General features: G+C 42.4%; 1 protein-coding gene and 3 pseudogenes across 6 annotated transcripts; 1 reads left to right on the top strand and 3 right to left on the bottom strand.

The window, feature by feature from the left end:
• Positions 1 to 13,509: 13,509 nt before the first annotated feature.
• Positions 13,510 to 13,948, bottom strand: LOC122492428 (annotated as a pseudogene).
• Positions 13,949 to 35,411: 21,463 nt separating this feature from the next.
• On the bottom strand, positions 35,412 to 43,248 carry LOC122491054 (annotated as a pseudogene).
• A 7,943-nt stretch (positions 43,249 to 51,191) lies between these two features.
• LOC122491053 lies at positions 51,192 to 60,555 on the bottom strand (annotated as a pseudogene).
• On the top strand, positions 56,050 to 136,579 carry LOC122492185 (programmed cell death 6 interacting protein). Of its 6 annotated transcripts, none has more exons than XM_043595836.1 (18): positions 56,050 to 60,762; positions 76,871 to 76,925; positions 78,620 to 78,689; positions 83,008 to 83,135; positions 85,987 to 86,140; positions 86,313 to 86,413; positions 88,833 to 88,949; positions 101,064 to 101,286; positions 102,297 to 102,420; positions 104,690 to 104,867; positions 109,401 to 109,512; positions 110,988 to 111,157; positions 119,689 to 119,937; positions 120,281 to 120,415; positions 121,583 to 121,677; positions 130,474 to 130,597; positions 131,724 to 131,926; positions 133,016 to 136,579. In XM_043595836.1, exons 1-18 carry the CDS (start codon positions 60,554 to 60,556, stop codon positions 133,188 to 133,190), a joined length of 2,622 nt encoding a protein of 873 aa, XP_043451771.1. In that variant the 5' UTR covers positions 56,050 to 60,553; the 3' UTR covers positions 133,191 to 136,579. The 6 variants fall into 6 exon arrangements, with proteins under 6 accessions (XP_043451771.1, XP_043451770.1, XP_043451769.1 ...); XM_043595835.1 differs by having other exon boundaries at positions 88,818 to 88,949; XM_043595834.1 differs by lacking the exon at positions 130,474 to 130,597.
• The last annotated feature ends 7,600 nt before the right edge of the window (positions 136,580 to 144,179 follow it).

Below are 144,179 nucleotides of genomic sequence, written 5' to 3'. Positions count from 1 at the left end.
TTTTTTTTTTTAAAGATTTAAAAAAAATTTTTTTACATTGATTTATTTTTGAGAAACAGAGTGAGACAAAGCGTGAGCAGGGGAGGGGCAGAGAGAGAAGGAGACACAGAATCTGAAGCAGGCTCCAGGCTCTACGCAAGCAGTTAGCACAGAGCCTGATGGGGGCTCGAACTCACAAACTGTGAGGTCATGACCTGAGCCGAAGTCGGACGCTCAACCGACTGAGCCACCCAGGCGCCCCTGAAACTTCCTTTTTAAAAAATTTATTAAAAAAATTTTTTTCTTAACATTTTATTTATTTTTGAGACAGGGAGAGACAGAGCATGAACAGGGGAGGGTCAGAGAGAGGGAGACACAGAATATGAAACAGGCTCCAGGCTCTGAGCTGTCAGCACAGAGCCCGATGCGGGGCTTGAGCTCACGGACCGTGAGATCATGACTTGAGCCAAAGTCGGCCGCTCAACCGACTGAGCCACCCAGGCGCCCCTAAAATTTATTTTAGAGAGAGTGTGTGAGATGGAGAGATGGGCAGAGGTAGTGAGAGAGAGAGAATCTTAAGCAGGCTCCACGATCAGCGTGGAACCCAGTGATGGGGCTCCATCCCCAACCCCGGGATTGTGACCTGAGCTGAAATCAACAGTTGGACGCTCAACTGACTAAGCCACCCAAGCGTCCCTGAAACTTGCTTTTTTTTAAAAAAAAAACTCAATATTTTTGAGATAGAAATGTATATATGTTTATAAAATATACAGTATTCATGTAAAATATGTTTATATCTAGATAAAATATATTTTTAAATATACAAAATATTTATATTCAATTATATTGTGTATTTCAAACTGCTCAGTACTCTACTAGATAATTGTTAATTCAGTATAGTTTTGTAGCATGATTCCGAAGTAAAAGTCTCATAAGTGATACAGGCATTAATTACCTCATTGATGGAAATCTGCAGGTACGATGTTCCATTGCTAGATTAGTGACTCAGCAATGTCAGGATGCAATTTGGCCCCCCTGGGATCCTTTTTGTCTTCCCCTGGTGGTCCCAAGATAACTGCCACAGCTGTGCCCTGGCCTGACACTATCCAGAGCAGGAAGGGGATGGAGGGGGCAAAGAAGAATTTCCCCTTTCTAGCCTTCTTTTCTTTAACAAAATTTTTCTTTATGTTTATTTTTGAGAGAGAGAGCACGAGTGGGCAAAGGGCAGAGAGAGGGGGAGACACAGAATCCGAGGCAGACCCAGGCTCTGAGCTGTCAGCACAGAGCCCGACGTGGGGCTCGAACTCACAAACTGCAAGATCCTAAGCTGAGTCAAAGTCAGACGCTTAACTGACTGAGCCACCCAAGCTCCCCAGCCTTCTTTTCTTTTCTTTCTTTCTTTTTTTTTTTTAACCTTCAAAAGAATTTTTTATTAATTATGAATTGGCCTGTCTGTTGAAAGCTTTTATTATTTTTTTAAATTTTATTTTGTTTAATTTACATCCAAATTAGCATACAGTGCAAGAATGATTTCAGGAGTAGATTCCTTAGTGTCCCTTACCCATTTAGCCCATCCCCCCTCCCAGCACCCCTCCAGTAACCCTGTTTGTTCTCCATATTTAAGAGTCTCTTCTGTTTTGTTCCCCTCCCTGTTTTTATATTATTTTTGCTTCCTTTCCCTTAATGTTCATCTGTTTGTATCTTAAATTCCACGTATGAGTGAAGTCATATGACTTTTGTCTTTCTCTGACTAATTTCACTTAGCATAATACCCTCCAGTTCCATCCAAGTAGTTGCCAATGGCAAGATTTCATTCTTTATGGTTGCCGAGTAATACTCCATTGTATGTATATACCACATCTTCTTTATCCACTCTTTGGACATTGGGCTCTTTGGACATCTGGGCTCTTTGATGGCTCGTTGGTGGACATCTGGGTTCTTTCCATACTTTGGCTGTTGTCGATAGTGCTGCTATAAACATGGGGGTGCACGTGTCCCTTCGAAACAGCACACCTGTATTCTTTGGATAAATGCCTAGTAGTGCAATTGCTGGGTCGTAGGGTAGTTCTATGTTTAGTTTTTTGAGGAACCTCCATACTGTTTTTCAGAGTGGCTGCACCAGCTTGCATTCCCAACAAGCCTTATTTCCTAATAGAGAGGTACCTCGTTTCATCAATTGTAAAGCACACTTTTTTTTAAGTTCTAAAAAAACAAAAATTCCGACATTTAAACTGGCAATGCTTTCTTATCCCTTAGGAGTTTTGTTTTATACTCTTAAAAATGGCCCTTTTAAACTTAGACATAAATCTTTTTTTAAAATAAAGTTTATTTATGGGGTGAGAATCCCAAGCAGGCTCTGCACTGTCAGCTCAGACCAGGATGTGGGGCTCGAACCCACAAACCTCGAGACCATGACCTGAGCCGAAACCAAGAGTCGAACGGTTTAACTGATTGAGCCACCCAGACGCCCCAAACTTTGACATAAATCTTTAAAAATTATCCTGGGTGTACAAAACAGGAAAATAGAAATGAAAGAAATTGGTGTTTTCAGAAGGCCTTGTCACCAGAGTTCTATTCTAAATCACTTTTTAAATCAGCACCTTCCATGTCCGTGTTCTCCCCCAAGATGTTACCCTCTGTGCCATCAGGAACACGGCCAGTGCAGCATCTCCTCACAGAGTGTGCCGTGTTGTCTCAAGAAGACCCATTCTGGGGACACCTGGCTGGCTCAGTCAGTGGAGCGAGGGACTCTTCACCTCGGAGTTGTAAGTTTGAGCCGCATGTTGGGTACAGAGATTACTTAAAAATAAAATCTTAAGAAGAAGGAGGAGGAGGAGGAGGAGGAGGAGGAGGAGGAGGAGGAGGAGAAGAAGAAGAAGAAGAAGAAGAAGAAGAAGAAAGAGGAGGGCGAAGAAGACCCACTCTAAAAGTTGTAATTCTTGTACTTTCTGGATCTTACCAGAAGATGTCACAAAGGATATGTTTTCAGATCATGTTTGTACACACACACACACACACACACACACACACACACACGGAGTGACAAACACACTACAACAGCCATCCAATGACAGTGCTTGTGAGATGCTATCAATTGTGAGAAATCTGCCAATTTCAGAAATGAAAGCTTGTGTGCCTTAGAATCAATGAAGTGTGGTGATCTTCCTAGACTCTCACCCAGTTGCCCTGAGCTCTCTTTGGCACAGGTGGTTGCCTCCCTGCCACTGCATCAATTACTGGTGGAAAGACAGGAGCTTCCAGAGCGTGCCTTGGATCCATCACGTTGCATTCACAAGACATTTCTGTGAGGGATAAAGAAAATCAGGATTTTATTAACTAGGAGGAACAGGGAGTGGCTGCTGACAGGACAGCCTCTTATCACTTTACCTCTATCTGTTCTTTTCCTGGCAGACATTGAACTCATCTCCAATTTTCATTTTACAAAGCAGAACTCACTTTTGAACATACGTACGATAAGAGCTCCTCTAGGACACATACTCCACAGTGGGTTTTAGTTGAATAATGGTGTACCCATATTTTTGGAATTTTTACTGTGAAACTTTCCAAACTTCCCCAAAGCTAGAGAGTACAACAAACCCCATGTGGCCATCCCCTAGCTTCATTTAACCACAGACTTGTTTCATCTGCCCCTTCCCCCTCGTTAGGTTTTTTTTGCTGGAATATTTTAAAGCAAATCCCAGCCATGGTTCCATTCACCTCTAAACACTTCAGTATGCAACTCAAAAAGAAATCTCCGAGTATTTTCTTGCATGACCACAATGCCATTATCACATCTAACAAAATGCAAATGATTATTTAATATCATTCAATTACCAAGCCATACTCAAATTTCCTCAGCTGTATAAAAAATTCTTTTTGTGATTTCTGTTTAGAATCAAGATCAAACAGGATCTGTTTTATTTGGTTGTTATGACTCTTGTGTTTCCTTTAAGTCTTTTAAGTCTTATGTTTCTCTTAATCTAGAACACTCCCCTCCCCTCTTATTTTTCCTTTCATTGGCTTGTTGATGAAATTAGAGTCTAATATAAAGTCCCTCCTTTGAGATCTTGTATATTGCTTCCTTGTGGACTGAATCCTTTATGCTCAATATTTCTTGCAGACTAGGGGTCAGTTTTAAAGGTTTGAATGCATTATTATCCTGATTATTATTTAAAGATTTTATTTTTGGGGTGCCTGGGTGGTTAAGTGTCGGTTAAGTGTCTGACTTGGGCTCAGGTTCATGAGTTCGAGTCCTGCATCAGGCACTGTGCTGACAGTTCGGAGCCTGGAGCTTGCTTTGGAGTCTGTGTCTTCCTCTCTCTCTGACCCTCTCCTGCTCACACTCTGTGTCTCTCTCAAAAATAAATAAACATTAAAAGCATTTTTTTAAAGACTTTGTTTTTTAAGTAATCTCTACACCCAACGTGGGGCTCAAACTCATAATCCTGAGGTCAAGAGTTCCATGCTCCACAAGACTGAGCCAACCAGCCAGGTTACCCCAGTTTCGTTGTGTTATGATTCAAATTTTTTTTTTCCTGAAAATCCTGAGTGGTGCTGTGTACTTTCTGTACCCTTGCCAGGAGGCACGTGATGTTGGTTGTTTCACTTCTCATGCCATGAAGATTGATCACTGGATTCAGATAGTGACAACCTGATTTTTGTACATTTCCTATCAGTTTTTCTTGTAGTTATTTTAGCCGCACTAATGACTACTGCCTGAGTCAGTTATTTCACCAATGGTTGAAACAATTTTCTAACTTGGACGCTGCTGTGTTTGTTAACTAGAATCAGGGCTAGGTGAGTGACTGCTTAAATTTTCTGCCCTGGGCATGACTCGCCTTACCCTAGCCCCAGCTCTAGCTAGAATTCTTCTATACTGAAACACGTTCCCTTACACACGGGGATATCGGGTCACCTTGGAGTTCTACTTACATTAGAAAAGCAGAAGTGTTTAGTTCTTTCCCTGTAATTAACAATTTTCAGAGGAATAAGTTGATATCCTGGCTATCTCCAGGACTGTTTCCTTTCTAAAAAATTATTCTCAAATCATGACTTTTTATATACCCAATATGTCTGAGGTGCCTGAGTGGCTTAGTCAGTTGGGCGTCCGACTTCGGCTCCGGTCATGATCTCGCGGTTTGTGGGTTCGAGCCCCGCGTCAGCACAGAGCCTGGAACCTGCTTCGGATTCTGTGTCTCCTCCTCTCTCTGCCCCTCCCCTGCTCATGCTCTGTCTCTCTCCATCTCTCAAAAATAAATAAATGTAAAAATAAAAAAGTTATATACACAATGTCTTAATCAACTGCAATCCTTAACCTTTTTTTTTTTTAACGTTTATTCATTTTTGAGACAGAGAGAGACAGAGCATGAATGGGGGAAGGTCAGAGAGAGAGGGAGACACAGAATCCGAAACAGGCTCCAGGCTCTGAGCTGTCAGCACAGAGCCCGACGTGGGGCTCGAACTCACGGACTGCGAGATCATCACCCGAGCCAAAGTCGGACGCCCGACTGACTGAGCCACCCAGCTGCCCCAATCCTTAACCTTTTTGAAATTAAAATTTTTCCATGTGTGTCTGTGGGAGTACAGGTCCCCAATGATCGTTTGTTGTTATAATTTACCACACCTTGAATTCCCTAATTTAGCTTTGTTGTGTATGTGTTTTAGATACACCTTCATGGTCACCAGTTTCTTTGCTCATTCTTGCTTCTTTTTTTAAAGAAACAGGTATATTGAGATATAATTCATACATCATGCAATCCACCCACTTAAAGTGTACAGTTTGTTGTGTTCTAGTATATTCACAAAGTTGTGCACCCATCACACTCTCGAATTCCACAACATTTTCCTCACTACTCACAGAGACGCTGCACCTGTTACTAGCTCTTTCCTGCTCCTCCCACACCTCCAGGCAGTCACTAATCTGCCTTGTATCTCAAACCGACTATTTGAGGATTTGCCTATTCTGGACATCTCATATGAAGAGAATCGTACAACGTATGCCTTCTGTTACCGGCTTTTTTTCCACTTAGCATAACGTTTTCAAGGTTCATCCAAGTTGCAGCCTGTATCAGCACTCCATTCCTTTTCACAGCCAACTAATATTCCACTGTTTGTAAATACCATGTTGCTTTATTAATTCATCACGTGATGGCCATTTGATTATTTCTACTCTGAGGCTCTTATGAATAAAGCTACCATGACTATCGATGGGCAAGTATTTCTGTGGACGTACGTTTCCATTTCTCTTGGGTGTATACCTAGGAGTGCAATTGCTCAGACTCAAATGCTGAATCTTTTCAGGAACTTCCAAATCGCATCCAAAGTAGCTGCACCATTTTACACTCCCTCCAACAGCGTGGGAGGGCTCTGCTCTTTTCATATCCTCGTCAACACTTGTTATTATCTCTTATTTTATATCTTACAGTTTTGATTGTCAAGTCTGTGATGACTAATGATGTTGAGCATCTTTTTATGTGCCTATTGACTGCACATCTTTCTTGGAAAAATGTCTGTTCAGATCCTTTGTGCATTTTATTTTTTATTTTATTTATTTATTTTTTCAATTAATCTCCATGTCCAACATGGGGCTCAACACCACGAGTCACATGCTCCACCAACTGAGCCAGCCGGATGCCCCTCTTTGCTCATTTTTATGTTTTTTTAATTAAAAAATTTTTTAATATTTTATTAAATTTTTTTAAAATTTATTTTGAGAGAGAGGGAGTGTGGGAGCAGGGGAGGAGCAGAGAGAGGGAGAGAGAGGTTCCCAAGCAGGCTCCATGTCATTAGCACAGAGCCCTACACGGAACTCGATCCCAGGAACCATGAGATCATGACCCAAGTCAAAACCAAGAGTCGGTTGTTTAACCAACTGGGCCACCCAGGTGCCCCTAAAAAATGTTTTAATGTAATCTCTACCCCCGATGTGGGACTTGAACTTACAACCTCAAGATCAAGAGTCACATGTTCTACCGGCTGAGCCAGCCAGGTATCCCCTCTTTGCCCATTTTAAAATCGTCTTTTTGGGGCGCCTGGGTGGCGCAGTCGGTTAAGCGTCCGACTTCAGCCAGGTCACGATCTCGCGGTCTGTGAGTTCGAGCCCCGCGTCAGGCTCTGGGCTGATGGCTCAGAGCCTGGAGCCTGCTTCCGATTCTGTGTCTCCCTCTCTCTCTGCCCCTCCCCTGTTCATGCTCTCTCTCTCTCTCTGTCCCAAAAATAAATAAAAGTTGAAAAAAAAATTTTAAAAAAATTGTCTTTTTATTATTGAGTTGTATAAATTACTTAAATATTCTTCACACAAGTCTTTTATCAAAAATATGATTTGCAAATATTTGCTCCCATAGTGTGGTTATCTTTTCACTTTCTTGATAGTGTCCTTTGAAGTACAGAAGTTTTAAAGTTTTAAAGATTGGGATATAATTGGCATATAACATTATGTTAGTTTCAGGTATACAGTATAATGATTTGATATTTGCATATACTGCATACTGATTACTACTACAAGTGTGGTTAATATCCGTCATACACAGTTACAGACTTTTCACTTATAATGAGAACTTTTAAGATCTACTCTCTTAGAAACCTTCAAATATGCAACATATTATTAACTAGACACCATGCTATACATTATATACCCAGAACTTATTATTTATTTTATAACTCGAAGTATGCACCTTTTGACCACGTTCACCCATTTCGCCCATCCTCAACCTCTGACAGCCACCAATCTGTTTTCTGTACCTGTGAGTTACATTTATCTTTGAAGATTCCACATATAAGAGGTACCTGGGTTGGTTGGTTAAGCATTTGACTCTTGATTTCGGTTCAGGCTGTGATCTCATGGTTTCTGGGATAGAGTCCTGAGTTGGGCTCTGTGCTTAAGGTGCGGAGCCTGCTTGGAATTCTCTCTCTTTCCCTTTCTCTCTCTCTCTGCCCCTCCCCTGCTTGTGCTCTCTCTCTCTCTCTCTCTCTCTCTCTCTCTCTCAAAATAAATAAATAAACTTGAAAAAAAGATTACATATATAAGTGAGGTCATACAGTATGTGTCTTTCTTTCCGATGTTTCACTTAGCATAATGCTATTAGGGTCTACCCATGTTGTAAAAGTTTTTAATTTTGAAGCAGCTTAATTTATCCATTTTTTCTTTGTTGCTAATGTTTTTTGTGTTATATCCAAGAGTACGTTGTGAAATCCAAGGTTATGAAGATATACCTCTGTGTTCTTCTAAGAGTTTTGTAGTTATAGATTTACATTTAAGTTTTTGCTTCATCTTGAGTTAATGTTTATATATGGTCTGCATGTGGATATCCAGTTTTGCCAGCACCAATGTTTGAAAGAACTATTCTTTCCTCAATGAATAGTCTCGGTGTTTTTGTAAAAAATTGACCCTAGGGGCGCATGGATGGCTCAGTCGGTTAAGCTTCTGACTCTTGATTTCAGCTCAGGTCATGATCCCACAGTTAGTGGGATTGAGCCCCGTGGCTGGCTCACTGACAGCGAGGTGCTTGCTTGGGATTCTCTCTCTTTTCACACTCTGCTCCTCCCCCTGCTCTCTGTCTCTATCTCAAGATAACACAGTTTTCCTTAGACACATGGGTTTGTTTCTGGGCTCTCGATTCTGTTCATAGACATTTGTGTCTGACCTTAAGCCAGGACCATACTGTCTCGATTACCATTACTTTGTACTGCATTTTGAAATAAGGACGTGCGAGTCTTCCAAGGTTGTTCTTTTTCAAGATTGTTTTGGGCTTTTCAGAAGTTCTTGTGATGCTATATACATTTTATTTTTTTTAAGTTTTATTTATTTATTTTTGAGAGAGAGAGAGTGCACTTGCACAAGTGGGGGAGGGGGAGAGAGAGAGGAGAGGGAGAGAATCCCAAGCAGGCTCAGCTCCGATCCTGATGCAGGACTCGAACCCATAAACCATGAGATCATGAGCTGAGCAGAAGTTGGACGATTAGCCAACTGAGCCACACATGTGCCCCAATGCTATATGCATTTTAGAATCAGCTTGTAAGTTCCCATAAAGATATCAGCTGGTTATTCTGATAGAGATTGCATTGAATCTTAGATCAATTTGGGGAGAATTGCTACCCTTATAATATTAAGTCTTCTGACCCATAAATATGGGATTCCCCCCCCCCATTTATTTAGATATCCTTTCAACAATATTTTGTAGTTTTCAGAGTATAATATTATACTTGTTTTGTTAAGTGTATTTCGAAGTATTATATTCTTTTTGATGCTATTTCAAATGGAATTATTTTCTTAATTTCATTTCTAGATTATTCATTGACAGTATATAGAAAAAACTGACTTTTGTATTCTGCAACTTTGTATTGGCAATTTTGATCCAAAATTGACCTTTGTAGTCTGCAATTCTTGCATTCTGCAACTTTCATGAAAATTGAAAGTAGTTTTCCATGTTAATTCCTTAGGATTTTCTATATACAAGGTCACATTGATGAGGTTTTGGAATGGTGGGGGTTCGAAGCTGACGGCTAGGAAAGAATTCTTGAAGACCTCCTTGGTGCAAAAAGGTGATTTTATTAAAGCCCGGGGACAGGACCCGTGGGCAGAAAGAGCTGCACTGGGGCTGTGAAGCATGGCCCATTATATACCATGGAGCTGGGGGAGGTAAAGTCAAGAGAAAGTTTCCTTTTTATTAAAAAAAAAATTTTTTTTAATGTTTATTTTTGAGAGACAGAGCATGCATGGGGGAGGGACAGACAAAGAGGGAGACAGAATCTGAAGCAGGCTTCAGGCTCTGACTGTCAGCACAGAGCCTGAACTGAGGCTCCAACTGAGGAACTGAGAAATCATGACCTGAAACCAAGTCAGACGCTTAACCGACTGAGCCACCCAGACACCCCAAGAGGAAGTTTCTTAAAGGGGTTAAAAGAAATTTTTGTTTATTACTGATTTATTTTTGAGAGAGAGCGAAAGAGACAGAGTGCAAGCGGGGGAAGAGCAGAGAGAGAGAGAGAGAGAGGGAGACACAGAATCTGAAACAGGCTCCAGGCTCTGAGCTATCCGCACAGAGCCCCATGCGGGGCTCGAACTCACGAACCGTGAGATCATTACCTGAGCTGAAATCAGACTGAGCCACCCAGGTGCCCCAAAGAGATTTTCACAAGTTAAAGGAGACTCACAGGATCCTGGAGGCCTAGCTATGGCCAAACTAACGTTGTTTTTCCCTCCAGCAAAGCATTAACATGAAGACAGTAGGGAGTTCCTGGAGATTAGGGTATTGATAAGATTACCGTTTTCTTGTAATTTTTAAAGATATTGTAAACTGATGGAGACTCAGGTCCCATCATGACAGTTAGCTCTATAAGTTAACCGTTGGTTTTCTTTCCCTCTCCTTTGTCCTTGGGCAGCCAGGAGTGCCTGAGGAATATCTCACATGCCCCACCTGGTGGAGGGTGTGTGGTACTTTGCACTCGGCCCCTAGTTTGCCGTGTGCTCCCGCATTTACTTCATCTGTGGATTAGACACAGTTTTGCTTCTTCCTTTCCAACCTGGATGCCTTTTTTTCCTGCCTAATTTCCCTTACTAGAACTTCTGTTGTAACTTTGAACAGAAATAGCAAGGGTGGACATCCTTGTCTTATTCCTGATTTTAGGGGGAAAACGTCCAATCTTTCACTGTTAGATATTATGTTATCTGTTGAGCCGAAGTCGGACGCTCAACCGACTGAGCCACCCAGGCGCCCCTGTTTGTGAATTTTTAAAAAAAAAAGTTATAATGTTTATTTTTGAGAGAGAGAGTGTGAGCGGGGGTGGGCAGAGAGGGAGGGAGACACAGAGTCTGAAGCAGGCTCCAGGCTCTGAGCTAGCTGTCAGCACACAGCCCGATGTGGGGCTCGAACTCACTGACCATGAGATCACCACCTGAGCTGAAGTTGGACGCTTAACCGACTGAGCCACCCAGGTGTCCCATTTGTGAGTTTTTTATAGACACTCTTGTCAGGTTCCCTTCAGTTCCTAGTTTGTTGAGTGTTTTTGTTTTTTTTTTTTCATTAAAAGGTATTAAATTTTATCAAATGCTTTTTTGTGTCTATTGAGATGATCCTGTAATTCTGTTTTCATTTTAGTGACATGATATATTAAAATAATTGTTTTTCAGGTGTTAAACCAAACTTGCATTCCTAGGATAAATCTCTCTTGGTCATGGTGCATAATTTTTATATGTTGCTGAAGTTAGTGTGCTGGTATTTGAGTGGCATTTTTTTCCTCTTCACACACTTTAATTCCCACTTTTATGTTTTCTTTTGTTTTTTTTAAGAGAGAGGGTGCACGTGAGTGAGGGGCAGAGAGGGAGGGAGAGAGAGAGAATCCTCAGCAGGCTGTGCACTGTCAGCACAGAGCCCGACGCGGGGCTCGAACTCAAGAACCACGAGACCATGACCTGAGCCAAAGCTGGACACTTAATGACTGAGTCACCTAGGCACCCCAGAAACTGGACGTTATTAAGTTTATTTATTTATTTAAGTAACCCTTACACCCAACATGGGGCTTGAACTCACATGCCCCTGAGATCAAGAGTCGCATGCCCTACCGACTGAGCCAGCCAGGCACCCTGAAACTGGACATTTCATCTTATTTCGATTAATTGATTAATGTTTAAGGCTTTCTTTATATAGAGAGAGACAGCAGGTGTGTTCATGTGTGTGTGCAAGCTGGGGAGGGGGCAGAGAGAGAGAGAGAGAAAGAGAATCCCAAGCAGGCTCCGAGCTGTCACTATGAACCTCTACACGGAGCTCGATCCCATGAACCATGAGATCATGACCTGAGCTGAAACCAAGAGTCGGAGCTTAACCGGGACATTTTAGATAATACTGTAGCAACATTTCCGGTAGGGCTTGTTGTTGTTATTTGCTTATTTGTTTAGTGACCGGCTGGATTGTTTTACTGTAGTCTGTTCCCTCTCCTTCCTCCCCCTTCCCTGTGGTAGCCTCGACTGTCACCCTGGGGCTGGGGGAAGCCTGCTTGTCCACACTTGTCCTGGATGTGGAGGGCCTGGGGGGGCTTTCTTTGATGTCTCTTCCTTGGGCCACACCACTGGTAAACTCCACTAAGCATCCACTGGCTACTCTATTATTTTCAGACCTGGTGCAAAAATTGTTCCCCAGACTAAACCAATCAATTTCAGGCTCCTTTGACTGGGTAGTTTTTGAGCGCAGTATTTGAGTTTATTCTGATCCCAGGCAGGTTCCTCCCAGCTCTCTTTCCCAGGGTTTCTCAGGGAAACCAGATGCCCTATACTTTGCCTATGTGTCCAATAAATGTGTCAGTCTCCCCCCAATTGCCTTTCACCACAATCTCCCCTGTTTTTCAGAGAACCCTCAGGCTTGAACTTCTCCACATTGGTAGCAGATGAAGTCAGTTCCTTTGGAAGAGAATAAGAGCTTTCTTTTTCCAGCCTGCTTCTCCCCTTAGGCAAAATCTCTGAGCCCTCACTCTGAAGGGGGGGATGGGGACAGCAGCACACTTCTCTCCCAGTGACACTGTTGCCTTAGGAATTGGGCGCTCAGTAGAGAGGGGGCAGCAACATCACGTTTTCTCTCGCCTCTTCCAGCATGGAACCACCACCTGGTGAGCGGAGGCGGGACAATCAGAGCCCTACGGATTCTCAGTGGTGCCACATCGGAGGTAGAGCCTCAGTACTGGGTGTGGGATCTGGGCCGAAGAAAGGAGCCCTCGTTTCTCAGCCACACTCACAGGAGGTTAGCCTCAGCATTAGGTTGATGGGGAGAAGATGAAACTGGTGATGTCCTGCCCCAGGTAGGAAATAGCCCTCCAACCGGGAGCTGGGGGGCGAGGGAGCCCTGTGATCTTTGTTGGCTGTGCTAGTCTTGAGTGTTCATCTTGCTGAGTTGCGAGTGGGCGGGGGGGAAGATGGTATATAGGTTTCACCTTAAATACCATATACTCTTGGAGCGCCTGGCTGGCTCAGTCAGTAGTGGAGCATGCGGCCCTTGATCTCAGGGTTCTGAGTTCAAGCCCCATACTGGGTGTGGAGCCTACTTAAAAAAATTATAAATACGGTAGTGTTTGTATTTATTAAGTTTTTTGTTTGTTTTTGTTTTTTTAGTAAATGTTTCTTCATAGACTGTATGTCCTTGGGACCATTTCTAGAGATTACAAAAAATTTTTTTTAATGTTTATTTCCTTTTGAGAGAGAGAAAGAGAGAGAGAGACAGAGCATGAGCGGGTGAGGGGCAGAGAGAGAGGGAGACCCAGAATCCAAAGCAGGTTCCAGGCTCTGAGCTGTCAGCACAGAGCCCCACACGGGGCTCGAACTCACAGACCGTGAGATCATGACCTGAGCCGTAGTCCGGATGCTTAACCAACTGAGCCACCCAGGTGCCCCACCAATTTTTTCTTTAAGTTTATTTATTTATTTTGAGGAGGGGGAGGGCAGACAAAGAGAGGGAGAGAGAGAGGGAATCCCAAGCAGGCTCCTCACTGTCAGCTTGGAGCCCGATGTGGGACTCGAACCCATCAATGGTGAGCTCATGATCTGAAGCAAAATCAAGAGTCCAATGCCCAGCCCACACCCAGCCAGCTGAGCCACCCAAGAACTGCGTTTTTTTTATTTGTTCCTTTCTTGCATTTGAAGTATTCCTCGCGAATGTCCTTGTCTGAGCCTCTTTGCCCTGGTCCCTAACTACCACAACTGCAACCAACCCTTCATAGCATTGTCCCTCTCTGTCAGTGTTACAGAGGCCCACCCATCCCCCTAGTTTCTTGTCATCAGCCTGAATTAGACTAATTTTGGTGTCTGGAACAAAGGGCCTCCACCAACTTGACCTGCATAGGCTCATCTCAGGTGGATGCAAGCGGACAGAGACGGGTTTGGCGCTTGACTAAGGCTTTGGCAGCTGGTGCCAACCCCAGGGGCCGGGCCACGGTGGGTGAGGGCGGTCTTCAGCGCCTCTGGCAAAGCTGTAGGGTCGCCCATCACCCCCCCCCCCCCAAAGCAATTGCCTTCTGTGGTTTAGGGTGGAGCCGAACCTTGCGTGAGCGTGAGCTCGCGGCTGGTCAACTCCAGGGCAGCGGCAGGGAAAAAGTAGACGATTTCATGGGTTTTTTGTTATTTATATATATATTTTTTTCTTTTAAAAAAAAATTTTTTTTTAACGTTTATTTATTTTTGAGACAGAGAGAGACAGAGCATGAACGGGGGAGAGGCAGAGAGAGAGGGAGACACAGAATTGGAAGCAGGCTCCAGGCTCTGAGCCATCGGCCCAGAGCCCGATGCGGGGCTCTAACTCACGGACCGCGAGATCGTGCCCTGAGCTGAAGTCGGACGCTCAACTGACTGAGCCACCCAGGCGCCCCTGTTATTTATATTTAAAATAATTTCCACCGGCTTTACTGGTGAGTGGGTCCCCGGTGTCTTTACGTTGCTTGTGCGATTCTTCCTCTCCACCCCAGTTTCGTTCACTACACCCCTACTTTCTTTGTTCTGTTTCCTTATTCTAAAAGCCCAGCGTATGTTTTAGTTATCACTTTGTTAAATTAACCTTTGTTGAAGAAATGCAGACACACAGGTGATGAGCTGTGGTTCGACAAAAGATCAGGAAAGAAATTGAAATAGGGAATGTTGTTACTCACAAGGCCCGGGGGACCTGCACAGCACGTGTCGAGGGGCCACTTGGGAAGGCCAAGGTCAGGTACAGGCAGAGAGCGACAGGACCTGGGCCACACACGTTTATCTCTGCCCGTGGGTGGGGAGGCTTCAGGGGTCCTGGGTAAGGCCGGATCTTGGTCAACTCAAACACCAAAAGCTCCGTGGGGAGTCTTTTTTTTTTTTTTTAATCTTTTTTAATGTTAATTTTTTTAAACATTTATTTCTTTTTGAAAGACAGAGCCTGAGCAGAGAAGGGGCAGAGAGAGGGAGACACAGAATCCGAAGTAGGCTCCAAGCTCTGAGCTGTCACCACAGAGCCAGCCAGACTTGAACCTACGAACTGTGAGATCATGACCTGAGCCAAAGTCGGACGTTCAACCGACTGAGCCAACCAGGAGCCCCATGACTCTTTTTTTAATGTTTACTTTTGAGGTAGGGAGACAGAGAGTGGGGGGAAGGGGCAGAGGAAGTGGGAGACACAGAATCTGAAGCAGGCTCCAGACTCCAAGCTGCCAGCACAAAGCCCCACGGTGGGACACGAACCCAACTGCAATGCAAGATCATGACCTGAGCTGGAGTGGGAGTCTTAACCCCAGGTGCTCCTTCACAAGGAATCTTATCTAAGGGGTGCACAAGGGGAAGGCTCTGGAGAGAGGAGAGTCTGTGGGTCACAAGCGCTGTTGAGGAAGTCATGTCAGGAACTTATAGTGGCTTGTGACTCTTCAGGTCATTATCTAGGGCATGTGGTTGTATGGGGGGCTAATGACAGTTAGGCTCCCTTGCAGGCAGCTTGGTTAAACAAAATAAATGCCAAGGCAGTGATAGCATGGATAGCTTAGCTAAACTCTTGACATATTTCTTATTAAAACATAATGCAACAATTTATGCATTTATGTATTTATTTTATTTGAGAGAGAGAGAGAGAGCATGACTGGGGGAGAGGGGCAGAGGAATAGAGAGAGAGAGAGAGAGAGAATCTCAAGCCAGATGCAGTGCTCGGTCTCAGGACCCTGGGATCATGACCCAAGGGTAAATCAAGAGTCCATTGCTTAACCGTCTGAGCCACCCAGGTGCCCCAATGCAATAATTTTAAACTGCTTCCCTTTAAAACAGTATGAAGTATATTTAATAACAACTGTTAGATATGATAATTTATTCACACCAAAATATATTATTTCTTACACAAAATCTCACATTTACAGAACCACACCTTTTATTTTATTTTATCCTTTTTTTTTAAGTTTATTTATTTATTTTGAGAGAGAGAGAGAGAGAGAGAGACAAGAAGAGAGAGAGAATCCCAAGCAGGCTCCACACTGTCAGCACAGAGTCTGACTCGGGGCCCGAACCCATGAACCATGAGATCATGATCTGGGCAGAAACTGAGTTAGACGCTTAACTGACTGAGCCACTCGGGCGCCTATCCTATTCTATTTTTCAAGTAAGGTCTAGGCCCAAAGTGGGGCTTGAACTCATAACCCCAAGGTCAAGGGTGGCATGCTGTATGAACTGAGCCAGCCAGGCACCCCAGAACCGTACCTTTAAAATAAGACTTCATTTTTAACCAGTTTTAGGCTTATATGGAAAAGTTGCAAAAATAACTCAAAGTTCCCACGTATTTCCCACTTAGTTTCTTATCTAACACCTTGTATAACCCAAGTACAGTGGTTAAAACCAGGAAATTAAACTTGGTGTAATACTATTGTGTAAAGTACGGAACTTAATAGAATTTCAGCAGTGTTTCACTGCTGTCCTTTTCCTGTTTGGGGATTTCACAGAGCATTGAGCTGTTATTCTCCACAGATTCTTGTAATCTGTGACGATTCCATAATCTTTCCTTATTTTCCAGAACCTTGACATTTTAAAGAGTGTTGGTCACGAATTCTGTAAGATATCCATCAATTTGGGCTTGTCTGATGTTCTCTCATGATTAGAAGGAGGTTATACGGTTTGGGCAAGAAGACCATAAAATGACTTTTGTCCTTCTCAGTGTAACATATTTAGAGTTTATGACATTGTTACATTGTTACATGCTAACCTTGACCATTTGGTTAAACCTGTGAAGTTTCTCCACGTGAAATACTGTCTTCCTCTCCCGTTCAGAACTATCTTGGAGTAGATACTGCAAGGTTATCTAAATATCCTTTTTCTCCTCAAATTTTGCCTGCTAATTTTACCATCCACCTTGTCTGCAAGGAATGAATACAGTGGTACTTGCCTACTATTGATTTTTCTGTTTTCCTCTTCTTTCTACATCCATCAACTGGATTTTTCCGTAAGAATTTTTTCTCATTTATTTATGTCAGTCTAGATTCATAATAGTTATGTTATGGGTTATAATCCAGCACCATCATTTATTTATTTTAATGCTCAAATTGTTCTAGCTTTGGCCATTCAGAACTTGTTATGTTTGGTTCCTGCGTCTTCTTGAGAATTCCCTTCCAGTTTTCAGCACTTCCTTACTCCTGGCACCACAGAATAATCCGGATTCATCTTTTTTTTTCCCTGCCGCAAACCTTGAATCAACCACTCTCCAAGGAACCCTGGTCCTTTTACTGAAGAATGCTGTATAGAGACCGATATCTGCGTGCTAAGTGTGCTCATTGCTACTGGGATCTCATTGCTTCTAGGCTCTTTCCATGGAAAAAGATGTAGGAAATTCATGTATCTCTAGTAACCCATGCACACACACATATCTGTATGACCCTATCTGTGTATGTATTTTAAGGGGTGCCCGAGTGGCTTAGCTGGCTCAGCACCTGACTTTGGCTCAGGTCATGATCTCACAAATTTCAGAGTTCGAGCCCCACACCTGGCTGTCGGCTGTCAGTGTGGGGGCTGCTTGGGATTCTCTGTCTCCCTCTCTCTCTGCCCATCCCCCACTTGGGTTTTTTCTCTCTCTCTCTCTCTCAAAAATAAATAAACGTTAAAAAAAACCCACATGATTTTATGCTGATACTTCTGATTCCAATCCAAAACTAGAGGGTTTCTTATTTGTAACTTTTTTTTTTTCCAGTGGTGGGAAACCAGGCTCTCCCTTGTATACGATATTCTTACTTATTTACTCATAAAGTACACATAAAGTTGTGTCAGAATTGTTAACCCACCTTTGAAAAGCCCATTTATTATCTAGATGACAGCATTTATGTGGTTCTTTTTTGTCTTTAACCTTGTATGTTGCAGACAAGATCCTGTTTTCCAAGGTTCTTTTCTTCCTCCCCCCTTCAGTGGGATTTTGTGTTTTATTTACAACACAGGTTCACGCGTTACTGCTTGCATCGTACCTTGGATTCCCACCACATCCTCATTATCACTTGTTTATTTTTTGGAGGGGAAAACGTGAAGGGCTTGTGAAGCATTGCTATCGTTCTGTAACAAAAAGATGTTCTCGAAGGAGTATAACTCTGTCCTAATCTGTATTACTCCATTCCCGTTCCTCTCTCCTTTTTACCCCTTTCCAATCACCCCTTGTAGCCAATTTCTTTCTTTTTTTCTTCATGCAGCTGTTTTTTAAATAATATTTCTATGTTTAAAGTTTATTTATTTTGAGAGAGAGTGTGTGCAAGAGGGGAGGGACAGAGAGAGAGAGGGAGGGAGGGAGAGAGAGAATCCCAAGCAGGCTCTGCACTGTTAGCACAGACCCCAACGTGGGGCTCAAACTCACGAACCCTGAGACCGTGACCTGAGCCGAGATCCGGCATCAGACACGTAGCTGACTGAGCTCCCGAGGTGCCCCTAATTTCTTAAATTTCTGCACATTCCCTCCCATTTAAAGAGTGTAATATGTGAATGCGTCTGAGGTAGACTGTTAGCCACCTCTCCCAACTTGTCTTCATCTTCCAAAGTCATATAATTTCTGATTTTAGCTTATAAAACTGCTTGGATCAAACATTCCCATTTTCCCAGTCTCCCATGCAGCTAGATACAGTCACATGACTAAGTTCTTGCCAATGAGATGCAAGGAGTTCAAGTCATATGCCAGTTTTTGGAAAACTGCTTTAAAAGACTGATACATGTTTCTCGCTCGCTCTCCCTCTCTCTTTTCACCCAGTGTTTTATCCTTGTGCCCAGAATGTCAATGTGATGGCTGGAACTCCAACAGCCATTTTATACCATGAAGACAAAAGTCTTGGGATGGAGGAGTGAAAAGCTTGAAGAGCCTGTGTTCCTGATGATACCTTAGAGTCTCTAGACTGCATCTGTGTATAGATGTATATGTTCGATGATGAAACCTTATCACATGCAAGGCTTATGATTCATTTTTTTAAAGAGTTTATTTTTTTATTAAAATTTTTTAATGTTTATTTTTGAGAGAGAGACAGAGCATGAGCGGGGGAGGGGTAGAGACAGAGGGAGACACAGAGTCCGACGCAGGCTCCAGGCTCCGAGCCGTCAGCACAGAGCCCGACGTGGGGCTCAAACTCACGAGCTGTGAGATCGTGACCTCAGCCGAAGTCGGACGCCTAACCGACTGAGGCACCCAGGTGCCCCGGTTATGTAACTGTCTCCAATGTTCCTGCACAATCAATGATAGTTGAGAAGTTCCGTGAACCTTCCACAACAAAGCAGGCTGTTCTGCCCAACGTACACATGAGTTCTGGGGCCTCATTTTCTCACCCACTGCTTGTCAGGTGTGTTGGTGAATGTCAATAGTTGGTTCCAAATGAAGGAAAGCCAATCATCCCACTAGGCAAATCCAACAGTTTTTGTTTTTTTTTTTTAACATATCCAGGGGGTCCAGAAGGATATGAGTTGAGTCTGGAAATAGCACATCGATCAGCAGCATTCTTTGGGATAGAGTGAGGTGCTAGCTTCAGAACCTAAAAAATCTGAGGATAGATGCGTGTGCTGGTGGGTTGCCAATGGAAAAGTGCCGGTAAGCCAAGGTCACATTAGGCCTTCCAGAAGCTCCACTGCCCCTCCTAGGCCCATGCCTCCTGTGTGTATATATCGGCCTGGATATGTGCAGGGCCAGGTGACCCTCATTAAACCTGGGGTTAAACGATATACACTAGGGCTCTGGGGCACTCCTCAAGTACCCTCAGCACAAATAGTCTTCATTCATGACCCTTTCTGACCTCAGGTCAATACAGCTGGTCCAAAACATTCCTGAATTAAGAGCTGGGGGCCAGAATAAGGCTCAGTGCCTGTGGCCTCTGGATCATCCAACAGATTCTTAGGCCAGAAGAATGGCCTGGTTGCAGGGATGCGGGGTCAAACCTAGAATCATCACTCATGATCTCTACTCTCAAGACATGCCTCCCACAACCTTTGTTCATTTCTACAGAAACTGCTAACACCCGCATGGTCCTCAGCTGTCTACATACTTCCCACATATGTGGCTCTCGTGGCAGATGCATTGGACAATACCAGTGTAGACCTTTGACTTTGCCTACCCACCCCTAACTTGAAAACATAAATTACCATCGACCACTAGGTGGCACCCTATCCCAAACTACCGTATACCACACCAAGGGTAGGCATTTTAAGACCCCATTGAGAATGCCTGATCTGACCTCCCTCTGGAGTGTCAAGTTTAAACAATGTGAATCCAGTCTCAATATGAATTTAAAGAGCCTTATAACAAGTAACCATCTAGTGAAACTGGTTGTGGTCTCTCACTCTGTTCCTCCCTTATTCGTTCTGTATTGTTTACTATATGACTTTTTTTTTCCTTATGACTTACTTCTATCTGGACTCATCCACACCAATCTCATGTGTGTCCTCCTTCGTTCAGCTGGTTTAGTGTCAGAACTTTGCCAACTGGGAGTGGCCTTCTACCTTTTGCCCTTTTGTTTGTCAGTAAAACAGAAGAAAGAACAACAGGACCACAAATCTTTTCCCTTGGGCAAGTATAGGGAGGCCAACGCCATACTATTTAGAGCAAGCAATGCCAACCGAAATGAATCAAGGTACTTTCTCTTGTAGGTAACTTTGAATGTTCTGGCTCCTTGTTACTTTTTAACTTCCTTGGATGATTGTCACCATGTTTCCTAAGCCCTATAAGCAGCTGGACCTTGCTCAGGTGCACCATAGGCTGGGAAATCTGACCCAATGGTCCGCCATCTTGTCCCATTGCACTTGCAGACTGAGAAGCCTTGCCGTCTGATTTCCTGTTTGTTTCATGTCCCTGTCATTCTTGACTCAAGGCATTTTCAGCCCACGGAATATATCAAGACCCCTGTTTGAACTGTACACTCTGGGAAGGCAGACTTCTTTTTTTTAATTTTTTAAATGTTTTTATTTGTTTTTGAGAGAGAGAGAGAGCACACGCATGAGCCAGGGAGGGATAGAGAGAGAGAGAGAGGGAGAACCAGAATGTGAAGCAGTTGTCAGCACAGAGCCCGACATGAGGCTCAAACCCAAGAACTGTGAGATGATGACCTGAGCCAAAGTCAGACGCTCAACCGACTGAACCACCCAGATGCCCCTTTAAAAATTTTTTTTAACGTTTGTTTATTGTTAGACAGAGAGTGTGTGCAAGTCAGGGAGGAACAGAGAGAAAGGGAGACACAGAATCTGAAGCATGCTCCAGGCTCTGAGCTGTTATGACAGCATAGAGCCTGACACGGGGCTCAAACCCACGAACTGTGAGGTCACGACCTGAGCTGAAGTCGGACGCTTAACCGACTGAGCCACCCAGGCGCCCCTCCCTTTAGCTCTTTTGAGAGAAGACTGAAACTGAGAAACCAGCAAGCTAACGAAAAGATACTTAAGGTTCATCTACTTTTGGTTTGTGGGATTCAAAGCAATTCTTGTTTTCTGATCGCAAACCTCAGGTTTATCTGTAGATAGTCATTGGTACCCACGATGCAGGAACAACATAAGGCTCTGCTTTGTTCAAAGTTTGGCAAATAAAATGACAGTGGCTGAGGTCAGGTATGTGAAGTCACTAGGCAAACTAGCCTGTCACCTTGACCCAGGGCAAGAACAAGGTTGGCCCAGTGATGATATTAGGAAATGAAAAGCAACAGGTCAACTAAAGGAACCGTGGAAATAAAACAACAAAGGGAATGCAGGAAGATTGGGAAGTAACGGCCAGAAGGACACGTCCAGAGGCGCCTGGGTGGCTCAGTCGGTTAACTGTCCTACTTGGGCTCAGGTCACGATCTCACTGTTCGTGGGACTGAGCCCTGTGTTGGGCTCTGTGCTGACAGTGTGAAGCCTGCTTCAGATTCTCTCTCCCTGTCTTTGACCCTCCCCCATTCATGCTCACTCTCTCTTTCTCTCTCTCTCTCTCTCTCTCTCTCTCTCTCTCTCTCTCATAAATAAATAAACATTAAAAAAAAACCAAAAAATTACAGGTTCAGCATAGTCCCGGAGAAGCAAATGTCCCAGATCCTCCGATGTGGTTGCCCTTCTTTGTGGCCGATACGTTATTACGGCTGCTATTTTCACCTAGGCCTCCTTTTCTTTATCTGTGAAATAAGGGGGTTAAACCGGACAATGTAGGGAGAAATGTGAAAGACGGTTGAACCAGAGCAAAATGATCACTGGGCGCGTTCAATGGAAAAACAGGCAGGTGGGATCTAAACCCCCTTCTGGGTTATCCAATTCTGTGAAGTGTCTGTGCTTTTCATTGTCCTTGAGCTCTTTTGTGTCTGTGAATTGTAGATGGCTGGGAACAGTGCCAATGGCTCTTGTCCACACACACGCAGATACATTTTGAGACGTGGAAATACCATAGAATTCCCTTTCTCTTTGAGTTTTTCCAACTTTGCACCACATGTATCCATCTCAGCGTTATTTATATGTGTGTGGATGTTTGAATTTGAACCACCCGTAAGGTCTTAGTCGTCCGACTTGTCAGTGAGTTCACGATCATCTCTGACCTATTCTAGTCTACTGCATGACAGCCATGAATTTATCCTGCTTCAAAAACGATCCATTGGGGCGCCTGGGCGGCTCAGTCGGTTAAGCGCCTGACTCCTGATTTCGGCTCAGGTCGCGGTCTCACGGTTACTGAGTGCGAGCCCCGCGTCAGGCTCTGCACTGGTGATGCAGAGCCTGCTTGGGATTCTCTCTCTCCCTCTCCTCCCTGCCCCTTCCTCACGTGTGTGCTCTCTCTGTCTCTCAAAGTAAATAAATAAATAAACTTCAGAAAATAAATAGATGAAAAACCATCCGTTAACAATTGCCCGGAAGTCCAATGATCACAAGTTATTTGGTCAAGAAACCACACATCCACTTTGTGCACGGTTATAAATACAACTATAATTTTAATTGTCACCGGGAATATGGACACAAAAGATTAAGTGCTAAAGAGCAGTGGGTTTGCCAGATACTTTAGGTGTCTGCCTTGAGTCGTGTACAAGCTCATGGTTCAAGGTGCTTTCCAAACCGAAGTTTTTTAGGCCCGGCTTGTACCTGAGATTATTCAGGGTGAAAAGCCTCTTCCATCACGGAAACTCTTTGCCTCAGCCACGCTTTAGTAAGATGCCTTTGCCACGTGCCATCCGTGTCCGCGTGGGGCTTTCTGCAGAGAGAAGTGACTGTGGCTTACTGCCCGGATCGGTCTCAACCAAGACGTTGCAAGAAACGATGGTGGAGTGGGATTTGGGGTGGGCGGGCTTGACAGGATGTGTACACGCGGGAGAAGGAATTCTGACGGGAGTCTTCACAAATCTGGAATAAATCTTAACTCCTTAGCTGATTCTATAATCTGAAGTGAAAGAATTTTTATAGACGCTGGGTATCTCAGCCTGATTCCCCTGAAGTCAGGCTTTGTCATTAAAACTTATGTGTACGTCATTTACTTGGGAATGTGATCCTAGGCGACTTGAGTAAAAACAGGGATGGAGGAAAAGCCAATACCTGTGCTCATCTGTGCGTGTTAGGGCTTGGAACTGGACAGATGGGACCGTTCTGTGCAAGGCCCCCCCACTCCCAGCCCTAGCAAGACAGCCGAGATTTCTCCAGCTTTCTCTTCAGAGGGAATATGTGCATGTGTGTGGCTTATGGCTTGAATCAGGCAGGTGCTCAGTTGTGGGCCCACTAGCCCGTTCTGCAACTAAGCCTCTCCCTGTAGCTGCCCTACTTCAGATGCTTGGCCCACCCTGCCGCCATGCGTGCCCGGTCACGTGCATGCCCAACTAGCCTTGGGCTCTCAGGGCCCTCCAGGCATCTGGGGCTCAGACAATCCTCCAAAACCACCTAGCTTCTGGGGAGGTGGGTGCTCCCACCCAGAGAATATTTCTGAGGCAGCAGCTTTAAGTGGTGATCGTCAGTCCCCATTTGGACTCCCGCTCCCAAGCTTCCCCAGGCATCGAGGCTCCCGCATGTCTGTTACTAGAGGGTACTTGAGTATCTCTCCTGCCCAGCCTTAAAAGGCAGTCCAGACTCCTCCAGCTATGTCTGCAGGGGAATATACACATGTGGGTAGGTTAAGGCATGAAGCCAGGTACCCCTCACAGCCCCCTTCATTAGCTGGCCTCAACATACCCGGTCCTGTTCCAGGACCCTGGCCGCCCTAACCTGTGCGGCTTGTACATGCACAGTATGTATTCCGTTAGTCTGGCCAGGGAGCTAGGACCCTCCGGACCTGTGCACCTCGTGTCAGTCGAGAATCGCCTGCACACCTCCAGGGCGAAGAAAATGTGTACTAAGCTATTTTGTTTGGATGGTTCTGTATATATCACGTGGGTCCATCTGGTCTCATGTGTCATTCGAGGCCAAGGTGTCCTCATTGATTTTCTGTCTGCACGATCTATCCACTGATGTGAGTGGGGTGTTAAAGCCCCTACTATTATTGTGTTAATGTCGATCTCTCCCTGTATGCCTGTTAATATTTGTTACAAATTTATGTAATCACACGCTCCTGTATTCGGTCCATTGATACTTAAATTGTTATATCCTCATGTTGGCTTGACCCCTTTGTCGTTAGGTACTGCCCCTCTTCATCTCTTGTCTTTATCTCCAAGTCTATTCTGTCTGATAGAAGTACTGCTACCCTGGCTTTTTTTTTTTTTTTTACTTCCATTTCCATGGACTGTCTTTTTCTGTCTCTTTACTTTCAGTCAGTATGTGTCTTTACGTCTGAAGTGAGTCTCTTATAAGCATCGTACGGATGCGTCTTGGTTTTTATTTTTTAATCCATTCGGTTACCCTCTGTTCTTTCATTGGAACATTTAGACCATTCGCATTGAAAGTGACTATCGATGGGTACGTACTTATTGCCATTTTGGTAATTTTTTTCCTGGTTGGTTTTGTCGTTCTCCTCTGTTTCTTCCCTTGTGATTGATGACGTTCTCTAGTGTTATGCTCAGATTCCTTTCTCTTTATTTTTTTGTGTATCCACTATGGGTTTTTGATTTGTGTTCCCTTGAAGTTTATATATAACATCCTCACTATATAGCAGGCTAAATTAAGTGGACGGTTGCTTACATTCAAACACATTCTGAAACCACTACATTTTTACTGCCCCTTCCATGTTTTATGTTTATGATGTCATGTTTTATATTATTTTGTGAATCCCCTAATATTTTAGACATAACTGATTTTACTACTTTTGTCTTTTAATCCTTATTATTAGTTTTGTATGTTTTTGATCTACTACTTAACTGTTTGCTTTTACTCATGCAATTTTTTTCATTTCACGATTTTCTTCTAATTATGGCCTTTTCCTCTTAAAAAAAACTCTCTCTGACATTTCTTGTAAGGCTGGTTTAGTGGTGATGAACTCCTTTAACATTTACTTGTCTGGGAAACTCTTTCCTTCAATTATTATTATTATTTTTTTTAAGTTTATTTTTAAGTAACCTCTACTCCCAACGTGGGGCTCAAACTCATGACACTGAGATCAAGAGTCGCACACTCCCCACACTGAGCCACCCCGACAGTCCTCCCTTTCAATTCTGAATAATTTTGAGGTGCGTGGGTGGCTCAGTTGCTTAAACTTCTGACTTCGGCTCAGGTCGTGATCTCATGGCTTGTGAGTTTGAGCCCCGCGTCGGGGGTCTGTGCCATCAGCGCAGAACCCGCTTTGGGTCTTCACTCTCCCTCTCTTTCTGTACCCCCCCCCCCCCCAACTTGTTCTCTCTCTCTCAAAAAATAAACTTAAAAAAAAAAACCCTCTCAATTCTGAATAACCTTGCCAAGAAGAGTATTCTAGGTTCTATTTTTGTTTTTGTTTTCCCATTCAGCACTTTGTCTGATCTTTTTTTTTTTTTTCAAGTAGGCTCTACGCCCAACGTGGGGCTCAAACCCACGACCCCAAGATCAAGAGTTGCAGGCTCTACCAACTGAGCCAACCAGGCGCTCCCTCCCCCACCCCATTCCGCACATTGAATATATCATGCTGCTCATTTCTGGCCTCCAAAGTTTCCGCTTAAAAATTAGCTAACAGCTTTATGGGGTTTTCCTTGTACACAAGTAGCTGCTTTTCTTTGGCTGCTTTAAAGATCCCCTCTCTCGAATCTTCGACATTTTAATTATTACGTGTTGTGGTGCGGTCCTCCTTGGATTCATCTCGTTTGGGGTTCTCTGTGCTTCCTGGACCTGGATGTCTGTTTCCTTCTGCAGGTTAGGGAAGTTTTCAGCTATTGTTTCTTCAAGTAAGTTTTCTGTCCCTTTGTCCCTTTTTTCTCCTTCTGGGGCCCCTATAATTACAAATGTTAACATACTTGATGTTGTCTCATTTAAAAATGATCACTTATTATTTTGGGCTGTGTACCTTGATACCTTCCATTACCCTGTCTTCCAGATGGTTGGTCCACTTTTCTGCCTCCTTTCCTCTGCCGCTGATTCCCTCTAATGTATTTTTCATTTTAGTTATTGTGCTCTTCAACTCTGGTTGAGCCTGCTTGGGATTCTCTCTCTCCCTTTCTCTTTGCCTATCTCCTGCTCACACACTCTCTCTCTTTCAAAATAAATAAATAAACATTAAAAAAACCCTGTTAGGCTAATATGACAATGGAGATCTTTCTACAAATAACATAACCAATTTAAAGGATCCATCATCTGGCCATTAACAAGTAGGACCTTATTAATCTCATTAGTGACTCAAAGTAATAAGCTTTTTTTTTTTTTTTTTTTTTTTTTTATGGGAATGCCCAGATGCAAATTTCCAGACTTAGACCATTGCTGCAAGAGGTGTCTCTGGAGAGGGCATAGGGGATGCAACCCTCATGATCCAAAAGTTTACTCCCCCAAAGAGCATACAAAAATGAAGGCCTTTGGGGCACCTGGGTGGCCCAGTCCATTAAGCATCCAACTCTTGATTTTGACTCAGTCATGATCTCACAGTTTATGGGTTTGAGCCCCGTTGTCAGGCTCTGTGCCGACAGCATGGAGCCTGCTTGGGATTCTGTCTCTCTCCCTCTCTCTCTGCCCCTCCCCTGCTCATGCTTGCAAATCTCTCTCCCTCCCCTGCTCATGTCTTGCAAAAATAAATAAATAAACCTAAAAAAAAAGATAACGAAGGTCTTCTTTACAAAGGCAGTAAGGATGATGCATTGAAAATAGTATCTCTGGTCGCCCATGAAAATGTGAGACACCTCCAGTCACAGACCTGCTAATATGTGTCGCTGAGCAGGTGCTACTGGAATGGGACTTTCCAGTACTAACAAGCAACAAATGCTGAAATGACAAAGGTCCCTTATGGGCTGGGACCTCTTATGACAGACTCCCCTGAGAGTTGGCACAGCCAGGCGAAGACAGTGCTGTGTTTAACTGCACATCTTGGAACCCTAGTTTATTGACAGGCCACTAAGGTGCATCGCACTAAGTGCACCGCACTAAATACCCCCCACAGATGGTAGAGACAAGAGGGAATATTTCCACTGGTCACAAAGCCAAGCTTTTAGGACATGAAACAAGATGAAAGGAAACACCTTGTCTGATTTTCACATAGAGGAGCCACTGCAATGTTTACCTAAACAGATGCTGCTCTGATGAGAACTGTAAATGCACCTGTGTGTGAAGCCAGCTTGAACATCAGGTTTGTAGGTCACATGCCTATGTTTTCCCCCTCTGGTAGTTCCTTTTCATGACCAATATACAGAAGACAAAAACAAAGAAAAATGGTGACCATTGATGGGAGGGAATGGGTTAAGTTAAACCAAGAGTATTCTCCCAAACTTACCAGAGTCACTAAGCCCAAGGAACTAGTTATGCAATTATTTTTTCCTACTAATCTAAATTCAGAAATTGAGGGGGGAAAAGTCTCTCACCAATCTTGCCCCATTAGACCCTCAGGCTGACATCTCGGAGGCTGACACGATAAGGATTCTTACCTTCTGCTGGCTTTTGTCAGATGTCCTGGGTCTCTCAGCTACAGCAGTGTTAAATTCATCCCGCTGACTATGCCATCTGTTGGGGAAGAAAATTTGTCTCTACTCTTCTAGATCTTTCTAGCTGATCTATGAATCAAATTGACATAAAACGAATTAAGAGGAGAAAAAAAAACCATTTTGAATACCTGTGCACAGAAGCGCAATATTAAAATTGAGACCTAAAGAAATGACCAAGGCAGGCAAAATTCCTACTTTTAGACAGAGAACCAATAGAACTGTGAGTAATTAACAGGACAAAGAAAACTTATGTTCAAGAGCTCAATTAGTAAGGGAATCAAGGGAGGTGCCTGGATGGCTTAGTCAGTTAAGCATTTGACTTTGGGTCGGGTCATGGTCTCCCAGTTCATGAGACTGAGCCCCACATCAGGCTCTGTACCATCAGCACAGAGCCCCACATGTGCGGAGCCTGCTTTGGATCCTCTGTCTCCCTCTCTCTGCCCCTTCACCCCCCTCAAAAATAAATAAGCATGAAAAAAAAGAAGGGAATCTAGGGGGGCCTGGTGGCTCGGTAGGTGAAGCCTCCAACTCTTGATTTTTGGCTCAGGCCGTGATCACACAGTAGTGAGACTGAGCCCTGTGTCGGGCTCCACACCAGCCATGGATCCTGCCTAGGATCCTCTCTCACTCCCTCTGCCCCTCCCCGACTCATGCTCACTTGCTCATGCATGTGCATGCTCTCTCTTTCTCTCTCGCAAAAAAGAAAGGGAATCTAAACTGGGTTTGGGATGGGATAATAAATTAGTAAAAGTGATAAGGTTTGTTTATCTAGCCTTCTCAGCTCTGAGTGCTCTATCTCTGGAAATAAGGATGTGTCTTTACCTCTTGGTACAGGAAGGGTACGTTTCACAGGGGAGATTCATTTCCTGCTTTCTAGAGAAAAGGGGGGCAGAGGGTATTCTTGCATTGACTGTGTGAGTAACTTTAATTCAAAATAATATGCCATCGTGGCATATTCTAGGGTGCCCTGCCATCGGCCCCCACGTAGGCGTTTGTGGAGGTTAGGGCTTGGAATTATCCAGATTCCTTGGACCCACAATACACCACTCCTGTGTCTGGTTCTCTCAGCACTTGCCCTGTTTCAGGTCCCTTGCTGAACCAATCCAAGTGGCCCATGCTTACACAATATACATCAGCCACCCTTGGCAGCATGGACACTCCAGGCCTCTGGAGCTCAGGCTGGTTCCCACCAACCGCATAGCCTCCAACCGGGAGGGAGCCCAACTCCAGAAAAATCTTTTTAAGGCAGAAGCTTTATTTATTTATTTAATTAAAAAATTTATTTATTTTTGAGAGTGGGAGAGAGAGAGAGAGAGAGAGAGAGAGAAAGACAGAGTGTGAGTGGGGGAGGGGCAGAGAAAGAGGGAGACACAGAATCCGAAGCAGGCTCCAGGCTCTGAGCTGTCGGTACAAAGCCCGTCGCAGGGCTTGAACCCACGGACTGTGAGATCATGACCTGAGCTGAAGTTGGACACTGGACTGACTGCACCACCCAGGCACCCCTTTTTTTTCTTTTTTAAAAAAAATTTTAGGGGTGCCTGGGTGGCTCAATCAGTTGAACGTCTGATTCTTGATTTTGGCTCAGGTCATGATCCTGGAGTCATGGGATTGAGCCCTGCATCAGGCTCTGCACTGAGTATGGAGCCTGCTTGGGACTCATTCTCTCTCTCTCTTGCTCTCTCTCTCTCTCTTCCTCCCACCCCCCTCTCTAAAATAAGGTGAAAAATTTAAAAACTATTAAAAAAATTTTTAAAGCTCTCTGCCCAGCATGGGGTTTGAACTCGTGACCCTGAGGTCAGGAGTTACATACTGTATGGCCTGAGCCAGCCAGGTGCCCCTACCTTGAACTACTGATGCACACATGTGAAGAATGTACCCCATCAGCCAACCTTAGGTAACCAGGACACGACAGACCCGTGGAGTTCAGACTGGTCCTCATCTGCCTGCCTAGCCTCCAGGGGAGAGAGAGCACAACCCCCAAACCTTTCAGAGACGTTAGCTTTAAACTAGCAACAGTAGAATCATTTTGCCGGCTACCTGATGAATTCCTGTGCTAACCAGTCATCAAGGTTCCCAGGTGTCTCTTAGTGAAGGATACCTCAGCAGCTAGAGAGGCCCCATCTGAGCAAGGCAGTCCAGACTCTTTAGCTTTACCTTCAGGTACAATGTACATATTTGTGTAGGTTAGGGTTTGGAATGGGCATATGTCTTGTATCCCCGATTACGACCAACTGTGACCTAGTCTCTTCTGACACTTGCCCTGTTTCTGGGCAATAGATGCAGGAAAAACATTTGATAAAATTCCACATCAATTATGATAAAAACTCAGCAATCTAGGAATAGAGGGGAACTTGCTCAATTTAAGAGCATCTGCAAGAAATGTGCAAATGTTATTATACTTAAATGGTGAGAAACTCAGAGTTTTCTTACTATGATCAGGAATGAGGCAAAGATGTCCCCCATCATCATACTTTTCAACATCATCATGGGAGATGTCAACAACATTATGGAAGATGGAAAGTGGATAAGCAATGATAACTGACTTAGAGAGGAAATCCAAGCTAATACACTTAGAGAAGAAACAAATCTCAGTTACATCCCAGCAAGTTATTATGTGGATATCAACAAAGTGATCCTTAAATTTGCACGGAGGGCAAAAGATCCAGAATAGCCCACTCAATATTAAAGGGGAAGAATGACGTTAGAATACAGACACTACCCAACAACTTTAAGACTTAATGTAAGTCTACAGTGATCAAGACAGTACGGTATTGGTGAAAGAACAGATCAGTGGAACAGAATAGAGAGCCCAGAAAATGACCCACATAGTCAGTTGATCTTTGACAAAGGAGGAAAGACAATACAATAGAGGAAAGAGTGTCTCCTCCATAAATGGTGCTGGAACAGCAGGGTATCCATGTGCAGAAAAATATGTCTAGACACGGACCTTACACACTTCACAAAATTAATCAAAAAATGGAACATGGAACTAAATGTAACTATAGGCATACCTCATTGTATTGCTCGTTGCTTTATTGTGCTTGGCAGACATTGCATTTAAAGAAATTTTTTTTCATGTTTTTATTTATTTTGCAGACAGAGAGAGACAGAGCATGAGCAGGGGAGGGGCAGAGAGAGAGGGAGACACAGAATCCGAAGCAGGCTCCAGGCTCCGAGCTGTCAGCACAGAGCCCAACGCGGGGCTCGAACTCACGGACTGTGCGATCATGACCTGAGCTCAGGAGTCGGACACCCAACCGACTGAGCCACCCAGGCTCCCCAACATTGCATTTTTTATAGATTGAAAATTTGTGGCAACGTTGCCTAACCAAGTCTATCAGTACTTTTTCCCCAAAGCGTTTGCTCACTTTGTGTCTCTGTGTCACATTTTAGTAATTCTCACGATATTACAATCTTTTCTGTTGTTACTATATCTGTTACGGTGATCTGTGATCAGCGATATTTGATGTTACTATTTTAATTGTTCTGGGGACCAGAATATAAGAAGGTGAACTTAATAAATGTTGTGCGTGTCGTGACCGCTCCAACAGCCAGCCACTCCTCATTTCCCTCTCTCTCTCTCTCTCTCTCTCTCTCTCTCGCCCCTCAGGTCTCCTGTTCCTCCAGGCACAACAGTTTGGAAATGAGGCCAATGAATAACCCTACAGTGGCCTCTAAGTGTTCAAGTAAGAGGAAGAGTTGCTGTCTCTCACTTGAACTCAAAAGCTAGAAATGATTAAGCTTAGTGAGGAAGGCATCTCAAAAGCCGAGAACAAACAAAAGCTAGGCCTCTTGCACTGGCTAGCCAAGCCACGACTGCAGGGGAAAAGTTCTTGAGAGAAATTCAAAGTGCCACTCCAGTGAACACACACGCTAAGAAAGTGAGACAGCCGAACTGCTGACACGGAGAGAAATTGCCAGCGGTCTGGACAAAATATCAAAGCAGCCACAACCTTCCCTTAAGCCAAAGCCTCATCCGGAGCAAGGCTTCAACTCTCTTCGATTCTAGGAAGGCCGAGAGAGGTGAGGAAGCTGCAGAAGAGAAGTCTGCAGCCGGCAGAGGGAGGTCCATGAGGTTTAAGGAAGCGAGTGGAGTCCATAACCTCAGAGTGCAAGGAGGGAAGCAGCGGGTGCTGAGGTGGAGCTGTAGCAAGGGACCCAGAGATCTAGCAGGCAGGGCTGGGCTTCACAGCCTCAGAGGACGCGCCGACTCTCCTGTTAGGGGCTAATGCAGCTGGTGACTGTAAGTGGAAGGCAGCGCCCGCTCACCATCCTGAAAATTCTACGGCCCTGGAGAATGATGCTCAGCCACACCGCCTGTGCCGTAGAAATGGGGCAACAAAGCCTAGATGACGGTACATCTGCGTACAATCTGATTGGTTGAAGATTTGAAGCCTACTGTTGAGAACTGCTCTGCAGGAAGGATTTATTTCGCAATGCTCCTTGACAGTGTACCTGGTCACCCAAGAGTTCTGATGGAGGCATAGCAAGAGATTTTAATTTTTTTCTTGCCTGCTAGCTAACACAACATCCCTTCTGCAGGCCATGGAAAAAGGAGTAATTCTGACTTTCAAGTTTTCTTATTTAAGTAATACATGTTGGGGTGCCTGGGTGGCTCAGTCGGTTGAGCGTCCGACTTCGGCTCAGGTCATGATCTCGCGGTTTGTGAGTTCGAGCCCCGCGTCGGGCTCTGTGCTGACAGCTCGGAGCCCGGAGCCTGCTTCAAATTCTGTGTCTCCCCCTCTCTCTGCCCCTCCCCTGCTCATGCTCTCTCTCTCTCCATCTCTCAATAATAAATAAACATTAAAGAAATTAAAAAAAAAAAGTAACACATGTTGTAGCTTGCCAGAGTCGCCATAGTGATTCCTCTGATGGACCAGGGTAAAGTAAACTGGAAAGGATTCACCGTTTTTTTGTTGTTGTTTTGTTTTGTTTTAAAGTAAGCTCTAGGCCCAACATGGGGCTTGAACTCATGACCCTGAGATCAGGAGTCACGTGCTCTACAGACTGAGCCAGCCAGGTGCCCCAGGATTCACCATTTTTTTTTTTAATGCCATTAAGAACATTCGTGATTCGTGGGAAGAGGTCAAAATATCAACACAAACAAAGAGCTTGGAAGAAGTTGATTCTAACCCGCAGGGGTGACTTTGAGGAATTCAAGACTTCAGCGGAGGACATGACTGCAGATGTGGTGGAAACAGCAAAAGAACTAGAATTAGAACTGGAGCCTGAGAGGAGCCCTTTTGCACTGCTGGTGGGAATGCAAGCTGGTGCAGCCACTCTGGAAAACAGGATGGAGGTTCCTCAAACAACTAAAAATAGAACTACCCTACGGCCCAGCAATTGCACTACTAGGCATTTATCCAAGGGATACAGGTGTGCTGTTTCGAAGGGACGCATGCACCCCCATGTTGATAGCAGCGCTATCCACAATAGCCAAAGTGTGGAAAGAGCCCAAATGTCCATCGATGGATGAACGGATAAAGAAGATGTGGTATATATATACAGTGGAGTGTTACTCGGCAACCAAAAAGGATGAAATCTTGCCATTTGCAATAGCATGGATGGAACTAGAGTGTATTACGCTAAGCGAAATTAGCCAGTCTGAGAAAGACAAATATCATATGACTTCACTCATACGTGGAATTTAAGATACAAAACAGATGAACATTAAGGGAAAGGAAGCCAAAATCATATAAAAACAGGGAGGGGGACAAAACATAAAAGACTCTTAAATACAGAGAATAAACTGAGGGTTGCTGGAGGGGTTTTTGGTGGGGGTATGGGCTAAATGGGCAAGGGGCATTAAGGAAGACACTTGTTGGTAGGGCACATGGTGGCTCAGTGGGTTAAGCATCTGACTTCGGCTCAGGTGATGATCTTGCGGTTTGTGAGTTCACGTCCCACGTCAGGCTCTGTGCTGACAGCTTGGAGCTTGGAGCCTGCTTCGGATTCTGTGTCTCCCTCTGTCTCTCTCTGCCTCTCCTCAACTCACATTCTGTCTCTCTCTCAAGAATAAATAAACATTGGGGCGCCTGGGTGGCTCAGTCGGTTAAGCGTCCGACTTCAGCTCAGGTCACGATCTCACACTCTGTGAATTCGAGCCCCGTGTCGGGCTCTGGGCTGTTGGCTCAGAGCCTGGAGCCTGCTTCCGATTCTGTGTCTCCCTCTCTCTCTGCCCCTCTCCCGTTCATGCTCTGTCTCTCTCTGTCTCAAAAATAAATAAACGTTAAAAAAAATTAAAAAAAAAAAGAATAAATAAACATTAAAAATTTTTTTTAATAAAAAAGAAAAGAGGAGGACACTTGTTGGGATGAGCACTGGGTATTATAGGTAGGGGATGAATCATTGGATTCTACTCGTGAAATCATTATTGCATTATACGCTGACTAACATGGATGTAAATTACAAAGAAAGAAAGAGAACAAGAAGAAAGAAATGGAGCCTGAAGACAGGACTGATTTCCTGCCTGCAATCTCATGATAAAACTTGAGCCGATGAGGCGTTGCTTCTGATGGATGAGCCAAGAAAGCGGTTTCTTGAGCTGGGATCCTCTCCTGGTGAAGAGATGCCGTGAACACTGTTGAAATGACAGCAAGGGATTGAGACTATCACAGAGGCTTGGTTGATAAAGCAGTGACAGGGTTTGGGGGGATGGACTCCAATTTTGAAAGGAGTTCAAAGTTGTGGGTAAAGTGCTATCAAGCAGCGTCCCGTGCTATGGAGAAGTCATTTGTGGAAGGTCGTGGCACACTCCCCTGTTGTCTTAGTTTAAGAAATTGCCACAGCCTCCCGGCCTTCGGCGAGCACCACCCCGATCAGTCAGCAGCCATCAGCACTGAGACGGGATCCTCCACCAGCAAAAAGATTGTGACTCACTGGGAACTCAGATGCTCTGCAGCATTTTTCTTGTTTTTTGGCAGTAAAGGTATGTAGACTGTTTCTTTGGATATCATGCTCTTGCATAGGCCGCAATATAGCGTAAACAAATCTGTTATATGCACTGGGAAGCCATAGATTCTTTTGACTACCTTTACTGTGATATTTGCTTTATTGCAGTGATATGGAATGGAACCCACGCTACCTCTCAGGTATGCCTGTAGATAAAACCGTATCTAGTCAGTCCCCAAAGTGAGAACCTACGCCAGCCCAGAAATGACAGGAAATTCGAACAGAATTCCAGCAAACTGATCTGGACACAGAAACCCCAAGCCTGTTAGATTTATGGACCAGAGGAGGAGAGAATTTGATCCTCCAGAAGCAGAAACTACATCTTGGGCCCCTTACCACTGATGTTAAAACTTAACACCTTAGATCATCGGGAGAAAATAATACTAATTTCAAAGGGTTTTACTTGACCAATAGCAACAAAGTGGACAGGACGATGGCCTACACTTCACATATCATACCTTAAAATACCTCCATGGAAAACACCAGGAGGAGTAGTAATATAATAATGAAATTAGGACTATTAACTATTATGACAGGGACAGACACATTCACCGCTACCTGCAGAAGGGACAGAACAGTTTTTAAAAGGCAGTCTAAATGTACTGCAGTCTTCTGTACTGTATTTACAGGCCATAGAAACATAGAAGTGACTGACAAGAACAGCTGAGGAAATAAGTCAAGATTCCATTTGTGTACATAAAGATAACAGGCCTCCACCGAATGTACATAGACCGTGGCAATCACCTTAGACCACACAGACCTGAGGCCACAAGGTGCTACCGTCAGGCGAAACCATCTAGGACACCACCTTGCGAAACAAATTATGAAAAGACAAACCCAGTAGAAACCCCAGAAACTGCTTACAGTGGCAGAGAAATAGAAACAACCGATCTTTTAATGTAAATAGGCCTAAAGAAAAAAGAAACACCTGCCAACCCAGCAACCCATTTACTGTAAATACTAACCCCTTTATAAAGCCAAATCCCACTAACAGATAAGTCACCAATAACCGAAGGAGAGAAAACCCCAGGGGACCCTCAAAGGGACTCAGCGTCTGTGTCTCCTGGCTAAAGCCAGAAACATCCGTCCGTGTTACAGTAACCGTATCAATAGAAAACCCTCTTGTAAATAAAATTCCTGCTTATACCACTATGCCGTTAGATACGGGGCCCAAGTAACAATGATACAGGATATTCTACTGATTTAGAACATTTTACCAATAAAAATGAAATACCTAAAGGACTGAGAGGTATTTAGTGACAGATTCGATTCCTAACAATTGATGACAGAGCCCCATTAAGGCTAAACGCCTTAGAGGTCCCAATTTAGGAAACATCCTTGGAAAGCATGTAATAGAACATATTTAAATTAAGGAAAAAAGTAGTGTGCCTACAACTTCCCCATAGAACAACCCGGCTGGCCTGTGAAAAAGCCAGATGGGTCCTATTGGTTGACAGTAGCTTATATGATTTTAAACAAATGCTCTCCCCAAATTGGAGGAGTACCCCCGGATGCAGGTGCTATCATAACCAAGATCACCGCTGGATCTGGAACTTACTACAGGGTGATATGATAGGAAAAGATAGGATAAAATAGAGAGGGAAAGGATAGGAGCTGAGGTCCCAGGTGGGGAAAAACACCTATTTTGGAACAATGCTGGGAGTAGGTCTGAACACAGGAAACCCCCTCAGGCTTAAGGTTCCTCTTCAGAATGTAACAGGCCCCACCTACTCCCCCTGAGGTTTCCCTCAGGAATTTGACAAAAGACCTAAGAGTGGTCTTAGGCCACCTCTCGTCATGGAATTGAGCCAATCAGGGATGGACCAGCCAGCACCTCGAGCTACCAGGCCAATAAGGGTAGGACCTGAGAGGGAAGGGGGGGGGGGGGGCTAAGGGGTGAGGGGTGAGGGGTGGGCTACCCAAAACCTTGTAAAACAAGGGCCCTTGGTTAATGTCCTGGGCATTCAAAAGAGCTTTCCTACTATTCTTGCTTTTTTTTTTTTTAATTTTTTTGTTAATGTTTCTTCATTTTTGAGAGATATTGGGAGACAGAGCATGAGTGGGGGAGTGGCAGAGAGAGAGGCAGACACAGAATCCAAAGCAGGCTCTAGGCTCCGAGCTGTCAGCCCCAGAGCCCGACGCGGGGCTTGAGCTCACAAACTGTGAGATCATGACCTCAGCTGAAGTCTGACACCCAACCGACTGAGCCACCCAGGCGCCCCTATTCTTACTTTCTAATCTTACACCCTAATAAACTTCTGCCTGCTGCTCATTTTATGTCCACCTGTTCCTTCTTCGAAGGAGCGAGACAATGAATCCCAAGTATCATGGCAAAAATCATCCTGCAACAGTGATAGACTTCTCTGACATGCTGTTCACTGTTGTGGTTGATGAGAAGAGCCAACCCATGACTAATCACATGGGAAGGCAGACAACGTGGGTTTACGAGGTTGCCTCAAGGACACCTTAACAGCCCAGTAATAAGCCACAATTTCTAACACGACATCCTACGGTTCTCCTAAAAATACAACAGACACACACACCAATATTTCCTATTTGATGACGTTCCTATTTATGGTGATAACTTGGAAGAACAGACTAGGGTCAAAACCGTTAATTGAATTTCTTACGGTAGCAAGATGGACCATCGAGCCAGGTAGGTACAAGGACCCCACACTAGAGTAAAATTTCTAGGTATAATTTAGTCCTCTGAAGGCAGAAAAATATCAGTCTAGTCATAGGCCCAAATGATAGAAACATTTGGAGATTGGAAACAGCACACACTACATATGAGGGTAATATTAAAACACATTTATGAAAAAACTAGGAAAGGTAGGGTATTTAGGGGAGTATTCAAGAGCCGGACTTGCTTTTCAAATGATAGCATTTGAAAAATGCTATCAGACCTTTAATACACCGGCCCCAGCTAATGAGGATTCTAAACATCCACTGGAGTGCCTATACTCTTACTTGGGAGCGGGGGAGGGAGAGGAGGAGAAGGAGGGGGGAGAGAGAGAGAGAGAGAGAGAGAGAGAGAGAGAGAGAGAGTCTGCAACATGGAGGCTACGGACTAAAACACGCCAGAGCTTCAAATGTTACCAAATTGGGTTTGGGTTTGAGAAGTTTCAAGTGGAGCCCTCTTCCAGGGACGGCATTCTATCAGCATTCAGAATGATCCAGCATTTGACATCTGGTTGTGGGTCGTCCTACAGAATAGCCTCTAACAAAACTAGGCTGTCCCAAACTGCTGGTAATGGAGTCATTTACCTTCCTATCAAGAAGATTGGGAAAGCACCCGAACCCCCATGGGGTGTGCTGCCCAGACCGACTTGGAGGAGTTCATGCCTTGTGAGACCCTCAGTTATTTTGAGGTTGTCTAAAATGAAAAAACCTGGGGCGCCTGGGTGGCTCAGTCGGTTGGGTGTCCGACTTCGGCTCAGGTCATGATCTCACACTCCGTGAATTCGAGCCCCACGTCGGGCTCTGTGCTGACGGCTCGGAGCCTGGAGCCCGCTTCGGATTCTGTGTCTCCCTCTTTCTCTCTGCCCCTCCCCTGCTCATGCTCTGTCTCTCTCTGTCTCAAAAATAAATAAAAACATTAAAAAAATGAAGGAAATAAAATAAAATGAAAAAACCTGTCAATAAGGTCTTTGGTGGTTCGATGTGTGCTGTGTGTTTGCGACAGGATCAAGTGTGCTTCCTTTATTTATTTTATTTATTTATTTATTTATTTTTATTTTGAGACAGAGAGAGTGCAAGTAGGGGAGGGGCAGAGAGAGAGGGAGAGAGGATCCCAAGCAGGCTCCGTGCTGATCCTGACCCCGGGCTCCATCTCGGGAACCATGAGGTCATGACCTGAGCCAAAACCAAGAGTCAGATGTTTAATGGACTGAGCCGCCCAGGCGCTCCAAGGAGTTTTATTTAAATATTCTATCCAGTTGTTTTCTTTGTCTTTGGTGGCAGGGTTGTTCTGAACCACCTAGTTGTGCTATTACCAAAAGCTGAAGTCCTTAATTTTTTCCTCAATAAAAAAATATATGTTGATTGCCTTGAAATCTATTGCTTTCAACCTTTGGGGAAACATCTTTTTTTTTTTTTTTTTTTCCTGTATACCTCTTTCCCTTTCCGTCCCTGGTGGTTACTCTGTAGACCCTCTGTGCAACCATAAGCCTAGGAATTTCTTTTGATGTCAGCTTTGGATTTCCCTTTGATTTTCTTCTCAGTTAAGTTTCCTGGGTCTGTAGTCTGTGTTTACACATGTAAATGTATTCCCTGTTTTGGTGAAGCAGATCCTCTAATGGTTCTATCAAGTTAAAAATAAATGACACTGGCAGAGACATACTGAGGACCAGAGCTGACATGCCCGTCTCTCAAATCACACCATCACAATCAGGATGGCTTTTCAGTTGTTATTCGGACGTTATGACTTCACTATTTGCTGTCCTGTGAGGAATCTCCTATTTCAGCACTCTTTCTCAGATTATTCCTACGTTTTAGTGGAAACGAGGTAACCGGGTAGTGTAGCACACAGAATAATGGCTCCCCAAAGATGTCCGCATTCTAATCTCCGAAACTTGTAAATCTATGTCTTTCAGTGACAAAAGAGACTGCAGATCTGAGTAAATTAAGGATCTTAGAATAGGGAGGCTGTTCTGGGTTATCCAGGTGGCTCCAGTGTAATTATAGGAGGTAGCTAATTAAAAGGGAGGTAGGAGGTATGAGAGAGAGAAAGAGAGAGAAAGTGTTGGTTCTATAGATGGAGGAAGGGGCCGCAAGCCAAGAAATGCCGCAGTCTCTAGAAGCTAGGGAGGTTGAGGGCCTGATTCTCCCCCAGAGGCTCTGGAAGGACAGCCCTGCCAATGCTTTTGTTTGGGAATTCTGATCTCTGGAACTGTAAGAGAATAACGTTGAGTTGTTTTAAGCCACTAAATTTGTGACAATACGCTGCAGCAGCAATAGAAAACTAACACGGGTGGTGATTCTTTTCAGATCTTACGAGTCTTAAAATGTCTATATTCATTCTTCACATTGATTGCTTGGCTGATCATATCATTCTAGGTTGGAAGTCCTTTCCCTTCAACACACTGAAGACATTTTTCCACTGTCTTCTTTCTTCAAACGCTGTTGAGAAGCCCAGAGTCATTTTTATTATGATTTCTTATATGTGACCTTCCCCCTGCCCCCACCCCCAGACACTCAGAATATTTTGTTTGTAAAACAAATACTTGTTTTACAAACAATATTTGTACAAATACAAAACAAATACAAAAATATTTGTTTGTAAAAAAAATATTTTGTTTGTAAAAACTCTTTGTTTTTAATGTTCCATTACTTCACAATGCTTGGGGCTCTAACTGTATAAAATTCTGTATGTCAGAAACCTGGTGCTTTTAAGCTCCATAAATCAATTTTGAAGGCAAAAAAACAAACAAACTGGGGAATAAGGCTATTATCATTATAACATAAATATATACTTAGAAACTCTTACAAATCAATATGAAAAAACTCAAATTCTTCAAAAGAAAAACTAAAACCAGTAATGCACAAACGAATACAATAATGGGTGGGAGACATGAAAAACCCCGTAGCCTTCCTAGAAAGAAAATACATGCAAGTTAAAACTGTGAGAAATTATTTTTCACTTTTTCAATTGGTGAAGATTAAAAAAAAATACAGCCAATGTTGGTTAAGTTTTCACCACTTTTATACACCGTTGATAGAAATGTAAAGGCATACATTCTTCTGGATGGGGCGTAATTTTGCAAGTCAGATCAAAAACTGTAAAAAATGGTTATGTCCTGGGGCACCTGGGTGGCTCAGTTGGTTCAGCGTCTGACTTCAGTTCAGGTCATGATCTCATGGCTCTTGAGTTCGAGTCCCATGTCAGTCTCTGAGCAGTGACTGCTCTCAGCATCTCTGTGCCTGCTTGGAAGTTTCTGTCTTCCTCTCCCTCTGTGCCTTCCCTGCTCTCATGCTCCTTCTCTCTCTCTCCCAAAAATAAATAAATAAACTTAAAAAAAGCTATGGCATAAAAATTATGGTCTAAAAAGTGGCTAGTATTGTTAAGAAGCTGACTCATGGGGAACTGAAGTGAGATTTGGTGGAAAAGAAAACGTTTTAAAAAACAATTCTCTGGACTCTATGCTTTGTTACCGGTAAGGTTGATTTCTTTCTAGGGATGAACTATTTCTCCTTCCAGACTTTGAGAGGATACAAAGAAAGGCTTTAAGCAATGACAATAAAATAATAATTATAGCAATAGCAGCTAGCATTGAGTACTTACTGTGCGCCAGGTAACCTGTCAAGTATTCAATATATTTTATTTAATTTCTGCAGTAAACCTTTGGGGTAGGTAGTATTATTTACCTTTAGATGTGAAGAGTGACGCTTGGAGATGTTGAACAAATGGCCCAAGGTCACACAGATAATAAATGTTGAAGTTGGAATTCAAAGTTTGTTGGCCACCGACACGTTTGTGCCGACGTTCATATGTTGAAACCCTAATCCCCAACGTGAGGGTATTTGGAGGTGGTGCTTTGGGGAAGGAACAGATCATGATGGGAGTAGTGCCTTTATAAGAAGAGACTCAGGAGACTTGCTTCTGTCTCCTCCCCACCATGTGAGGATATGAGACGGCCGTCTGCAAACTAGGAAGAGGGCCCTCGCCAAGTACGAAATATGTCGGCACCTCAGTGTGGGACTTTCCAGCCCTCAGGACTGTGAAGAATCGGGGCGCCTGGGTGTCTCAGTCCGTTAAGTGTCCGACTTCGGCTCAGGTCATGATCTCACGGTCCGTGGGTTTGAGCCCCGCATTGGCGTAGGGCTCTGCGCGGACAGCTCAGAGCCTGGATGGAGCCTGCTTCAGATTCTGACTCTGCCTCTCCCTCACTTGGAGTCTGCCTCTCTCTCTCTCAAAAATAAATGCACATTAAAAGAAGAAAAGAACTGTGAGGAATACATCGTTGTTTAATCCCCAGTCTATGGTATTTTTGTCATAGCAGCTGAGGCAGACTAAGACACTGGGATTCCAGACATTCTTATCCACTGGATAATGCCTCAAGTAAGTAAAGAAAACAAACTTAAAACAGTATGTGTGGGAAAATCCCATTTTGTTTGTGTTTTTTTGTTAGTAGGATCTTTTTTATTCAGGAAAAACAAAACAAAACAGTTTTCCAACCACACGGAGGAGGGGTATGGGTAGGGGGAGGTGTCCGTCCATCCAGCCCCAGCCCCCGGCTCATGTGGGGCAATGGCCCCCCAAATAAAAACGGTGCCTGTGTATGGGAAGGAGAGGGGTGAAAAAGCAGTAGGGAGAGGTGGGGCAAGGAGACGGACAGACGAGGTCAGTACCGGGAATGCTGACGCGTGGGAGGCCATTTCCTAACATTTCTTGTCGATCGCACCACCCTGGACACCCTTGCCCCTCAGCAGGATGGGCGTCTTGGAAGTCACGGTGACAGTGACGTTGAAAGTGGAGTTGTGCAGGTGGTCCTGGTATGAAAACCCACGGTAAATCCCCTGTCCTGCAGCAGCGAGTCCAGATTAAAAGAACATTTCTGGCTCCCGGGTGTCAGCCTATTCACGACAAAACCTGACTGGTCCTGGCCAACCGGGACACCAGTCTCAGCTGGCATGGTGTTGACGGATGTTTGGTTTTCCCGGGACGGTGGCCCAGACCGAGGGCGACTCCTCATAGCCCACGATGGCCTTGTCCTGACTGGTGCCGCCTGCGGTGAGGTCTTGGATGTGGGTGTTCACCCACCTTGGTGCTGCTGCTGGGGCCCCCCGGGCGGGGCTCTCGCTGGGCTGGGGGGCTCCGGCTGGCAGGGGGGGAGGCTGAGAGCTCGGGACTGCCCTACCCCTACAGACCGGCTCTGCTCATTGAGCCACAGCCCTCACACCGCCCCTGAAATCCCATTTTTGTATATAATAAGCCGCTCAGCAAGGTAGAATTTTGTTTTAATTAGTAGAGAAACTACCATTTAAAATTAATAGCCGTGGGGCACCTGGCTGGCTCAGTCGGAAGAGCATGCAACTTGTGATCTCTGGGTTGTGAGTTCGAGCCCCTCTACATTTTGTGCAGGGACTACTAAAAACAATAAATACGCAAACTTAAAAAACAAACGGACAGCTGTATCTCTGTTAGCCGAGGTCTCCCACTACTCCTTTGTTCTGGAAGGAGGATTCCTTTCAATTAGGTGGAGTAAGGGAAGCAGGGGAAGGGTGGAGCTGGCACCCTGGGGGGTGGTCGAGGCTGCTCCTCTTGTCCTGTTCTTTGGTACAGGAGTTTGCTGGGAGAAGATTTGCAAAGTTTCCCGAAGACTTCTGGAGGCTTCTGGGAGGTGTTCAATGTGAGGCTTTATACGTTGTGAAAGGATCCCCACCTTCCATCGCTTTTGTGTCAGTGTGAGAACACCTAAGTTCTCTCAGCAGATTTCAACTACATAATTCGGTAGTTTAAACTATAGGCATCGTGCCATCGGTAGATCCTCGGACCTTGTTCCTCTCGTAAGGGAAAGTTTGTGCCCTTTGCCAAGCCGCCCTTATCTCCCCCCTTCCCAGCCTCTGGCAACCACTATTCTACTATGTTTCTATGAGTTTTGCTTTTTAATTTTTTTCCTGAGTCCACACATAAGTGATACAATGCAGTGTTTGTCCTCCTCTGTCTGGTTTATTTCACTTAGGGTGATGCCTTCCATGTTCACTCATGTTGTTGCATATGGCAGGGTTACCTTCTTTTTATGGCTGAATATATATATATACATATATATATATGTATATATATATATAAAATATAATTAAATATATTATATATTATCTTATTTAAATATATAATATATATTTATTTTATAAATATAAAATATACACAGAAAAAGGTATTTATAAACATTATAGGGCATAAAATACTAGACGCTTAGGTTGTTTCCATACCATGCTGCGATGACTATTGGGGTACAGACACCTCTTTGAGCTGATGATTTTGTTACTTTGCACACATGCCCAAAAGTAGGATTGCTGGATCACAGGGTAGTTCTACTTCTTTTTTTTTTTTTTTTCAATGTTTTATTTATTTTTGAGACAGAGAGAGACAGAGCATGAACGGGGGAGGGGCAGAGAGAGAGGGAGACACAGAATCGGAAACAGGCTCCAGGCTCTGAGCCATCAGCCCAGAGCCCGACGCGGGGCTCGAACTCACGGACCGCGAGATCGTGACCTGGCTGAAGTCGGACGCTTAACCGACTGCGCCACCCAGGCGCCCAGGGTAGTTCTACTTCTAACTTCTTGATGAAACTTCATTTGGTTTTCCAGAGTGGCTGTACCAGTTTATACCTCCAACAAATGTGCAAGGGTTGCCTTTTCTCCACATCCTTGCTAGCATTTAGTATTTCTCGTCTTTTTGACAATAGCTGCTCTAACAGGTATGGGACGATATCTCACTGTAGTTTTGATTTGCATTTCCCTGATGATTAGTGAGCATCTTTACATGTACCCATTGGCCATTTGTATGTTTTCTTTGGGAAAATGTCTATTCAGGTCTTCTGCCTGTTTTTTTTTTTTTTTATTGAGTTATCTGTTTTGCTTGTTTGTTTTTGCCATTGAGTTGATGAGTTCCTTATATATTTTGGATATTAGCCCTTATTGGACATATGGTTTGTAAATATTTTCTCCCATTCCAAAGGTTGCCTTTTAGTTTTGTTGATGGTTTCTTATTCTGTGCTTTTTAGTTTGATATAGTCTCACTTCTTTATTTTTGCTTCTGTTGCCTTTGCTCTTGGTGTCCTGTCCAAAAAATGATCACCAAGACCAACATCAAGGAGCTTATCTCCTATGTTTTCTTCTAAGAGTTTTATGGTTTCCAGTCTTTTTTTTTTTTTTAACGTTTATTTATTTTTGAGACAGAGAGAGACAGAGCATAAACGGGGAAGGGTCAGAGAGAGAGGGAGACACAGAATCCGAAGCAGGCTCCAGGCTCTGAGCCGTCAGCACAGAGCCCGACGTAGGGCTCAAACCCACAAACTGCGAGATCATGACCTGAGCCGAAGTCGGACGCCCAACTGACTTTGCCACCCAGGCGCCCCCTATGGTTTCCGGTCTTAAATTCAAGTCTTTAATCCGTTTTGAGTTGATGTTTTTGTATAGTCTAAGATAGGGATCTAGTTTCATTCTTTTGTAGGTGGATATATGATTTTCCCAACACCATTTATTGATGGGACTATCCTTTCCTCATTGTATATTCTTGGCTCCTTTGTCAAAAATTAGTTGACCAAATGCAAACAGATTTATTTCTGTGCTCTCTATTATGTTCCATTGATCTATGTATCTGGTATTTATGCCAATACTACACAGATTTGATTGCTATAGTTTTGTAATATAGCTTTAAATCAGAAACAGTGATGCCTCCAGGGGCGCCTGGGTGGCTCAGTTGGTTAAGCAACTGACTCTTGATTTCAGCTCAGGTCATGATCTCATGGGCTGGAGATCAAGACCCTGTAACTGGGCACCGAGGTGGAGCTTTCTAAGGATTCTCTCTCTCCCTCCCTCTATCTCTTAAAAGAAAAGAAAAGAGGGGCGCCTGGGTGGCTCAGTTGGTTGAGTGTCGGGCTTCGGCTCAGCTCATGATCTCACAGTTTGTGGGTTCGAGCCCCACATCGGGCTCTGTGCTGACAGCTTAGAGCCTGGAGCCTGCTTTGGATTCTGTGTCTCCCTCTCTCTCTGCTCCTCCCCCACTCATGCTCTGTCTCTCTGTCTCCTTCAAAAATAAATAAAAACATTTAAAAAAAGAAAAAGAAAAGAGAGAAAGAAAGCCTCCAGCTTTGTTCATTCTCCAGATTTTGGGGGCTATTTGGAGTCTTTTGTAATTTCATATGAATTTTAAGATTATTTTTTCTATTTCTGTAAAAAATGCGATTGGAATTTTGATAGATTGCATTAAATCTATAGATGGCTCTGGGCATTATGGATATTTTAATGATACAACTCTTCTAATCCGTGAACACAGGCTAGCTTTACATTCTTGCATGTCTTCTTTACTGTCTTTCATTGGTGTTTTATAGTTTTGAGTGTGTAGCTTTTTCATCTCCTTGGTTAAATTTATTCCTAAGTATTTTATTATTTTTGATACTATTGTAAATGAGATTGCTTTCTTAATTTCTCTCCAATAGTTCCAATAGTGTATAGGAATGCAATTGATTTTTATAATTTTGTATCTTGCAACTTTATTAAATTGTCCATGTTTCATTCTTTTTTAATTTTTTTTAATGTTATTCATTTTTTTTTTAATTTTTTTTCAAACGTTTATTTATTTTTGGGACAGAGAGAGACAGAGCATGAATGGAGGAGGGGCAGAGAGAGAGGGAGACACAGAATCGGAAACAGGCTCCAGGCTCCGAGCCATCAGCCCAGAGCCCGACGCGGGGCTCGAACTCACGGACCGCGAGATCGTGACCTGGCTGAAGTCGGACGCTCAACCGACTGCGCCACCCAGGCGCCCCTGTTATTCATTTTTTGATAGAGAGAGACAGAGCGTGAGTGGGGGTGGGTGGGCAGAGAGAGAGGGAGACACAGAATCCAAAGCAGGCTCCAGGCTCCGAGCTGTCAGCACAGAGCCCCATGGGGGGTTCCAACTCACAAACCGTGAGATCATGACTTGAGCTGAAGTCGTACGCTTAACCGACTGAGCCACCCAGGCGCCCCTCCATGTTTCATTCTTAAAGCCAACTATAAGCAAGGCTAATCCTTTGGGTTCTCTTCCTGAGCCTACCATGGAAGGACAGAAACGTACAGTACATATGATGTACTATGTATACCCGTTAAATACATATGTAGTAGAACCTATAGTATATATATATATATATATATACACACACACACACTATATATATATACACACTATATATATATATATACACACACACTATATATATGTATATATATATATATACACACTATGAGCACTTACAAGTCAATAAGAAATGGGTAACCCAATAGAAAAATGGCAAAAGGCTAAAAACAAGCAGCTAACAGAAACAACAGAAATAACTCACACTTAAAAAGAGTTTTTATTTCATTCATAAACAATTTGTTAAACATGACGATTAAAAACAGAGAGAGATGCTACTTTTCATCTAACAGGGTAATAAAGAGCAGGATAAAATTGTCAAGACTGCTAAAAATTCATGAACGTTTTCCAACCTTTTTTTGTTTATATATTATTTAATTTAAGGTGGATTCATTTGTAGGTAATACAAAACCCAACTCAAACAGGTTCAAACAACGGGGATTTGCTGGGTGGTGGACTGGATCCCAGAGACAGGACGGGCTTCAGCTCTGGTTTGATTCAGCAGCGCCGTGATGTCGTCGGTGTCTTTAGAGTTCTCCTCTCTGACTTCTGGCAGGTCAGTTTCATCCAAAGGCTGATTCCCCATCAAGGTCCCAAGATGGTGACCAAAGACTCCCCAAGTATGGTCGACACGTGCATTCTTTATGCCATAGGGCAACTTTGAAAACCTTTTTACAGGGAGTTCTCCTTGATCGGCAAATCCTTAATTCACCAATACGGAGTCCAGAAATTCTGTTTCCCAGCCTCCCTCACAGCTCTGCCGATGCCCTTCCAGACATTCAAGTGCAACTTAGTGACACGAGGCTGCAAGAACCATGCAGAAATCCTCCAGGTAAGGGTGGCAGCACTGGCTGCACAGGCTAGGGTTGCAGAGGCTCGGGGGGGGGGGGACCCTAGGGCCCAGCACCCCTTGCCAGTGTGGTACTTGTGCTCAGTGGGCCAGCAGTTTCTCCAAAACTCTGGAACAGTTATGCAGTAGGATGTAGTCTGCTGTGTCCCCCTGAGGCCTGATTCTCGGGCCTTCCCAGAGACTCTCTCAACTCCCTGAAATCCTTTAACGAATTCCTTTTCTGTTTAAAGTGTCCACAGTTCATTTCTACTGTGCGAAAGGAAGAACTCTGACATACGGAGAAATGTTCCCTCATCACGTCTGGGGAAAGGAAGGTCGCAGTCAGAAATTCTCTCAAAGGAGCAAGATGTGGGGCACCCGGCTGGCTGAGTGGGTTGAGTGTCCAGTTTTGGCCTAGGTCACCATCTCGCGGTTCCTGTGTTAGGCTGCCAGGTGGGGCTCTGCCCTGTGGGGCTGGCTGCACGGAGCCTGCTTCAGATTCTCTGTCTCCCTGTCTCCGCCCTCCCCTGCTTGCACTCTCTCTTTCAAAACTAAATAAACATTAAAAAAAAAAAAAAAAAAGAGCAAAATGTTTCCTTCTCGGATGCCTCTGGCAAACCTTTTTTCTCAAAAGCCAGAATTGTGGTGGGTTTTTTTTTTTTTTTTTTTTCTGAATTACTGGGGCTCGAGGACGGGATTACACTTCTGATGGAAGGCTCAAGCCACGTATCTATCCCTTAAGGCTTGAGACGAAGGACAAAAAGAGACAAGTGAGAACAGCCAGGTGACGATCAGAATATTAAAGAAGGATGAAAAAGTGAGGGCGTATGGGAGGGAGGCGGACCTTGAGGTCTACCGGAAAAAGCTTATCTTAAACCCCTTAGTTGTATCTGTACCCGGCCCTTCACCCATATAGTCCTCTTTGGTGCTCTCATCTCTGCCCGAACACTTGTCATGTTGCTGGTCACCGCTTGGAACTTCTGGAAACAGTCACCAGGACAGAATGCAGCTTCCTCTTTCTGTGGTCAGAAGAGGTGTGAGTGAGGGGCCAGTTCCTCGTTCCCTCCATCTCCCTTTGGGAAGAATTGGGGCAACAAAAAGAATGACAACGCCTTTCTCCCTAGTTTAACGGAACGGTCCTCATGAAAGTCAATGCTCACTGTTATACTCTATTTCCTAATTCTTGCCCCCCATTTTTAGGCACCAATCTCTGTCAACAATGCTTCTTTCTCCCCTCTCAAAGCCGGTCTTCGTTCATTCTTTGAAACAGCCCACCCCTTCCAACGGATTGGACTGTACTCCCGGCAGTATATTCCTCACAATTCGGAGCCTGTTCTGAACGGTACATTTCCCAAGAGTGAATCTCACCCTCGGGACTACTGACATTTTAGGCTGGGTCAGTTTTTGCTCTGGGGCCCAGTACTGTGCGTGTAGGTAGCATCACTGGCTTCTACTCTACCCTCCGGATGCCAGCAGCATCCCTCCCCTGTCATCCTCCGCCCCCTCGAGTTGTTAAAACCCAAAATGTCCCAGACACTGCTGAATGTTCTCTGGGGGACAGAATTACTTCTCCCTGAGAACCACGACACAAATGCCCTGGGGAGTAAGAGCAGTGAAGTCCTCTCATAGTCCGAGTGACCGTGGGGAACTTGGACTAGCCAGGCCCCACACAAACTACAAAGTGGGTGAAAGAACTCACTTCTGGGACTTGTGGATGAGTCACTTTGTTCTCTTAAAGGTGCTGGAGGTTACTGTTGAATCATCACCTCCCAAAGACGAATATTAATTTTCATAGAGTACAGCCTGACATCAAAGTGGAGTATACTTTTTCATCTGCCCTATAATTTGCAAGGCCACGTCTCTCTCTTTTTTTTTTTTTTTTTAAATTTTTTTTAACGTTTATTTATTTTTGGGACAGAGAGAGACAGAGCATGAACGGGGGAGGGTCAGAGAGAGAGGGAGACACAGAATTGGAAACAGGCTCCAGGCTCTGAGCTGTCAGCACAGAGCCCGACTCGGGGCTTGAACTCACTGACCGCGAGATCATGACCTGAGCCGAAGTCAGCTGGTTAACCGACTGAGCCACCCAGGCTCCCCAAGGCCACATCTCTCTTAATGAGGCATTCCACATTATTACTTTTAATCGACCTACCTTGCTTCCAAATGTATCTTCTTCGGATCATTCCTGGGCAATATTACTTTTAATTCCCTTAGATTTGGCCCAAAGAGTTGAAATTATTACTCGCAAATTTAATCTTGTACTTTTTTTTTTTTTTTTTGATGGTGGTTGTTATTTGGCATATGGTACATATGTATTTGGTACATGAATTTTAGGTTGACTGATACACAATTATTAAAAACTTTTAATTGTAACCTTTATTTATTTTTTTTTCTGGAAAACGTCATCCTTTATATGATGAAGTGTCCCCCATCGTGTTTAAGTCTTTTTGGCTTGCATCGTCTGACATCAAGATAACCACCTTTGCATTCTTATTGTTTCATTTGTCTTGTGTATCTTTGTCTAGTCTTATTTATCCTTTCTGAATCACTTCGTTTAAGTGTATCGCTTCTAGGTGACTTTTGAGGCATCATAAACCATACCAGAACTTAGTGGCTTAAATCAAGAGCCATTCAGCTCATAATTCTGTTGTTTGGTTGGCGCGTGTCGTCTGGGCTGACTCAGCTAATCTCTGCTGGGCTTGCTCATGTGTTTGAGGTCAGCAAGGGGGCTGGCCGGTGGCTGGATTCTCTGAGATAGCTTTGCTCACATGTCTAACAGCTAGCTGGTTGTCGGCTAGGCCTAGGAGAGTGACTGGGCCATGTGTCTTTCATAATCCAGCAGGCTAAACTGCACACTCAGAAGTCACAGGGTTTCAAGTGCAGCACGAAGGGACCAGCCCTGATGACTGAAGGGTCACTTGCATTCCAACTGCTGATGCCCCACTGGCCAAAGCAATTCACAGCAACAACCCAGACTTAGGGGCTGGAGGAAAAGACTCCACAGCTTGATGGGAAAGATTTTGCACACGGCAAAGTCACAGATGAAGGGAGGGTAAGAATTTGTGGCCAATTTTATCATCTATCATATCTAGGTTTTCCTTTGTGAGTCAACATAAAAGTCTTCTCCTTTCAATGGTTGATTTAAACCCAATTACATCTATGATTGTTATGTTCAATCTCAATTTTGTCACACTTTTCAGTGCTTTACTTGTTGAGTGTATCAGTATTTTTACTGTTTTTCCCCATTTGGCCTATTTGCTCTTTTTAATTTTCTTCCTCCTTCCTTCCTTCCTTCCTTCCTTCCTTCCTTCCCTTTCTTTCCTTTTCTTTCTTTCTTTCTTTCTTTTCTTTCTTTCTTTCTTTCTTTCTTTCTCTTTCCTTTTCTTTCCTTTTTTTTTCTTTCTTTCTTTCCTTTTCCTTCTTCTTTCTTCCTTCCTTCCTTCCTTCCTTCCTCCCTTCCTCCCTCCTTCTCTCTCTCTCTCTCTTTCCTTGAGAGACAGAATCTTAAGCAGGTTCCACATCCAGCCTGGGACCTGCTGTGGGGCTTGATCTCATACCATGCATGCAATCATGACTTGAGCAGAAATCAAGAGTTGGATGCTCAAATGGCTAAGCCACTCAGGTGCCCCTTCTTTTGGTGTTTATGCATATATTTTACCTTATTATATTTTGTATTACTTGATTTTATTTTACACTAGGTGGTGGGCACAAAGCAATCCTCTTAATAAAGTTGACAATTAGCTTCACTCAGAACATTTTTAATAATGCACATTAAAAAAAAAAGTATTCATCTTACAAATTGTTCTGCAATCCAAATATACAATAGCTTGGAAAACAACATTTAGAAAACAAAAGCCAATGTAAAAAGACAGATTAAAACAACCAGAGCAGTACAGGTTTTATATGGCTCTGATCTTCCAGTTTCCTTGCTGCATCGTCAATGTCAGAAATCTGTTCCTTCAGCTGGCTCCATTGCTCAGGATTTAAAGAAATACCTTTTCTTCCTGGTTTCATTTCACCTTCCGGATCCACCCAATATTCTCTAACATCAATTAGGACTTTCCCTTTAAAGTCTGGAACACTGACATACCTCGTTTTCCCAATCTGAAACTAGTTATCATCTCCGCTGCTGCTCTGCTTAGAGGATGACAGGGCTCTTCAAGTCTCACCAGTCTTCGGCTTTACAGGTTTTTCTGGAGTAACTTGCTTTTCCTGCTTTAACTTTTTGTCAACCTCACTGTCAGAATCAGTGCCAGAAAAGCTTGCAGAAACAAGTTCCTTTGGTTTAGGTATCGCCCCGCTCTTACAGCCGAACAGCCTTCTGCTCGCTTGCTTGTAACTCTTTTTTAGGTAAGCTTTAGATCAGCATGGAGCCCAACGTGGGGGTTTGGGGGTTGAGCTCACGACCCTGAGATCAAGATCTGAGATCACGACCCTGAGATCAAGTGTGTATACACACTTGAAGGTTACCTTTTTACTAATGCCTTTTTCTTAATTATTTGGTCTCCTTTTTCCTTCCTTCTGCTATTTGGTTTGTCAGGTTTAAATGACATTTGATGGTATCATTTAAATATTTTTTGATTTCCATCACCCACTCACCAATCAGATTACTTATTCTACTTTTCCTTTCTGATATTTGCAATGTACTATGAAATAGATCCAAAAACTAAGATAGATTAATGGACAGATGGACAGAGGGATGATTAGATAGATGTGTGATAAAGACAGATACATGTCATAATAAGATGTTAATGTTAGAATCTTGTGGTGGATATGTAGGTGTTCTCTTTAAAATTCTATACTGTTTGGGGCGCCTGGGTGGCTCAGTCGGTTGGGCGTCTGACTTCGGCTCAGGTCATGATCTCACCGTCCGTGAGTTTGAGCCCCGAGTCGGGCTCTTGCTGACAGCTCAGAGCCTGGAGCCTGCTTCGGATTCTGTGTCTCCTTCTCTCTCTGCCCCTCCCCCATTCATGCTCTGTCTCTCTCTGTCTCAAAATAAATAAACATTAAAAAATAAATAAATAAAATTCTATACTGTTTAAAAATTTAAAAGTTAAAGCGTAGGGGTAAAAGAACCTAGGAGCCAGCCTGATGGTGTTTCCATTAGTCAAATCATTTTTTTTTTCTGTACCAGTAATAATTTATTTTTTTTTATTTTTTTCAATATATGAAGTTTATTGTCAAATTGGTTTCTTTTTTTTTTTTTAACGTTTTATTTATTTTTTTTTGAGACAGAGAGAGACACAGCACGAACGGGGAAGGGGCAGAGAGAGAAGGAGACACAAAATCAGAAGCAGGCTCCAGGCTCTGAGCCATCAGCCCAGAGCCTGACACGGGGCTCGAACTCACAGACTGTGAGATCATGACCTGAGCTGAAGTCAGACGCTCAACCGACAGAGCCACCCAGGCGCCCCTCAAATTGTTATATGGATAACACTCAGTGCTCCTCCCAAAAGGTGCCCTCCTCAATACCCATCACCCACCCTCCCCTCCCTCCCGCCCCCCCCAACCCTCAGTTTGTTCTCAGTTTTTATTTAAAAAAAAATTTTTTTGTCAACGTTTTTATTTATTTTTGGGACAGAGAGAGACAGAGCATGAACGGGGGAGGGGCAGAGAGAGAGGGAGACACAGAATCGGAAACAGGCTCCAGGCTCTGAGCCATCAGCCCAGAGCCCGACGCGGGGCTCGAACTCATGGACCGCGAGATCGTGACCTGGCTGAAGTCGGACGCTTAACCGACTGCGCCACCCAGGCGCCCCATGTTCTCAGTTTTTAAGAGTCTCTTACACTTTGGCTCTCTCCCACTCTAACCTCCTTTTTCCATTGGCCAAATCTTAAACAAAATACAGTATCAAAATACATAATGACAGGAATAGAATAGATTATAATCCATGAGTCCATGATGATATGAACAAATTTATAACTGAATGAATACGTAAATAAATGGGAAAAAAAAAGAAAACTCTCCTGTAAACTTACTTACAGAATAATGCCAACTAATAAATACGGGAGGAATGAGGGATAAGAAAATTTCCATTTTGCAATCATCATAGCAATAATAGGTTCAGGGAAGAATCATCAAAACAAGAAAAAAAATCAGTGGAAAAATGTTTAAGGAGGAACAATATAGTTATACAGTCTCGAAGTATAGTCCCACAAATTACTTGTTAATTACAAAGAGAAAATGACTTTTCCAGGAAGAAAAATGGTGGACATCACCTTCAAAAATTAGCGTTTAGGGGTACCTGGCTGGCTCAGTCGGTAGAGCATGCAAGTCTTGATCTTGGGGTTAAGTTTGAGCCCCATGTTGGGTGTAGAGATTTCTTATGAATAAAATCTTAAATTAGGGTTTATTACGAGTGTGAAATTTGTTAATAGCATACAAAGCTATGCACTACGATGTATTTCCTTACTTGCTCAGTCTTTTTTCTTAGAGTATCACTGCCATTCTTTTCTTCTTCCTGATATACTTTTTTCTGAAAGCTCCATCATGTCAGGTATTGTGTCTAATCCCACCGATCTTTCTTTCTTTTTTTTTCTCTTTGGGACCTTCCTTCTGGAGGCCTTCATCCTCCTGCTTCAGTCTGGGCTGGCTACTCTTTAGGTCTGTTGCCCCACTGCCCTTTTAGGCCTTCCCTTCATTGTTCTCTTCTTATAAACCATCCTCTGTGAGAGTAGAATCAAGACCTCTGTAAATATATACAATGCATTGATCGATTGGCTGCAGAATGCTCTTGATTTAAATTTTGCTTGGCATACAGTAGGAACTCAGAGATACTTGCTGAATGACTTAGTATGATCATCCAAATGTTACAAATGCTTTGTACCATGAAGTTTACAGGTTTGTTTTTTAACACATGGTCATAAATATTAAATAAGCAAAGACAAGAGAAATTACGCATACTTTGCGTATATGCATGATTTTCTTACAAGGAACTCAAGTTTGTTTAGTATGAAGAGGTCCTAGTAACGCTTACTGACTGCTCCCTGAATCTGAAACAGAGCTAATGAACGCTGCAGGGAACAGACGAGACACACATTGTTGTGTAGCTGTAAAAGCACATTCACAGAGAAGTCAGGGTGACGGGGTGATGGTGTTCCTTGCTCAAGTTGAGATGCTTAAACAAAGATTGGATTTTAGTGAAAATAGGAGTCTTGAAACATGCCCTCAGTGTTCAGATACTCATAATTTTCAGCTTTCCCCAAATACTTACTTCTATTCATTTTTTTCAAAATAATTCTGATACTTTATTCTTAGAAGTTATCTTACCCACGTAAAGCGACTCTCGTCTAGGAGAGACACTAGTGGCAAGGGGCAGTAGTTATTTAAATAGCTGTGAACGGTATCAGAGAACTGGCAACTGATGGAAACACGAACAGCAGTATCTGGGATGAGAGAGAGGGCTTACCTAGGGAGTAACTCGAGATAAAAGGTTTAATAGTTTCCCTATTTCTCTTTAAAAATTTTGCTGCTATGTGGACAAAATTTACATACCCACATGTGAAAAATGAGTAATTTTCTTTTTTTGCATACGTGTTGCGTTTTTTGGAAAGTTAAATATGCAAACAGATTAAAGAGACAAATATTCTCTATTACATGTTGCAAAAAAAACCAGTGCTCCTGCCCCACACCATTTTCTGCTTTCCATTCCTTACACAGGAGACGTACGGTGACATCCTTGCTGCTCTTGATTTCATCGTCTGTTTGTTTCTACTTCTCTCCTATCCTTGAGGCCCCTGTCCCTTACCTACGCAACACCTAGAGTGTGGAGTAAGGGAGTAATGACATCTCGTTTACCTTCTGCCCTTCACCCTCTCACCCTTCCTCTCAGCCCCCAAAGGGCTTCTCTTTCTTGCAGCGCACGAACTTTCCTTACACCAAACCCCTGTCCTATTTACTCTTTCATTCATTCATTGTAAACACTCTCCTTCGTGGCCTTATGGGCTTGGTTTATATCAGCCTCTTTCCTCCCAAACAAAGCTGGACTCCTCCCAAAATAACAAGTGCTTACTTTCAGGCTATTGTCTCAATATGGACTTCAAAAACTCTTATTTTGAAATTCAAGCCTGTTTTCATCGGGTTTGCTCCTTCCAAAGATGCAAGTATTTCCACTGGTTCAATCGGTGGGGTGACGATGGGCCCACCAGAACTATAGATTATCAGGGGGGAAAATCTACTGATTTAACGTCCCCCCAAAACATTACACTGAGGCTACTGTACTCTAAGAATGTATTTTATGGAGTTTCATTACACAGATGGAAGATCAATGTTGCCACTAGCAAGTTCGGAAGCAGTGAAACTCATCCTTGGGATGCATCACCAGTGCTCCGTAACATCCAGCCCTCCCTTCCTTCCTGGGCACCAAGAAGACTAACCTTCCCAGTCCCACTGCATTTTGATGGGGCCAGGTGAGAGCTTCTAGCCAGTGAAATGTGAGTGGAAGTAACGGCTGAGGCAGTGAAAAACTGCTGTGTGATGCCACAGATTTCCTCTTCCCCTTTGAAAGTGGTGTCTCATGTTGGGATAATTGAGTTACAAGATCGAAGTAGTCTGGATCACTAAGACGCTACTTGGAGGACAGCGACCCTGGAGAGTCTACGACGTTAAGATACTGAGATTCTGGAATTGTTTTTCAGTGTTTCCAAAGCAACTTTATTGATGTGTGAACATGCTTGACAGAATATGAAGAAAAGAAAAAAATAATGAGATACAAAATTGCACACACAGAGACATGAGAATTATCCAAAGAAAATATATGTGCAGGGAGAAGGAAGTGCAAAGAACTTTGCTTAAAGAAAACATCCAGGTTGTGGAATCGCAGCGTTTTATTGTACATGTGATTCTTCAAATGTGCCAAATTTTCTAGAGAAGGCATGTTATGCTCTGAAGACGGAAAAGAGAAATGTTTTGAAATGACACTAGAAGAGCAGGGGGGAGGAGGAGGAAAAGAAATGGATGAAAGCTGGAAAAGAGGAATGGAGGAGAACACTGGAAAGGGAGAAATTCAGGCCACCTCCCCGAACACTGCACTCACCGCAGGCTCCGTGCCAGGCACAGCACAGGCCCCGTGGCAAACAGAAAATAAGAGTCTGAGGACCACCACCACCCCTGGAGCTTTGGTCTGGGGAGAGGCTGGGAAACAGCAGCCTGTCCGAGTACCTACGCTGTGTGCCCGAGCCAAAGGGAAATTGGGGGCTGTGGGGTGTAGGGAGATGCAGGAAGGCTTCCTGTAGGAGGCAAGTTGAGCTGTCTTGAATGAGCTCTAGAAGATCGCCTGGTACAGGGAGGACGATGAGAAGGAGTGAACAAGAGGAGACAGACATCCCCGAGGAGGCTAGTTGTTGAATTTTGTCACAAGAGACAGTTACGAAATTCGTTATTACCGGAACACAAGCATATGCCATCCTTCTTTGGCCACTGGCCTACTGCTTAATTAATGGTTATTGCCTAACTAACTACACTGGCTTATTATCAAATCAATGAGGGTACCTCTTATTGAGAAAGGTTGTCATTTTGATAGGAGAAATCTAAATTTTTTTTCACAAGCAGTGGAACTTATTTACTCATTCAAAAATATTTACTGAGTGCCTACCATGTGCCTAGTGCTGGATATAACAGTACTTAAAAAACAAAACAAAACATTTTTGCCCTTACAGAGCTTATATTCTAGTGGGGAAGTCAGACAAATATTAAATCAACAGCAACAAAAATACTTGCTAGTTAGGTAAGTGTTTTGAAGGAAATAAACAATGGCTGAGTTAGACAGTAACAAGGGGGGAGTAATGGGGAGGAGACATTTCAACCTACACATGAAGAAAGTGGGGAGGAAGTTGTAAGTCATATGAGGAAAGACAGATCTTCGTGATTTTGAGAACTGAAATAAGACCAATGTGACCGGGCAGTAATAAATGAAGAACAAGGGGCAACATATGAAGTTGAAGAGATACGCAGAAATAGATCATGCTGTGGTAAGGAGTTTAGATTTTATTCTAAGTTCCATCAGACAGGATCGCCTTATCTTCCCTTGACCAATGCTGCGCAGTTAACTACATCTGTGTTCATTTCCCACCTGCCTCAACAAATGATTTATCCCACATCTTTCTGACGGTTAATCCCCCCCCTCTTCCACCCTCCGTGTTATGGTTGCCCTTTCCTCTCCTCTTTTCATGCACTTTGCGTCTCGGGCTCTTCTGAATCCCCAGTGCATCAGTTCTGCGACCCAACCTACAAGATAATCTATCACCTTCGGTCTTAAAAATACACCTAATCTGATACTATCCTTCCTAATTGATAGCTTCTGACCTATTTCTATTTCTTCGTGTTCCTTTATAGTCCCAGGGTTTTAAAAATCAGCTGACTGCTGATTCCCGAACAAGACCTCTTCCAGAAGCTCTAATCCCATATACCCAGTTGTCAATTTATTGACTCCACTTGAACGGCTGGGTACAAACACTCCCGATCCCCTCCCCCATCAGTGGATTATACATCAGTTTTCCTTGTATCAGTAAATGATTCTACTGACCACTCAGAAGTTCAGGCACCAAAACCAGGCATCATCCTTGATCACTCCCTTCTCTTCACCTTCCTATCCTGTTTATCAGTAAATTCTTCAATTTGTAACTCAAAAACACATCAACTTAGCTCATTCCTGCTAATGTTACCTTTCGTGATCTCTTGCTTGGATTTCTGAAATCATCTCATGATTTACTTCTCTGCTTTCACCTTGCCTTTCTTTAATGCATTGTCTACATAGCAAAGTGGTTGTTTTATTTTAACCTAGAATCTTTTACTAAAAAGATGAAAATTGTAGGGCGCCTGGGTGACTCAGTCGGTTAAGCATCTGACTTTGGCTCAGGTCCCGATCTCACGGTTTGTGGGTTCTAGCCCCTTATCAGGCTCTGTGCTGACAGCTCAGAGCCAGGAACCTGTTTCTGATTCTGTGTCTCCCTCTTTCTGCCTGTCCCCCATTTGTGCTCTGTCTCTTCCTACCTCTCAAAAATAAATAAATGTTAAAAAACAATAAATGAAAATTGTGGTAAAATAAACTTTTATAACAAAAGTAGTATGTACGATGGGCAAAACCCATAGATATAGAGAGCTGATGGGGGGATGGGGAAAATGGGTGAAGGGCCATGGGAGGAGAGGAGACATAGGCTTCCAGTTATGGAATGAATAAGTCACAGGGATAAAAGGTACAGCATAGGGGACAGAGTCAACGGTATGATAATCGCACTGTATGGTGACAGATGGTAGCTAGCGACACTTGTGGTGAGCACAGCATAATTTGCAGACTTGTCAAAATCACTATATTGTACACCTGAAACGAATGTAACATTGTGTGTAAGCTATACTCCAATATAAAAATTAATTAAAAAAACTTCGCAAAACTCAACCATTATAAAAAAAGGTACACAACAATAAAGAAAATAAAAGTATACATTTCTACTTCTAAAGATTAAACTGCTAAAACCTTCCAGTATAATCCTAGATATTTCTTGTAGTACACAAATACACATATATGCATTTTGCAATCAAAGTGAGATACCATAACATACATACTGTTCTGTGACTTGCTCTTTTCCGCTAATGATCTCCATCTTTCCATGGCAATACATTTGCATCTTATATTCAGTCCCTCGATATCGAAATTTCTTCAGCTGTCCTGAAAGTGCATTTTGTAGGGAGCCTCTTCTACTAGGATTCAATCTGCTGTTACGTACCCTAAATTTTTTTGTTTTTTCATACAGCAGTGGCTTTTTTCATAACGATCCATCGTTGAAGAGATGGAGCCGGTTGTCCTGCAGAATATTCCACCTCTTGGATGTTTGGTTACTTCCTATGGATCATTTAGTTTGCTCCTATATCCCCTGTATTTCTAATAAGCTGTTTGTTAGGTGCAAAGGCTTGATAGACTCAAGTTACACATTTTTGCCTGGAATACATCATAGATGGTATTGTATACTTCATGCTACATCCCATCAAGAGATACGACATCAGATTGATGCACAGGGTGGCCTTTTTAAAACGTAAACTGTATCATGTCGATATCGCCTAAATCCCACTTATGGCTTCCTTGGCATTTATTCTATAATACAAATTCTGTAACTTGGCCTACAAGGTTCTGAATGACTGATGCTTGCTTACTCTTCTAACTTTATTTTATCCCATTCCCTGTGTGGTTTTTAAGTTTTTGCCACCGTTTACTTCAACTTCACGAACAAGGGAAGTGCTTGCTTCCTGGGGACTTGGCACTTGCAACCCCATCGGTCTGCGAGATTCTCCTTTGCCACTCTTCCCCTCTTCTAATGTCAAGCATCATCTCAAAGTGCAGGTCGTTTTAAGTTGACCCCAGAGAAGCCTACTCTGATCGTCTTGTTTAAATAGGTTCTTCCAAGGGACCCTAATACCCTACGCTCCGAGCACCCAGTTTTTCCTACCATACTCTGGACCCTTTGTACACCTTAGTTTCTGTGTCCTTACCTGCCTGTAAGTTGCATCGCACCGTGGCAGGGACCTTGCCTATAAGGCTCACTGTGCCCTCAGTCCTGGTGTATAGCAATGCGTGGCGCGAACTACCATAGGTCACAACAACCCCGAGGCTGCAACGTCTTGGACAGGTCGCCGCAGACTCTCGTAGGGGCCAGTAACAACACTTCACCGACAAGTTGTTCGAGTGGAGGCATCGTGGCTTTTCCGTGAAGGCGCCGCAAGCAGCGCGCCGGAAGGAGAGGCTTCCACTTGCGAAAGAAAAATCCAGCGCCCCCCCCCCCCCCCCGGGAGACGCCCCCGTCCCGGGCCAGCGGCTCCGCGGCGCCGCGTCCCCGCCCGCCTCACGTGACTGCGGGCGGCGCGTCCCAGTGCGCCTGCGCGGGAGCTCCCGGAAGTGGCCGGACCCACAGCTCGGGCGGAGAGCCCGTCCGTCGGTTCGTCGGTCCGCCGGTCCGCCAGCCGGGTGGTCCGCGCGCCTCGGCCCTCGTCGGCGTCCCGCGCGGCCTGTGTGGCCCGAACCGCGGCCGAGGTGCCCGCCATGGCGACGTTCATCTCGGTCCAGCTGAAGAAGACCTCGGAGGTGGACCTGGCCAAGCCGCTGGTGAAGTTCATCCAGCAGACGTACCCGAGCGGCGGGGAGGAGCAGGCCCAGTACTGCCGCGCGGCGGAGGAGCTCAGCAAGCTGCGCCGCGCCGCGCTCGGCCGCCCGCTGGACAAGCACGAGGGCGCTCTCGAGACGCTCCTGAGGTGGGCCCGGGGGCGAGCGGTGGGGAGGTGGGCCGTGGCCCGCCGCCCCCGCGTCTCCCTCCGCCCGTGCGGGGCCCCTCCGTCGCCCGCACGGCCCCGGCCCGGCCGCCCCGCCCTGGCTGGGCCGGGCGCGTAGGCGTGGCCCGCATTCCTCCTCGGTGAGCTGGAAGCGGCCCCGCGGGCCGCCGCTCGCCCTGCCCTCCCGTCCGTCCCGCCCGCCCGCGCCGGCCCCGGCCCCGGCCCCGGCCCCGGCCCCGGCCCCGGCTCTGCTGGGACTCGGGCCATCGGATGCCCGGCGCGAACGGGGTTGCCCGCGCGCCGCGCGCTCTCGCCGCATTTTCCCACGAGTAATTGCCCCCACTTTTTGGGGGTCTCCGAGACACCGCCCTTCCCCCCATTTTTGCGTCGCCGCGCAACTTTCCGGGCCGGGTTAGGATTTCGTAACCGTAGTTGTTTGAGGGAAGTGGGGGAATTGGGACACTGGGACGGACGTCTAGGACTGACTGCGTTATTGTCGCTCGGCCTGAGCCACCTTTTTGAGTTCGTTATAATCGCACGGCGGAGAATTCCCGGGGTTAGGAGCTGCGGTTATTTGAAATTAAACTCGAGAGGTTGTTGAAAATCAGTTTTTTTTTTTTCTTCCCCGAGCAGGTAGGCGCCCAAGGGAGTGAATTTGTTATCCTAACAAATGCTTATGGAGCTCATGCTGTATTTAATGAGGGTTCCGTTTGCGGTACTTTTTTGGATCGGATGACAACGTTTTCATATAACTTAGCGGTTCAAAATGTTCTTTTGCCTGCCTTTGAACAGCCTCGTTTCTTACGTGTAACATACTCTCCTTGTCTCGCGGGACAGACACAGCTGTATTAGGATGCAGGGAGCAGCCCTGGTTAAACTAGTTTACTTATTTCTTCTGGTATCTGAAAAGTGTAGGAATAGTGCTTCTTTAGGTTTAAGAACCACTTAAGCCTAAAGAATCTTGCATCCATGATGATTCCCTTTTAGGTGACTTTTGTTTCTGTATTGGGAGACATGCCCCCCGCCCCCCCAGCTCTACTGTGATTACAGTGGTCCGTAATACATAAATAAGAGTGCTTTTCTCCTTCTCTTTGGCGAAGTCCATGGGAAGCCTCTGATTGGGTTGGCTCTTGCCCACTTATGAGTGGAAATGTGCTAATTTGCTTGCCCTTGTGTGAGTCACTCTCTGCTATAACTTTTCCATCCCACATGGATCAAAGTGGTAGTAATAGGGACTGGGGGAGGGCTGGTTCCTCCAAGGGAGGATACTGAATAGATTGCCCAGAGAGATTAGGACCCTTTGGTGTCCTTTTTTTTTTTTTTTTTTTTTTTATTTTGAGCGAGCACAAGTCGGGGAGGAAGAGAGAGACAGAGAGACAGAGACTCCCAAGCAGGCTCTGCACTGTCAGTGGCAGAGCCAGATGCGGGGCTCAAAGTTAGGAACGGTGAGATCATGACCCGAGCCGCAACGTAGAATTGGATGCTTATCTGACTGAGCCACCCAGTGGCTCAGTATCATTTTTAAAGATAGGACTGTCGGGTTGCCAAGATCATTAGTTTGATACTTATTAGGAGCTTTTTGTTAAGGTAACCTAGGAATTCTTAGTCATTGTTTTTAGAACTAAAAAAAAAAAAAAATGCAAAGCGAGTTTTTAAAAAAGGCATTTGTTTTGAGAGGGGGAGGAGGGGCAGAGAGGGAGAGAGAGAATCCCAGGCAGGCTCTGTGCTGTCAGATCAGAGCTTGAATTCAGGGCTTGATCTCCTCCCACACTGTGAAATCATTACCTGGGTGGAAACCAAGAGTTAGGTGCTTAACCGACTGAGCCACCCAGGTTCCCCTCCAAAGTGATTTTTATGTAGACCAGAATAGTATTTAGTGAGGATTTTCCATTAGTAGTATTAAGAAAGCAAGAGATGTGGTGTAACAAACACTTTGATAACAGTCTTGTTAAATAGAGTGTTTGGTCCCAGCTCTTAAGGAGCTTGGAGCTTTCAGAGGCAATTGGTGCACAATTTCAAGACTAACAGACAAGAGGGGGGGCCTGGGTGGCTCAGTCAGTTAAGCATCCAACTGTTGATTTCAGTTCAGGTCATGGTCTCATGATTTCTGAGTTGAAGCCCCGCATCGGGCTCCTCACAGACAGTGCAGATGCTTGGGATTCTCTCTCTCTCCCTCTCTCTCTGCCCCTCCCCTGTTTATACTCTCTCTCTTTTTCAAAAAAACTTAAAAAAGACTAACATACAAGAGGAGTAGTGGATAGTGGTTGTGATAGAGTTCTGCTGTGAACTTTTAAAACTTCATTCATTTGTTCAATCCTTATTTTTTTAGGCATAAATGTGAGAACTATTCCTAGGTACTAAGGTCGTTGCAGAGATCGTGTCTTTGAAACTAACCGTGTTTCGTCAATCATCTCTATATTATTCTCTTCTAGCCCTTTCATTCAACAACTATATTTTTTTCACTTCTTGCCCTTCTAGTGTGCTAGGATAGGCTAATAGATATATACTACAGTCTATTAAATTTTATGATAGAGGTGTATATAAAAGTTCCTTGGGTATATATGCTGTAAAAATCAAACAGTTGTGAGGTGTTCATTCAATCAAGCCAGCAGAATATCTTTATTTTTAAAAAAAATTTATTATTATTTTTAAGTAGGCTCCACACTCAACGTGGGGCTTGAACTCATGACCCCGAGATCAAGAGTCACATGCTCTACCAACTGAGCCAGCCAGGTGTCCCTGGAATATCTTACTTTGTTTGTTTTTAAAGTTTATCTATTTTGGTAGAGACAGCGCAAGTGGGGGAGGGGGCAGAGATCAAGGGAGAGAATCCCAAGCAGGCTCCATGCTGCCTGTGCAGAGCCCAATATGGAGCTCAAACTCAGGAACCTCGAGGGGGAGGAGGGAAACTTCAGATGTCAGTGTGTGTGTCTTTTTGTGGCAGTCGGTTTTTTTCTTTTAAAGAGAGAAAGCTTCCGGTCTCCTTCCATGAAAAAGCCTGGTCGTCAGCTTTCTGAAATTTGATCAAGGGGAAACGGAGGTTGGGGATTTCAGCAATCATACACGCAGTCTTTTATGTCATCTGGTTTAGGGTGACACCTGTATTAGGGTTGGATTCAGCTGCCTGTAGTAGATCTCAAGTTATCAGTGAGTTAAAGTATGATTTTATTCCTGTGTAAAGAGTTGGTAGATGGGTGGTTCTGGTCATCCGAGGCTGGTGTAGTGCTTCTGTGAAGTTCATCAGGCTCCGGCGTCTTCCGGCCGTCTGCTGTGTAAAGCCTAGAGTCTTTGTTCTCAAGGCCCAGATAGGAGTCATACCCACGTTTCAGATCATAGGAAAGACGGGAGAAAGGCAGAGGGCTCAGTTTCCAGACTATTTCCTGGAAGCTGCCCCCTAGCACCTTGCTCATGTTACTGGCTTTTAGCGTGTGTCCACATCACAGAAGAGTAGGATAGAAAAAGGAAGTTTTATTAAGGGCAGCCATATACCCAGCTGAAATGTGGGGTTCTGTTAGTAAGGAAGAAGGAGAGAGAATGATGCAGGCATTTAGCACTCCCAACCATGGCCTCTCAGTCCCCATCCCCCCCACTTACTTGTGCTCGATCCCCCAGCTTAGCTGTGTTTGATATCCTTAACGTTTTCCTCAGTCAAGGAGTTGGGAGCCCAATGGTTTCTTTCAAAGATTTTCAACCATACCTTCTCTTCCCAGACTCATACTGGATTCCTTTTTGAGTGGTGCCTCCTGTTTCTCAGTTTAGATCCTTTCTGGCTCCTCCGGCATGATTTGGCTATTTTGTTAGCTCCCTCTCCTCTAGGCAATTAGAGTTTCAGCTTTCTCTCTCTGCTTCATTCCTTCACTTCTCATATTTTAGAAAATTTCCTGAAACCTCTTGTATGCTATTGGGCCATTTCCTGTTGTCTTTGTCCTTGTGCATTGACATCTTGAAGATTTTTTATTCCTTTTTTTAGTGGAATTTTGGGAGGGAACAGAGAAGGGTGTTGATTCAGATCTCCGGTTAACTGGGAGAGGGTTGTTTATATTTTCATCTCTCCACAGTGGTTTTATTAATTTACATTAATAAATTAATTAACACTATTAATTTACATTAATAAATAACATATACAATATATATTATAATATATAATATAATATATAATGTATATTATAATATATATAATATAATATATAATATATATGATATATATAATATAATAAATAACATATAAAATATATATAATATATATACATTATACATTATAATATACATATAATATATAATATAATAATAAATAACATATATAAATATATAATATATACATTATATATACATTATACATTATAATATACATATAATATATATAATATATAATATAATAATAAATAACATATAAATAAATAATATAATACATAACACTATTAACTTACATTAATAAATTAATAAACACATCAGGCTCTGTGCTGACAGCTTGGAGCCTGGAGCCTGTTTCAGATTGTTTCCCTCTCTCTCTGCCCCTGCCCCACTCATGCGCGCGCGCTCTCTCTCTCTCTCTCTGTCAAAAATAAATAAACATTTAAAAAAAAAAACGACTTATTAATTTACATTCCCATCAACACCTATGTGTGAGTTTTTTATTCCTCTGCGTTCTTGCTGATACTTGCAGGTTAATTATTATTTCTTTATTTTTTAGGGAGAGAGAGACAGTGAGAGAGAGCACGAGTGGGGGAGAGGGGCAGAGAGAGAGAGAGAGAGAGAGAGAGAGAGAGAGAATATCTTAAGCAGGTTCCATGCTCAGTGCAGAGCCTGATGTAGGGCTTAATCCCACAACCTTAGAATCATGACCTGAGCCAAAATCAAGAGTCAGATGCTCAACTGACTGAACCACTGGGCGCCCTGTTAGTAACTTAAATTATTGCTTTTTGCTAAACAATGGATGAAAGATAGTACCTTGTTTTCCACTGCATTGCCCTGATTTCTCTGAGGTAGAGCATCTTACATTTACTGGTGTCACTTAATTTCTTTTTCTGTGAATGGCCTGTTCTTTTTCTTTGCCCATTTTCTGGGTTGCTTGTTTTTTTCCTTACTGATTTTTAGGAGTTTTTTTTACATTTTCTGGTTGTTTATCCTTTTTCCATTATGTGTCTGTGTCTTATTTCTTTTTTTTTTTTTTTTTTTTTAATTTTTTTTTTTTCAACATTTATTTATTTTTGGGACAGAGAGAGACAGAGCATGAACGGGGGAGGGGCAGAGAGAGAGGGAGACACAGAATCGGAAACAGGCTCCAGGCTCTGAGCCATCAGCCCAGAGCCTGACGCGGGGCTCGAACTCACAGACCGCGAGATCGTGACCTGGCTGAAGTCGGACGCTTAACCGACTGCGCCACCCAGGCGCCCCTGTGTCTTATTTCTTAATTGTGTTTATGATACCTTTTGTCGTACGGAAGTTCTTGCAAAATGTTTTTTCATAATTGATAGTTGCAATTTTTTCTTACTCTTAATGTGCATATATTATGTGTGATTACCCCCTTGATGAGATTTGCTAAGGGTTTGAAGCTACCATTTTCTTTTTTTAAAACCAAGTCTGTTTTCTTAATTTCTTTTTTGTTTTTTGGTTTCTTCACTGCCTTTGTCATTCACTTTTGTTTTCTCTTTCTTTTTGTATTGAATGGTTAGTTTCTCATCATTTTTGTGTTTCTCATACATTTATTTTAGGAGTGTATACTTTTTCTCAGTCTACTTTGGCTGCATCAGTTGGTTTTGATATTAATATTTTCATTGACATTTATTTTTAAATAGTTTGTAATTTTAGTTTTGTTTCTAACTTGAGTCATTTATGTACATTTCTGTAAAAATTCTAACTTTGTTATTCTCTTGTGGGTTAGTGTTTAGTTTGTTGCGTTATGGTAGTATTTTCATTTGTAGTAAATAAAGTTGGTGGAACTAGTCTCATAATTTCTGAATTTTTTTCAAGCACTAATGTTTTTATAGATCAGGAAAAGAAAATGTTGCTGTTCCACTTTACTTCACAACTGTTGCTAACATTCTGATTGTTGGTTTGGGAGTGAGGATATTAAGATAATTTTAGCACTAATGACACTCCTACAGATTTGTTATTCAAATAGTGTGGAGGAAGTAAAGATATGTAATAGTTGGTCCTTGGTCTCAAGGAATCTCTCTACTTGGCAGACCTTGATTTGGCTCAGTAATTTTATTCTGCATAGATGAATAAACATAATTTAAAGGAAGATTTAAAATCCGATTTGTTTTTCTGTATTCTGACTTCTAATGTTTACTAAATAAGAGAGCTTGTCAGGACAGTCTTCATTCTGTGTAACCTTAAGGAGAATCTTTTGCACACAGGAGGTTTAAGCCCACACAGTTGACTCTGTGGCAGAATTAAGCTAAGATCCAGACCTCTTGACTCCCTGACTAGTTTTTACTATACTCTGCTGCAAAATGCTTCATTAATGAGTCTTCATGTGATAAATTGGGTGAAGAGAGAAGTGTGAAATAAGGTTCTGGAAGGATCTATGAACTCTGACCAATATGCGGTCCAACTCTTTGCATTCTCTTGTTTTTCTTTCTGATTGGCAGTTGGGGGTTGCACAGCCCTAAGTACTGACTGGAGCTGTATAGGTCATGAGAATTTGCACTGCACTGTCACTTTGGCTAGTGTGGACTGGTTCTCAATCTCCATGTGTTCCCCCTAAACTTTTTTCTTTTAATTATTTTTTTAGTGTTTACTTTTTGAGAGAGAGACACACAGACAGAGGTGAGTGGAGGAGGGACTGAGAGAGAGGGCAACACAATCTGAAGCAGGCTTTAGGGTCTGAGCTGTCAGCACAGGGCCCGACGTGGGGCTTGAACTCACCAAGCGTGAGATCATGCCCTGAGCAGAGGTCGGACACTTAACTGACTGAGCCACCCAGGTGCCCTGTCCCACCCCTGAACTTTAAAACTACAGTTTCCAATCTAGTCTGTCTTTGGTATGTTCAAAGAAATGAATTCATTTCCTAGGTTTTTTTTTCCCCCATGAGATTTGAGAAATTGAGCTATTGGATATTTGCAGTAGGTGATTGGGTTTTATAAAATACTGAAGAACATATAAAGGCAGTTCTGAATAGTTGCAAAATAATGATCTGCAGCTACCGTTTGTATCACATGTACTATGTATCAACACTATTCTAAGAATCTAGTATGGTATCTTTTCCCTCATGCTTAAATGAGATATTACCTGACATCAGGAAGGGTTTGGAGAGGTTATTCATAACTTGCACACAGTCACACAGGTGTGAGTTGGTGGACTTGGGTTTCAAACTCAGGATTGTCGGACTTGCAAGTTTGAGATACGCTCACTGTGATATTATACCTCTTAAATATGTTTGAAATTTTATAGTTGATTAAAACATTACTTCTTTCTTTCTTTTTTTTTTAATGTTTATTTATTTTTGAGAGAGAGACAGAAAGTGAGTAGGGGAGGGGCAGAGAGGGAGGGAGACACAGAATCTGAAGCAGGCTCCAGGCTCTGAGCTGTCAGCCCAGAACCCGTCCCAGGGCTCGAACTCACAAACCGTGAGATCATGACCTGAGCCGAAGTCAGATGCGTACCCGACTGAGCCACCCAGGCGCCCCAAAACATTACTTATTTCTAAAATATTAAAAGTACATACGGATTCTTCGCAGCATTATTTCCCATAATGCTCTTTCTGTCTGTCTGTCTGTCTGTCTGTCCGTCTGTCTTTCACCAACTTTGTAGCATACTGGCTTTCCTTCTTCCTACTTGTGGAAAACTCGCAGCAGAGGTCTACTTGTTAGAGGTATATTCTAAGCTAGAATCTGCTGATACAGTAAAGCATATTTAAGTGATAGAGAGGTGGGTAGATATTCTTGTTTCTGCCCTTGTTCCCTCTGTAGGGAATTTTGAGACCTAAGATTTAGGCTGAATTACACGGGCTAGTGTGATGGAATCATGTAGGAGTGGTTTGTTGTATTTCGTGTTGTACGAATAAGTAGCATTTTGCCTGTGGTAACTACAGTTAGCGATGGCTGCTTTCTTTGAAAAGCATTAGTTGAGCGGTGCCTGGGTGGCTCAGTCGGTTAAGCGTTCGACTTTGTCTCAGGTCACGGTCTCATGGTTCGTGGGCTCAAGCCCCACGTCGGGCTGTGTGCTGACAGCTCAGAGCCTGCTTTGGATTCTGCGTCTCGCCTTCTCTCTCTCTGACCCTCTCCTGCTTGCATTCTCTCTGTCTCTCAAAAATAAATAAATGTTAAAAACAATTAAGAAAACAAAAGCATTAGTTGGTTTCTGTTGGGGTTGAGTCCAGAGGAGTCAGATATTATTTCCAATGACTGTCCTCCCATAGGACTTATTTTAAATTAATCACCTGTCCTGAGACAGCTGTTTTACTTTGAGGATTCCATCGCATAGCTTCTAGTCTTTCAATCTATGATATAAATGTACTTTTTCCCTACACGGCTTAAGTTTTGAGAGTCGAGCCCAAAAGCTTTGAATGGAGATAGCTATAAACAATTCAGGACATTCTGTTTAGCCACCCCCCCCCTCCACTGATCCATTTGCAGAGGAGGTAGCTTTATCTCCTACTACTTCCTTTCTTGCTTACTGCAGAGGAATCAGCAAACCAAGGCCTGGTCAGCTGCCTATTTTTGTATTGTTCATAGCCGCCACTCTGAGTGGGTCGGGGCTGTGAGCCTTGGAGACCTAGCTGGCGTGCTCCCCTCTATCCCATCGTCCCCTTTCTTCCCAGTGCCTGCCTCCCTGGCCATTCATTGGCTGCGCCTCACTGCCGCCCAGGGTTAGCTCTGGGGCCACCTACACTTGGCAGGGAATGTACAGTCTCAGGCTGGGAGTTGGTGACTCAGCACATTGCTTGTCTCCAGCAGCTGAGCCAGCTGCCCAAGTTGAGATGGCTGGGCTTTCTGGGAGAAGAGGAGGGCGTGCTGGAACTTGGGTGTCACTGAGGCAGAGAGTGAAGGTGACTGTGTTGTAGCTGCCCACCCCCTCCCCTGGGGCCCTCTCAACCAGACCGGATACTTTTCCTTGGAGAATGAATCTAGGTAATGACAGTTGGGCGGCTGTGTACCTAGAGTGCCCTCCATCTGAGATGGCCCAGGTCAGGGAAGAAGCTTACAGGGCTGGCAGGAGTTTTCCTTCTTGTTGTGTCAAGACCTGCGTATTATCTTGACTTTGCCTTTTGCTTGGCCAAGCCGACAGTAGCCCTTCTCAGAAACAGTTGCTCTGTCAGCCTTGTTGCTGGGCCTTGCGTGCTGTTGCCTTCTTCTGTCTCCAGCCCTTGGGACCTGGATGGCGCCTCCTTGTGGGCTGCGCTTTGGTAGTTCCTGTTGGTTCACAAAACAGAGAATCTTGGCTTTTACTTTTCCAGAGATAAAAAAGGTTACTTTAAAAAAATTTGCAGCTTAGTGACGTATTTGGGGCTAGCAATTAAATAGCAAACAGACGCATTCTCTGCTCTCATGGAGCTTAGAATCCTTTGAGAAAAAAGATACCATACATAATTCCGTAAGTAGGTATATTACAAACTGGTAAGTTCTATGGAGGACGAATTCAGAGGCCCAAGAGATTATAAAGGGAGAGTTTAAACTCCTGGTTTAAAACAGGAGTGAGGTGGACCGTCCTTCTCAGTTCTGCCACCACTGTGGGACAGCCGAGTTACGCTCCCCCATCTCCTGCCTGGATTACTGTAATAGCTTCCTGACCGACCTCTCTCCTTTGCTCTTGCACAACTGCAAGTCCGTCTTCCCCATGGCGGCGTGGACGGTGACTGTGAAAACAGATGAGCTCGCGTTACTCTTCTGTCCGGACTCTGATGGTTGCCCCTCTTCCTCCGAACAGTAGAAACCAGAAGTCTTACGGTTCTGCTCAGAACATCCTTACTTCTTTGATTTCATCTTCTCCTGTGCTGGCCCTGTGACCATACTGGCCTCCTTGCCGTGGCTGGGTGTCTTCGGGCATGCTCTTGTCCCAGTTTTTGGCACTTGATTGTCCCACGACTGCTGATCTTTTATCTCACTTACCTGCTGGCCTCATCACATCACCTCCTTCGTACCTTCTCTATTATCTGTGGTTTTCAAAATTGTTTTATTTCTTCTGTGTAGTCGAGTTATCACATGTTGTGATTGAAGACCACAGTCTTCTCACCCTGTACAACACCTTGTCCTTCTTACTTTTTTCTCCATAGCACTTACTACGGTCCCCTGTACTGTATTTTTACTTATCTATTTTGTCTCCCCCTCTACAAGTAAAGCTCTACAAGGGCTCAAAATTTTAAATGTTTGTTTACCGCTGAATTTCTATGTCCTAGAACTGTGTTTGGTACATAGTAAACTCTTAGTGTATATTTTTTGAATGAATGGGTGAACAAATGGATGAGGGAAGGCTTTTTTGATGGTATATCAGCCTAGATAAGAAGAACAGGAAATCGTGATAGGAAAAGTGTCGGGGGGGGGAGTGTGTGGGGGGGGTGGGAACCAAAAACTGGTGGAGGCCCTGAGCCAGGAGAGAGCATAGACTAATGAATAGAACGTGTAGTGAATATTCTCAGATGAGGCTGGAGAGGTTGAATGATGGCTGGATAATGCCAGGCCTTGTCAAAAATTTTGGATGAAATTTTAAGTATGATAGGAATGAGTTAAAGCGTTTCAACATTTAATAATTCAGAGTTCATTTTTTTTTTCAGACTACGAGAATGTTTTAGGTACAAGAACATTCTACATGACCACGGTACAGCTTTCAAAATTGGGAAGTTAGCATTGATTGAATATTACCGTGTAACCCATAAAACGCATTCAAATTTTGCTAAGTGTCCCAATGATATTTTTACAGGCTCAGGATCTCATCCAGGATCCTTTGGTATTTAATTGGCTCTTTAGTCTGCTTACGTCTGGAACAGTTCCTCAGTTTCTCCTTGTTTTTCACAACCTTGACATCTTTAAAGAGTATAAGCTGCTTACTTGGTAGAATGTCCCTCGGTAAGAGTTCGTCTTATTTTTTCTTAGGATTTATGCATTTTTGGGCAGCAGTACCACCGAAGTGCAGCTGGGTTTTGTTTTTGGTTTTGTGCATGTCAGGAAGAACTTGATGTTGTTTGGTGCCCTGTGTTTAACTTTCATGATTTGATCAAGATGATGTCTGCTGGGTTTCTTGACCTTACAGTTGATGAGTATGTTGAACAAGTTAGTAAGTACTTTGTGGGGAGAATCTTTGTAATACCCTGTTTCCATCAGACTTTCTTGTGTTAGCATCCATTGATATATCTTAACTGAAACAGATACTCTGAAAGGTGCCGTGGTGATTTTTCCAACTCTGTTATAGCTTCTAGTGTTACGAGCTGCCGTTGTGCAGTAGGGTAGTGCTTTCCCTGTTCATCTATTTATTTTATTTGCTTCAAATTGGTGTTCATATTTTTCTCAATGGGTTATGATTTGTTTATTTCATTTAATTTTTTCTGGACTTGGCTAGCAGGAGCCCCTTAAAGCTAGTTCTTACGTCTTTTTGACATGGCCTCATTTTTTGAGTACTTCCTTGACTATCTGACATAGCAAGATGTTTTAGGTTTGATTCTTGAATTTTCTCCATCTCCGCCATGGAATCTGTCATTTCTTGAAGGAGTGTTGGCTCCTAAAGCAGAGAATTATTCATCTGGGCTCTAGATGTGCTTATGCCACCAAGGTGTTATTACTTCTAGGCCCTCTGAGCATATATGTTTAGGAAATACACTCACACACACATTTATACCTGTTTTTGTATTTCTCCACTGTATATACATGTGTGTGTATGTGTGTGTATTTTTGTTGTTGTTTAGTTTATTTTTGAGAAAGAGAGAGACAGAGAGGGAAAGTGTGTGGGAGCCAGCAGGGTAGGGGTAGAGAGGCAGAGACAGAGGGAGACACAGGACCCGAAGCAGACTCTGCACTGACAGTGGGGCACTGATAGCGGGGCTCGAACCCATGAACCGTGAGATCATGACCTGAGCCGAAGTCAGACGTCCAGCCAACTGAGCCACTCAGGCACCCCTGGATTTCTCCACCATATTAGAAAATCACACTGATACCTCCAATTCCAAGCAAAAAGTACAGAATTTATTCTAGCCATTTCTCTTTCTGTAACTCTTTTCTCTGACAGTTAGAAATTAGTGTCCATTATCTTCATTGTGTTTACTTAATTGCTCAGATCTTGTTGTTTGTAACCAAACCTGTGGCCATGTCAGCCAAAAACTTGGTGTCACACATGTTGCCCCTCCCCCTGGAAGATTGGCCTCAGAAACAGTCATTGGAATGATAGCCCTGAAGAAGGTGGGGAAGGGAGGGGAGGTAATAAGAGGAGGAGGAAGGGTTAGAGAGGCCAGTTAGAAGGCTTTGCCTTGGATATCCCCAATCTCTCATGTTAGCTCAAAGGTCAGCCTGATGAGGGAGAAGATTGCTTCTTGTTTGATGATTGTTCTGGCTGCTGGGTGGAGAGTAGACTGAGAAGAATGACAAGTGACTCAAGGAGACTTTGTGATTAGTCTACTTTAAAGGGAGGGTAGAAGTTTTTTTTTTTTTTTTTTTAATCTAATTCCAGTTTAGTTAACATTCAGTGTTATATTAGTTTCAAGTGTACAATATAGTGATTCAGCATTTTTGTACATTACTCAGTGCTTATCAAGATAAATGTTCTCTCAATGGGGAAAAACTGAGAACTTTCCCCCTAAGGTCAGGAACACAGCAAGGATGGCGACTCTCACCACTTTTATTCAGCATAGTACTGGAAGTCCTAGCCACAGCAGTCAGACAACAAAAAGATATAGAAGCATCCAAATTGGTAAGGAAGAAGTAAAACTTTTAACCATTTGCGGGTGACATGATACCATATATAGAAAACCTGAAGGATTCCATCAAACAACTGCTAGAACTGATCCACGAGTCTAATAAAATTGCAGAATACAAAATCAGCATACAGAAATCTGTTGCGTTCCTATACACCAGTAATGAAGCAGCAGAAAGAGAAATTAAGAAAGCAATCCCATTTACAATTGCACCAAAAATAATAAGATACCTAGGAATAAACCTAACCAAAGAGGTGAAAGACCTGTACTCTGAAAAGTATAAAACACTGATGAAAGAAACTAAAGATGACACAAATGGAGACATTCCATGTTCATGGATTAGAAGAGTAAATATTGTTAAAGTATCTGTACTACCCAAAGCAATCTACACATTTAATGCAATTCTTATCAAAATACCAGCAGCATTTTTTATAGAACTGGAACAAATAATCCTAAAATTTGTATGGAACCAGAAAAGACCCTAAAAAGCCAAAGCAATCTTGAAAAAGAAAAGCAAAGCTAGAAGTATTACAATTCAAGTTATATTACAAAACTGTAGTGATCAAAACAGTATGGTACTGGCATAAAAATAGACATATAGATGAATAGAACAGAATAGAAAACCCAGAAATGAACATGCAGTTACATATGACCAATTAATCTTTGGCAAAACAGAAAAGAATAACGGGAAAAAGTCTCTTCAACAAATGGTGTTGGGAAAACTGGGCCACTTTCTTATACACAAAAATAAACTCAAAATGGATTAAGGACCTAAATGTGGACCTGAAACTATAAAAATCCTACGAGAGAACACAAGCTGTAACTTCTCTGACATTGGCCATGGCAGCTTTTGTCTAGATAGGTCTCCTGAGCCAAGGGAAACAAAAGCAAGGATAAACTATTGGGACTACCTTAAATAAAAAGGTTCCACACAGTGAAGGAGACAACAAAACTAAAAGGCGACTTATGGAATGGGAGAAGATACTTGGAAATGACATATCTGATGAAGGGTTAGTATCCAAATGTATAAAGAACTTCTGAATCTCAACACCCCAAAACAACCCAATTAGAAGATGGGCAGAAGACACGAACATTCTTCCAAACAAGACATGATGATCAACAGATACATGAAAGATGGTCAACATCACTCATCATCAAGGAAATGCAAATCAAAACCACAATGGGATATCACCTCACACCTGCCAGAATGGCTAAAATAAAAAACAAGAAATGGCAGGTATTGGCAAGGATGTGGAGAAAAAGGAAACCTTTGTGCACTGTTGGTGGGAATGCGAACAGGTGCAGCCACTGTGGAAGACAATATGGAGGTTCCTCAAAAAATTAAAGATAGACCTACCATATGATTCTGTAATTCCACTACTGGTTATTTACCCAAGTAAAACACTAATTTGAAAAGGTCTATGCGTTTTCTGTTTGTTTAAACATAATTGACAATGGCCAAACTACAGAAGCAGTCCAAGTGTCCATCAATAGGTGAATGGATAAAGACGTGTTGTGTGTGTGTGTGTGTATTGCCCAGCCATACAGAAGAATGAAATCTTGCCATTTACAATGACATGGATGGAGCTAGAGAGTACAATGGTAAACGAAAGAAGTCCAAGAAAGACAGATACCATGTAATTTCACTCATGTGCGGAATTTAAGAAACAAAACAAATGAGCAAGGGAAAAAAGAGAAACCAAGAAACAGACTTTTTTTTTTTTAAATTTTTTTTTCAACGTTTTTTTATTTATTTTTGGGACAGAGAGAGACAGAGCATGAACGGGGGAGGGGCAGAGAGAGAGGGAGACACAGAATCGGAAACAGGCTCCAGGCTCCGAGCCATCAGCCCAGAGCCTGACGCGGGGCTCGAACTCCCGGACCACGAGATCGTGACCTGGCTGAAGTCGGACGCTTAACCGACTGCGCCACCCAGGCGCCCCAAGAAAACAGACTTTTAATTGTAGAGAATAAACTGATGGTTACGGGGCAGGGGTGAGGGGGGATGTGGGGGTGGGTGAAACAGGTGATGGGGATTAAGGAGTGCACTTGTGATGAGCACTGGCTGATGTATAGAATTAGTGAATCACTATATTGTATGCCTCAAACTAATACAACGCTGTATGTTAACTGGAATTAAAATAAGAATAAAAAAAATTAAATGTACTCTTTTTTAATCCTCTTCACCTACTTCACCCATTTTCTCACCCACTTCGCCTCTGGTAACCATCAGTTTGTTCTCTATAGTTAAGAGTGTGCCTTTTGATTTGTCTCTTTTTTTCTTTTTCATTTATTATTATTATTATTTCATGTTTATTTTTGACAGAGTGAGCAGGGGAGGAGCAGAGATAGAGGGGGGCAGGGGATCTGAGGGAGGCTCTGCACTGACAGCAGAGACCTCGTTGTGGGGCTCAAACTCACAAACTGTGAGATCATGACCTGAGCCAAAGTCGGACACTTAACTGAGCCACCCAGGCGTCCCTCGTTTATTTTGTTTCTTAAATTCTGTTACTTTGTTTTGTAAATTTCTTAAATTACTGCCCGTGCTCTCTTCTAGGATTTTTATGGTTTCAGGTCTCACATTTATTTAGGTCCTTAATCCATTTTGAGTTTATTTTTGTGTGTGGTATAAGAAAGTGGTCCAGTTTCATTCTTTTGCATGTTGCTGTCCAGTTTTCCCAACACCATTTGTTGAAGAGATTGCGTTTTTCCCATTGCATATTCTTGCCTCCCTTGTTGAAATTAATTGACCATATAATCGTGAGTGTATTTCTGGGCAGGGTGGAAGCTTTGATGAAGGGTGTGACAGTGGAGATGGGCAGAAGTGGAGATGTCCAAGGCATGTGTGAAAGTTAGTAAACCTGTTTTTAAATAGCAGTTTATCAGAGATGTTAATTTGCTCAATGGATATAAACAGTTGCCTTAATAAGTAGTATTTTAAAAAATACTTTGGTTCTGGGCAGATGTTAGTTTCCTTTTAGCCAATACACTTGGTACGTATTTTTCTTTAGTGGTGAGTATGAGTTTTTTGTTCACAAATTTTTTTATTGCATGCATTTCACATTCTCATTTACACATTAAAAGATTGTGTTTCTTAACTTTAAAATGGCTGATTGAATTTGATTTGTGGACTGCTCAAAGTAAGCGTGAATAATTTTTGTGTACTCATAAACTAGTTGTGTATACGTAAATGTATATAATATTTAGCTTTGGTAATTATAAATTTTCCTTTTTTTCTTCTTTTTTTAGATATTATGATCAAATTTGTTCCATTGAACCCAAATTCCCATTCTCTGAAAATCAGGTAAGTTATTAATTTTAATTTGTTTTAAAGTTATATCATAATAATGGCAAACACCCATTTCTTCCGACACATGGTATCATTTAAAAAAAATTTTTTTTTAACATTTATTAATTTTTGAAAGAGACAGAGCGCAAATGGGGGAGGGCTAGAGAGAGAGGGAGACACAGAATCCGAAGCAGTCTCCAGGCTCCGAGCGGTCAGCACAGAGCCTGACGCGGGGCTCGAACTCACAGACCACGAGATCATGACCTGAGCCGAAGCCGGCTGCTTAACTGACTAAGCCACCCAGGCGCCCCATGGTATCACTTTTTAAAATAAATGGTGCTTCTTCCCTATTTTATCTTTCTGTAAGACCTTTTGATACAAATTAGAAGCTTGTAAGCCCATCTGATGAGAATCTATATCTTTTGGAAGAGTCTCTTGGAATTCTGTTCCTGTTCATGTCATTCCTTAGTAACTTTTGGGTTTATGTGGAGCATTGGACTGCATTTTTTCCCCCTGTATTTTATATCAATATGATCTGTTGACTGATTAACATAGTCTGTGATGTCCTTCCCTTTGTGTTACACAGAATAAAAAAGGAAACTGAAGTATTAGTCTCAGTGTCTGTGTTTTAAAAATTGACACAAATTATATTTGCATATAAAGTTGCAAGTGCTGTTCTGATTAGATGTTATACTACAAGAATATTTGCTTTCTTTTAAAGGCTAGATACTAAAAATGCTGATGATTTCTCACAGTTTTGTTTGAGAGACTTGTTAAACGTTTTCAATTTGTGTGACATTTTAAGTTTCAAAATACGTAGTTTATGGAAAATGCTTTAAACATTCTTGAGGTAAAGTTTTTACAGGTGATGTAATATGTTGAAATTTGCTTTAAGATACCCAAGGAGGAAAAAGTATGTGTGTAGGGTTGGGAGGGGACATGGAAAGTGGGAGTAGGTGAATCCAGACATTCAAAAGGCTAAAACTGTGATGGCTGTATGGCGTTCATTCTGTTATTCTCTCTAGTTTTGTGTATATTGAAAATTTCTCTAATCCAGAGTTAACAAAATTTTTGCATGGGATTGCAATACATAATTTAAAAGAGGTAAGTTGTTTTTAACCTTTATATGTGGAATATATTAGAATCAGAGTGAAACAGTTTTTTTTAATTAAGTAAACTTTTAATTTATGTAGAGCATATGTACAAAAGTGAATATCATGTGTATAGCTTGAATCTTTATAAAGCGAATACACATGTGTAAGTACAACCCAAATCAAGAAATAACATATTATCTCATTCCCCCAAAGGTAACCCTTCTCCTTTTGTCATCAGGGAGTAATTTTTAATTTTATATTCAAGGAAACCTTTGCTTCTCTTGGCTTATTTGACAATCATTTATTAAGTGCCTGTTCTGTTCACGCCATTGTGTGTTGTAAAGATGAGTAAGATAGTGTTTTCTGGAGAGGACAATACGTGCACCATTACTGAGGCAGAATGACCATTGGAAATATCATAGTGCTAGTATTTTACTTTTAAAAAAGAAAACTCTGTGGTCCAGGAAAAGGGAAAGGAGTTAGTTGTCTACAGAAGATAATGTTTTGACAAGCTTTAGTCCTTTTCCTCATTGTGGATTTTTCTTCAAAATAGACCTAATATTAATGAGAAGCAAGAAGGTAAGATAATTTTCTCTTTGCTCTTTTTCTATCAAGATCTGCTTGACATTTACCTGGAAGGATGCTTTTGATAAAGGTTCACTTTTTGGAGGATCTGTGAAATTGGGTATGTAATGACTTTTAAAAAAATGATAAGACACTTGGGCTAAACACGTTGTATTATTTTAGGCTTTAAAAATTGCTCTCCTGACAGCTTTTTGTAAATAATAAAAATGTTTACATTTTTTAAAAAAATTTCAACTTTTAATGTAATTTCCAAATACTTGTAGAGAGCCTGTGCCTTGCCAGGCACTGTCCTAGTTATAACAACAAATGAGACAGTTGTATTCAGTCTGTTTAGGAGAACGACTGATCATTCCAAAATGTAACGGATAGTCTATGAGGATATGAACAAAGTAGTGAGCCTGTAAATGAGGAAGACATGAATTCTGCTTGTTGAAAGCAAGCTGTGTTCAGGTTAAGCTCTGAAGGATGAATTTGGTTTTCCCAGCTAAAAAGTAATGTTACAGGTAGACCATTATAACCAAAGGTCGGAAGAATGAAGGCGGGTTGGCAGGTTAACCACTGTGTGCATTAATTTTCTTGTTTTTGAAATGGGGAATAAATAGTACTATGAAATACTGTTTATCTCATTTGGGCTCTTGTGTGGATTAAATGGGTGGATACATGCAGAGTTCTTAGGAGAGTATGCAGTAAATATTAGCTGCAGTAAGTAATAGGAATGTATTTTATTGTAAATAAGTACACGTAACACATTATTTGTGGTACGTGTGCATTATAGAGAATACATAATATAACACATAGTATATGGTACAAATTATGTATGATGCATATTAATAAAATTATTGTAAGGCTTGAAACCATAGGTTGAATTGAGGATTATGGAGGGTGAAGACATCGGAAAGCAGATTGTGAAGAGGTGCGAATATACTATGCATGTGTACTCTTCTCTCTTACGTGTTAATAGCTGGAATTTATTGAGTACTTACTCCACCTAGGCACTGTGGAAAGGGCTTCACATATATTATCTTCCTGAATTTCCCAAAAACCCAATGAAGAAAGGCACCGTTATTACCAGTTGAACACACTTGTTTAGAAAGATGAAGCGACTTTGTAAGTCATAAGGGAAGGATTTGGTGAAGTGGGATGTGATTCCAGAAAGCCTGACTCCAGGTACTAGAGACAAACAGACCAGTGAGGAGACTGGTGACAGATGAGATGAGAGAGGGTGGTATGTGTGGGTCAGAGGAGAGGGAGGGGATTTGAGCGACGTTTCGCAGTTGAAACTGACTGGATCTGCCGAATGTCTCTCAGAAGGAAGAGGAGTAGTTGAGGGCTGACTCTAAGATTTATAACTCAGTTTGACTTGGTGGGTATTCCTTCCAAAAGGCAAGTTGAGTTTGACCTTTGTATGCTGCGTCTGGGTAGAATTTTTTTTTTTTTTGGCATTTGGAAACAGATTTAAAAGTCAAGAGTGGTAGAGATGTAGATTTGGGAACAGTTATCATTAAATGATAATAATAAATCTATCTCCTCTGGTAGTCCGTAGATTGGGAAAAGTGTGAAGGCCAGAGCTAGGTGATAATAACGTTGAAAGGAAACAGGAACAGGTTCCTGGGAATGAGGATGAGAAAAAGCTTTCAGATCTCAGAGGAACCGGAGAAGAATAGAGGCACGACATTGAGTGCCAGAAGGGTTTCCGAGGTCACATAGTCCAGTGGTTCCTGAACCTGGCCGCGTGTTAGAATCACCTGAGGAAAATGTGAAAGGTACACCTGTAAAGATACAGAATTCCAGATGTGATAGGAAGAATTTCCGGGGTGGACCACTGGAATTAGTATCCTTGAAAATTCCTCCAGGTGATTTTAGTATCTATCCAGGTTGGAACATCGCTGACAGAATCGTTGTGGCAGAGGTAAGTCACATAAAGTTGGAGAAGTCAGTGATTTGGTAATGAAAGAAGTTTCACTAGGGGCACGCCCCTGCATCAGGTTGAGGGGTGGACCGGAGGTGAGGAGATGGGAACCACAAACGCGGATTGCTCATTTTAAAGATTTTCAGTAAGGGTTTAAGGACAAGGCATTATGCTGAGAGGGAGACCAGGTCAAGAAAAGGGTTTTTCTTTTTCTGTGGCATTTGCACTGCCACGTTGCTGGGCTGAGAACCAGGAGCAGGTGCCAGAACTAGAAGATACTTAAGGGAGGTGGGTTCTTCCCGAAAGACGTGGGAAGCAAAGGACTTAACACAAATAGAGCAGGACACAGTTCATCAAGGCACTCCGGTAGCAGATATTGGGAATTAAATGTCCTTCAGTTGGGAATGCAAGCTGGTGCAGCCACTCTGGAAAACAGTATGGAGGTTCCTCAAACAGCTAAAAATAGAACTACCCTACAACCCAGCAGTTGCACTACTGGGTATTTATCCAAGGGATCCAGGTGTGCCGTTTCGAAGGGACACGTGCACCCCCATGTTTATAGCAGCACTATCAGCAATAGCCAAAGTCTGGAAAGAGCCCAAATGTCCATCGATGGATGAACGGATAAAGAAGATGTGGTCTATATACAGTGGATTATTACTCGGCAATCAGAAAGAATGAAATCTTGCCATTTGCAGCTACGTGGATGGAACTGGAGGGTATTATGCTCAGTGAAATTAGAGAAAGACAAAAATCGCATGACTTCACTCATATGAGGACTTTAAGAGGCAAAACAGATGAACATAAGGGAGGGGAAACAAAAATAACATAAAAACAGGGAGGGGGACAAAACAGAAGAGACTCAAATATGGAGAACAAACAGGGTTACTGGAGGGGTGCTGGGAGGGGGGATGGGCTAAATGGGTAAGGGGCAGTAAGGAATCTACTCCTGAAATCATTGTTGAACTGTATGCTAACTAATTTGGATGTAAATTAAAAAAAATAAAAAATAAAATAAAAAAAAATGTCCTTCAGTAATGTCTTGGCTAAATAAAGCGTGGGCCACCCACTCATTAGAATATTGTGTAATTTTAGGATACTAAGAACGAGAGTGCAAGTGTATTTTTGTTAAGTGTAAAGCTTTGTCCTGTTTCTCAGTGCATATGAAAATTAACGTTTATAGTATATTGTAGTCTGTTCAAAGTGTGCAATAGCATTTTGTGTGAGAAACAATGTATATAACCTAATTTAAAATTTTGTTGCTAAAAATGCTGTTATCTGAGCTTTCGGGGACTTGTGATCAGTGGTCACAGATCACCATAACATATATAATAATGATGATGAAAAAGGTTTAAATCCTGTGAGCATTACCAAAATGTCACACAGAGATGCAAAGTGAGCAAATGCTGTTGGACAAAGTGGTGCTGATCGATTTGCTGATTGACGCAGTTGCCACTGCCTCTCATTTTGCAAAAGAATGCAATGATCTGCGAAGTGCAATCGAGTGAAGCACAGTAAAATGAGGCATGCCTCAATTTGCCTTTTGAGATCTGCGTATTTATTTCCCGTAGCACAATGCCCTCCGGGTTCGTCCGTGGTGTAGCATGTGACAGGAAGGCCGAATGATATTCCATTACGTGTTTACCCATCAGTGGACACTTGGGTTTCTCCCACCTTTTGGCTACGAACGTGGCTGTGTGAATGTCTTTTTGTGACTGCTCTCGCTTCTCTTTGGAATATACCCAGAAGTGGAATTGTTGGATCCAATGGGAGTTTTATTTCTGAGTGTTTGAGGAGCTGCCATACTGTTTTCCACAGGACTGCAGTGTTTCACCTTCCCACCAACAGCTCACAGTGGTTCCGGTTTCTCCACCTGCTTGCCAACAGTTGTTATTTTTTGTTGTTTCTGTTCCTGATAGTAGCCGTCCCGGTGGATGTGACGTGTGTGGTTTCTTGATCAGAGCTGTATTTTAACTGCTTGCACAATCTAGCCTTCTGATGGATGTATCGGGATAAGGGTGTGAGACTTGGAGGTGCCTGCCTTGGGTTAGGTTTGTCATAGGGAGGAACTGACTTACTGGCTTGAGTGTGGTGAGAAGATAGATGTGTGTATACACACACACACACACACACACACACACACACACACACATCTTCTGTAAAATTTTGAGAGGTGATGGGAAAACAATTTATTTGACTTTAAGTGAGAATTGACATGAGAATGACTTTTCATTTGGAACCTAGTAGCATTGTGGACGGAAAGGAAAGGAAAGACTAACTCCTTGATCTTTTGAATTTTAGATGATGGGATTATCGTTGTGGAAATAAATAAATTGCTGCCTGGCCGGGCAGCGTTGGAAATATGGGTACTATTATGGGTGAGAAAACAGGTCTGGAAACTTGTTTTTGTGAGAGCCGGTGGGAGAGATTTCATAGTATTTATCTTTGAAACATTTATTTCCTTTAGAGAAAATAATCTGATAAATTTTTCCTTCTTAATTTTTTACAGCTCTTGCAAGCTTAGGATATGAAAAGAGCTGTGTGTTATTCAATTGTGCAGCGTTAGCTAGCCAGATTGCCGCAGAACAGAACCTGGATAATGATGAAGGATTGAAAGTCGCTGCTAAGCATTACCAGGTATGCAGAACAGTAACCACATGATCAACACTAACTTGGATTAAATTGCAGATAACTTGTACTTAGGCTCATAGGTGTCTCTTTATACACAGATACGTTCTTGAAAAGTAATGTACTTTTTAATGAATTGATTCACACTTTTGAAATCCTTAAACTGTTTACCTGTAGACCAGCTCTGTTTTTCCTCACTGTTGTATACCTAGCACCTAGGACAGTGCCTGGCACGTAATAAAGGCTCAATAAATGTTGGGAGAACAAATGATTGAATGTTTGAGATGAAGTTCTTGGTTAAATCCCTTTTAAATAATTGATCTCATTAAAAAATTTTGTACAGTTGACCCTTGAACAGCGTGGGGGTTAGGGGTGGTGACCCCTTGCATAGTCAAAAATACACTGTAACATTTGACTCCCCTGGAACGTAACTACTAATAGCCCACTGTTGACTGGATGCCTTACTTCAACATAAACAGTTGAATAACATGTATTGTCTGTGGGCGCCTGGGTGGCTCAGTCGGTTAAGCATCTAACTCGTGATTTTGGCTCAGGTCATGATCTCAAGGTCCGTGAGATCAGGCCCCGAGTTGGGCTCTGCGCTGACAGCATGGAGCCTGCTTGGGATTCTCTCTCTCTCTCTCTCTCTCTCTCTCTCTCTCTCTCTCTTTCTCTGCCCCTCCCCTGCTCACACTTTCTCTCTCTCTCTCTCTCAAAATAAATACACTTAAAAAATTAAAAAAACCTGTATTGTGTACGTTTTATGTATTATATATTGCATTCTTACAGTAAATATGTAAGAGAAAATACCTCTACAGTACTGTGCTGTATTTATTGAAAAAAAAATCCATGTATAAGTGGATCTGCGCAGTTCAAACCTCTGTTGTTCAAGGGTCAGATGTACGTTATTTAAATATATTTTTTCTTAAGAGACACAGCTAATATTTTACCATTGTCACAAAAGTTAAGACCTCTTAGTAAGGAAATTTTAACTCTGGCTTGTAGAGAGGTCATATTTAAATGTGGCCAGGTATGTCATGTTCTCAAGTTAGCTAAATTTAGATTTTGGGTACTATCACTAATATGGCATATTATTTGGTGGCAGTGTATTATTTACTCAGCTTTTCTTTTTCTTTTTTTTTTAATCTTTTTTTTTTAACGTGTATTTATTTTTGAGACAGAGAGAGACAGAGCATGAACGGGGGAGGGTCAGAGAGAGAGGGAGACACAGAATCTGAAACAGGGGCTCGAACTCACGGACCGCGAGGCTCGAACTCACGGACCGCGAGATCATGACCTGAGCCGAAGTCGGCCGCTTAACCGACTGAGCCACCCAGGCGCCCCTATTTTTCTTTTAACGTAAAGAATAAATGATTGCTGTCGAATGATCTAGTTCATGCTTTAGATTGTGTTATAATTTACAGATGTGCTCGCATACAGTATTTGACTCTCAGATGAACCTCGTGATGCGTGTTGTATGTGTAATGACACCCCATTTTACACACAAGGAGACTCAAAGGCCAGCGTGTTAATAAAGTGGTCCGTTGAGGTTTCAGGTTCTGATTCCAAATTTTATGGAATTCCAGAGGTGCTTCCTGTCTTCCATGGCTGTGGAATTTGCTTGTCCCAGAGGTGGAGTCTGATTTTTCCTGTTGTTTCACTTTACAAGTGAGATTAAGAATGCTCTTCTAAGAAAGTGAGAGGAAGATGCGTTTTAAGCAAACAACGCTCCAAATTGCGGCTTGCCGTGCAGTTTTCAATGGGCATGGATGACAGACATACTTTTCTTTTTGAGCCTCTAAAGGGCCAATATTTTAAAATGTGAAAATGAAGTCAACTTTACTTTTCTGTTAACTGTAACTCAGCTAATTGGCATGTGATAATAAATTCCATTCTGTGAGTCGCCTTTGCGATTCACAGCAGGTCACCTAGTGTGATGGAAAGGGGGTGGTGATTTCAGAAGACTTAGATAGGCTTGTCTAGGCTCTTTGCCACCAGGAAGCTGTGTTCCCTTGGACGTGTTCTTTAATGACCTTTGTCGGCCTCTCGTTCCAGATTTGTGACAGAGGCTGGGTCCCTTGCTGTTCTGGTCTGTGATTCTCTTAGTGTATTTAAGCAAGGTCAGCTCGTCGCTCCTTGCAGATACTCTGGTTTCATGATACCTCATGACTGCAGAAAACATGATGTTCACTTGTAATACATAATCTTCAGTAATCTCTACGCAGCTCCTCCGTATAACCCACATCTTTTAATCCCAGACGGATTTCTTTCTTTTTCCCAGGATCATGTGTTCCATAAAAGCAGTTATTTTGGGTGAACCTCAGCAAAATATAATTCGGAATAAAAAAATCTGATGGGGATCATTTCACCAGGGACCTTTGAAAGCCAAATAGAAATCATTATCAATGGACAGTAAATGCTGTTCCTCAGATCACCTGTGCTATTTGAGGTTTCCCCTAAGTACAGCGTGTTTAATTGTGGGGCAGATGGAATTGTTTGGGACCAAAGCAAGATCATTTCGGTACTAAAAGGTCCTTAATACTATTTTATCCCGACCTCTATTCTCATATTAGTCTTGGGGAAATATATCTAAAAATAAGTTTAATTTGTCCCATGAAGTTGCTGTATGTTTTGCTGCAATTTACTCTTAATCTTAGTTAAATCTGTTCCTGTATAGTATTTTGGAAAAATACCCTTATTGTCTGTAGGTCATATATTTAGATCTGTAACAATATAAAAATTTAAATATAGTAACTGTTCAACTGAATTAACATTTGAAATGATTTGTGTGTAACAGTAGAAAGTTAAGTCTTGCTGAGTTTACATAGATTTTAAAGAAGTTCTTTTTCTCCCCCTCTAGTTTGCTAGTGGTGCCTTTTTACATATTAAAGAGACAGTTTTATCTGCCTTAAGTCGAGAGCCTACGGTGGACCTGTCTCCAGATACTGTTGGGACCCTCAGTCTTATTATGCTGGCACAGGCCCAAGAAGTCTTTTTTTTAAAAGCCACAAGAGGTAATTCCAGTTTTTTCTCTATTTTGTTACATGTGAAGAGAAGCGATCAGCTTTTAAAACAGGAAGACAAGTGTACAAACTTGTGATCTCAGAGTTCATACTAAGTTATGATGTGTCGGATTATTTATATATATTTTTTAATTACAATGGCCAATGTCATATTTTATTCCAGATAAAATGAAAGATGCCATCATAGCCAAATTGGCTAATCAGGCCGCAGATTACTTTGGTGATGCTTTTAAACAGTGTCAGTACAAAGATACTCTTCCCAAGGTCAGTGATTGTTTTTGCAAATACTTGGTTATTTTGCATGTGGAAATACTTAGAGGTTTTTGTATAGAAGAAAAACGTTGGAAATTATGTTTTATAAAAAAGAAACTTGAAGTTTTAGGAGAGGCATTTGAAGAATATGTTGGTAGAAATAATTTTTTATTTAAGAAGCATGAAAAATTCTTTTGTATTTAAGGGATGCCTTTGTCTCTACTCTTTACTAAACTTGTTTTTCCAAAATTCTTTCTGGAAATTGTTGAGCCTCTGTCTCCAGTAATTTTGTTACATCAAGGCATTGTGTAATTCTGATTCATTGGTGATCTGCTACAAGCATGAATACTTGAGCATGTTGATTATTTGCACTTTTAATTATTGTCCTGTTTTCTTAAAGATGAGTCTTAAAGCACAAAACAGACAGAAAGCAAAAGGAAAAGAAAGCAAATTCATCCAGGATTTTGATTAGAATTAAGTTTTGCCAACAGAGATAGAAAATTGGGCTGCTCTTGTACAGCTAAGGAAAACAACCACCTACCTGCTGCCGCATATCAGAGAAAATATTAATTGTTTTAACGTAAGCTTTTCTGAAGTGGCATTTGAAAAGACTCGTCAGTGATGGTCACACGCAAAGCATATGATTAGACTAACGCGTAAACTCAGAATGATTTCAAAGGAAACTTACAGGTTGAGGGAAATGTAGCGCGTTTCAACTACTCTTTCAGAAATGTTCAGGTAATTAGTTTTGTCTGTATGATAATAGCATATGGTTTTTGTTACATGATATTTTCTAGGAGAATTTATTGATTTATTTTATTTTTTCAAAGTTTATTTAAGTCCTCTCTACACCCACCATGGGGCTGGAACTCACGACCCCGAGATGAAGAGTCGCGTGCTCTTCTGACTGAGCCAGCCGGGCGCCCTGAATTCATTGATTTAGAAGTCGTTCAGGAAGCCTTGTAAATTATGAAATTGCAGACAGTTTCGTGGTGAAGTAAAAAAGCATAAATACATCAACGGCACACACTAGTTTAGTCAGAGAATTAGGAATTGATGTGAGGGAATTGCTGGAGATTTAAAATACGCCAAGAGGTTACTAGAAAGTTGCCCAGGACTCTTGGATGTTAATACTGTTACTCCTGAAAAGAGCCTTGGGATCTTCTCTCACCTTGTTTTCATCTGAAAGACTTCACGTTCAGCTGCACAGTGTCCCGTAACGTCCCGTTGGGCCATTAGTTCAGTCGTGTCACGGAGAGAAGAAAGTCACCTTCAAAGACTTGGAGACTCCCTCTGCAGCATTCCTGGTATTCCTGGAGAATCTCCGGTTAAAACACGAAGCTGCTCCGGCCTTACCTTGAGAACTGGCCTGAGTACAGTTTGAGATTTAGATGTCTTTTTGCCGTTTGACTAATGAAGCTCATAAGGTATTTTCATATTCTAGTTGTAAAACTGGAATATCTGCAAGTAGTGATCCAGGAAGCTAGGAAGCTATTCACTGGGAGGCAGGAAAGCATACCAGGTAGTAATTCAGTGTGTGAGTCTTCCCTGTTTTTGTCTGGACAGTGATTGCCTAGTTCAATTCTTGGATTTCGTGTGGCACGTACTTCTAAAGACAGTGAGGTTGCAGGCTGCGATTTGCCATTTTGGAAGAGCATCTACCGATATAAGTGCTTCTTGGTTCCTATGTTTGGGTCTTTTAAAATTAATTTTGACTGGAATCTTCTTCAAAACAAATTAGGGCAAAATAACACTTTATCGTATTAGATATTAACTTAGTGTGTTTGTCTGTTTGCTATGTGTTTTTGAGTATGTAATCTGAAATGTTAGTGTTTATACTAAATAGTCTTTCTATGGCTAGAAATCATCTTTATTAAAAAGTCTCTTAGATATGAATTTAAGTGGGAACTTAATTTACTGTCTTTTGTCTTTTAAAAACACGATGAAACAGTCAGCTATAGAGCATTTTCATTAGTATATGTGAGTAATGGTGGTTTAGTTAACTCTAAGGGCTGGGTAAGGACTCCTAAGAAAGCTTCTAAAGCCTCGTGCTTGGTATTCCTCTGTGAATGTCTGTTCTCCTTCTCTTCCTAATGCATGCTTTCCTTTCTTCTTTGTAAACAAAATGTTGACTTCATGGCTTGATTGAAGACCTTATGAAAACTTAAATTGGCTTCACTTAACAGTGCAAAAAAACCCAAAAACAAAACCCCTTAATTTTAATTGGAAGAAAAAAATTGAATCCGTTGACTTCAGTTCCTGCAAAATCATGTCGTCTTCTCTGTTTACACCTAATGACTAACCTGTCTCTAAACCATTAACGGGGTGATTTCTAATTTCTGTCTCCTTTTCCTTTTTCTTCCTGCATCCCGTGTTGTCTGTGGTGGTTTGTGTGGTTGGACTCTCCCCTGGTCAGTATTTTTATTTCCAGGAGGTGTTCCCTGTCTTGGCTGCAAAGCACTGTATCATGCAGGCCAATGCTGAGTACCACCAGTCTATCCTGGCAAAACAGCAGAAGAAATTTGGAGAAGAGATTGCAAGGTTACAGGTGAGTTTCTTGGAAATAAATACTCGAGTAACTTGGCTCTCTCTTTTTTTCCTTAGTGAGATTCCCAGGTTTGTTCATAAAAACCTTTTCTACTCATTGCCCCTATCAGCAGAGAAAAGTGATTGTTTTTATCCTTAAGTTTTACGTGCTGGGTGCTTTTTGAAGTCTTATGTTGTATCTAAAAAATTATGTAAGATTTTCATTCAGTTCTCTTATTTATCCGTTTTTTAAATATTTATTTATTTTGAGAGAGAGCGTGTGAGCACACATGCGAGCAGGGGAGGGACAGAGAGAGAGGGAGGAAGAGAATCCCAAGCAGGATACGCACTGTCAGCACAGAGCCCGATGCGGGCCTCGATCCCACGAACTGTGAGATTATGACCTGACCTGAAATCAAGAGTCAGACGCTTAACCGACTGAGCCACCCAGGTGCTCCTCCCTGTTTTAATATAAAATAGTCTAAATTAACTACCAAGCTGCTTAACTTGTGGCATACCCTTTGTCTGAATTGGGATATGCAGTTCCACAGCTTGAGAAGGGCATTGTAGTACAGCTGACCCTTGAACAACCCTGGTTTAAACTGTGTGCATCCACTTATACACAGATTTTTTATAGAACTATAAATCTGTCTTCTCTTCTCTGTGATTTTAACATTTTCTTTTCTCTAGCTGACTTTATTATAAGAATACAGCATGAAAAGCATGTAACATACAAAATATATGTTACTTGTTTATTTTACAGGTAAGACTTCTGGTCAACGGTAGGCTGATAGTAATTAAGCTCTGGGGGAGCCCAGAGTTGTAGCAACTGTATATGTGAATAGATCCTGTAAACAGCAGAGTGCCTTCTGTGCGGTTGTCCATCCTCTCAGCATTGAGGTTGTCAGAAACCTGCTGTGAATCTGGGTCAATTTCATGAGAGGGGCAGGGGCTGTTTATAGGAGTCGTTTGTATTTTGAGTATTGGTAAGCAGAGGGCAGGGAGAAGACTGTTAGGGAATTTTAAATATGGCCTGGATATTAGAAGATACTCTGCAAGTATTATTTAGGAATTTCAGCTTAATTTGTCTTTTTATGAGAGAAGAACCCCAAGTCTTGTAAAAAAGAAAATGTATGCTTACACTTCACAACGGACGAAATCAAAGAAAGGCATACTTTTTATTTATTTTTTGAAAAGCATATATTTTTAAAAATTTTTTTCAACGTTTATTTATTTTTGAGACAGAGAGAGACAGAGCATGAATGGGGGAGGGTCAGAGAGAGAGGAAGACACAGAATCTGAAACAGGCTCCAGGCTCTGAGCAGTCAGCACAGAGCCCGATGCGGGGCTCGAACTCCCGGACTGCGAGATCATGACCTGAGCCGAAGTCGGACGCTTAACCGACTGAGCCACCCAGGCGCCCCAACATATTTTTTTTAATAAAACACAGATATTCAAACATGTCTCATTTGTCCAGAGTTCACTTTGATTACAGTAGCTTAGATTCTTGCATAAAAATGCTTCTGAAAAAGGGGTTTCCATGGGAAGGATTTTTTTCAGTCTAGCAAATTTAAAGTATTAGAAATTTAGTTTCTTTATTTCTAGAATTCTAGGACTATTAGTTTCAAGGAAGCTCTTACTTAGTGTCTCTGTCTATTAAACCAGTCACGTAAGAGTTCTTTTTGAAATTTTGATATTTAATTTTTTTATTTTTTTATTTTTATTTTTATTTTTATTTTTTTTAAAGATTTTTTTTTTTCAACGTTTATTTATTTTTGGGACAGAGAGAGGCAGAGCATGAACGGGGGAGGGGCAGAGAGAGAGGGAGACACAGAATCGGAAACAGGCTCCAGCCTCTGAGCCATCAGCCCAGAGCCTGACGCGGGGCTCGAACTCCCGGACCGCGAGATCGTGACCTGGCTGAAGTCGGGCGCTTAACCGACTGCGCCACCCAGGCGCCCCTGAAATTTTGATATTTAAAGTCCCGTGTGGAAAAAGGAAACTATTTCAACCTTGAGCAGTGAGAGATAAAGACTTTTTCCAGTTACAGACATGTAAGCGTTTGTAGCTTCAGTTTTTATAGCGTTAGTCATAGGTCAGAAGTTAGCACAAAAGGGCCGTGCCTCTTTCTAGGCATGAAATTTTGTTGTTGTTGCTTGATTTGAACTCAGAAATAGGCAAACAGAACAAATAGACAAAAAAAAAAAAAAAAAAAAGATGACCCAGAAACCCTAATCTCTGTAGTCTGTGGCTCAAAGTACCCCATGAACCTGATAAAGATCATTACGTGGTCATACCGAGAAACCAGCTTTTCAGTCATTGCTGTGAGCAGAGCAGTGGGGAAAAAAAAAAACATTGGAAATGTCAGGGAAATACAACACAGCAGATGAAATAACAGTAAAGTTAAGACTGTTGCTTGGAATTTACATTTGGGGCCAAGACAAATTGTGGCTGGGCATATAGGGCTCATGAGATGCCCTACCAGGATAGTGCCCTTTATTTGGCTACAGAAGCCTGTATACTTGATCATCTTGGTGGAATCCCTAACACTGACAAAGTATGGCTTTGAAAAAGGCGTAAAAATATATAGATAGAAAAATGTGTCTTAATAGAATGGATATGTGTCAGATTTATTTAATTCATTAATGAGGGACCAAGTAAGATGTTAAAACTGGTTTTGTGAAAGTATTGTTTTTTCTTAGTTGTGACAGCAGTTTGTAGGTTTTAAAGAGATTGTTCTTACCAGGAGATATATCCTTAAGTATTTGGGGATCAAGGGTCATGGTGTCTGAACTTCAGTTTCAAATGATTCTGCAAAAAAGCCCCCCCCCCATATGAAAATGGTAAAGCAAATATGGCAAATTGGTAATAATTGTTGAACCTAAGCATGAGTCTTCTGTTATTCATTGTTGTTTTTTATTTCTCTTCTGTTTATATATTATTATTTTAAATTTTACTGTCAAGTTAGCTAACATACAGACTATTCATGTCTTCAGAAGTAGATTCCTTGATTATCAGTTACATATACACCCAGTGCTCATCCCAACAAGTGCCTTCCTCAATGCCCATCACCCATTTTCCTCACCCCCATCGACCCTCAGTTTGTTCTGTGTATTTAAGAGTTTCTTATGGTTTGCCTCGCTGTCTGTAACTTATCTTTCCCTCCCTTCCCCTATGGTCTTCTGTTAAGTTTCTCAGATTCCACCTATGAGTGAAATCATAGATCTTTCTTTGACTGACTGACTTCATTTAGCATAATACTCTCCAGTTTCATCCACATTGTTGCAAATGGCAAGATTTCACTCTTTTTCATCGCTGAGTGGTATTCCATTTGTGTGTGTGTGTGTGTGTGTGTGTGTGTGTGTGTGTGTATGACTTCCAACAGTTATGACGGACATATGGACTCTTTCCATATTTGGCTATTGTTGAAAGCGCTGCTATAAACATTGGGTTATATATGCCCCTACAAATCAGCACTCCTGTATCCTTTGGATAAATTCCCCGTAGTACTATTGCTGGTTCATAGGGTAATTCTATTTTTAATTTTTTGAGGAATCTCAACACTTTTTCAGAGTGGCTGCACCAGTTTGCATTCCCACCAACAGAGCCTAGAGGGTTCCCCTTTCTCCACATCCTCGCCAACATCTGTTGTTTCCTGAGTTGTTAATTTTAGCCACTCTGACTGGTGTGAGGTGGTATCTCTGTGTGATTTTAATTTGTATTTCCCTGATGATAGCGATGTTAAGCATGTTTTCATGTGTCTGTTTGTCATCTGGAGGTCTTCTTTGGAAAAGTGTCTATTCATGTCTTTTGCCCATTTCTTCATTGGATTATTTGTTTTTCAGGTGTTGAGTTTGATAAGTTTTTTATAGATTTTTTTTTTTTAATTTTTTTTTTCAACGTTTATTTATTTTTGGGACAGAGAGAGACAGAGCATGAACAGGGGAGGGGCAGAGAGAGAGGGAGACACAGAATCGGAAACAGGCTCCAGGCTCTGAGCCATCAGCCCAGAGCCCGACGCGGGGCTCGAACTCACAGACCGCGAGATCGTGACCTGGCTGAAGTCGGACGCTTAACAGACTGCGCCACCCAGGCGTCCCTTTTTTATAGATTTTTTGATACCATTTATTAGATATGTCATTTGCAAATATCTTCTCCCATTCCATTGGTTGCATTTTAGTTTCATTGATCGTTTCTTTTGCTGTGTGTAAGCTTTTTATCTTGAGGAGGTCCCAGTAGTTCATTTTTGCTTTTATTTCCCAGCTTCCAGAAACATGTCAAATAAGAAATTGCTGTGGCTGAGGTCACAGAAGTTGCTGCCTGTTTTCTCCTGTAGGATTTTGATGGTTTTCTATCTCACATTTAGGTCTTTTATCCATTTTGAGTTTATTTTTGTGTATAGTGTAAGTGGTCCAGTTTCATTCTTCTGCATGTTGCTGTCCAGTTCTCCCAGCACCATGTGCTAAAGAGACTATTTTTTTTTCCATTTGATGCTCTTTCCTGCTTTGTCAAAGATTAGTTGGCCATATGTTTGTGGGTCCGTTTCTGGGTTCTCTATTCTGTTCCATTGGTCTGTGTGTCTGTTTTTGTGCCAGACTGTCTTGATGCTTGCAGCTTTGTAATACAGGCTAAAGTCTGGGATTGTAACGCCTTCAGCTTTGGTTTTCTTTTTCAACATTACTTGGGCTATTTGGGGTCTTGTGTGATTCCATACAAATTTTGGGATTTGTGAATATGGAACCACGTTGATTGATTTGCGAATATTGAACCAGCCCTGGCAGCCTGGGAATGAATTCCACTTGATCATGGTGAATAACTCCTTTAATGTACTGTTGAATTTAATTTGCTAGTATCTTGTTGAGAATATTTGCATCCATGTTCATCAGGGTCTGTAATTCTCCTTTTTAGTGGGGTCTTTGTCTGGTTTTGGAATCAAGGTAATGCTGGCTTCATAGAATGAGTCTGGAAGCTTTCCTTCCATTTCTGTTTTTTGGAACAGCTTGAGAAGAATAGGTATTAACTCTGCTTTAAATGTCTGGTAGAATTTCCCTGGGAAGCCATCTGGCCCAGGACTCTTATTTGTTGAGAGATTTTTGATAACTGATTGAATTTCTTCACTGGTTATGGGTCTGTTCAAATTTTCTATGTCTTTCCTTTTGAGTTTTGGTAGTGTGTGGGTATCTAGGAATTTGTCCATTTCTTCCAGATTGTCCGGTTTGTTGGCATATAATTTTCATAGTATTCTCTAAAATACAAAATTCTGTTTGTATTTCTGTGGTGTTGGTTGTGATCTTTTTCATTCATGATTTTATCTATTTGGGTCCTCTCTCTTTTTCTTTTTGAGAAGTCTGGCTAGGAGTTTATGAATTTCGTTTATTCTTTCAAGAAACCAGCTCTTAGGTTCACTAATCTGCTGTTTTTTTAGATTTTACATGGTTAATTTCTGCTCTAATCTTTATTATTTCTCTTCTTCTGCTGGCTTTGGGCTTTCTTTGCTGCTGTATTTCTAGCTCCTTTAGGTGTAAGGTTAGGTTGTGCAGTTGGAACCTTTCTTGCTTCTTGAGATAGGCCTGGATTACAGTGTATTTTCCTCTTAGGACTGCCTTTGCTGGATCCCAAAGGGTTTGGACTGTCATGTTTTCATTTTCATTTGCTTCCATGTATTTTTAAAATTCTTCTTTAATTTCTGGTTGACCCATTCATTCTTTAGTAGGATGTTGTTTAACCTCCATGTATTTGGGGCCTTTCCGAATTTTTTCTTATGGTTGATTTCAAGTTTCATAGTGTTGTGATCTCAAAATATGCATGGTATGATCTCAGTCCTTTTATATTTGTTGAGGGCTGTTTTGTGACCTAGTGTGTGATCACTTTTGGGGAATGTTCTGTGTACACTCAAGAAGAATGTGTATTCTGCTGCTTTGGGATGAAAAGTTCTGAATGTATCTGTTGAGTCTGTCTGGTCCAGTGTGTCATTCAGAGCCATTATCTCCTTATTTATTTTCTGCTTAGATGATCTGTCCATTGTTTTAAGTGGAGTATTGAAGTCACCTACAATTACAGTATTATCATCAATAGGTTTATGTTTGTGATTAGTTTATATATTTGGGCGCCTTCACATTGGGGGCATAAATATTTACAATTATTGGCTCTTCTTGATGGATTAACCCCTTAATTATGACATAATGCCCTTCTTCATCTCTTGCTAAAGTCTTTGTTTTAAAATCTAGTTTGATCAGGGGCGCCTGAGTGGCTCAGTCAGTTAAGCCTCTGACTTTCAGCTCAGGTCATGATCTCACTGTTCGTGAGTTCAAGCCCCATGTTGGCTCTGTGCTGACAGCTCAGAGCCTGGAGCTGGCTTCAAATTCTGTGTCTCCCCCTCTCTCTGCCCCTCCCCTGCTTGTGTGTTCTCTCTCTCTCAAAAATGAATAAAAAACATTAAAAAATTAAAAAAAAAAAACCAGTTTGTCTGATATAGGTGTGGCTGCTCCAGCTTTCTTTTGACATCCATCCCCTCACTTTCAGTCTGCAGATGTCCTCAGGTCTAAAATGAATCTTTTGTAGGCAGCATATAGATGGATCTTGGTTTTTTTATCCCCTGTGTCTTTTGTTTGGGGCATTTAGTTATTGAAAGATATGGATTTAGTGCCATTGTGTTACCTGTAGGTTTCATGCTTGTGGTGATGTCTCTGGTCCTTTGTACTCTTTGCTGCTTTCCACTCACAGAGTCCCCCTTAGGATCTCCTGCGGGGCTGGTTTAGTGGTCATGAATTCCTTTGGTTTTTGTTTGTCTTGGAAGGCCTTTATCTTTCTTATTCTCAGTGACAGCCTTGCCGAATAAAGGATTCTGGGCTGCATATTTTTCCTGTTCAGCACATCGACTATTTCCTGCCACTCCCTTCTGGCCTGCTAGGTTTCAGTGGACAAGTCTGCTACTATGCTTATGTGTCTCCCCTTGTAGGTTAAGGCCCGTTTGTCCCGAGCTGCTTTCAGAATTCTCTCTTTATCTTTGTATTTGGCCAGTTTCATTATAATATGTCACGGTGTCGATCTGTTTTTGATTTTGAGGGGAGTTCTCTGTGCCTCTTGGAGTTGGATGTCTGTTTCCTTCCCCAGATTAGGGAAGTTCTCAGCTATAATTGGTTCAAATAAACCTTCTGCCCTTTTCTGTCTCTTCTTCTTCTTCTTCTGGAACTCTTAGGATACAGATACTGTTTCGTTTCATTGAGTCACTTAGGTCTCTAATTCTCCTCTTGTGATCTAGTAATTTCTTCTCCCTCTTTTTTCCCAGCTTCATCATTTTTTTTTTTAATTTTTTTTTTCAACGTTTTTATTTATTTCTGGGACAGAGAGAGACAGAGCATGAATGGGGGAGGGGCAGAGAGAGAGAGGGAGACACAGAATCGGAAACAGGCTCCAGGCTCCGAGCCATCAACCCAGAGCCTGACGCGGGGCTCGAACTCACGGACCGCGAGATCGTGACCTGGCTGAAGTCGGACGCTTAACCGACTGCGCCACCCAGGCGCCCCAGCTTCATCATTTTTCATAATTTTATTTTCTATTTTACACATTCTCTCCTCTGCTTCTTCCATGCTTGCTGTCACTGCATCTAGTTTATTTTGCACCTAATTTATAGCATTTCTTCATTTATTGTGACAATACCTTAGATCTTTGCTCTCTGCAGCAATAGATTCTCTGCTGTCTTCCATGCTTTTTTCAAGCCCAGCTATTAGTCTTAAGACTATTAATCTAAATTCTTGTTCAGATATGTTGTTTTGAGCGATTCTCTGGCTGTCATTTCTTCCTGGATTTTCTTTTGAGGAGAATTTTTCCGTTTCATCTATTTGGCTAGGTTTCTGTCTTTTATGGGTTTTAATCGCTTGTTAAGTGTCCTGCACCTGTGAGTACTACTACCATATTTTAAAAGGGGTCATACGCTGTTCGGGGCCTGGCACTTCAGAAAGTGTTTTTTGACTGTGTTGCCTGCACTCTGTTGTTGCATCTTTGGCTGTTCTGTCCCACTGCTTTAGTGGTGGATTGTTTGGACCTTCCACCAGGTGTGTGTGGATTTGTCCGTTGAAGCAACCCTGGACAAAAGGCAAATAAAGTGAAGGCGGGGGAACCTTATCCTGTACAAAGAAATGAAAGGGGTGAAAAAAAACACCAGGCAGAGAATCAAAGAGAGTATAAGGCTTAGTCCAGAGAGAGAAGAAAATAGGAAGGAGATATAAAACAGAAAATAAAAAGGGGCGCCTGGGGGTCTCAGTCGGTTGAGCGTCTGGCTTTGGTTCAGGTCATGATCTCACGGGATGGGGCTCTGTGCTGACAGCTTAGAGCCTGGAGCCTGCTTTGAACTCTGTGTCTCCTTCTCTCTCTGCTCCTCCCCCACTCATGCTCCGTCTCTCTGTCTCCTTCAAAAATAAATAAAAACATTTAAAAAAATTAAAGAAAAGGTATATAAAGAATAGATTTAAATGCCTGATCAAGCAAGCAGAATGAGAATTGACCAAAAATCAAATCAGAAACTATGAGCTCTATTCCAAAGGGAAGAACAAAAAAGAGGAGGGTAGAAAGAAAAAGGGAAAAGAGTGAAGAGAAGGAAACAAAAGAGAAAAAAAATCAAAATTAAAAATTAAAAAAAACAAAACCAAGTCATATCTCTGATAGATAAGACTTAAAAAAAAAAAGCCCTAAAACTATAATGTCCGCCCACCTGGCAAAGTTAATAGTGATTAATAATTAATACTAGTAATGTAATATTACTGAAACCTAGTTTAGTTTTCCAAGACGTTTTCTGTGGTGTTTTTTTCACAGCTGGTCTGTGCAGAACAAGGTCCTCACGTGGCATCTGGCAGGTGTCTTACCAATCTTTAATTTGTAACTGCCTCCCTCTCCTTGCCTGCCATATTGAGTTGTGTGTTTCTTACATGATGTCTGTTACCCCTTTTTTGTTACTTGTGTATATATTCAATCTTTTTATATTTTTTATTAAAAATTTTTTTAATGTTTATTTTTGAAGGAGAGAGTGTGAGTCGGGGGTGGGGGGGCAGAGAGACAGACAGAGAGACAGAGAGACAGACAGACAGAATCTGAAGCAGGCTCCAGGCTCCGAGCTGTCAGCGCAGAGCCCGACATGGGGCTCGAATTCACAAACTGTGAGATCATGACCTGAGAGGAAGTCAGACGCTCAATGGACTGAGCCACCCAGGCGCCCCCATATTTCAATCTTCTTAAAAATGATTTTGAGTTTTTCTTCACTTTCTTGCCTGAGTTCTGTCAGTGCCTGTTCCACATTTCTCTCGCTGTCTGCTGTCACCTGCTGTTGTCTAGGCCATCTGGTCCTCTGTTCGTGTTTTCAGCATGCTGTTTTCATCTGCTTTGTGACAATATTTCCTTGGTGAATTTTCATTACCTATTGGAAAGTTACATGCTCATTTTCATCCTTTTCCTTCTGGTTTCTTTGTGTTGAAGCAGATGGGATGCCTTTTCCATTACTTGTGTTTGGATGAGATCGATTTTAGTAGAGGAGTCGCAAGAGGCTCCTGAGTGGGGGCATGCCCCGCTCCGGTCGTGTGGCAGTGTTCTGAGCCTCTTTGTGTCGGGGCCCCCTCCTCGGCTTCACTTCTTTGGCTCTCAAAGCCTAGCCTGCTTGAGGAGGGGCTCTTCCTCCGCGCCTGGTGTCCCCGAGTCCCTCACAGCCTTCCCTTTGCGAGGTGCTGTGTCTGCTCTGAGAGTCTGTTATTTTGCTGACCTGTTGCAGTGCTTGCCCCTTTCTTCTTCTCCCTGGTTTCTCTCCTCCTACCTGCTTCCCCCGGCCTCCCTCCCTGCCCTCGATTAACCTGCCTCTTGCTCTCAGCAGTTCCCTCTCGGGATGAGGCCTCTCAGCACTCCATTTTTCCTGCGACCTCTTGGTGGCTGACGTGGACCAGTTGGCTTTGCCTTGATCGTCTGTTGGCACTTGTTTCCTCATTCCGTTTCATTGTTTTCAAATTTGCTTCACGTCCTTTTCACTCACGGGGGTGGGTCCTTAGCAATCCCTTTCCCCCCCCCCCCCCCCCCCCCCCGCAGTGTACTTGGTATGTCTTATCATTCTGGTACCAACTTTGCTATTTGAGGGGAGTGTTTGACCACATATTTACAAATCAGATTTGAAAAGCGATTTAAATTTGTGCCCTTTCTCATCTCCTAGTATAACTAAAGATGTAGCTTTTGTTTTGCTCTGTTGATTTTGCATGTGAGCTACCTCTTATTTAGAATAGTTCAGTTGACTGTTTTAGGTTTCCTGGTATGTAAAACATCATCTGTAGATGATCATTTTTTCCTTTTCTTTATACCTTCTTTATACCTCTTAATTTCATTTTTTTATCTAGATGTTTTGACGCATTCTAAGGTTGTTGATGATACTGTTTCATTTTGACTACAGGAATGTTATATTTTCTGCTAAGTATGTTAGCAGGTTTGGGGGTTGAGATTTTATCATGTTAATGAATTGGATATCTATTTTGATTTTACTGAGATTTTCAAAAATATCAGTGATGAATATTGAATATTATCAAATGCTTTTCAGTATCTGTGGAAATAATTTGATTTTTAAAAATTTAAATCTAGTATTTGGATAATACATCAATAGGTTTTCTTAAACCATTCTTGTATTTCTATAACTTTGGTGTTTCATATTTGCTTTCTCTCCTGTGGTTACTCTCTATAGATGTTCTTTACATGCCTGAGAATATTTTATATTCTCTAGTTGTGGTGTCCAGGGTTCTGAATGTCTGGTAGGTCAGACTCATTAATGATGTTATTCACATCTTCTATAATCTTACAGTTTTTTTGTTTACTTGGTCTGTCATGCTGAGACAGGAGTGTTAAAATCTTCCACTCTGATGAGGGGTAAATTTATCAATTTCTCATTGTAACTGTTTATATACATAGAGTCTTGTTAAATGCAAAATTTAAGAAGTTTTAGGTCTTTCTGGCAGATTGGCAGATATCAAATATTAAGCACTGAATTTATCCCTGACGATGCCTTTGGCTTCATTGCCTCTTTTATCTGCTGTTACTATATCTGAAACCACCTAAGTAATGTAATCTAAGCTCTAAATTTATGTGAGGCATATGCTCATCTTATGAATTATGAAGGTAGACCTTTTATTTTTGTTTTTAAATGTTTATTTAGAGAAAGAGCGTGAGCGGGGGAGGGGCAGAGAGAGAGGGAGAGAGAAAATCTCAAGCAGGCTCTGCACTGTGAGTGCAGAGCCCGACTCGGGGCTCAGTATCATGAACCGTGAGATCATTACCTTAGCTGAAATCAGGAAGTCAGATGCTTTAACCAACTGAGCCACCAGGTGCCTGAGAGTAGACCTTTTTAAAAAAATCTATTCCTTTTTTTTTTTTTTTAAAGTTTATTTATTTTGAGAGAGACTGCACAAATGGGGGAGGGGCAGGGAGAGGAGGACAGAGGATCTGAAGTGGGCTCTGTGCTGATAGCAAACAGCCCGATGCGGGGCTTGAACTCACACACTGTGAGATCATGACCTGGGCTGAAGTTGGGTACTTAACCGACTGAGCCATCCAGGCGCCCCTAAAAAAACATGTTCCTGTCAGTGCTGAGGTAACATGCTTCTTTGTTGACTTCTTGTGTTGGCTGGGTACTTTTTTTCTGACCCAGCCTTTCACTGTTGGAGTAGACGTTTGAGGTTCCTGCCTCCATGTGGGGCAGTGAAACGAGTGTTTCTCCGTAGAGGGAGATGTGTTTGTTTTAAGACCCCTGTTTCAGGTCTTCATGAGAGCTTGTAAGACGTTTTAATCGCTAGTCCTTTGGGTTATAGAAATATTCGACAGCCAGCCTTCCTCAATGTTGGTTTATACTTACTGGCCTCACTTACTATACTTACTGGATTTTTTTTTTTTTTTTTTTTTACTTTCTTGGTAATTCACGCATGTGTTGGGACGGATGCCTACTGTGTTTATTCTTCATTTTTGATATTTTGGAATTTTGGGATGGGATAATTTCTAGGTTATTCTGTTGACCACATTGCTGGAAATGCATGTCCTCAAAGAAATTTTTTAAAAACCATTGCTTAGATCATTGGTTGAGAAAAACAAAACTTTTTTTAACATTTTTTTTTTTTTTTTTTAGCACGCAGCAGAATTGATTAAAACAGTGGCATCTCGCTATGATGAATATGTCAATGTGAAAGACTTTTCTGACAAAATCAGCCGTGCCCTTTCTGCAGCAAAGAAGGATAATGACTTCATCTATCATGACCGAGTTCCAGACCTTAAAGATCTGGACCCAATTGGCAAAGCCACACTTGTGAAATCTACCCCAGTCACTGTCCCCATCAGCCAGAAATTCACTGGTATGTCAAGTACTCAGATACACTTTAATCTTACTCATCTTTTCCCCAGTTTAATCTGTTGTTTTTGGTAGCGAAAATCACATAACTGCTATCGTATGTTTTGAATATGATTAGCATTCATATTCAAAATGAATATGAGAATAAAAATGAAGTGTTGTATCTATAGTGAAAATTCAAGATGGAAAGTAAATGGTAATAAAGCATGTGTAAACTATCCAACACAGTCAGAAAATTTGAAACTACGTTTGAGTAATGATTGAGACTTTAAGCATTTGTCATTTTAACATTTGTTATATTATTTAGGATTCTGCTATTAAAACAAAACATTCATAAATATGACTTTAAATGTATAAACTTACAGAGTCATGGTTGTATGGGATAAATGTTATATCCTTGGATTTTGTAGATGTATTCAATGTATAGTAGTTTCTAGCTGAGATCCCAAGGATAGTATTGTACGTTATTGGGAAAGGCTGATTATTTTATTTATTTCTGTTTAGCAAACAAGATGTGTTTACCATGTGCCAGGGACTCTTAAGTACAGATAACTAGCTCATAATTAATATTCTCACGGCAGTCTCATGAGATGGGTACTGTTGTTATCCCCCTTTGAGTGATGAGGATATTGACGCACAGAGTGCTTGAATAATTTGCCCAATGTTGCAGAGCTAGAAAGTGGTGGAAGGAGCTGGAAATTAAACCCAGGCATGTGGACCGCTTAACCAGTGTAATCCACTAATAAAGAGTGTAGATCTTCTTCACCAAAGAAGTCAATGACAAACACATCTTCAAACGTTAAGAAAATTAAGTTCAAAGAAGAAGCTCTCATTGTTCATGAATATAGTGCTCTAAAAATTCTCTCCATCGTTGTACTTCCAGTAGTGATTTAGTTTTGAGTTTTAAATATTTGTAGATTTTTATGTGAATATAGGAAAGGGAATATGAGCATTCACTTTACAGATGGACTTTTTGTCTTGAAATTTTGTTGAAATTCACATTGCTCATTTTAGATTTGTTTGAAAATATGGTTCCTGTGTCAGTGCAGCAGTCGTTGGCCGCCTATAATCAGAGGAAAGCTGACTTAGTTAACAGATCAATTGCTCAAATGAGAGAAGCCACCACTTTGGCAAATGGGTAGGTACAGCTTTAACTTTCATAAATATATCTGTAAAGTTCTAATGTTTTCTGTTTGATTGTTACCCTAACTAAATAGTTTATGAAAGTTTCGTTTTCTGAGCTTGGAACTGAATGTCAAGGCTGTGTGAAGCAGCAAATACACATTCCTATGCACTTTGGGTAGATGCTCTATCTGTTAAGTCCTAGCAAATAGACTTGAAAGAAATTCGATTACTGAAACAAGTGAGAGTTTTTGACCACTAATTTACATGGTAGGAGATACTTATTTGAGAGAAATGAGAAGCAGAAACGAACTTGTAAGTTAAGATAGATAGCATGGTACATGGTTCAGTATTCTGAACTAATTTTTGTTAATGGTGGATTGAAGAGTAACAAAATAATTCATTGGCTTTTAAAGTGTCTTCAGTATAATTTCCAATGAAGTACAACAAATAGACCCACTTGAAGTGTATAGTTCAGTTCTTTCTGATCAGTTTATACCATGTAACCACCACCACCGTGATCAAGATAGAGAACATTTACATCACCCTAAACAGTTGCTTTGTGCCACTTCAGTCCTTCTTCCCCTGGCCCTTAGCCACTGCTCATCTGCTCCCTGTCACCCTAGGTTGGTGTCACTTTTTACACAGGTTAATATAAACATTATAGCGTGTGCATTACATTACATGTACATTATGGTATACAACACGTTAGGGTATTGCTACGGTATGTATGGATGGAACCCTTGCGGTATGTTCAGCGCATATGGTGTGTCCTCAAAACGTGTTCGGCTTCTTTCACTTTGCGTAATGTTTCCGAGATTCATCTGTGTGGTATGTATCCGTTTGGTCCTTTTTATTAGTGAGCAGGATTTCATTTTATGGTTAAATAGCAGTTTATTCTACATTTGCCTATTGGTGGACATTTCACGTGCTGTGAGCATGGATGTGCAAACCTTTGTGTGGACAGGTTTTATTTCCTTTGGGTAAATACCTAGGATTACAGTTGCTGAATTGTTCGGTTGGTGGAAGCCTAACTTCATGCAGAACAGCCAGATTGTTTTCCAAAGTGGTGGCTCCAGTTCATATTCCCACCTGCACTTTTTGGGAACTCTGCATCCGTGGCAGCACTTTGTGTTGTCAGTCTTTTTAATAGTTTTAGCCATTTTAGTATGTGTGTAGCAGAATCTCATTGCGGTTCAGTTTACATTCCTGTGATTACTGATGATGTTGAGTAACTCTGTGTGCTTACTAGCCATTCATCTATCTTTTGTAACGTATCTGTTGATATTTTACGCTCGTTTGTTAAAATCGAGTTTTTCTTGTTCTTAGTGTATTTTAGAGCAAGTCCCTTGTCAGGTATATGTAATTGAGAATTTTTTTTCCTAGTTAGTTTAATTTTTCAGGTTTTTAATTTTGATGGATGCATGGATTTTGACCTGACTTTTCTTTTTCTAGAAAGAAAACATAAGTTTACCTTAATAACCCCTCCGTTATGTAAATGAAATAATACTTGATACTGTGCTACAAAACTGAGAACAGATGAAGATTCTGTGATTAATACCTAGATCAATTTTGTAGTCTTGACGTTCTGCTTAGATGACATGAAATTACAACTATTTTGTATATTATTTCTGACTCGCCAGTGACAGTATAACAACCAGAAGTATGGTAAAAGTTTGTATTTTTTAAGATAGAATTTTTGATTTTTAATTTCTTAGACTGAAAGAAGTTAAGTTTGAGCTTGAGCTCAAGGTAGCTCATGTTTTTTAATGTATATTTCTTACTTTTTGGCTTTTAGTTCTGAACTGTGATCTTAATTCTTTAACAATTTTGTTTTAATTTTATCAATCACTGATTTCATTTTTTTATTCCTGTATCTTTGCTTTATTTTTCCATTGATGAGGGTTGTCAATTATTTTGGGGTGTGAACTCCATTGCTATTGATTAGGATATACAGGAGATTAATGTTAAAAAAAAATTTTTTTTAATGTTTATTTTTGACAGAGAGAGAGAGAGAGAGAGTGAGCGAGCATGAGTGGGGGAGGGGCAGAGAGAGAGGGAGACACAGAGTCCGAAGCAGGCTCCAGGCTCTGAGTTGTCAGCACAGACCCCGACGCGGGGCTCGAACTCACGGACTGCGAGATCATGACCTAAGCCGAAGTCGGACACTCAACCGACTGAGCCACCCAGGCGCCCCTTTTTTATTTTTATTTTTTTTTAACGAGGAGATTAATGCTTTAAAGATGGTTTAGACCTCAAGATGACACAGTATCTCATTTTTTCAGGGTGTTAGCTTCCCTTAATCTTCCAGCAGCAATTGAAGATGTGTCTGGAGATACTGTACCTCAGTCTATATTGACTAAATCCACATCTGTGATTGAACAGGGAGGCATCCAGACTGTTGATCAGTTGATCAAAGAGCTACCTGAACTACTACAAAGAAATAGAGAAATCCTAGATGAGGTATGTTTTAAGAGATTTGTTTTTCAAGTAAAAACTGCTCTACGCCTTGGTGTCCAGTGGGGATAAGGACTGGTTGCTTTCTTTTGTTGGGTTTCGTAGGGTAATACTCACCATCTTGATGAATTTACTGTGGCCGAGGGCCTGCCTTTCAACTTCAAGAGGAGTTCTGATGGAGGGAGAATGAATTCATACATGCCTTAAGGGTGTATAAATGCACATTAATGAAACTCATGTGACCATGATATAGTATTGATATACTGTGAGAAATTACTGTCACACAAACTGTTCAGACTCTTCATAATTAATGATTTCTTTTCTATGAAAGATTAGATTTCTTGGTAAATGTAGAATCAGACTGAGGAGGTTAGGCCATCAAATGTTTTATAAGCCCACTGTATCCATCTTCCAGTAAGAGAGGGCATTTTATCAATGGGTATGGAACACTAAAGTTTTTTGGCCAAAGTCAGCTGTTTGACAGTGTTAATTCTCCGTTTACAATGCCTTCACCTCTTTCTCCTTATTGAATTACTTCTTCCTTTAGTGATAAATATATTCAAAATGGTTATATAGGCTTTTGCCACTTGAGGAGTCACGTCTTCAAGGTGACTTCTGTTAATCAGTGCTTTAGTCCATGGTGTTAAGTTTTCAGCTGACTTGCAGAGAATATTGTATTTACATCATTTCCAAGTACTTTGGGACAGGGATAGAGGACTTAAGTAGCGTTGACCCTTGCACAGCATGGGGTGCTGACCCTCCCTCCCCCATGCAGTCAGAGATCTGAGTGTAACTTTGGACTCAGACATAACTACTCATAACCTACTGTTGACTGGAAGCCTTACTGGTGACATTAATAGTTGATTAACCCATATTTTGCATGTTATATATATTATATTCTGCATTCTTAAACTAAGAAATGTTATTAAAATCATAAAGAAAATCATAAAATCCTAAGAATCCTGCATTTATAATATTGTACTGTAAAAAATCCACATGTAAGTGGACCTACAAAATTCAAAGCTATGTCATTCAAGGATCGTCTGTACAGTGTGAACCATGGGGAGGAGAATATTTACCTCCTGGGTTTTGTTTGTTTGTTTTCTTTTTAAGGGTTTTCTAAAGTAAAAGAGTGAAACCTGTAACCTATGGAACATAGTACATGCTTAATAAATGATAGCTATTATGACTATTACCACCGTATTACTATGATGATGAGAGTATAGTCACTATACTAACTGATGCAGAAGTGGTTGTGGTGGCATATTAGCTACTGAAAAAGGTTAGAAAACTTAAATGAAAACTTACTGCAGTATTGGCCTGGGGAATCTGATTCATGAGTGGTTCTACATTAATTATACCATCAATGTTACCAACCTCATCTATGTAGAGGTAGTCAGTGATCAGATAATTGAAAGCAAACAGAATTGATGGTACAGAGTTCAGTGCCAAAACCTTGCTGTACCGAGCGTGTTAGAAGTGCAGCATCTCAGACCCCATCTCAGACCTTCTGAATCAGGATTTGCATTTAACAAGATCGCAGGGTCATTTGTGTGTACGTGAATATTTAACAGACACTGCTCTTGAGGCCATAGACTTGGTTGATTTTTATGTCAGGCGAGCTTTTATCTGGTGTTGCAATTGAAAGGACGTTACAATAGTAGCGAGCCATAGGGAGAACAAGGGGGAGATGCTATTTAAGGTCCCACGGAAGTGGAAGCAGCAGGAAGTAATTGACAGGGAGGGAGAAGACAGATGCTGGAAAATGCAGGTATTGCAAGGCAAATAGCAGTCTGGGGGCATTTAGTAAGTGGAAGTTACAGTCGTAAACCATTCTTCAATGTTGGAGTTGGAGTTGGATTTGATTCCCGGGTTTTGTTCTTGGCTGTGACCCTGGGCAGATTACTTAACGATCCTGTCTCACTTGACTTACCCCCAAAAATGGGAGAATAGTGTGTATCACGTAAGATAGCTACGAAGTGGGATCATGCGTGTACCTGCTAGTTGGTAGTTATTAAATATCACTGTATTTCCTTGATTTTAAGATGTCATTGACTAGAAGATGCATATTTGATTTTGAAACGAGTTCTATGGAAAAAGAACATTGCCTATTGAAATACTGTATTTCCGTGTAGTTGCGAGGAGCATTTTTGTTGGAAATATTAGTGTGTGAAAAGCTTACCTTCTAATGACAGTGAAACTGGCATTCTGAGTGTGTATGGTACATGTCTGTTGCCTGCCTGTCTTAGCATGCGGCACTTTTACTTGTCTCATTTGATGTTTCTAACAGCCTTCTGGAGTAGTCACTCTTACCTGGTCAGCTGTACTTGGAGAGTCTCCTTTTAAGTAAGTTGTGAGTTGCGGAGTCAGGTTGTGAAGCTGGTATTCTCTGGTGGCTTTTAGAAATTTAGTTTAGTCTTGATTTTCAGAATTTTGAAGTGTCCAATTGGTTTAATTTTTAGATAATCAATTTATCATTGCTAGGGATCTGTTGGGTCTTTTAATCTTCACTCCCTGTCCATAGATTCTGTTTCTTCAGTTATTTCTTTTCCGTTATCTCCTAACGAATTTCTTTTAGTGAATGATGGTTCTTTTGATGGTGATCAGTCTTCATATCTCTTAACATTTCTTTGACTTTTTCTCTTTGTGCCTCTGGCCCGCCTTCGGCTCATTAATTGGTTATTAGCCGTGCTGTTTGTGCTTTTCAGCCATTCTGTTGAGTTTTTGTTTTTCATTTTATTGATAACCTTTTGTTTTCATCATATCTAATTCTTTTTTTTATTTTATTTAAAAAATTTTTTTTTTTCCAACATTTATTTTATTTTTTGGGACAGAGAGAGACAGAGCATGAACGGGGGTGGGGCAGAGAGAGAGGGAGACACAGAATCTGAAACAGGCTCCAGGCTCTGAGCCATCAGCCCAGAGCCTGACGCGGGGCTCGAACTCACGGACCGCGAGATCGTGACCTGGCTGAAGTCTGACGCTTAACCGACTGCGCCGCCCAGGCGCCCCACATCATATCTAATTCTTAAAAACAATCTCCTGTGTTTATTTCACAACTGCGTGTCTGTTTGTTTTTGAGGTAAAATTTGCATAACATAAAAGTCCTCATTTTAACCTTAAAGTGTACAAGATGGTGGCATTTAGTGCATTCATGTTGTTGTGCAAGCGTGCACTGTCCAATTTCAGAGTGCTTCTATCACCCCCGGAAGAAACCCCCATCCTCATTAGCAGTCACTCCTCATGACCCCTTGCCCCGTCTCTAGGCAGCTGCTAATCTGATTTCTCCCTCTGGATTTGCTTATTCTGGACATTTCATGTGAATGGAATCGTAGACGGCATGTGCACCTTCTGCCTCTGTCACTGAGCACGATGTTTTCAGGTTCATCCGTGTTATAGTGTCAGCACTTGATTTCTTTTTATGGATGAATAATACTTCAATTGTATGGAGGTATCACCTACTGTTTATCCATTTATCAGTAGTAGATATTTGGGCTGTTTCGCTTTTTTGGTTATTAATAATGTTACTTGGGAATGTTTTTTAAGCACCTGTTTTAAATTCTCTCAGGTATATACAGAGGAGTGGAGTTGCTGGGTCATATAGGAATTCTATGTGCAACTTTTTTAGGAACTGTCGAACTATTTTCCAGACCAGCTGCACCATTCTACATTCTTAACCAGCAGTGTGTGAAGGTTCCAGTTTCTCGACATCCTTGCCAACCCTTACAATTGTTCTGTTTTTTAATTCTAGCCAGCCTTGTGGGTATGGAGTGGCATCTCATTGTGGTTTTGACTTAACCTTTATACAGAAAATCCCAAAGTTAGTAGTTTAATAGGGATTGCACTGAATGTTTTGAGCAATTTGGGGAGTATTGCCAATCTTTACAATATTAAATCTTCTGTGAATACGGAAGGGATGTCTTTCCATTTATTTAGGTTCTTTCAACAGTGTTTGGTAACTTTTGGGGTATAAGTCTTGCACCTCCTTGGTTAAATTTATTCCTAAGTGTTTTATTCTTTTGATGCTATTTAAATGGAATCGTTGTCTTAATTTCCTTTTTGGATTGTTCATGGCTACAGTATAGAAAGGCAACTGAGTTTGTATGTTTCTTTTGTATTCTGTAACTTTACTGAATTTGTTTATTATTTCTCACGGTTATTTTGTGGATTCCTAAGGATTTTCTTTATGTAAGGTCATGTAGAGGTTGTTTTACTTCTTCCTTTTTGGAATCTTTGTTTAAAGTAGTTTTGGTGTATGGATATACCTATTCTCTTAGTTACTCGTCCTTTTTAATTTACTGAATAAGGTAATGGCTAAATGCATCCCTGCATTTTATAAGACTTTGTGTTAAATATGTCGTAAGTTGGATTTATGCAACAAAACTGTTGTACCAGTTGGTACCCCAGCCAGTAACGTAGGGGCACTCACTCCCATCTCACTAATTCTCACCTGTCTTGAGTCTGATCATTTAAAAAGTGTTTTAAATTTTTTATTATCAGAAATGATGTTTCATTGTTGCTTTGCCCCCTTTTTAAAAGTCGTTAAGGTTGTTGGATGAAGAAGAAGCCACGGACAGTGATTTAAGAGCAAAATTCAAGGAACGCTGGCAAAGGACACCATCTAATGATCTCTATAAGCCTTTAAGAGCAGGTAAAAATGTGCATAAATGGCTTTCGCTTGCATAAGTTCCCCATTTTTTTAAAGGCGTTATTTTTAAGTAATCTCTATATCCAACGCGGGGCTCAAAGTCACAACACTGAGATCAAGAGTCATGTGCTCTTCTGACTAAGCCAGCCAGGTGCACAATAAATTCCCAATTTGAACCCACATTTTTGATTGATTAAATTAGGGTCATTTGTAAACTAGTTGTTACTAAAACTACTATTATGAAAACACAGGTGTTTTTCTCAGTTCATTGTAAGATAAAAACTAAGTAACAGGTAGTCCATGTTCATTTCATTGTAAGAAGTTTGGATTCTTAAAAATGGTATAAAGTAAAAATTAAAATGATTCTGGGGGCGCCTGAGTGGCTAAGTCGGTTAAGCCTCCAACTTCGGCTCAGGTCATGATCTCACGGCTGATGGGTTCAAGCCCTGCATCAGGCTCTGTGCTGACAGCTCGGAGCCTGGAGCCCGCTTCAGATTCTGTGTTCCCCTCCTTCTCTCTGCCCGTTCCCCACTCACACTCTGTCTCTCTGTCTCTTAAAAAAATAAATAAACATTAAAAAATTAAAAAAAAAAAAGATTCTGTAACTCTCTTTTCCTATTCCAAGGCCTGTGCATCTTTTTTGTTTGTTTTTTTTAAATATGCTTCCCCATGGGAAGCATATTTGTAAAAAATAAATGAGATCATATTATATACATATGGTTTTGTAATTTCATTTCATTTAGTAGTGGGTGGAAAATAGGAGTTTTATCAGTTAATTAAAAAAATCTTTTTTTAAATGTTTATCTTGGGGGAGAGAGAGAGAGAGAGAGAGAGAGAGAGAGAGAGAATGGTGGGGGAGGGGCAGAGAGCTAGGGAGACACAGAATCTGCAGCAGGCTCCAGGCTAGGGGCTGGAACTCATGAACCGTGAGATCATGACTTGAGCCGAAGTTGAACACTTAACCAGCTGAGCCACCCAGGTGCCCCACCAGTTAATTTGAAGTCAAATTATCATTTTTTAAGACTTTAATTATTAAGATTTGTATTTGTTAGATAAATGTCGTTACGGTTGCTAGAGACTTGTTTTACTTCTCTGTAAAAGGACTTAATACAATTGATTTTTTCTAAAAATATATTTGCTATTCTTTAAAGTCAAGTTGAAACTGATCTTTTGAGAGTAAGTTGTAACAATTTTTGGAGTGTTTCTATCTTAATGAGTTGGAGGAATACATTAAACTGATGTCAGCTTTTTTTTGGTGGACAATAACCATAAATGTATTTTAAGGTTTAACTGCAATTTTCCAGAAATAAAAAATGCCGAGAGTGACAGGAGCTCAGTTTCTGTTATGTAGTGAGATGGAACCCATAGAAGAGGGGGAAAAGGTAAATTTGGAGCACAGAACTAAAAGTATAACCAACCCATAGATGTTACTGTTCAAATCAGTGCTGTGCTCAAGTGACATTTTTTTCCCCTGACAGAGGGAACCAACTTCAGAACAGTTTTGGATAAAGCTGTGCAAGCAGATGGGCAGGTGAAAGAACGTTACCAGTCTCACCGAGACACCATTGCCCTTCTGTGTAAGCCGGAGCCTGAGCTGAACGCGGCCATCCCTTCTGCTAACCCAGCAAGGACCATGCAGGGCAGCGAGGTAAGAAGACGCATTGTCGTGTGGGTGGTCATCTGCTTATGAAAACGACGTTCGAGCCATTATGAGCACAATGAATTGCCAGTTTCATATTGTCATCTTTGAAAAAATGCAGACATAAATTGAGGTTCGTATGTGTAAAGTAGAACATATACATCGTGTAATCTGTAACTACATTCATTGGTGATATTACTATCCTATAATAGTAATTTCCATTTAGTGAGTGTTTCCTACGAGCTTAGTACTGTATTCTGGATACTCAGTATGTAGTTCAGGTTTTATAAAAGGAAGAGGCTTGGAAGCATAGAAACTTCCCTGAAGTAGAAGGACTGGGTTTGGCCAGATGTTTTTCCGACCATGCCTTTTTTTGTTTTTAGTTCCATCATTCTCTGCTTCCTTCCACTGTATTCCACTGGGACTATCTCTAAAGGAAAAATCAACCAGCTGTGCGTGTTAACCCGTGGGTAACGTCATCATGGCATTTCTACCTGTGACAGGAAGGGGAAGACCAGTAGTAGGGCATGTGAGTCAGAAAGTCCTAAGAGAGAAGGTGCAAATATGCCTTAGTGGCCGATTACTGTGCCGTGATGTAGTAGAATAAAATAGAGGCCCTGAGGTGCATAGGAAAATAAGCCAAAGGGCAAGAAATGTTTGCTGAAAACTTCTTGAAATAGGTGAATTTCCTGGGGTAGTAGGTCTCAAAAGTTATCAGTGTTGTGCATTGTCTTTCCACAGAAACATTTCATGTATTTATTCAACCAGGACTTCTTGGATACCTACTCTGTAAGGCACTATGCTAGGTACTTGGAAAAATCAGCAATGGATCATACACAACCTTTACCCTCAATTTTCAGTCCAGTGTGGAAGATTAGCCATATACAAGGAGAACTGTAATACAGGGTAGAAATGCAGAAGCGTTGTGACTATAGAAAGTGTGCTGGGGCACCTGGGTGGCTCAGTTGGTTGAGCATCCGACTTCGGTCCAGGTCATGATCTCGAGGTTGACGGGTTTCGAGCCCCGCGTCAGGCTCTGTGCTTACGGCTCGGAGTCTGGAGCCTGCCTCGGGTTCTGTGTCTTCCTCTCTCTCTCTGCCCCTCCCCCGCTCATGCTCTGTCTCTGTGTGTCTCAAAAATAAATATAAACATTAAAAAAAAAAAAAGAAAGTATGCTGTGAGGATTTAGATGACTAAGCACTTAAATGCTAACATTTCTTAAGAAGCTTCTTAAGAAATTGGCACATGGTGAGAACAGAGTTGACAGGCAGACAGAGTGAACACATAAACTCCGAGGAAGACTGAGTGAGTGGGTATGTCCAGAGACGGTGTCAGAGAGGTTCAGTGGAAATGAGCCCCCACGGTGAAGATTGCATGGTTGAATGTGCACAGAACCCAGATCTCTCAAGGTGGGGGGAACCTGACGGAACAAAGAATATCCATTAGATGCTTTAAGGAAGTGGGAGGAAGGAAGAAGGAAGGTGGTTAGATTACTTTGTGAGGAACAGAGACTGTAGACCCACAGAAGAGCAACAAAATCTGGCCCTGTTTTTATTTTCGGGAAAGAGAAAATCCCTGCTTAGTATCCTCTTGTCTCCTCCCTCCCTTCCTTCCTTCCATTTTATTTTTAACTAATCTCTACCCCCAGCACGGGGCTCGAACTTACAACCTCAGGATCAAGAGTCGCACGCCCTATTAACTGAGCTGGTCAGGTCTCCCCTCTGCTTTTCCTTTTCGGCGTCTTGTCTGTGACTTAGAACTTAGCACGGCTTCTGTCCTTTGATTCTCCTGCTTGCAGTAGAAAAGCAAAAATGGTCTATGCGGAGCACAGTTGGAATTGGCACGCACTAATGTGTTATTATATGCAGTTGTTGATTCGTAGTGGTGTTACATAGGGGAAGAAGATTTGTATGGTCAATACGAAGTTACTTTACTGAAGCTAGATTCTCTGGATGGAAGCAACAGAAAACCTCAGTGCTCTGTATATTCGTTCATCACGTGCCTTTATCAAAGCTATTTCAGGTAGTTGTCGTGGTCGATGACGCATTTTAGCCGGAGTTTTTTATGATAAAAACAGTCATTTGAATTCTGGTATTGAAGTGATAGAAAGTGCACATTTTATTAAGGCAGCTCCGATCTTAGTGGTAGGCTCTTTCTTCTTTTATTGTGAAGGGGCCTACTGTCCATCTTGGTCTCTTTGGCCGTTTGTTTTTACGTATTGAGTTGCTCTGAAAAATTTTGCAAGCTGTGGGTAATTTGTGTTGAAAAATCCTTTTTTAAATACCTAGGACTGCTGCTGTGGTAGTGCACCTCTGATCAGTTAGGGTGCAGAATCTAGTCCACATTTGGGCAGCCAAGCCTTGGCCCTCCAGTAGGGCTGAGTCTGCCCAGAGGAAGGGGTGTGTTTTGTTTTGTTTTTTGTTTTTTTTGTACAAAAGTGATATCGACTAATACAGTGCTGTATCTGCCTCAGGTGATGGAGGGGTGCTTTGGGGGAAAAAAGCTCCCATCTCCTCAGAGATAGTTCATAAAGTAGCGCTGTCCAGAGCCGTGTGTCCCTCTAGGGCTTTTTTCTGGCTCCCACAAAGTCATCTTCTAGACTAGTGGGTGATCTGCAAATACAGCTTTTATTTACTCTTAGTTTTTCATAACAAAATATATAGACAGGTGTCCAGATTGACTGGCATCTCTTCATTCATTTGCTCACCAAACACTTGTTGAAGACTTACTATATGCCAGAAACTATGGCATGGTGGTTCCTGAGAGAGAGAGATGGAAAACCGGAGATTAGCTTTAGTGTAGGGTAAGTGTGGTCAGCTTCCTGCTGTTCTGTTACCGAGGTAGTCTCATGTCTCCCTTTTCTGAAACCAAATTGGCAGGGTCTGAAAAGTAAAGCTGATATCTCGCTGAGAGTGTTTTGTGTGTGTGTGCCTGCCTGTGTTTGGTGATGTTAGATGCCACAGAGAGTTTGGTCATCCACATGGGGCCGGCACGCAGTGGGCTACGGGCTAAATCCAGACTGCCTCCTGTTTTTGTGTGGCCTGTGAGCCAAGAATGCTTCTTACATTTTTAAATGGTTGAAAAGAAGTCAATGATGTTTTAGGATATGAACATTATATGAAATTCAAATTTTGGTATCCATAAATAAATTTTTGTTGGAGCATAGTTATCCTCATTCCTTTGCATTTCGTCTGCGGCTGCTTTCACACTCGAAAGGCAGAACTGAATAGTTGTAATAGTTGTAACAGAGACTATGGCTCACAAAGCCAAAAAAAATTTTTTTTTCTTTTTTCCCTTCTGTCTGGTTCTTTACAGGAAAACTTTGCAACAGCCATGGGTCTTAAAGGTGAAATGGCTTAGGTGATCTCATTTCTGCCTTCCTGCTTTTACTGTGTTTCAGCCATACTGGCCTTTTTTTTTTTTTTTTTTTTTTTTTTTTTTTTGGGTCCTTTGATCATGTGAAGCTTGTTCCTGCCTCAGGACTTTAACATTTGCCTTCCTTCTGTTGGGGTCTTTCTTCCATTTTGCTTGGTCGCTGCTTCTTTTTCATTAAAGCTCCAGATGTCACCCCTTCCCTTTCTCGGTCATTGTCTACCGTATTGCTCTATTTTTGTGTAGTTGTTTAATCCTCCCCTCCCTTCTTCTGTCCCCCACATGAAGGGAAGACTCTGCTTTTGTTAGTAGTTGTATTTTAGAACCTAGAACAGTGCCCAACATGTGAGGATTCAAAAAGTGTTGATGGAATGATAGCTACTGGTAACCCAACGCTATAAAGGGATGTAGTTAATTGCAGTTGAAAGCTAATCGGAGCTGTTTATGAAACACAGAAATAAATACAACAGGGTTGTAATTATTATTAAAAAATTTTTTTTATCGAGGTGTAATTGACATACAGCATTATATTTCAGGTACATACCATAATGATTCGGTATTTGTTTATATTGTGAAATGATCATTATAACTCTGGTTAACATCAGTCCAACAAGTAGTTACAGGATTGTTTTTCTTGTGTTGAGAACTTTTAAGATCTACTCTCAGCAACTTTCAGATATGTAATACGGTATACCTAACTGTAGTTACCATGCTTTCCATTATATCCACATGACCGACTTATTTAATTAATGGAAGTTTGTACCTTTGGACTCCCTTCATCTAGTTTGTCCATCCCCACGCCCCACTTCAGGCAGCTATCAGTCTGTTCTCTGTATCTGTGAGCTTGGTTTTCTTTTAGATTCCACATATAAATGACATCATGGGGTGTTTGTCTTTCTCTGGCTGACTTAATTTCATGTAGCATAATGCCCTCAAGGCATATTCAAGTCACAAATGGCAAGATTTCATTTTTACTTAAGTGTATATTTATTTATTTAAAAAAAAATTTTTTTTTTCAACGTTTATTTATTTTTGGGACAGAGAGAGACAGAGCATGAACGGGCGAGGGGCAGAGAGAGAGAGGGAGACACAGAATCGGAAACAGGCTCCAGGCTCTGAGCCATCAGCCCAGAGCCCGACGCGGGGCTCAAACTCACGGACTGCGAGATCGTGACCTGGCTGAAGTCGGATGCTTAACCGACTGCGCCACCCAGGCGCCCCAGTGTATATTTATTTTAAGAGAGAGAGGGACAACGTGAGTGGGGAAGGGGCAGAGAGTGGGAGAGAGAGAGTCCCAAGCAGGCTCCGTGCTGTCAGCACAGAGCCCGACACAGGGCTCCATCTCACGAACTGTGAGATCATGACCTGAGCCGAAATCAAGAGCCCAACACTTAACCAACTGACCCACCTTAGCAGTCCTTCATTTTTTTATAGCTGATGTTCCTGTGTGTGCGTGTGTGTGTGTGTGTGTGTGAGTGTGTGTGTGTGTGTGTATACACCACATCTTTATTCACTTATCCATTGATGGACATTTAGGTTTCCATATCTCAGCTGTTGTAAATAACACTGCATTGAACATGGAGGTGTGTAGGTATTCTAATTACTTATATGCTTTAACTTGATAACATGTTAGGCCCTGAGTGTATAAGAAATGTAGACCGTGGTTTACTTTTCTTAACTATTCTGGTCATTTGTGGAAGCAGTTAAACTTCATTTTCTCCTGTATTCGTTCTGTTAAAATGAGGCCAATATCATACAGTCTAAACTAGGGTTAAACTAGTATATATGATAGTTTGAAGAAAAAAAAAGAGAATGTTTGTCATACAAGGACTCTCCTTCTATCTTTGTGTGGTGGTCTAAAAGTTCATTTATAAATTGGTTGTTTTAAATAGCATTTTTTTCCAGAGAGTTAGAATCATAGCATTTTGGAATAGAATAGGACTTACTAAATAGATCTTTGGCCCTTTTTTTTTATCACGGATTAGAAAACTGACCACCGTAAAAGTTAGGATTAGCTTTTCTTCATAGTGGAGCTGGGATTAGAACTTGGGGCTCTCCACATTCTGCTGGGGTCCTCTTCCCACATTACTCTGTCGCCTGTGAATGCTTAGCTCTTCACTGAACACGAGGTTATATCCTCGTGGACCACGTCTGTCTCCTCATATTACTTGTTGGCTAACTTGGGCTACCACCACCGCAGTTGGGACCCATTATTTGATGAGAGGGTCTTAGTTGCCTGCTATGAAAGACACATCCAGTCTGTTTCTAGATAATGTGTTATGGTATCCCTGACTTTCAGCTTTGTTTAGTAGACTTTGTGTTTTTTTTGAACGGGTTTTGCATATTCCTGTTTCTCCCCCAGCTTTATTTTACTTGACTGTTTTATTATTTTCTTTCTGGCTTTTTTTGGACATAACTGAGAGAAAGATAAGTGGCATTTTTCTAATAGTTAAACAACCTTCACATAGAGCCACAGTCATGGTTGAGGTTCCATTATCTGTTTAAAATTAGACAATAGATAATACTGCCCCAGCCTTTTAAAATTATATCCTATTGCACCCCCCCCAAAATGTGTCCCATAGTTACAGCAGAATAAATACTTTAATTCTTTTTAAAAATAATTTTTTTAAAGTCTTTATTTAAAAGTGTGTGAGCAGGGGCGTAGCTGAGGGGAGGGAGACACAGAATCCCAAGCAGGCTCCAGGCTCCGAGCTGTCAGCACAGAGCCCGACAGGGGGCTCAAACCCACAAACCATGAGATCACGACCTGAGCCGAAGTCAGATGCTTAACCGACTGAGCCACCCAGGCTCCCCTAAATATTTTAATTCTTAATCTATTCCTCATTGTTCCTCTCTTCTTATTGCGTAGATGCGTAAGCCTCTTTATTCTATAGTGTACCCAAAGTGTAGCGTTAAACTGTAACACCTAACTACCAGTGAATAATAATGGCTGCTACTGATTGAGTGCTTACCCTGTGTTACAAATTTCGTTGAGCACTTGATATGATTTCAGTCTTCACAACAGTTCTGGGATAAGTACTCTTATTCTTGCTTTGCAGGTAACGAGATTGAGTTTTCCAGGAGGTACAGTATCCTTGGTTACACAGGACCTAAGTCATAATATGTCCATTAAGGGAATGTAGTCAGGGTTGAAATAGTGTTTTCTACGTAATTACGTTTCACTCTGATGGATAACTAGGTACTTGTGTTCCTGTATTCAAGTTGTGATTTAATTTTGTGTTTTGAATGTGTAAAAAATGTTCATAATTCCAAAGGTGCATGCAGAGAAATCTCATCTCTGTTCTTTCCACCTTGTTTCCATCCTTTCTCTATAAACAACCTTTTTTGTTACTTTCTGGTTTGTCCTGTTTTTCTATTTTTTTTTAAATTACATGTGCACACACATATACATACTATATTATGTGTGTATATGTCTATTTTTTTTAAAGCTTATTTAGAGAGAGAGAATGAGTGTGTATGAGTGGGGGAGGGGCAGAGAGAAAGGGGGAGAGAGAGAATCCCAAGCAGGCTCCATGCTGTCCGTGCAGAGCCCAACGCGGGGCTTGATCTCAGGAACCTTGAGATCATGACCTGAGCCAAAACCAAGAATCAGATGCTTAACTGACTGAGCCACCCAGGAGTCCCTATTTCTGATTTCCCTCCTCTTTACTCAGAGTGTAATATGCTGTATGTATGCTCTGGTGCCTTTGATTTTCATGTAACAGTATATCCCGGAAGTCGTCTGGAAACAAGATTCTTATGCACATGGTCTCACATCAGATTCCACCAGATCCCTGAAACAGACTTGCCATCTCCTTGTAGGTGTGATTATTTGTCCTCTTCCTTCCATCGAGAGTATCTGTGGTTTGAGGCTTCTTGGACCTCCCGGAGTCACAGTTCTGTCCACTACTCTGAGTGTTTAAAAGACTCTGCATTTAAGATAGGACATGTAAGAGGTGTAGGTGGTGAACAGAGGCCAAAATTTAGAAGAAATTGTAGATTTTTCCTCAGATTTTTAGTCTTCACAAAGGAAGGCTATTTTGGACACTTGCCAAGGAGCTAATGAGGGCTGTGTCACGGAGAGTAGGACAGAAACGCTTAGACGCCGGCGGCAGGTGGGAGAGCCGTTGGGGTTGGAAATGCCGTGGTAAGAAGACAGACAGGGATATAGATGGGGCTCCTGGGTGTCCCCTTCTTCCTTTGTCTTTGCCCCAGCTTCCTTTCTCTGAGCATCATGGGGGCAAGCGCAGTGGGGGCTCTGCGGTTGGTTTTCTCCCTGGTGGTCTTAGCAAGAGCGCGGAGAGATGCGAGTGAAAAGGGACGGTTTGTAAGTGGCATCAGCGGGGCACTTGGGCACTGTAACACGGACTCCAAAGGGCTGTTCATGAATCATGTGGGTATTCGAGGTGCCTGGGCCGAATCAGAGATAGAACTCTTAGTGGAATGAAGAGATGTACAAGAGGCCTCTCTCCTTTCTCTCTACCAGTATATAACATAAACATGTAGTTCATAGCTTTGTATCTACCTCTTTGGCTCTCTTCTTTCTCTAAGATCCTCTCTCCGTATAGATCTGTATCTCTGTTTCTATCTCCATGTCTCTCTCTGTATATCTCTGTCTCTCCATGTCAGCAAAATGGAGTATCTGCTGACTTGGCAAGAACATATCTCCCTCTACCTCGGAACCATGACAGGGAGATAGTGTAGTGTAGAGTGGCTACGCGATTGATTGTGGAGTTAGGCAGACTGAGGTCTCAGATTTTACCTGTGTTCCTTTAGTAGCTGTGTAACTTTAGGCAAGTTACTTAATTTTTCTGAGGCTTAATTTCTCTATTTGTGGAAGAGAAGTAATAAATATATACCTTATGGGATATTGTAAGGATAATACTAAATTTGTGAAGTGTTTAGGACAGTCCCTGGCACATAATAAATGTTCATGTAAATCATCATGCTTGCTGGTGTTACCATTATTGCCGCTGCTCTTATAATCTGAGTCCACTAAAGGTACAATGTAAATAAACCTGATGTGCCATTTATGCTTGGCTGTCTGAGAGATCGTCTCAAAGGAGTGAACCTTTGTGTATATAATTCCCTTCTTGAAATTGGCTTCTGTTTTTTTGGCAGTTTAAACTAAGGGGTTTTGTTTGCTTTGTTTTGTTTTAATTGTTTAGGTTGTAAATGTCTTAAAATCCTTATTGACCAATCTTGATGAAGTAAAGAAGGAAAGAGAAGGGCTAGAGAATGACTTGAAATCAGTGAATTTTGACATGACAAGCAAATTTTTGACTGCTTTGGCTCAAGATGGTGTAATAAATGAAGAAGCTCTTTCTGTCACTGAGCTGGATCGAATCTATGGAGGTCTTACGACGAAAGTCCAAGAATCTCTAAGGAAACAGGAAGAACTTCTTAAAAATATTCAGGTAAGGTTTATATGCTTCAGTAAGATTTATGTTTAAGAAAATCACAGAAAGGATAAACCTGGACTAAATCTATGTCAGGATTGTGTTTTGCAAGTAGTACATACTAATAGAAATCTGTAATCGTTATTGGTTGTATTTTGATAACCACTGAATTTGTGACATTTTTACTTTAAGAATTAAGGTACTGTGTTATTCCAAAAATTCTATTAGGTAAATTTCTAGTGATTCCTGCATGTAATCACATATGATTTTCATATATAGTTGGGAAAGTATCAGTAAATGTGTTACAGGCTATATTAATTTGATAAATAAATGTAAATACATAAATCTTTCTTTTAACAAGGTCTCACACCAGGAGTTTTCAAAAATGAAGCAATCTAATAATGAAGCTAACTTAAGAGAAGAAGTTTTGAAGAATTTAGCTACTGCATATGACAACTTTGTTGAGCTTGTGGCTAATTTGAAGGAGGGCACAAAGGTATGAAGTCCAAAAGAAACAGTAGTTCACCAGTACAGAGTGAAAATATAGTTTGAGAAGTTAATAGTTTTTCCAGTTGGACCTTATTATTATTCTTTGTCTCGGACTTCCTAGCTTTAATGATTTTTTCCTCTGAGAGGCTTGTCATAAGGGAAGGAAAGCCTTAACAAAGGTGGCAATATTTCATGAGAATGTTGAAGAATGAATTGTGTATTTCACCAGACAGAAAGAGGATGTAGGAATTTCAGGTAAAAGAAATTAGCACAGAGATGTCAAAAGCCAGTGACGCTTTTTGGGGGGGACAGGAAGTTGACCAATTTGAGCGAATTATGCGGGAACAGGAGTAGTCGAAGCTGAACTGTGGTGGGGAAGGGAGGGGAGGATATGGCTTTTATATTCTGTGCTGATGGTTTGGATAACGATGGACTTGTTATCTGCCTGAGTCTCAGGATGCTTACTAAATATGTTAAGTATTTTCTTGCCTTTCCTTTAAATAGCTTAGGGAAATGATTATATTTGTTTTTAACATTTACTTTGCTTTTGAGGGAACAGGTGATCGTTAGTTCTTCAGATACACAATACCTTGTGGTGTTTTAACTCCATGATGATTATTGAATAAAATTATTTTGATACAAATACCTTGGATGTAAGGTGAAAACCTCTGAAGAGGTAGAAATACGACGAAGCCTTGGAAATAGGATAGGAAGATCCCGTTTTAATTTGGTTTAAAATGCTTTGTTCAAATAGATAAGCTGAGAAAATTCTTCAGAGAGCCTTTGGAAATGCCTCTAAGAGTTTCTGAAGTGATGTCTGTATTTCTGAAGTGAATGTGCAATCTAATCCTTCCACCGAAATAGGTTTCCTATCTTTAAGTACTTGCCTTTTCTCCAGGAATTGGGAACATACTCATGATCATGAAACTTATAGTTTGTTCCATTTGATTTTTGGTGACAGGTGTTCTCCAAAAATGAGTTTATTTCATTTTCTTTAGGAATATTATTAGGTCATATTCAGTATTAACTTGTTGAACCTTAGTGGTATGACTGTGTTGTGCGGAGGATTTTGGTTGTTTAGGTTTAACCGTGACTGACATACGAGCTTTAGACTGTGTTCCTCTTCAGATTAAAATATCATTCTGGCTTATTACTTGTATTTCTTTACTTACAGTTTTACAATGAGCTCACTGAAATCCTGGTCAGGTTCCAGAACAAGTGCAGTGACATCGTGTTTGCACGGAAGACAGAAAGAGATGAACTCTTAAAGTGAGTTTATTTTGTGTATCAAATTTTAGAGGATTTTTCTTTTGAAAAGTTACATGTGGAAACTTCGGGGTGAACTGGGCAGTATGAGATAGCAGTTTCCTTTCTTTCCTCCTGGACATTTACAGGCAGCTAGCAAGCTGCATGACCTGAGAATAAAGGAGAAGAGCAGAAACTCTCGGTGTCAGAAGCACAGTGTGTCACCGAAGTGACAATGCAACGAGTCAGGGTGACAGGTCTCAGAAATGCCAGTAAACATACACACTTTACCTGGACGTGGCCAGCAGGTTCCTTACACATAAAACTCGAGGTACAGAATGTGGGGAGGACAGGATGAATGGCTTAGAAAAGATCAGCAGATTTCCCTTCTGAAGGAACCTGCTGAGAAGGTCAAACCAGTACCATAGGACTCGTTCTGTGCCGAGTGACCAGTAGAGTTGACACAGCATTGGTGCAAAGATACAGTATTTTTTTTTTTAATGGTGAAAAAAATGAACCGAATTTATTTATTTTTTTTTTACATTTATTTATTTTTGAGAGAGAGAAACAGAGCACAAGTGGGGGAGGGGCAGAGGCCGAGGGAGACACAGAGTCTGAAGCAGGCTCCAGGCTCCGAGCTGTCAGCACAGAGCCCGACGTGGGCCTCGAACCCACAGACCATGAGATCATGACCTCAGCTGAAGTCGGACGCTTAAGTGACTGAGCCACCCAGGCGCCCCCAAAATGAACTGAATTTAATAAAACCTAATACATGGAGAATATTCACCAGAATAGTATTGTCATAGAAGAGATGAAAATTCTGGATGAACATTTCATCATGAATTTAAAAAAAGAAAAAAAAAGGAGAAAAGGATTAGGAAGCAGTCACTCTGAGGAACACCACATAAGGAAGTACCAGAATCAAGGAAGGTGGTGAGAAGAAAGGAGGTGATAAAACGTGAGGTGCTGGATTCAGGAAGCAAGTGGAAGAGAGAAGAACAAAATCATCACAGATGTAAAATGAAATGGGAAGGAGCAAAAAGGAGACTAGGCCGTGAAGAAGACATCGGCACCCAGAGTAAAAAGAAATCAAAGAAAATGAAGCCAAAGTAAAACCACAAGAAGGGTTAGAAGACAGGCAAAGAAGAGCTGAATGCGCAAAAGTGAATTTCCACAAAGAAGAGAAAGCAAAAAATGTTCGTTGTTCAACGTTCTGTTCAGAACAGATATTTAATGGTATTACCTAAGAATATGTTCCTTTAGGAAAATAAAGGAAGGCCTGTCGAAAAGGTGTATCTTACGGTTAAGAAAAATGAACAAGAACCGTCAACACCAAGGGATATAAATCATTAGCTCGTTAAAAGATGATGGCAGAATCCTTTAGGCAATTGGGCAGAAAGATCAAGACAGTTCATAAAAGGCGAAAAAACGTTTAGGCTCACAGCACTGCCTGCTAGAAGGGGTGGGGGTGGGGGGCAGTGATGGCCACTGGAACTCCAGGAAGGCAGGTACGAGCCAGGGGTCTGATACCCGGTGAAACTGCCTTGCGGGGGCTTACACGGAACCATACATTCATTGGTGATACACCAGGAGAACTCAGACTGTTCTGCTCCTGAGTCTGTCTTGAGCCCTGCAGCCAGCCTGACCATCATTCACCCCCGTCCATATTTAAACTGTTTTTCACAGAAGCTGTTGGAGAACTTGCTAAGAGCTACCTCCCTGCACCACCCACCCCTGCCCCCCAAGAAAGAGCAGTGTTGTTTTTACACTTTTTCTACTAAACCTTTAAAAAGCAAATAACTAAAATGCCTTTTATTTTTATTAAAAAATTTTGTTTTAATGTTTGTTTTTGGGAGAGAGGGACAGAGCGCAAGCAGGGGAGGGGCAGAGAGAGAGGGAGACCCAGAATCAGAAGCAGGCTCTAGGCTCTGAGCTGTCAGCACAGAGCCCGACGCAGGGCTCGAACTCACAAACTGTGAGATCGTGACCTGAGCCGAAGTTGGACGCTTAACTGACTGAGCCACCCAGGCGCTCTTAGAATGCTTTTTAATGGTTTCAGAGGTTTAAAAAAAACAAAAAAACAAAAGAGCCCTCCAAATTAGTGTTATTGATAAGAAAATCTGACAAAGATTAAGACAGAAACAATCTTCAGCCCAGTTTTATTTATGGTTATGGATGCAGAAGTCCTAAATAAAATACTTACCATTGATACACACCAGTATCTTAGAAAAAGAGCCATGATCAAGCGGGATGGAGGTGGTTATTCCAGTAATGTAGTGATTGGTTCAGTATTTTTATATTAAGGAGAAAAAGATTCTCTTCATGGGTGAGGAAAAGCAATTGAGAAAATAACTGTTCTGGTATTCAGTAAAATAGTGTGTGTGTGTGTGTGTGTGTGTGTGTGTGTGTGTGTGTGTATGTATGTATGTATGGAGAGAGAGAGACACACACACACACACTCTTGTTTATATCTGCACAGAACTCAGCATTATGGTTAATGGAGAAACAATGTAAACATTCCTTCTAAAAGCAAGGACAAAATGAGCACCGTCCACCCTGTTATTTAATACTATTTTGGCAGCACGAACCAGCACAATTAGACAATAGAATAAAATTAGAAAGAGAAACACTGAAAAGGAGGAGGTAAAATTTTCACTACTTTAGACTTTATGACCGTACAACTTGAAAACCCAAGAGAATCAGCCCCCAAACTCAGCAAACAATAGAAGAATCTTTACTGAAGACAATTGATCGTAAAGATTTGTAGAAATCAGTAGCTTTCATATAAATAATCATATAGGAAATATAATGGAGGAAGGACCCTACTTACAATAGCAGCAGAAAAGAAAAACTACATCAGAATAAGTTTGTTGTGTATGAGACCAGTATGTAGAAAACACTGTTGAAGGGGACAAAAGGGGACTGGAATTTGAAAGATGTGTCATGTTTTTGGGTAGGATGATGCACAAAGAAATCAGTTCTTAAGCATTCAACATAATTTGATTTAAAATAAATACATAGATTTTCATTTACAACTAGATGAGTTGATCCTAACGCTCATCTAGAAAAACTGTCCAATTATTAGCCAGGAAAAAATAAAAATAGTAATGGAAAGCAATTCTACCAGACACTGAAATACGTATTATTGTGTCTAATCAAAACATAGCGGTCCTGGTACATGATTAGACAGACCAAAGGCAAAATAGAAATAAATTCAAATACATTGTGAATTTAATGTAAAAAAGATCCTAAGCCAATCAGAAGAAGTTAGCCGCCTAGCCATTTAGAAAACAAAAGTTATTTTTATACCAGAATAAATTTTGGGGCGCCTGGGTGGCGCAGTCGGTTAAGCGTCCGACTTCAGCCAGGTCACGATCTCGCGGTCCGTGAGTTCGAGCCCCGCGTCGGGCTCTGGGCTGATGGCTCGGAGCCTGGAGCCTGTTTCCGATTCTGGGTCTCCCTCTCTCTCTGCCCCTCGCCTGTCATGCTCTGTGTCTCTCTCTGTCCCAAAAATAAATAAACGTTGAAAAAAAAATATTTATATACCAGAATAAATTTCAAGTGGATCAAACTTGAAATGTGTAAAAGGAAATGTAAAGTTTACATCTCATGTAATATGAGAGAATATGAGAGAATTCCTTTATAGAGCTGGAAAGGGAAGAGTATTTCTTATTCTGACTTAAATCTAGAAGCCATTTTAAAAAAAGGATAAGTGCATCATAACATAAAGCAGAGTTACTATGTAATAAGCTGGGGGGAAAATATTTGAAACCTCACAAAGGCAAAAAGCAAATTTATTAATTTATCAAGAGGGGCGCCTGAGTGGCTCAGTTGGTTAAGCGGCCCACTTTGGTTCAGGGCCTGAGCTCAGGGTTCATGAGTTCAAGTCCCGCATCAGGCTGTGCGCTGACAGCTCGGAGCCTGGAGCCTGCTTCGGATTCTGTGTCTCCCTCTCTGACCCCCCCCCCCCCCGCTCTTTCTCTCTCAAAAAGAAATAAACATTAAAAAATTTTAATTTATGAAGAACTCCTAGATATTACCGAGGAGGAGAAAAACCCACTAGGAAAAGTTGGCAAAGGCTGTAAACAGAGATTTTGCGTATGAGGAAATGTAAGTGGTTGGTTCTTAAGCGTATGAAAAAATACCTTTCTGGGGCGCCTTGCCGGCTCGGTGGGTAAAGCACGTAGCTCTTGATCTTGGGGTCGTGAGTTTGAGCCCCTCCTTGTGCCTATAGCTTACTTAAGAAAACAGAAAACAACAAAAACCTGCCCTCATTCAGTATAATGTAAGTACAAATTACAACTACTCCAGAATGACATTTCTCAGAAGGGCAAAAATCTGGAAGTTTGAGAACATGCCTTGTTGGCGTATGTAGGGGAACAGGTCTCATCCACGGTTATGAATGTGTGTGGGTGCATCCTTGTGTGGGGCGGTTCTGCTCTGAAGGTCTGGATGATGAATCCGTACATCCTTAATCCAGCTAGTCTGGTTTTGAGAATTTATTCTGAGTATGTGTTAGCATATGCTAGAAACGACACGTTTATAAACTAACTCGTTTCTGAGTTGCTGGTAACAGTAAAAGAATAGAAACAAATCAGAGGTCCAGGACTGGTGAAATAAATGAAGTTGCATCTGTGCAGGTTTTTTTTTTTTTTTTTTTTTTTTTTTTAGATAAAAGATCAGCTATTTGAAAAAAAAGAGGTTTTCTGTTTTTTGATATGGAGAGACCTTGAAGATAAATGCAGTAAAGAAAAAAGATACAGAACAGTGTGAAGTACGCTTTTTTGTATAAAAAGGGAGAAAATACAATCTACATGCGAGTTGGTTTGTTTATGTATCAGGAAGCTCTGGAAGGTTCATGACCCAGAGTAGTGTGCCTCTGGGGTGTGAGGGGTAGGGAGGGAGCCTGCAGACGGGGGCCTTCGACTCCCTTTTTATTGTGAGTCAAGTGAACAGCACAGTACCTGTTCAGAAAATTGTATGAAAGTAATCTTAATAATTAATGGGACTTCATTCAAGTAGTCTGATTTTTATTTTTCAGACTGTACAGCTAAATTACCAGATTCATTCCTCACTGCCTCCTTTTTTTTTTTAAACTGCAGAACCCTTTGCTCAAGCTTAGTGTTACAGAGAAGCGCAGTTTGTAAAACGGATAACAATGGATCCGGCTCAGATGTGAGCAGGGTGGGGGGCTTGGAACAGGACCTTCTTGCCCCTCTTTTCTTCCCTTCATCCAGGCAGCAGCCATTGAGGTGACTGTGTAGAACCCTTAAAATCTGTAGCTCAGGACCAAGAAAGAGCCCGACAAAGGTTTCTAAGTTTAAGTTGGCAAACTGCAGCACCCAGGTTGAGTCTGCTGCTTATCTTTCTAAGTTGTGTATTGTCTGTGTCTGACTTTGCACTAACAGCAGAGTATTACTAATTATTTGTGACAGAGACCCTGTATCCTGCAAAGCGTAGAATACTTACTATTTGGCTCTTTACACAAAAAATTCTGCCAACCCCTGCTTGAAATAATTTTTTGTCCATGATAATTTACTTTCTAGTTGTACTCTCAGATTCTCCACTCAAACCTTCAGTGTAAAATGGGCTAACATCACTATTTTTAGAATTGTGTAGGTTAATAGAAGTTCATGGCTTAGGAAGAAATTTGGGGATGTTCTCATTTTCAAATATTTCCTATTTCACATCTCTAGGTTGAGAATTAGGTTTGTGGGGTGCCTGGGTGACTCAGTCAGTTAAGTGTCTAACTCTTGATCTTGGCTCCAGTCGTGATTTCATGGTTTGTGGAATCGCACCCCACGTCGGGCTCTGTGCTGACAACGTGGAGCCTACTTGGGATTCTCTCTCTCTCTCTCTCTCTCTCTCTCTCTCTCTCTCTCTTTCAAAATAAATACATAAACTTAAAAGAGAAAATTAGGTTTGTTACTTTTGCATGTATATTTCTATATTTGTACTATAAACAATAGTCATCAACTTGTCACGTGGTTTTATCTCAGTGATTAAAAGGTAAATGAAGAATGGAAAAGTACACCAAATAGATACAACATTAGCTTTTAAAAATCTGAGGGTTTATTTTGTTAAAATCACTCTTAATACTGAGGGCCTAAATTCCTTGGAACATGTTTATTGACTATAAAATAAAAACATAAGAAAAGTCCACGTAATTCTTACTGAATTTTACAAACTGAAAATTCCACGTATCGAGCACTTAGGTCAGTTCACAGAACATTCTCAGCACCCCAGAAGCATCGTCCCTGTGTCTCCCCAGTCATTACTCACCTTGCCAGGGCGACCACCGTCCTTTCTGTGCGAGGATTGACGGGCTTCTCCTGTTTGTGCTGGACTCTGGGATCGCATGTGCTGTTCTGTGACTGGTTACAGTCGGCACCGTCAGACTCCTCCATACCGTTGTGTGTGGTTATAGGTCTTTAATTTTCATATTTGTGCAGCTTTCAGCGTGTGAATATGCTGGAAGCTGTGTGCACAGTCCGCTGTTGTCGAGTATTTGAGTAGCGTGTGGTTTTGGCCGCTGTGTTACCAACGGTGGGAGCGTGAGCGTTCGAAAACCTGACTCTCCGGTTTTGCTGGAAGCAGTCAAAGAATGGAAACAAACCAGATGTGCAGGGCTGGTGACATAAATCGAGCTTCGTCTCTATGGCAAAAGTAGTATCAGCCACGCACAACTTATGGTTTCTTTTTTTTTTTTTTTTTTTAATGTTTATTTACTTTTGAGATGGAGACAGAGCATGAACGGGGGAGGAGCAGAGAGAGACGGAGACCCAGAATCCGAAACAGGCTCCAGGCTCTGAGCGGTCAGCACGGAGCCCGGCGCGGGGCCCGAACTCACGCGAGATCACATGAGATCACGCAAGATCATGACCTGAGCCGAAGTCGGCCGCTTAACCGACTGAGCCACCCAGGCGTCCCTACAACTTACAGTTTCTAGCAGCCATGTTTTAAAAAGTAAACATGAAGTTAATTTAAAAAATATATTACTTCCCCTAGTGTATCCAAAGTGTTACAGTTTAAACATATAATCATGCAAGTCATGTATGGGATGTTTTACTTTTTGTCCACACTGAGTCTTAGCGATTTGGTGTGTAGTTTCCACTCCCAGCCCTTCTCAGTTCGTACTAGGCACATTTTGGGTGTTCGATGGCCACCTGGGCAGCTCTAGATCATGCTTTTGGGGAGCAGATGTGTGCGGTGCTGCTGGGGGTATATCTGAGAGTGGCATTGCTGGGTCGGAAGGTGTGTGTGTATTGAGCTTTAGTTGACGTTGATAGTTTTCCAAAGTGGTTGTACTTATTTGTATTCCACTAGCAATGTCTGAGAGTTTGCCACCAGCTACTCTGGTGGGTATCTAGTTATTTCATTGTGGTTTTAATTTTCATTTTCCTGATGGCTAGTGTGTCCTCTCATAAGTGTGCAGAAAGAATAAATATTTTACTGTGATCTCTGCCTTTACACTAGTGATTTGAAACTAATGTTAGTAATGGTAGTTGTTGGCATTGAAACTTTACTGGTGGGATTTTAGTTCATGTATTCTTGCTTTGTTATGTTATTAGTCTCATGATTTAATAGCTTTGAATTATACAATTAGTGAGTAGCTAGGACATTCTTATTTGTCTTGTGTGTTATTTATTGTGACCATCTCTGGCGTTTGTCAAAGGAAAATAAAAGTATTATGTTAAGGCTTTATAATTACATACGTTAGATACTATATTTGTGGTATACTCCAATATCTAACTGTAACTACATAAATAAGAAAACAAGATATTAAATATTAAGTATATTTAGTACATATATGAGCTACATAACAAAATGTTTCAAAAATTTCAAAATTTTAATATTGATTAAAATCTTCTAGTTTGTGTTGTAACATTTATTAAGCTTACAAACATTAAGAAGTATTTTTGGTTCCTTGATGAATGTATTAACTTTCTTAATACGGGGAGTGACTAATTTCCAACTGGGACCCTTTGTGAGAGTGAAAGTATGGTCTGGGGGACTCCAGGGTTGCAGTTAATTGTTATATCAGGACAACAGATGCTGTTGTTCATGCTTTGGGACATATTGTATTTCCTTCATGTGTATAGGAATCAGTGCTGGGGGGAAGTTGATCAATATCATGTTGTTTCATAGAGTGCATTTTACCTTAGGGTTTTGGTTAGTGAGATTTGGGGATGGATTCCAATTTTGCGAAGTTTTAATTCTGTTTTAACGGTCCTTTCAACAACCTATCCTGCATTTACCTTAATTACAGATTATGAGGTATCTTTTAACATAAAACAGCTCAGTGCTGCATTTCTTTGAATAATTTCAGAAAGTTTTTATTAAGAAATTTGCATCATGGTTTGAATGGGTTGGCTTTCTTCGTTTTCTGGAAACGCCGGTATGACGTAGTGATGTAGCGCCCGTGTGACACAGCTGGCAGACTGTGAGCAGTTGGTCTTCTGAAAACTTCTAGAGACGCTGCTGTGTTAGGAGTGGCCCAGCCAGGGGATGGCTTGTTGCCAGAGAGTGGGCGGTCTTTTAGGGCCGTCCGCCCGCCCAGTTTGACATGTTCCTTACTCCAGCTGTAAGTGTGACCTCAGAAAAAGTTTACCTTTCCTCCTAGGAGGGAAAATCGTAGGAAAAAAGATTCAAGTTCGTTGTAGTCAAGAGCAGAAGTGTAGTGTATTTTAAAATACCATCATTGTTTTGAGTCTGTTTTCCGTGTTTCATATACGCAGAGAAGAAAGATTTTAAAGACCTGGCATTTCAGATGTGCGGTTTTTTTGAATTGCGTTAATTCCTAACACCTTTGTCTTTAAGGGATCTGCAGCAAAGCATTGCCAGGGAACCCAGTGCTCCTTCAATCCCTACGCCTGCCTATCAGTCTTCTCCCGCAGGGGGCCATGCTCCCGCTGTGCCAACGCCCGCGCCGAGAACCATGCTGGTCAGTAAGCAACCTCGTTTTTTAAATGGGCCTTTTGCACTAGTGACTGCTTGCCTGCTTGCCGTAAAGGAGAAAACACCCTTGACATTGTAGAGATCTGGTGGGCACCAGTTTTCATGAGGTGACCAACCTTCTCATGTTCTGCGGTGTAAAGAATACAGCATCACTCGCGAATTCTTGCCAGAAAACATTTAACTTGAATCTCATCAAGTGTTTAGAACCACCTTTCGGTTTATCGCAAGTACAGTGATAAAACAGGGAGTTAAATTGTGCCGTTAGGAAACAGTCGGACAAATCTAGAACTGGGACATTCTAGGAGACCCTTGGCTTTGTCTTTTCTAAAAGTGAATGTCATGGAGAGAAAAAACACAAAGATGTGAGGCATTCTGTTTTCAGTGAGAGGGAAAGATGCATAATGATCCTGCAATACGTGAACCTCGGTTGGATCTTGGTTCATAGAACCTCTTCTTTGAGGGCTTTCTTTTGTGATCGAGAATCTTGAATGTGGCATGGATACTCGATGGTATTAGCAAATAATTACTCACTTCCTTAGGACGAAATGGCATGTGATTATTAGGACTTATGTGCTGCAGTCTTTAGGGCTGGTGTCCTGAAGTTTGCAACTTCCTTTCAAATGGTTCCTCAAATATGTCGATACATAAATGTATGGGTACAGCTACAGATACAGTGAATGTGGTCACACGTCAGTAATTATTGAATTTAACTGATAAATACGCGATCGTTTATTGTACTAGTCTTTTAAGTTTGAAAATATGCACATAAAGAATCTCGTGGCCAGGGGGAGAGTCCAGTGATGACCTGTCTGTGCCCGACTTGCTCCTTCCTCCCGTCTCAAATGTCTAACCACGGATGGGAGCAGTAATGGGCAGTAAGTGGCTAAATATTAGGCCTCAGCAACAGGGCAGTGGCTGTGGAGTGTTAACAGGTTGGAGAATCATTCCTCCGCTGTGATACGTTTCTAGAGTATTCAGTCAACATTTAAGAATGGGAATTAGAAATACACTTGGGTGGATTCTAGAGCTTCTCATATGCCCTCCGTTATTTTAACGACGGTAATTTGACGGAAACGTGAGCCATGTTGCAGTCAGTGCCGACTCTCTTACAGCCCGCCAAGCCCCAGCCCCCGGCCCGGCCTCCACCGCCTGTGCTTCCAGCAAATCGAGCTCCTCCCGTTCCCGCTCCCGCTCCCGCTCCGGCTCCCGCGGGGACGGGCACTGCTCCACCGGCACCGGCACCCACTCCTGGTTCAGCAGCGCCCCCTCCACAGGCCCAGGGACCCCCCTACCCCACCTATCCAGGATATCCCGGGTAAGGCTGAAACTGGATGAATGGGCTGAGGTTTCTAGCTCTGGTTAACCTTTGAGAAACAGTCCCCCCCTTCCCCGAATGGAGGCGTCATGAACGAGCGAGCTCCATTGTCAGCTTACGCAGAAACGGAACTAATGTCAGACTCACTTATGTGAGTAATTGAACGGCCCTTTCCCAGGCTTGTTGACGTTTCTAGTTTTCACACGCTGGCTTCACAGGAAATCCGCCTCTTCTGTACGGAACGCAGACTGTGTTTCCTTGGTTGTCCTCATTTGGGCGATGAACGGAGAGGCGCCTTTCCGGAGCTGAGCGTGGCAAGACCGATAGGCCTTGTTCACGCACCCGTACTTTGAAGAATTGCCATTCTGACACACTGTTCAACACGACTCTAATTTTGGCGTGTGCTTTCTTAAAGAACGACTTTCTGTGTGATAAGTTTTTAATCTTAAAAGTCCAGACCCTTGACTACCTCCTAAGATGTGCTCCAAACTTTACTTGTTAGTAAATACATTCTGTCTTCTAAATATTGAAACTTTGTAAACAGGGGCGCCCGGGTGGCTCAGTCGGTTAAGCGTCCGACTTCGGCCGAGGTCGCGATCTCACGGTTTGTGAGTTTGAGCCCCGCGTCGGGCTTGCTGCTGTCAGACCCTCTGTCCCCCCCCCCCCCCCCCCCGCTCCTCCCCCACGCCTCACAAATTAATAAACATTAAAAAAAACTTCTGTAAACAGTAAATTTATGTACATTACAGTGAATATTGAATCTTGTGAGTTAGGAATGTACTTAGACTGTCACGTTAAAATGAAGGGTCTCCATTTTTATTCTTTGCTAACAGCTGAATATTTCGGCTTATTTCTGTCAACAGTATTATTTTCTGGATGGTAGTAAGCACCTGATATTCTTTCATCTCAATTATTAACGGGATATTAACCTTGAAACTGCTGCCTTTTCTTTCCACTGTCTTCTACTAGACTGAGAAATAGAGAAAAATGACTTTCTTGAAAAACCTTGGTTTCGAGTAATTATTACACGTCTCATTTTCTAGTGTGTGATTTACCAACCCGTTTTTTTGTTTGTTTTCTTTCCATCAGGTATTGCCACATGCCCATGCCCATGGGCTATAATCCTTACGCGTACGGTCAGTATAGTATGCCGTACCCGCCAGTGTATCACCAGAGCCCCGGACAGGCTCCATACCCAGGGCCCCCGCAGCCTTCATACCCCTTCCCTCAGCCCCCGCAGCAGTCTTACTACCCACAGCAGTAACATGCCAGCCCAGAAGCTCGACTGGTTCAGTTCAAAGGGAAGGAAACACCAGCCCTGCAATAAGCGTACTAAACTCTGTGCTCTGGTTACTGTAACGTCCTCTGTCGTGCTGAACGCGGTGTGCAGTTTCTGTCCGCGGCTGCGAGCTGAGACTGTGCCCAGTTCCACACTCGATCGCACACCGAGAGATGCTGCTGTTGCAGTGTAAACACTATAATAGGTATAATAGAATTTGAAATAAGTTACATTTCAGTTCATCAAAGTTGAAAAATGAGAAGTGAAACCCACAAGTGAAACGTTTGAAACTATTATGCTTCTGTCTGCATAAGACATGGTTGGGACGTCAGATACTTACAATGATGGCTTAAGTACTGATATTCAAGAAAGCTACGTTTTCTTTCTCTCTTGGTTTGTCAGTTTGGTTTAATTTCCATTACACTATTTTGCATAATCAAAGTGTTGTAAATCTTATAATTTAAAAATAAATTACTTGAGAACAGTTGTCATTGTTATGTTTTGTCATTGATTCTCATTACTGTCTAATTTCTTTCTGGTGTTAGTCTCTCATTTTATATGTACGTAAGTTAAACAGATAACTGTGTTTAAGTGCATGATTAGTTCAAGTTAATAGTCAGGTTTATAGGAAAACCAAAAAAACAGTACCGTAATTTATCTTTCATATGCTGATTAGTATGTTAATTTTGGCATTTATTTTGAAAAGTCCTATAATGTGGAAGAAACACAATTGCTACCAAAGATTCTTCAAATAAATATGTGTATTTAAAGTTTTATTAGCTTCTCCAAGAAATTGATACAAATTCTGGTAATAGTTCTTTCCCTTTTTTTCCCATAACCTGGTTAAAATAAATGCATATCATTGACAGGACTGTCTAATGTAATGGGATTGTTTAAAGAGAGCTTACTGTACCCCTTCTGTTCCTTTTTTCCACCTTACTGTCTTAACTTAATAACATTTAATGCACAATGTATACGAATAGACCTAAGCCCTTTGGTTTTTGTGCTCCTAAAAGATTAGACTATTTTATAATTCAGGGAGCATACTAAACAATTGCTGGGAACATATGCCAATTCTGAATAGGCATGAATATTTAATACTAGTCTCTGCTGTTAGGATAACTAATCACTGTATAAGCCTCAGTAAAAGTAGTGAGACATGCATCATGGAGTGAGTAAATGCGAAAGGAAGGGGTTGTTGAATAGCGGGGACTGTTCTGTGTGAGGTTCATTTCTGAACACATCAGGCGTGTGAGCAGATTTCCAGTGAGTCTGTTGATGTTTATTTTCCAAGTTTTAATGCTCACCTTTTCTGGCGTTACTGTTTTCATGGAAATGATGCTGTCATTTGGGCCACTGTTATATTTTCATCGACAGTTTGGGTTTATGTTTTAAATGTTGGACTGAAGGTATGATTGTAAAAGGGAGTGAATTGGTTTAAAAATATATGTACATTTAAAAAATATCACTTTGTTGTACGTAGAAAACATAAAGGCGTGTTACTTTAATATAAATGACCTTTCCGTGGAATATTGAAATTGGTTTAAAGTGCAGTAGTTAAAACCTTGGCAAAAGTAGTTTTTTTTACATACCATAGCTAAATTTTATTAATGTGGAACCATCAAAGTATGACCTGGGCTTGTTTGACTCTTATGTAAAAGGCATTCAAGTTCTGCATTCTTACTATTTTTCAAGGTGGCATATGCTGACGTGAGACACTCGGTGGGAATTAAGGGTTTTCCAAATTGCTAGTTTACTCTTCTTACTCATGCAGAAAGAAACAAAAATGAATTGGCCTGAATATTCTCTTGGGGAAAGAAGTCACTGAGAAAAGAGGAAGTGCATCAGGGCCAGAAGAGGTTATAAGGCCCCTTAGCCGGTTCCATGTGCTAAGTAGGCCAGCTCCCAGAGAGCCACGGGAAGATCGTTCAGAAACTTCTGGAAAGGAGGCTCCACAGCCCCAAGTGGCAGCCTCTTGCAGCCTGCCCGAGTTGCTCAAAGCCTTTTTTTATGCAGTAACCCGGCCCCATTCCCTCCCGTCAGATCACTCATTCTTCGGGTAATTGAGGACAGTTTCTTTTGGTCACCTGTGGATGGGTACAGATGACCAAATTTCTGCAGCCTTTCATTGCTGGGTTATCTCCATAGCCCTTCTGATTTCAGTAGGGTGGCTCATGGAAAGAAGTTTCTCCTCCCATCTGTTTCGCCTTCTAGCAAACAAGGAAGCCCTCGCTGGCATGAGCTTTGTTACCAAACGTTTTTGTCCTTTGCTCAATCAGCTTCTTATCTGTAGTCCACAAAAATACCCTAAAAAGTCGTTACGGACGGTGCTGTTCGAGTGTAGTTGCAAGTGTGCCTCTGGTTCAGAGATCTTGTTACCTCTTTTTAATTAGGCTTTCTGATGATTTTCCTAAACTAAAGAAACCATTCCCAGACCATTTACGCTCGGGTTTGGAATACTGTTTTTAAACGGACTGACCGCATGGCGGAGCTGGTCGGCAGTGGGGGGGAAAAGCCTCACTTCTCCTATTTCTTGTTCCCAGTTGGAGACGGACGGCTTGACTTCTCAGTCTGCTGTGAAGTCCTGGTCTTTATTCTCCGTTGAGACAAAACACAGGTCACTGCAAATCGGTCCGTCTTTGTGAGATATTCCTGTCCCCGTACCCCCAACTTGTTTGCAACTTAACAGTCTCTCCCTCCCTAAATGTAAGTAGTGAAAAAAAAGATTTCACAGAACCTTCACGCCGTTTTATCCCCAGTCAGCAGCCTTTCTGGTCAAAACATTTAAAAAATGTTTCTCCCTAGAGCTTTAGAGAGTTTGCAGAAGCGCTCCATACACATCTTCTGATTTCACAGACATGATGAAATGCAATTTATTAAGTAGGTTTCAGTTTGCCAATGGTTTTTTTTTTTTTTTCTTTTAATGATCGATACATCTTGAAGAATCTTGCTACAGCCTAGTGGCATCTCTCTCTCTTTTAAACACTTCTGCAACTGTTAGTTGATTCACAGCACAGAACAGGATACAAAGTAGGGAAAAAAAAATGCTGTAGTGTTACAATGACTAGTTTAAAAATAGACTTTAGAATTAAATGGTTGATTATAAGGTTTACATGGAAGAGCTAAGAAGGAAAAATTATATTTTTAAAGAAAAAGAGAATATTCAGGCTTTATTTCTGGTATGAAGTTTATATTTTTAAAAAAAAAAATCCTATATTATCACACCAGAGATTTTAGATTCTTTTCTGGTTACAGACATTGCTGGTAGTTGGATTATATTTTTATTGTATTCATTTCTCTTAGGGGGAAAATTGTAAAGCAACAAAAAGGTTCCCGATGAATGTATCCTAGAAATAAAAGTTGAAAGATTCTTACTTCCTTGGAGTATGAATTCTTATTTGAAGTGTTTATCCTTCAGCTTTATAGTTTCTGCAGTTTATTTGACAAATGGTGGTCGGGGAAATAAGAAAATATCCACTTGGACTAAATGCATGAGACCGTGTTTAAATGTTTTCTTACAGCTGTCAGCCACGTACTTGACCATGGCTGGACCGTGTTTTTCATTACTTACGACTTTCCCCGGTTCTTTAAGATGAGAAATCTCTTCAAGTGTTCCTTTTTGGGGGTTGATTTTTGGAAATGTTTGGCATGTTATCATATTCAGTTGGTTAAGGAAAGGAGGTGGTGAGTTGTGTTCATCCTTTATTTTTAAGTCTTTTGAAATGCGTTCATCTTTTAAAATGTCTATTTTCTTCCTACTTCTCCCATGTTTTAAAGTCAGATGCACCTGTTCTATTATGTAGCTCACAATGCAGTTTTATCAGAAAATGCGTTGATCTTGTAGGTCTTCCAAATTTGTTGAAGTTGAACAAGCTAGCTCCAGGGACGCGTCGATAGTCTGGATCCTTGTTACGTGAATATTCAATATATCACGAATGGGCGTAGTTAAATCTTGTTTTGGTTGTCACTCACGTGGCATCTGGGTCGGAGAATACAGAGTTCACCGGAGGGGCTTGGACACCTAGATGTGTGTGGGGAGGGATCGACGGGGCTGTCCGGGCCCCTGCCTGGAGCGTGGTTCTGCCGCAGCCTGAAGGGATGTGACCAGCCCCCTGTGCTTGGGTGACTTTAGCACTCACTACTGCAGCCGGGGCTGGCTCGGGAGCTGCGGGGGAGCAGACTTGAACTTGTCCGGAGCCTGCGCGCTGGAGAGCCTCAGGCCACTGCCGACCAGGTCCTGTTGGCGGACGGGCCTGGCCTTTGTAGGTGATCAGTCCGGGCACCTGCAACGTGTCCGCCCACGAGGGGCCCTGGCTTCTGTCAGTTCTGGGGCTCCTGATAGGCCTTCCTTCCTGTTATAAGTTGCTAAAGTCCCTTTCAACTAACGAACCCCCAAGTGGGACAGGTGAATGAATAGGTTCAAGTCTGTTACGGTTTATGTCTTTTTAAGTTTTCCTGCGTTTGTAACTCTCTTAATCTGTACACATCTGGGAGCCGTGTGATTTCATATTCATGTCAACTGTGTCTGTTGTGAACATGAAATGACCTCTGTTCCTTTTTCACCCCGAAATGTATTTTGTTACTAACGTTGCCACCGTTGTTTTCTTTTCGGATGCGTTGGCAAAATTTCTAACTTGGGTGTGCTTGTTTTAGTTTTAGGTGTTTAGATTTAGTTATTTGACCCAGTCAGATGATGATGATGATGATGATGATGATGATTCTTCTTCTTCTTCCTTCTTCTTTCTTCTTTTTTTGGTAATCTAATAGGAAATTTTAATTTGCAACTTTGTTACATTATATGATCTTTTGACATTTGTTTGGTGTAAGTATTTTGTCCTTTCTATTTCCTTTTCCTGCCTTGCATCGCTTGAATTCTGTTTTCTCTCTTAAAGTTATTTGGAACACTGATATTTTTATTTTCTCACTCTCCCCCCCCCCCCCCCCCCGCCATCCTCAGCCAAATCTTACCTTTTTTTAAAAAAAAAATTATCTTTATAGGCAGGGTTTAGACTTACATTGCTGTTAATGCACCAGTATTCTTACATTACTCTTGATAATAGTTGGCCTTTGCTTTCAGTTTGTTCTTGGTTTTCATTCAGTTTTACTCAGTTTACAAAATATGTGACCATGATACAGCTCGTCTCCCCCCTTTTTCCTTCTTGGGGTGGCCTGTGAGCACTGCGGGCGTTTGTTCTTGCTGTGTCCCTTACATCGAGTGTGCTAGTGCCTCCAGCCTTGGGGCTCCTCTGTGGCCAGTAAGCACCATTTCCAGACAAGGGACCCCTAAAGGGCGATGCCTCCCTTTTCTACCAGAACCTGAAAGAAGGGGGTGAAGAACCTTCACCCCTTCAACCTTCACCACCCGCCACAGCAGACTGGGCTGCATAGTATCTTCTTTTAGAAATTATTACGCTTTTTGGGGTGCCTGGGTGGCTCAGTCGGTTGAGCGACTGACTTCGGCTCAGGTCACGATCTCGCGGTCCGCGAGTTCGAGCCCTGCGTCGGGCTCTGTGCTGACAACTCGGGAGCCTGGAGCCCGTTTCAGATTCTGTGTCTCCCTCTCTCTCTGACCCTCCCCTGTTCATGCTCTTTCTCTGTCTCAGAAATTAGTATACTTTTTGAATAAGAATATATGTACATGGTATACCTTTCAAAAGGCAAAAGGGAAATTTCAAAAGTGTTTTTGCTTGTGTGGTAAGTCTCTCTTACCCGGTTCCCTTCCTCGGAGACTGTCTCTGCTACCCGTGCGTGCAGAGTTCGGACTGAGGTCTCCAGGTTTGTTCACTCCCAGAAGCAGGTGCTGTGTCACCTTCTGTGGAGGGGACGCAGTGGGTTGTGACAGTTGGATCTGAAACCAGAATCTGCCCTGGCTTTGCCTTCTTTCACAGAGACAGAAGACTGCATTTTTAGCTGGAAACTTGGAGACGGAAGTCGAAGGTCAGCCACACCTGGCATTGTTAGCGCCAATGACAGGCGTTGAACGATCACTAATCTCGAATCCCACTCTTCCGGATGAGTTTTCATAATTACCCAGAGTGTGTCCATCCATAATTTTTTTTTTAATGTTTATTTTTGAAGGAGAGAGAGACAAGAGTGTGAGCGGGGGAGAGGCAGAGTGAGAGGGAGACCCAGAATCAGAAGCAGGCTCCAGGCTCTGAGCCGTCAGCACAGAGCCCGACGAGGGGCTCGAACTCACAGACCGCGAGATCACAACCTGAGCCGAAGTCGGACGCTTAACCGACGGAGCCACCCAGGCGCCCCTGTCCATCCATAATTTTTGACAATACTTACATTTCAGACTGATAATTTTTCGGCAAGAAAACTTTTAACATTGGGTCATGGAAAAAGCCACAGCTAAGAGAGAGAACAGAGCATAAGCACATTGAATTTTCTTTTTGCTTCACGGGAGGCAGAACAACAGCCTCCCAGACTCCTCTGTGTCTTGCTCCCTGGGACCTGCAAGCACGTTAGGCTGCCCAGCAAGGGAGGATTACGGTTGTAGGTAGAATTGAGGATGCCTCTTTGCTGCCCTTAAGACAGGAAGTTTATCTTGAATTTTTCCGGTGGGCCCTTCAAAGTGGAAGAGGGAGACAGGACGGGGAGAGACCGATGGCGGCCTGAGAAGGACTCGGCTCCTTCGGCACCGCTGGCTTGGAAGACGGAGCCACCGGGCCCTGAGCCGAGGAGAGCTGCAGCCTCTAGACATGGGAAAAGTGTCGTGAGTTTTGCCGCCAGGAGCCCCGCTGGCCCCACTGGTGGGGCTCCTGGCGGCCAAACTCAACGACCGAGTGGGTCCCTCTGAGACTGGGCCCCCAGAAGGCTTTGCCGCCCACGCTGGCCTGGAAACACCCTGTGTTTCCAGCGGTTTGTCCGTTGCGGTTTGTTTTCCTCCCAGATCGAGGCTCCAGCGGCTTCTACTCCTGGAGAGCTGTGGTTTCCCTGCCTTTTCCTGTTTCTCCAGTTTGGGGCACATCTGTTTCCCCTCTGACCTCAGTTTTCTGACGGCTCTAAAAAGAATTGTGGATTTTCAGTCCGTGCAGCCTTTTTCTTGTGCTTGGAGTGGTGACTTCTGGGCTTTTCACATGTAGGGCAGAAACCGGGAGACCAAAAAACTCACGCCTTTCTTAAACTTAAGAGAATTGATTATTTTTCTCCCATGTGCTTCTTAAATTGTATTTTAATTTTTGTTTTTAGAGAGAGAGAGTGTGCGAGTGGGGGAGAGGGGCAGACGGAGAGAGAGAGAATCTTAGGGAGGCTCCACACTCAGTGCAGAGCCTGACTCAGGGTCCGATCCCACGACCCTGAGATCATGACCTGAGCCGAATCGAGAGTCAGACGTTCAACCGACTGAGCCCCCCAGGCGCCCCTTTCCATGTGCTTTTTAATCGTTCTCTGGAATTCTATTGTTACAACGCTCAATCCCCCTGTATATTTTCTGTGTACCTAGCGTATAAATATTCAATAACATTAGCCGTTCTTTTTTCTTTTTATCAATTATTTTAATCTTCAAACTTCTTCTCAATTCTGGGAGAGTTTCTTGAAAGGTTTTTTACATCAGTTGTAAGGAACTGACTCGCTTATTTATGGAGGCTGGACAGTTCCACGATCTGTAGTCTAAAGTCCTGAGAACCAGGAAAGCCAGTGATACGAATTCCAGGTCAGGAGAAGACCCGCCTGGCTCCGACACCATCAGGCAGAGAGCGGATTCTCTCTCGCTCAGCCTTTTGTTCTATTCAGGCTTCCGGTGGGTTCCTCGAAGCCCGCTCACGTTTGGAGGGCAGTCGGCTTTACCCAGTCTACTGGTTCAAGCGTTAATCTCACCCAGACAGTTAATCTCACCCTCAGCCACACCTAGAATGACGTCTGACCGGATTTCTGGGCACCCCTTGGCCCAGTGAGGTCAACGCGTAACGTCAACCATCACAGAATTCGTTTCTCCTACCGCGTTTTGTCTTTCACGCACCATCTCTGAAGCATCTCTACGTTTGGCCGTCACAGATACATTTTGTGCCCATCTTTACCGACCTCCCGTTTCCCTCCACAGTCCACTGCTGCCGTGTTTCATTGCTGTCGTGGTGGTTACTCTGTTTCGTGGCGACTTGGTCGCCATCTACGGCACACTTCAAGTTGTAGGCACTGCGTCTTCAGATGATGCATTTACGCTCTTTAAGAACCCCATGAAAGTGACATTAGTTTTATTTGCACTGCAAACAGAGGAGTCAACTGGTTGCAGATAAGTTGAGCGCTTGTCCGCGGTCACGTGGCTGCCTAGTAGCTGAGCTGGGGCCGGGGTCTCTCTCACCTGCTGCCTCTGATCTCAACGACTCTACAAATAGCTCACATTTGTCGAGTGTCCGTCGTCTGGGCATTCAAAACCCATTGACCTATCTGAGCAGCCACTTCTGAGGTGGACACTGCTTTCACCCCCGTTTACAGGAGAGGGGGAAACAGGGCACAGAGAGGCTGAGTACCGGGAGCTGGCATGTGAGGGACTGGGGTGTCCTCCAGAGGAGAAGTCAGAGAGTTTCTAAAGTCCCTCCTGTTTCGCGGAGTGTTTGTTTTATGAGCGGGCGGTGGCTCCCATTCCTTACATCCATCCATCCACCCCTTTACCCGTCCATTCTCCTCTTTCTAGTAGTTCAAGGGTGGATGTCGAGAGACTGCTTACCGTTCTAGGCCCTGGGATGCGATGCGGTGCCCTTCAGGAATTTATATTCTAGGAAAGAGTAAAGTTGACCCGGGAACAAGGGTGGGTTTGAAAGGGGCCGTTACAGTAAGGTGCGAATCTGCCTGAGGTTGCTCTCTGTGTTTTTCTCTCTGCTTTCTGTGCCAGCCGGTGAGCTAGCTAAACCCTCTGCATGTTCCTGCCCCAGGGGTTGTTTGCTGCCTGGGGCACGGAGGCTGGAGTCTCCGGGACCGGGAGTTGGAGGAAGTGGCAAAATCTCGGAGGGGACCGCGTTTTGGTGTAGAGGGATCACGGCTCTCCCAGAGGGTGTCTCCCTCCAGATGGAGTGGAGCGTCCGCCTCTGAAGGGACCGTGAGGCTGGGCAGCGTGGCATGGTGACCCCAGACCTGGCTCCACCTTGGGCATTTGTATGGGGAGCCTGGAGTGGCTGAGACTGAATTTCTCATCACCCCGTGGGATGGGCTTCAGCGGCAGAAACGGACCTCACTGAATAAAGGAGTGGATGTCTCCCGTGCACCCGGCTTGGTCAGCTGCCACTCACAGCCACCGACTAACTACTGCATTTGGTCCGTGTCCGGGGCAAAGAGTGTTTACGCTGCGTGCACCCACACCCACGGCCCGATGAGAGCCCCGCGTGCGTTTTCATGGATTGGCCGAGGTATCTCCCGCTGGAGATTGGCGGGCAGAAATAAGGGCACAGGGCCTCTGTCGGGTGCAGGATGAGACTTGAGTTCAAGAGAGGAAATGCTGGGGCGCCTGGGGGGCTCAGTCGGTTAAGCGTCTGGCTTCGGCTCAGGTCACAATCTCATGGTTCGTGGGTTCGAGGCCCGTGTCGGGCTCTGTGCCGACAGCTCGGAGCCTGGAGCCCGCTTTGGATTCTGAGTCTCCCTCTCTCTCTCACAAATAAATAAACATTAAAAAATTTTTTTTAAAAAGGAAAGTGGTCCTGAGGATGCACTGCATGCTCAAGGGGGGACACATGGGGGTATTTCACAGGGTTCTCAGCCGTAGAGAGAGATTGCAGCGGTGATAATGGCTGAGGAGAGCGCGGAGTGGGACCCAGAGCAGACAGAGTGTAGCCAGTGCAATACCAGCGATGTTCCCTCCGATTATGTCTAGATGAGCAAGAGAGACTTCCCTTCGTGTGTGTGTGCGCGCGTGTGGCCGGGGAGGGGGTGGTGGTGCTGGTTGGGCAGACAAAGGCAATATGTGGAAAGTTCTAGAGGTGAGAAAGGGCAGCGTGTGAGAGACCTCAGCTGGCAGTCAAAGGCCCCGAGAGGGTTGTAGGCAGAGGAGTGATGTGGTCAGAGGAAGTTCAGACAGCCCAGGGGGGAGAAGGGACACGTTTGGACTTGCTGTGGGATTGCCTGGTCGATTAGAGAGGCTCGTGGAAAGTGGGCCAGGCACTCTAGCCAGGGGGTCCTCGGTTGCCATGTTGTGTGGGTCATTCTCCCGGGCTGTGGGGCCCTCAGTGGACCTGTTATGTCCTGCTCACGTGTTGCCTTTCCCAGAAGCGCTGATGGGACCGAAGTTTGCCCTGTGTGCTGGCTTCCCCTTCAGCTCATCCTTCCCAGGGGAGCCACCACTGGGATCTTTTGGGGTAGGGGTCCCTTCCACTGAGGCGGCTGTTCAGGCAGCAAATCGATTGTACCGGCCCCTCCGTCTGAGTGAGGACTCTACATACCCCTTGGGGTGTGTGCACCCTGCAGCTCGACCGACCCAGGCTCTCCCCTGCCGCCATGTAAACCAGGCCACCGTTAAGGGGTTAAGATAGAATGTTGAATTATGAACAGGTAAAGCCACCTTGGCCGGAAGGACGAAAGTGTAGTCCCAGGCTCTGATGCATTTGGAGGGTCAGCCAGGAGAGCCTGTCACCTCATAGGCCACACTGGAGAGCCCCGCTGAGGCACCCAACACCGAGAAGGTATGGAAGCTGAGGGAGGCCGCCATTGCCCAGCTCTCGCCGGGGAGCAACGGGCTGTGCTGCTGCGAACCCCGGCTGCCTGCGCTCCTCGGAAGGAGGTATCCGCGCACTTTGCCGCGGGACGTCCTGCCGGGACGGCTGAATCACTCTGCGCCCTTGGGAGAGACGGGACAGCTGGGTCTCCCCGGGGATCCCAGTGTCTTGCTGTAACCGGACCCGTTGAAACACACTGTACCCGGAATGCACGCCCACATCGACGGGGGTGGGGGGTGCTTGTCTGGCACGTGCTGACCCCAGTGCGTCCTCCTCGTGCCTGACGGTGTCGTCTCCTCTGGCCGCGTGGATGGTCTGCACGACCTGGTCA

Source organism: Prionailurus bengalensis, chromosome C2 (genome assembly GCF_016509475.1).
Source record: "Prionailurus bengalensis isolate Pbe53 chromosome C2, Fcat_Pben_1.1_paternal_pri, whole genome shotgun sequence".
In the NCBI taxonomy this organism is placed as follows: domain Eukaryota; kingdom Metazoa; phylum Chordata; class Mammalia; order Carnivora; family Felidae; genus Prionailurus; species Prionailurus bengalensis.
The sequence above is the reverse complement of the archived record's forward strand: the minus strand, read 5'-3'. Positions and strand labels throughout refer to the sequence as shown.

Excerpts from the sequence above, each read along its gene's own strand:
- LOC122492185 (XM_043595833.1), top strand. The coding sequence starts at position 60,554 with ATGGCGACGTTCATCTCGGTCCAGCTGAAGAAGACCTCGGAGGTGGAC. Across the intron at positions 120,416-121,582 it reads ATTTGAAGGAGGGCACAAAG|TTTTACAATGAGCTCACTGA; the intron begins GTATGAAGTCCA and ends CTTTACTTACAG. Across the intron at positions 131,927-133,015 it reads ACCTATCCAGGATATCCCGG|GTATTGCCACATGCCCATGC; the intron begins GTAAGGCTGAAA and ends TCTTTCCATCAG.